This window comes from Equus caballus, chromosome 2, assembly GCF_041296265.1.
Source record: "Equus caballus isolate H_3958 breed thoroughbred chromosome 2, TB-T2T, whole genome shotgun sequence".
Lineage (NCBI taxonomy): Eukaryota > Metazoa > Chordata > Mammalia > Perissodactyla > Equidae > Equus > Equus caballus.
The window spans coordinates 121210482-121354660 of NC_091685.1; the positions used below are offsets into that span (position 1 = coordinate 121210482).

The 144179-nt window shown below is 39.9% G+C and overlaps 1 protein-coding gene and 1 long non-coding RNA gene across 2 annotated transcripts; one reads left to right on the forward strand and one right to left on the reverse strand.

Moving 5' to 3' along the window:
- Window positions 1-18127: 18127 nt before the first annotated feature.
- ENPEP (glutamyl aminopeptidase) lies at window positions 18128-92725 on the reverse strand. The gene is made up of 20 exons (XM_001502871.6): window positions 91801-92725; window positions 80047-80188; window positions 77704-77835; window positions 67520-67640; window positions 65037-65191; window positions 64491-64604; window positions 61693-61827; window positions 59817-59882; window positions 54784-54849; window positions 54510-54661; window positions 47317-47396; window positions 38493-38629; window positions 38316-38371; window positions 30948-31098; window positions 29870-29943; window positions 29659-29763; window positions 29400-29570; window positions 27402-27542; window positions 19976-20054; window positions 18128-18939 (listed from the first exon to the last, which is right to left on the reverse strand). Exons 1-20 carry the CDS (start codon window positions 92415-92417, stop codon window positions 18787-18789), a joined length of 2847 nt encoding a protein of 948 aa, XP_001502921.3. The 5' UTR covers window positions 92418-92725; the 3' UTR covers window positions 18128-18786.
- On the forward strand, window positions 61625-66956 carry LOC111772591 (uncharacterized). Its single transcript, XR_002806581.2, has 2 exons — window positions 61625-61796; window positions 66675-66956. It is a non-coding gene; the product is annotated as an uncharacterized lncRNA (long non-coding RNA).
- Window positions 92726-144179: the final 51454 nt, after the last annotated feature.

Sequence of the window (144179 nt, forward strand, 5' to 3'; positions counted from 1 at the left end):
AGATTTCCAGCCTCCAGAGCTGTGAGACAATAAATTTCCGTTGTTTCAGCCCCCCAGTTTGTAGGACTTTGTCAGGCAGCTTTAGCAAATGAACACAGAAGGAATGATCCGTTATCTTGGTTGTTAACGATTGTTCAGATAAGATAAGAGATGAAAACATGCCCATTGACTTAGCGATTAAGAGGTCAACACTCCTCTGGTAAGAAACATTTCAGAAATCATATTGTGGTGGATTGAGGAGTGGCCAGTAGGTGGCCAAGTGGAGACTAATCATAGGTTTTACTTTAAACTTGGTGGTACCTGAGGACAACACAAAGAAGGAGAACTACAGGCCGATATCACTGATGAACATAGATGCAAAAATCCTCAACAAAATTTTGGCAAACCGATTACAGCAATACATCAAAAAGATTATACACCATGATCAAGTGGGATTTATACCAGGGACACAGGGATGGTTCAACATCCGCAAGTCAATCAACGTGATACACTACATCAACAAAATGAAAACCAAAAACCACATGATCATCTCAATAGATGCAGAGAAAGCATTCGACAAGATCCAACACCCATTTATGATAAAAACCCTCAGTAAAATGGGTATAGAAGGAAAGTACCTCAACATAATAAAGGCCATATATGATAGACCCACAGCCAACATCATACTCAATGGACAAAAGCTGAAAGCCATCCCTCTGAGGACAGGAACAAGACAAGGGTGCCCACTTTCACCACTCCTATTCAACATAGTTCTGGAGGTGCTGGCCAGAGCAATTCGGCAGGAAAAAGAAATAAAAGGAATCCAAATAGGTAACGAAGAAGTAAAACTCTCGTTGTTTGCAGACGACATGATCTTATACATAGAAAACCCCAAAGAATCCACAGAAAAACTATTAGAAATAATCAACAACTACAGCAAAGTAGCAGGGTATAAAATTAACGTGCATAAATCAGTAGCATTTCTATACACTAACAATAAACTAACAGAAAAAGAACTCAAGAACTCTATCCCATTCACAATCGCAACGAAAAGAATAAAATACCTTGGGATAAACTTAACCAAGGAAGTGAAGGATCTATACAATGAAAACTACAAGACTTTCTTGAAAGAAATAGGCGATGACATAAAGAGATGGAAAAACATTCCTTGCACATGGATTGGAAGAATAAACATAGTTAAAATGTCCATACTACCTAAAGCAATATACAGATTCAATGCTATCCCAATCAGAATCCCAAGAACATTCTTCACAGAAATTGAACAAACAATCCTAAAATTCATATGGGGCAACAAAAGACTGCGAATTGCTAAAGCAATCCTGAGCAAGAAAAACAAAGCCGGCGGAATCACAATCCCCGATTTCAAAACATACTACAAAGCTACAGTGATCAAAACAGCATGGTACTGGTACAAAAACAGGTCCACAGATCAATGGAACAGAATTGAAAGCCCAGAAATAAAACCACACATCTATGGACAGCTAATCTTCGACAAAGGAGCAGAGGGCCTACAATGGAGAAAAGAAAGTCTCTTCAACAAATGGTGCTGGGAAAACTGGACAGCCACATGCAAAAGATTGAAAATTGACCATTCTTTTTCACCACACACCAAAATAAACTCAAAATGGATCAAAGACCTAAAGATTAGGCCTGAGACAATAAGTCTTTTGGAAGAGAATATAGGCAGTACACTCTTTGACATCAGTTTCAAAAGAATCTTTTCGGACACTGTAACTCCTCAGTTGAGGGAAACAATAGAAAGAATAAACAAATGGGACTTCATCAGACTAAAGAGCTTCTTCAAGGCAAGGGAAAACAGGATTGAAACAAAAAAACAGCTCACTAATTGGGAAAAAATATTTACAAGCCACTTATCCGACAAAGGGTTAATCTCCATAATATACAAAGAACTCACACTGCTTAACAACAAAAAAACAAACAACCCGATCAAAAAATGGGCAGAGGACATGAACAGACATTTCTCAAAAGAAGATATGAATATGGCCAATAGACACATGAAAAGATGTTCATCATCGCTAATCATCAGGGAAATGCAAATCAAAACTACACTAAGATATCACCTTACCCCCGTTAGATTGGCAAAAACATCCAAAACCAAGAACGACAAATGTTGGAGAGGTTGTGGAGAAAGAGGAACCCTCATACACTGTTGGTGGGAATGCAAACTGGTACAGCCACTATGGAAAACAGTATGGAGATTTCTCAAAAAGTTAAAAATAGAAATACCCTATGACCCAGCCATCCCATTACTGGATATCTATCCTAAGAACCTGATATCAGATATCTCAAGAGTCCGTTGCACCCCTATGTTCATCGCAGCATTATTTACAATAGCCAAGACGTGGAACCAGCCTACATGCCCAGAAACTGATGATTGGATAAAGAAGATGTGGTATATATACACAATGGAATACTACTCAGCCATAAAAAAAGACGAAATTGGCCCATTCACAACAATGTGGATGGACCTCGAGGGCATTATGTTAAGCGAAATAAGTCAGTCAGAGAAAGACGAACTCTATATGACTCCACTCATAGGTGGAAATTAGTATATTGAGAAGGAGATCTGATCGGTGGTTACCAGGGAAAAGGGGGGGTGGGGGGAGGGTACGGAGGGGGAAGTGGTGTACCCACAACATGACTAACAAAAATGTACAACTGAAATCTCACAAGGTTGTAATCTATCATAACATTAATAAAAAAAAAAAAGAAAAGAAAAAAATAAATAAATAAAATTATGGACTAAAAAAAAAAAAAAAAAAAAACTTGGTGGTACCTGGAAGGAAGGCAGTTTGTTGAGGCTCTCATCACTTCAGACTTCCTGCTGAATTGTACTCGATTCTCTTGCTACTTCTATCCACTTTGCGTTTAAAAAGAGTCATATCAGTATTTCGAATTATTTTCAGTATATTATTTCTCTATTCAAAAATTTTTAGCGGTCCTGTTATGATTTTGTTAAACTAACACTTGTTAAGTGGAGCACCGGGTGCCAGATGGTGAGTCTCGGTTGGACAACAGACCACAAGAGAAACTGAACTGGAGGAGTCTACTACTCACAGGTCCTGGAGGAAGTATGTGACACACCTCTTGGGGACCACATGGGGGGTCAAGGCAGGGTGCAGGCAGAGAGGTAGGACCTGGGGCACATGCCTTTGTTAAGGTCAGTGCGGAGAGTGCTCTGGGGTTCCCAGGCTAAGACCTGATTGGTCGGTTCAAACCCAAAGAGCCAGGTTTTGTAAGCTCCGTGGGGGTCTCATCTAAGTGCTGCAGTAGGGGACAATCCTGGGAGCGAGGGGAGGCTGTTGATCACAGGGCTGTTGGGGAAGTCCCAGCAGGAAGTTAAATCTGCTGTGATTCCACGGCTGTTGTCTAGGGCGTGTGCTTGCGTGAGGGGCTGGTGTCAGTTTAGGCTCCCTGCAGGCCACCTGGCCAAACGAAATGGATGCTGAGGCTGCATCACCATGGAGCCCTTAGCTAAACTCTCAACCGGTTCCTTAATTGCCTATAGGAGAAAAGCCTCAGTTAACTCTCAAGACTGCACATTCTGGGCCGTCCGACATCGATTCAGATTTGCCTGTCACCACGGTGGGCCACCCTTGAGTATCCAGCCTCTTTTCCCCCTTTGTTGTGTCATCTAGCTCTACGTTACTCATCCCTCAAGATAAAATTTGAGCTCTAATTCTGTTAGGACTTTGCCAACTCTTCAAATCACTGTTTAAAGCTAAATTCTGTTATTAAAATATCAATTGAAAGCTAACAATTTATTTTTATTTAAAAGTATATATTTAAAGATGTCTCTTCAGAGACCAATAATGGAAAATTAGGAATATTTTTAAATAATGCTTGTCTACCAGACAATCCTGCCTTTATCTAAAAACCCCATGTAGTACATTGGTTAACTGATGTGGCAGGACAAATATAGCTTTGTGCAACCCTGGGAGGGACTCCAGATGGGGTTGAGTTTCAGTGTGTTAATAATTTATATGCCTCCTTTCCCTTAACTCAATTCTCAGCCAAGTGAGAGATAAATGAGGAGTCACTGCAGAGAAATACTAGGTTGAGGACATAGCTTAGGTGCACAGTAATAGTAATGAACCCAAAGAATTTGGTAGGCTCAGCACTCTGCCAAAGACCCCTGGGTACCTTCATGCCCACTTCCCCTATCCCACAGGGAACCTTTATTGCTAAGTTTGCTTTATTGCTGAAAACAGATCAGAACATATGCGTTCTCAACAGGCAGATTCCTGGAAGAGGAAAGAAGCAGAGACTGACCCATCTATGCTCAGTTCTTGCTCCTAAATATGAGGGGAGAAGTGAGTAAGGGGCAGAGAAAGGCCAGTACTTTTGCTCTGTTGAAAGGTGCCTGCACATTGACAGACACATTAGAAGTTGGGAATAAGTTTGACTCTAAGATTTGGGGAGGAACAAAAGGAAGGATTCTCGCCAGAGAAGTTTCCTAGGAACTCATTGTCTGGTTTGAAAAAGACTGGAGTTAACAACACAAGGCACAACTAGAGCTATGGCCATATCTGTGAGGCATCGTGTGAAATCAGAGCGTCCACATCTGATCTCGTATTCCTTATTGCCTCAAAATAAAGAAACTTCTCCCGCCAATACCAACATGAAATATGAAAATAAAAATACCCCTGTGAGAAAATCTAAGCATGAGAGTCAGAACTAGGATTTAGGGTAGTTTGTGGGGCACAGTTCTGTGAAGCATGAATTTGGTGAACAAAGTTAGAAGATCAGATCCCCGTTGACCTCTTCTGAGTTTTATAAACCAAGGCCACTGCTCTAAATGTTGTAGATCCCATGTGGTTCTGTTCTACTCTCCTTTTATGACCGCACATTTGATTTGAAAGTTTAAGCTAAACTTTGATACGTGATGCGCAGTCATGGACTGATCCCAGCTGGATCCAGAGTATAGTCTATCACTTTACATTTGAAAGAAAAAAAAGCACAGACCTTTACTTACCTCAAATTATACATCTGTTAGTTTATTAGGCATTTTGTCTAAAATTTTTCTAGTGTCCTTCTTCATAAACTTTGAGTTTGGACTTTTCTGAAAGATCAGAGCGTGAATTGTCCTTATTATCATACTGTGGGTAAATCTTTTAAGAACATACATTTGCTTGAGCTTTTATTGATCCTTAGACCTAGATCTTTAATTCCTTGGATAGGAATCAGTTACACCACTCAGGGGTAATCATGGTTAGAATGTTGACGTAGATCCTTCCAATTATAAGACATCTTCAATTTAGCTTGAAGTGTTACTTGCAAAGATATATTGATTAAAGTTATGGATTTTACGATACTTTATCAAGAGTTGTTTTATTTTTTCCCCCCAAGGGGAGATGGCTGAGGAGGAAGCTTGGCAGTAGTTTCTTGGAATCTTCTACAGGCTAAAACAACCAAAGCTGTGCTCTACATCCTGTCATTTACGGACCTTAGTAATCAGCTTATGTGTTGGAATAGAGACATGCAAAATTATTTATCTGGGAAAATCTTACCTTTGCACAATGCTTCTACTTCTGGAGTAGAGTTCTATTGAGACCTTCTCAACTTTTATAAGAATATGTCAACATTTCCCTCAGTTCATCTGACTGTTAAAGAAGCAAGAGAGAAAATTTGTATTCAAACTCACTCCTATTTTGATAAAACATCAAAATTCAGTCGAAAATATTATTTTGTTTTATTGAGATCACATTGGTTTATAACCTTATATAAATTTCAGACGTATGTCATTATATTTAGCTTCTGTATAGACTGCGTCGTCTTCACCGCTAAAAGTCTGGTTTCCATCCATCACCATACATATGTGCCCCGATACCCTTTGAGAGATAATCTGAAGAATATAGTCCATTTAATTTGTGTAGATATTCTAAAATTTAACTTTAGATTAAATCAGATATCAATTTGCTGTATACTTGGACACTATTATTTTGGCTTTCTGTAGAATTTTTAAGAATTGACTATTTAATTTAGCAAGGTGACCTCAATAAGCACAGGTTTAGTGGAGTAGTGGGGATGAAAGCCCAGTTAGAATGGGCTCAAGGGAGAAATTGTAGATGAGCTGGACAATTCTTTGTTTTATTTTTGTTTTTGTCTTTTATTCTCTGATAAAAGAAACTGTGCCAGTTTCTAGCACAGATCTTGGACTTAACGAAAGCTCTATAATATTGGTTGAATGAATAAATGACTCTCTCTAGGCACACATGCATAAGGATTTATCTAAAAGGGATACCTAATGGTGGAATTGCTAGGTCTGATGGCACACCCATTTAAAATCTGATAGTTTCTGCTAAATTCTCCTCTAAAATGGTTAGCATAGACAACTCTTTAAAGAAGTTTCGCAATAAATAGAAGAAGGAAAGATCTGGAAAGAGAAATGGAGTCAATAGATTCTCTCTCTTTATTTTTTATTTTTGAGGAAATAATGACATGGTTCTCTGCAGATGTAAAGAATTCAGTAGAGAAGGAAACACTGATGATGTAAGAAAGAGAACCTAGGCCTTCTAGTGCAATGCTTCATGAAGTTGAATAAAGATGGGACCTAGTGTATTGGCCTCAGCTAGGAGCCTACCCATGACAAGAGAGAAGGTAGAGTATAGGGGCATGAATCCCTTATGCTGGTATCTTATTTCAGTGTATGGGAACTTCGTAGTTTATTTAACAAGTTTAAGGACTGGCATAGGCTTTTTAACTTTCAGGAGCTAAGCAGTGAAAATCCTTTCATCCTTGTATGTTATGTGAATCTTTGTGCAGGATCTACAGGATAAACCTCTAGAAATTATATTGCTGGGTCAAAAGAAAAGCAAACTTAAAATTGTAATATATGTTGCCAAATTCCCATTCAAAAGACTCTTCCAATCCACACTGCTGACAGGAGCGGTGGGAGGGCCCTTCCCCCATCCGCTCATCAACAGTGGATTTTACCAATCTCCTTAATTTTGGTTGATTTGACAGGTGAAAAATGGTATCTTTTTATTGTGATTTTGTGTATTTGGGGGCATTCTTTCTCTCTTTTTTTCAATTTCTGGTTGATTTTTAAAAACATCTTTATTGAGACATGTTTCACATACCACAAAATTCATCCATTTAAAGTATACAATGAAGTAATTTTCAAGATTCGTCTAGGTTGTAGCATGTATCAGATCTTTATTCCTTTTCAATAATATTCCATTTATGGATATGCCATATTTTTTAATCTGTTCGTCATTTGGGTTGTTTCCATTTTTAGACTATTATGAATAATGCTGCTAGGAATATTTGTGTACAATTTTTTGCTTGGGCATATTGTTTTATTCCTCTTGGATATATACCTAGGAATAAAATTGCTGGGTCATATAATAACTCTATGTCTAATATTTTGAAGAACTGCCAAACTGTTTCCGAAAGCAGCTGCTCCATTTTACATTCCCACCAGCAACGTATGAAGGTTCCAATTTCTCCATAGCCTTGCCAACAGTTGTTACTGTCTGTCTTTTTTATTTTTCCTATCCTAGTGGGTGTGAAGTAGTATCTTAACATGGTTTTAATTTGCATTTTACTAACGGCTAGTAATATCAAGCATCTTTTCATGTACTTATTGGATATCTGTATATCTTTCTAGAAATGTCTATTCAAATCTTTTGCCTATTTTTCACTAGGGTTATTTGTCTTTTTATTATTATTATTATTTTTTTTGTTTAAAGATTGGTACCTGAGCTAACAACTGTTGCCAATCTTTTTTTTTTTTCTGCTTTATCTCCCCTAATCCCCCTGGTACATAGTTGTATATCTTAGTTGCAGGTTCTTCTAGTTGTGGCATGTGGGACGCCGCCTCAATGTGGCATGTCCGAGCCCAAGATCCGAACCAGCGAAACCCTGGGCCACTGCAGCAGAGCATGCGAACTTAACCACTGGGCCACGGGGCCGGTCCCTCTTTTTACTGTTGAGTTGTAAGAGTTCTTTATAAATTCTGCACACCAGTCCCTAATCAGATATACAATTTGCAAATATTTTCTTCCATTATGTGCGTTGTCTTTTCATTTTCTTGATAGTATTATTTGCAGCACAAAATTTTTTAATTTTGACGTAGTCTAATTTATCTATTTTTTCTTTTGTTCTTCGTGCTTTTGGTGTCATATCTAAGAAATCATTGCCTAATCCAAGGTCACAAAGATTTACTCCTATGTTTTCTTCTAGGAGTTTATGTTTTCTTCTAGGAGTTTTATAGTTTTAGCTCTTAAGTCTGTGATTCATTTTGAGTTAATTTTTTTATATGGTACAAGAAAGGGATCCAACTTCAATTTTTTGCATGTAGATTTCCAGTTATCCCGGCATCATTTGTTGAAAAGACTATTTTTCCCTGTTGAGTTTTCTTGGCACCCTTGTCAAAAATCAAAGGACCATAAATTTAAGAATTTATTTCTGGACTCAATTCTATTCCATTTATCTATATTTCTATCTTTATGGAAATACCACATTGTACTGATTACTCTAGCTGTGTAGTAAATTTTAAAATTAAGAAATATGAGTTCTACAATTTTGTTCTTATTTTTAAAGATTCTTTTGTCCATTCTGTGTCCCTGGTATTTCCATGTGAATTTTATGATCAGGTTGTCAATTTCTGCAAAGAGGCAAGCTGGGATTTCATAGGGATACTGTTGACTCTGTGGATCAATTTGGGGAGTATTACCATTTTAACAATATTAAGTCTTCCAATCTATGAACCTGAGATGTCTTTCCATTTATTTGAAGATTTAATTTTTTTCAACAATGTTTTATAGTTTTAGGTGTACTAGTCTTGGAGTTGTTTTATTAAATTTGTTCATAAGTACTTTATTTTTTTTAGATGGTTTTGGAATAGAATTGATTTTAACTTCATTTTCAGATTTTTCATTGCTAGTGTATAAAACTACAGTTGATTTTTGTATATTCATCTTATATCCTGCAACCTTGCTGAACTTAGTTCTAATTGTGTGTGTGTGTGTGTGTGTGTGAGTGTGTCTGTATTCCTTAGGATTTTCTTTACACAAGATCGTATCCTCTGATAATGGATATCATTTTACTTTTTCCTTTCCAGCCTGAGTGCCTTTCATTTCTTTTCCTTATCTAATTGCCCTCACTAGATTTCCGGTACAATGTTAAGGAAATTGGCAAGAGAGAGCGTCCTTGTCCTGTTCCTGATCTCAGGGGGAAAGCCTTCAGTCTTTTACCTATAAGTATGATGATAGTTGTTGGTGTTTCATAGGTGTTCTTTGAGGACAGACACAGATGCCAGGTTGAGGAAGTTCCCTTCAATTCCCAGCTTGTTGAATGTCTTATCATGAAAGGGTGTTGGATTTTGTTAAATGCTTCTTCTGCATACAAGGGGATGATCATTGTGTTTTGTCCTTATTCTGTTAAAGTAGTATATTACATTAATTGATTTTTATATGTCAAAATAACCTTGCATTCCTGGATAAATTCCATTTGGCATTTATCATGGTCTTTAATCTTTTTTCTGTGTTGCTGAATTTGGTTTGCTAGTATTTTGTTGAGGATCTTTGTATCTATATTCAAAAAGGATATTGGTCTGTAGTTTTGGGGTTATTTTTGTTTGATGTCTTTGCCTGGTTTTGGTAGCAGAAAATAATAATGACCTCGTAGAATGAATTGGAAAGTGTTCCCTCCTCTTCTAATTTTTGCAAGGGTTTGTGAAGGATTGGTGCTAATTTTTCTTTAAATGTTTGGTAGAATTCACTAAGGAAGCCGTCTGGTCCTGGCCTTTTCTTGGTGGGAAGATTTTTATTACTAAATCAATCTCTTTGCTTGTTATAAGTCTATTCAGATTGTCTATTTCTCCTTGAGTCATTTTGATAGATTATGTTTTTCCAGGAATTTGTTCATTTCATTGAAGTTATCTAGTTTGTTGGCGCGCAGTTGTGCATAGTATTCTCTTATAATCTTTTTTACCTTTGTACGATTGGAGTGATGGCCCCTTTTTCATTCTTGATTTTGATAATTTATCTTCTCACTTTTTTCTTGGTCAGTCTAGCTAAAAGTTTGTTAATTTTTTTTGTTCTTTTCAAAGAACCAATTTTTTGTTCCATTGATTTCTTCCATTATTTTTTGATTCTCTATTTCACTTATTTCTACTCTGTTCCTTACTATTTCCTTTCCTCTAATTGCTCTGGGTTTAGTTTACTCTCTTTTTCTAGTTTCCCAAGGTGAAAGCTTAGGTTGTGGATTTGAAAGCTTTCGTCTTTTTAATGTAGATGTTCACTGTTATGAAGTTTCCCTCCAAAAACTGCTTGCGCTGCATCTTTTAAGTTTGGTGTGCTGTGTTTTTGCTTTCATTCACCTCAAAGTATTTTCTAATTTCTCTTTTACTTTCTCCTTTCAGCCATTGGTTATGTAGGAGTGTGTTGTTTAATTTCTGCATTCTTATGAATTCCCCAAATTTACTTTGTTTTTGATTTCTAATATAATTCCATTGTGGTTGGAGAACACACTTTGTCTGATTTCAATTCCTTTACATTTATTGAAGCTTGTTTTCTGGCCTAACATATGGCCAATCCTGAAGAATGTTGCCTGTGCACTTGAGAAGAATTACACTGTATTAAACTGTTGTTGGGTGCAGTGTCCTATGTATGTCTGTTAGGGGCATTCACTTTTAATAATTATCATTTTTGAAGCAAGAAAGGAAGTATTAGACTGAGAAAAATAAAGACAGCAACTTTTTGGTTGGGAGGAAAACTGACTATGTAAGTTACGTGTATAGAAAACAAGAAAAGACTTATGAGTATTCTCTAAAATTGCCCTCATCCCCACCTCTGGGCCATACCCTTCCTTAAATTATAAGATCATATGCTTTTAATTAGACAAGCCTGTATCATTACATAAAACAATGAGGATTCAAAGATACAGAATGAGGCTTTGCAATGGACAATCTTTTTTTTTTTTCTCATAAAGTAACATACTCTAAAGATTATTTTAAAAATTAAATTGATACCTTCATAAAAGTTAAAATTCTCTCTAGGCATTTTAAAATACATAATGTAATATGACACATGGTTAAATTCACAGACAATATCTTTTAGGCTATGTGCTTGATCCTGCTTCATCAAAGAGATTTTTTTCTTCATGTCGTTTAGCTTCTCCCCTCAGTATCTATTCCCAATTTATTTGGGGGGGAGGTGGAGATAGGGGAGTTCTTTTACTGTTTTTCACTTGACCCTGGAAGTTCGATGTTTGATTTTCCTTGTTTTGATGATCATGAATATGACATTGGTCTCATTTACTAGGGCTATTAGTTCATTTTTCCATCTCTTAGTTTTCCAATGGAGAAAAAAACATTGCCTATCTTTTTCTCCTGCAGGAATGTTGGAAAACAGAAGATTCCTTCCAGTCTCATGCTGCTATGTGATCACATTTACGACAATTGTCTTGTCTTCCCTTCTTTTTCAACTAAAATGCTCCATTCCTCTGTCCTTCCCTCCCTTAATTATTCTTCTTTTCTTTTTCCCTTTCTTCTTTAATTTTTTCCTTCTTTTCTTCCATCCAGTAACAATTGTTCACTCTTTCTATTAGCCTTAAAAATTTATTTTCCATAACATTCTCCCCTAGTTGTATAGTTTTTGAGGGGGAGATTGTGAAGGAACATTGTATTGGGGTTCTTTTCATTGAAAGTGAGAGAAATTCGATTTAACCTGGTTTAAATGTAGAGAAGATTTATAGGCTCTTGTATTTCAATGAGCCTATCAAGGGGATGCCTGTAGATAGGCAGCTAGATTGAGGGGTTTAAATAATGTTGTCAGTACTCTGTATCCATACTCTTTTAGCTCTGCTTATTTCTGCTTGGTTTCTTTCCATAGGGAGAAAACAGCCCCAGGAATCTGCTAGCATAGCAACCCCGACAGAAAGAGGACTTCTCCTCTCTAACATCTATATATGGTAGCCTCAGAATACACAGTAATTTGTTCTGCTTGGGTCAAGTGGTCACTCCTGAGCTTACCACTGTGATTGCGGGGATGGGGGACTACGGTGGGAGGCTGGGAGGTGGGGGAAGGAGGCACTGTGATTTTTAGTTCTATCAAGATCCCATGAAGTTCTGATGATGAAAAATGCAACTTAAGAACCAGCTTCATCTTTGAATGAAAACATAAGGATCTTTTGGAATTAACAATGGAAATTCTTGAAATTGGAAGAAGAAACAGTTTTGAGGAGACAAACTTCTGCACCTTGGCAGAAGGAAAATTGTCACTGTCCATTCAGAGGACATGAGTCTTCCTCATGAGCCAGTACTGCCCTGTGAGTTCGCTGAGTGTGGCTCCAAAGGCGGAAGGCAGCTTTTTTTAATAATAGCTTTATTGAGATATAATTCATATGCCACAAAATTCACTCTTTTAAGGTATTACAATTTAGCTGGTTTCAGAATATTCACGGAGCTGTGCAACCATCATGATGACCTAATATTGGAACATTTTCATCACCTCAAAGGAAAAGCATTAGCTGTCACTTCCCATATCCTCTTCCCGAGCCTCTGGCAACCACTTACCTACTTTCTGTCTCTATAGATTTGCCTATTCAGGACATTTCATATAACTAATTATACAATGTGTGGCCTTTTGTGACCAGCTTCTTTAACTTAGCATAATGTTTTCAAGGTTTGTCCATGTTAAAGTAGTATCATTACTTCATTCCTTTTTATGGTCGAATAGTATTCCATTGTATGGGTACACCACCTTTTGCTTATCCATTCATGAGGTGATGGACATTTGGGTTATTTCCACTACTTGGTTATTATGAATAATGATTCTATGAACATACACGAATGAGTTTTTGTGTGGACATATATTTTCAGTTCTCTTGGATATATTCTTAGGAGTGGAATTACTGGATCATTTGGTAACTTGATGTTTAACATCTGAGGAGCAAGGGAAATGAAGTTTGATGGTTTATCAGTGGTGCATTCCAATGTGCCTACTTATCCCAACACAAAAGGGAAACACACTACTCCAGCTCCTTTTCCTTTGCCACAGGGAATAATGTGTTCCAAATACTGCCTATCATAATTTCTCCCATATCCTAAAAATTGTCAGAGCCAGAGTGCACTCTCTGAGGGTCAATCCAGTCCATGAGTCCGTTCTAAGCAAAGGACCCAGCCTGCAGCTTTTTATCTGCTAAGGACAATGAGCGGGAAAGGAGCAGTGGGTAAAATGAAAATATAAACCAAAACAAAATCTGTAGTTCCATTTTGTATCATTCAGCGGTCAGTTCAGGAAATTCTCTAGATATTCGAAGCAGAAAAGGATTTAATTCAGGGAATTAGGCACTTACACATCATTAAAAGGGCTGGAGAAATAGAAGTGAGAAGGTCAGTGCTAGCTTTCCGGTTTCAAGGTTGTATATCACTGCCTTTCTGAACCAGAGCTCAGAAATTGCTGTCATCCAGAAGTCAGGAAACTTCTAATGTCACCTCAGAGCTTCCCTGCCCCACAGAGATGGTAAATACACAAAGACATGGAACTCCGAGGCTGCCAGCTCACGTCTGCCCCAGAAACTGCTTTCCCCAGCATTGTCCTGGAAAGGAAGAGTTCTCTTATAATCTTTCTCTCTTTTCCTTCCAAATCTCATACAAGTGCATATGATTGCTAGAACCTAAATCATGTGGAAACCTGGGAAGTGCAGTTGTTAGCATCCCAGCCTGGCCATACAGGACAACAGGGACATGAGAGGTGATAGAAATGGTGGCTCAGTAACAGTAGACAATATCTAGCACCTCGTTAAATTAGATGATCTAAAGTACTGTGAGGTCATAAACATTTTATTTGTGTATGTAACGCATATGAATATTTAAGAGATTTATAGTAGAACATCCAGTCAAAGTGCTGTCAATTGCTGAAGTTAGTCAATGCCTCCTCACATGCTCCTTGCCCCTTTGTCTCATCCTACTGCATTACCTCTCTGACTCAATTTTTCCTCAAATTCTTTTCTTAATCCACTCCTGAATCTAGGACAACTAGTACCTAAAACAAGGCCTGTCATATAACAGATGTTTTGTAAATATTAGTTATTTGAATGAATGAATGAAGCAAGGAAAGAAGGAAGGATGGAAGACCTTATCCAGTATTCTCCTTATTATCATTCCTTTCCCAAGCTTCTTTTCACTCTCAATGTTTCTTCAGTTTCTATAACCTCAGGCAGGATTGCTTTAAGTCAGCAGCATCCTCCTCATTTATCAGTAGGGTGGCTGAAGAATGCCTATAGCATCTATTCACAAGTTTAAGTGATTCTCAGGTTAGGCAGTGATTCTGAACTGGGGCGATTTGGCCTCCCAGAGGACATTTAGCAATGTCTGGAGACATTTTTGGTCGGGGAAGGTGCTACTGGCAACTAGAGGATAGAGGCCAGGGATGCTGCTCAAGATTCTAGCATGTGCAGAGTCGCCCTCCACAACCAAGTATTAACAGGCCCCCGAAGCCAACAGTGCTGAGGTTGAGAAACCCTGGGGTAGAGTATAGAAGAAGAGAGAAAAAGGGAAAGAAATTGAATGCAAAAGGAGGGAAGGAGTAAAGATGAGGCCAAGCAGAGGCTGGCAAACTTTTTCTGTAAAGGACCCAGATGGTAATAATTTTAGGCTTTGTGGGCTATAAGATCTCTCTTGCAAACACTCAGTACTGCTCTTGTAGCAGAAGAGCAGCCATAATCAATACTCAAATGAATGTGTGCGGCTGTGTTCCAATAAAACTTTATTTAAGGACATTGACATTTCAATTTCATATAATTTTCACATGCCATAAACTATTATTCTTCTTTTGATTTTTTCAACCATTTAAAAATGTAAAAACTATTTTTAGCTTGCCAGTCTTACAAAAATAGGCAGGCAGAAAAGTTTTTTAACCCTTGATAGAAGGAGGAGGAGGAGAAAGAACTAGAAATAAATAACTATAGTAGAGCTCCATGTTAGCTTAGTGCTTATGTTAGGTTAGGCTAGATGATGCTGAGGAAGCAGACAACCTCAAAATATCAGTGATCTACAATCACAAAGAGTATCTCTCACTCACAATGTAGGTACACTATGTGCTGGCTAAGTTCTGTTCCGTATTGTTTTCATTCTGGAATTCAGGCTAATAGAGCAGCCTCTATCTGGAAAAGTGCTGGATCCAGTGACAGAAGAAAAATGGAGAGCATGGCAAACCACGTGCTGGCTCTGGACATTTCCGCCTGAAATCAACCTACCTCACTTTCACTCATATTTCACTAGGCAAAGCAAGTCATATACCCATGCTAGACTTCAATGGGGTGAAATAATGGAATTCTCCCCCAGGGAGGGGCAGTGACTATTTCTGAACAATAACGTAATCTGACATTGCTCATCCTTAGTGCCTTCTGTTGCTTAGGTTTAGTCACTCCTGAATCTGTTTCTTATATTCTCCAAACTAGTATCTTAAGTGGGGATTGGGAGATATCATTATAGTAACAATAACAGCAGCTAATGTTATTAATTTTTATTTCCCATACATGCATTTTTGCATTTAATCCTTACAAGAACACATCGAGGTAATAATTATTTTTTATTATTATTATTTTTGCTATGGAAGATTTGCCCTGAGCTAACATTCCCTGATGTAGGTCCACACCTGGGAACCGAACCCAGGCACTTGAAGCAGAGCCTGCCAAACTTAACCACTAGGTCACTGGGGCTGGCCTGAGCTAGTAATTATTTTTTATCTCCACTTTATAGATGAGGAAACTGAACAATAGAGAGATTAAGGGCACTCAACTATCAAGCTGTTGAAATTCAAACCCAGGTCACTTGCATTTTAAAGCATGTGTTTCTACTCTAACATAGTGGTTACCAACATAAATTCTGGTGATAAACTGCCAGGGTTCAAGTCCTGGCTGGTGCTGGATAAACTATTATGGCCTTGGGCAAGTTCTGTAACTTCTCTGTCTCAGTTTCTCCATCTGTAAACTAGGGATAACAACAACAACTACTTTATGGGGCTTTTGTAGAGTTTAAATATAGAAATTAACATATGCAAGGTGCTGCTGTTTAAAACAGTGCTTGTTAAAAAAAAAAAGTTTGCCATTATTATTCTTATTCTTAGGCAACGTTTTAGAAAGTTCCATGGGTAATTCTGCTCTCCATCCTTCTGTACCCTCCTTATTCCCGAGCCCCTTTGAGAATTACTGTTCCAGATTTTTGCTCCCACCTTGCATTTATCTGTTTTGGGGCTAACTTCACGAACATGGAGGGTAAAGGGCAGGAATACCACTATTTTAACCCAGCTCTGTCTCGCTGCTTCTCAGACCGCCCTCTGCCATCAGTTTTACGTTCATGGTTTATTGTTTAAACTCCTAGTTTAGATTGATGTGGGTGCATAGCAATGATCTGGAATCCAGGATGCCTAGAGGGAAGCAGTGATGCCGGCCCTGCTTCGTCCTACATGACCTTGCTGATCACTTCTTCCAGCTAATTCTTTATAGTTGATGCTTTTTCTGTGGTTTAATTTTGGAAACAACATATTGTTTTTTTTCCCCTGTGAAAATTGTGACAAAACCAAACAAGCACAGTAGTAAACTCTTCTTGGTATAGACCTATATATTGGCCATCAGCCTTTTAAAAGTCAGATACTGTTGGAGAAGGGCCTGATGGGCTAGTGGAGTTAAATGACAAAGCGTGCACAGCTCCTTTTCATGTGGGGTAAAGAGAACTAAGCAATTCATTCTCAGTTTTAGTGCTTAAAATGGAATGAAACAGAAAGACATGGAATGAAACAGAATGACTTGTAGGCATGTTGAATCTGTTTTGTTTACCATCCCCCTCAAACATATTTTTCTTTTAAAAACTTTCTTATTACAGAAAGCAGAAGGATAAACCATCTCACTTCCTTATCTGTCCACTTGAAACAGTACAGAGACTTCAAGGACTGTTTTTCTTTTTGTTTTTTTTTTTTTTTTGCGGAAGACTAGCCCTGAGCTCACATCCATGCCCATCTTCCTCCACTTTATATGTGGGATGCCTGCCACAGCATGGCTTGCCAAGCAGTGCCATGTCCACACCCAGGATCCGAACCAGGGAATCCCAGGCCGCCGAAGTGGAACATGCGCACTTAACCGCTGCGCCACCAGGCCAGCCCATAAACGGCTGGCTTTGATTGTGGTCAGCTTGAAGTTAGGGTGGTAATCCCCGTGAGGATGGTGGGTTTTTCCTAGTGATTTATGGTGTTACTATGCTTTTTCTTCTGAAGAAATTTAGAATAATATTTTTCAAGTTTTGGTCTGGAAATTTTTTCTTTTTTATTACTATTTTTTTCCCAGCTTCTATTTGAATGTGCCAGTTCCGCTGTGTGGATTGAGAAGCGCTAATTGAGAGACAGCAATAGGAGAGCGTATAAGGTTTGACAGTACTTGCTTAGGGCACATTATTGTGTAAATAAAGTCAAAGCTAAGATTTCAGTTGTTCCCAAGTGCTTCCATTATCAGCACACTGATTTCAAATTATCTTATTCTTCTGAAGTTTCCAAATATAGATTTTCTAGATAATCTAGCGGATTGGAATAGAGTAATTTACCATTTTTTAGGCCTATTGGACTTATATTGTGGATCTGCTAGGCATCAAGAGCCATATTAAACATCTTCTTGCCACCAGCTTCGACGAAATTGACGTCTTTAATCAAGTCGCGAATATAAATTTGATCAGTGCTACTTTATACGGATTGGGATCTAAGGGTTTATACGTAAAAGTTCTCTATAAGAAGACAGATCATCAGATATGCAGAGTCATGCTGGAGACATCCATGGGTTTCCTCATTTCACACTTAGATTGCTAGGTGAGGTCAAAGCTAAATTCTAATTCCATTTAGTTTTATGGAATAATCAGCCTTCTCTCTTTCCAGACCAGTTTCCAATTATTTAGCCTTTTTTCTTTAAAATCCACGGAGCGGAGTTAAGCACTATCTTGCCTCTAATTTCATAGCATATTTGAAGGAGCTTTGTAAGGAATGGAACCAGATGAGAGAGTAGCAAGCATGAAGAAGGCTGGGTTCCTGAATGATACCTGCATCATGCTCGGTCATCTGGGGAACACTGCAGTCATTAGTATTCAAGAGTAAAGTGACACTGGGAAACAATATATTTTTTTCAAGTAATCATTCAATTTTATTTTTAAAAGGAGAGGAGAGTTCTCTTGTTGATTTTATAAGAGCAAAGGCAACAGTCAGCCATTTCTTTGGCTAATTCATGCTATCCTTGAGTAAAATTTAAGTCCGGGTTGCTTTGGTAGGATTTAAAGGAGTAAGACATATGTGAATAAAATGATATTAAATCTGTGTAATTCTAAATAATAAAATAAAGATTAAGATGGTAAGATTGGTCCCTCAAGTACTGGTATTTAAACTTTAAAAATCAGTCAGGAGAGAAGATTAAGTCCCGTTTCTTTGGTACTAAAAATGTACAGCTAAGACCAAATTGTTCTATTTTCACAGATTTAAGACACAAAGTATGACATTTAAAGACATTAAAATGGCTATTAACTTCTCTTCAGTTTGTAAAGAATCTTCTATGAAGTACACTTAGAAGAAATCCCTGAGTACATTAACTACTCTATGAGTATCTTCCTTCATAAACAAAGAGGAATTGTTTGAAAGCTTTGCAAGACACATGAGTAAACACAATGCTTAGCAACAGCAGTATCTATGCATAACGCTTCCTCCATAGCTGGTAAATTAGGCCACCAACTGCTTAATAGGAGAACAATAGATTCACAAAATTAAAATACGATGTTTGAACACATTAACCATTCCTAGATAAATCAAGAAACCATTGTTTTATGGCATCTCTATTTTGTTTTAGCCACTCGATGTTGTTTCTGACTGTTTCCAACACTTGCTCCCTCGGTTGTTCTCCTGCTCCAGCTTCTGGATATTTTTTGAAAAAGCTCTCCATCTATAAAAGAGAAGGAAATAAGAAAGTCATTTTAAGCCCAATAATTCTTCAAGAATTTCATTTTCAAACTGAATTTGTTTTCTTCTTCCCTGGACATTCAGTGTCACTGCGCGACACTGAGATACATCTCTCGGGGCATCATTTCGTTTCAGCCCGTCCCTCAGATTGGCGATGATGACCCAGGACTTTTGGATGCCCGGAGCATGTCAAGCCTTGAGGCTCTGACATACTGGGGAAGGAGGGCCACAAACTAGCAGCTGGCATGTCCATATCTGCTTCTGCTCATTTCTCTATTTTCTGTGCATTCCCCAAGCTGTTCCTGGAAAAATCTGGTCTGTGGAATGATGGCTTTGCTTAGCCTTTAACTCCAGGAGTCTGGAGTATTTTAATATACTTTCAGTTCACTTATTATGGACTCATAAAAAGTCTCTGTTACAATTGGTTCTAGACTACCCTTTCCCTCCGAAGCCCTCCACCAAACTCAACCATTGTATCATCTGCTATTTACAAAAATAAGAATTAGTTTGTTTCTTAAGACACAGAAGAATGTTAACATTCCAACATCTAATACAGATACATTGAAAATTCATACAATCTCTATGTGTCTACATTAATGGACATTTTTCCTCCCTGGCAATTGAGATCTTTGAAACCTGAAAGATTTGGGTTTAGTTTTGAAACTCCAAGACTATGAATTCTGAAAGGAATCAAATCTCAACCAGCTTATTCCAGAGTTACATTTACCAGGAGAGAGGAGACACTGCACTGGTAAATGGGGTGGACGCGTGGCACCTTCCAAGCTGCCCAAGGCCTTCCTTTTCTCAGATTTGAAACTTTGTTTCTTGGTTATTTTTATTTTTTTTTTCAGTTTATAAAAAAGTAGGTGCATATTTAATTAGATATAAGAATTATTTTTTATCCTTGTCTTCTGTGAGCTGAATAGAGAAAATGCCATTTCTACTTTTTTTAAAAAGAAGTTTAACTCTGTTTCTTCCTAGACAAATAGACAAACAAATAGAGAAATTTATCTTCATACCTGCCAGAGCTGTAGCTCCGTGTTGAATGGCTCTGCTATCGTGACGATTCTGCCAAGGTATCTGTCATTGATCGTGTATCTGAAGAGAAGTTGAGGGTAGTATAAGTACCCAGAACTTTACATCTTTTCTCTAGATGCATACATTTTATTTTGTGGGTTTTTTTAAAAAGTAATTTTCAAAGTAAGCAAATAAACACATTTAATTTGAACTAATTCTATCCAGGAGACATTCTTAGTAAATTCTGCACTTCTTCTTGTAAGTTTCACACCCCTTTCCCAGCTGTGGCAGATGCTTGTTGTATTCCCCAAATCTGTCCTCCTTTCTTCCCACACACAGGAGAACCCAGCTAGAGTCCCTCACAGCTGGGTGCAGACGGGGACCCAGTTCCTACGGATGGAACAGGAGCAGAAGTGCTAGGTTCAACTTCTGGCTCCTTCTGTGAATACAGGGAAACTGCTTGCGTAGACTTCCTGTTTTTGTCTCCCTTCCTCCAAATTTCAACCACACAGACGGGATAAGGTCCTAGGCCTCATGGAGCAGAACACCCTCATAAGCTGGAATGCTCCTTTGAGGAGCCTAACCTGAGTGAGAAATTATACTTATGTCCGTTACGTGGCTGCTTTTCTGTGTTTCTGTTACAGCAGAGCGGCTGCATCCCCTCTGTCTTAACTAATACTCTATGCATCTTCCTGCAGGGACAGAAATGTGCATATAGGCTATTTTTTCTGCTTTCAAAAAGCTTTATTAGCTACTTGCATATTTGGGTTATGGTATATATCAGCCTGGCTAAGCAAAGGCACTTGAAGCCAAGTGCAAAGTGGATTTTAGAGATGCTGTTCTATTCCTGTCCCTTTTGCATCTTATCTCTTAAAGAGCAAGAATCAGAAATTTCCTTACAGACCAAAGGATTGTGATACAGGTAAAAAGCTCATCACAACTAATCATAGTGAAAGAAAACAAACATAAAAAAATTAGGTATAATATGATCTGTTGGAATGTTGGGGAGGAATAAAAGAAAATATGTTGCTACATAAAGAAGTAATAAACGAGCAGGAGGAGAAACTTGACATTTAAAAATTATCACACAACACAAGCAGAAGCCACAAGGATAAAAAGTGATAGTTTGTTGCATACATATTTTTAAAAGTTTTAGACTAAAAAAAGAACTGCCATAAAATTAAAAGTCAAAATGTATTATTTAGTTGTAATAAAGAGCAAATATTTTCACTATAGAAAGAAGCCTGATGAATTGGTAAGATGGAGAAATATGCCAACATGAAATTAACAAAGGAATGAATCAGGAGTTACAGAAGAAATAGAAAGAAAATGTACCAATGGGAAAAAGTTGCAATGTTCTAATAATTAACCATGATCTTCAGTGTGCTAGGTCCAGTGCTCACTATTTCACAGATTACGTTGACTATTCCATGTCCTTTCATCCCTCATGTCTTCAGTCCTTATCCAAAATGTAAGCCTCTGAGGCATCTACTCTCAATTCTCTCCCGGTAATGTGTATACTTCCTTGCCTCTGACTCAGCCTCCTAGATTTCTCCAATTCTCGAACCCGTCCACCTAGCTCTCTGGAACTATCCCTTTATAGGGAATATTACTTCTCATTTGGAAAATTTTTATTTTCCCACATCCTTTGTAACACCAGGTCAGAAGTGGAGTGAGGGTGCTCATGCCCCCCATGGCTGCTTCCAGGCCTTTCTTCCTCCACTCTCTGAAAACCTCTGTTCCTTCCGGTTATTCTCCCTGTTCTCATTTATGATACACTTTGGCGCCTGACTCCTAGTGTTCCTCTCTACTCCAGCTGTGATTTCAAGGGCCACATGGATGACCCATAGAACATCTTAGCTCCTGTAGTTTCTCGACCTCCTCATGTCCAATGACATTTTCTCCATTCTACCTCTGCCGCTAATTCCTGTGGGCATACCTTGTGACCATCCACAAGTACTGTGCCTCTAAAACTATTAATTTATGCCCCCTCCATGACATAACTTACCTTTCAGTTTCCACTATGACCATTCTTTGACTTTATCTGGATTTCTGGCCCATTGATCATCCCCACCCCTACTTTCTCCTGGACCATCAGGTTTCCCTTTTCTTTCACTTATTTCCTTATATAGTTTAGATCCCATGGTCTACCATTTTCAATCACATTTGCAAGCCCTAAACTTCCTTATTTTTAATAATTTGTGTCTGGCATAACTCCGTGACTCTTGGATGAAATTACCTGCCCATTTTCTCTGTGTTTGTACCAAGTGGCCAAGGTCTGTCAGGGGAGGTCACCCAACTTTCCCCGTATTCTTTCACTATAAATTCATGGATATCAATCTTAAGTGGGCCCTCCACGCTGACAATCCTCCACATTCCCCTGACCAACTCATTCTCTTCCTCTTTGAATTGCCTTTTTCAAGTGTTTTCACTCTCTTACCATCTCCAAACACTCTCCCCCTCTTCCCTTCCTCTCCACAAATATGACCTTGCCTCGAATTCACAGAGAAAATACACAGTAGCTCCAACACCTTTTAGCTTACAAACACACAAATATACTTATTTTCCTCCTATTACCTGCGCTTTGGTTTCTATTTCTCTTCACTTTACTAAAAACTTTACTTAAAAAAAAATCTTTTTTTCTGTCTCACATTAAACTTCTCATTCTTCACTGAATCTTTCTCATTAACTTTTAAATATGCTAAAGATATTTAAAATATCTTGCATATAAAAAAAGAAAGAAATCCTCGCCTTGATCTGACATTTTCCCTCCTAATATCCTTTCTCCCACTTCCCCATTCATAGCCAAACTTTTCAAGAGATTTCTCTACATTTCTTGTCTCCATCTCCTCATGACTGACTCATCTATTGATTTGCTTCAATTTGGGTTCTGCCCCCATCACTCTAGTGGAAAACTTTCTAGTAGTTACCAGTAACTTTTATGTCAATAAATCTAATCGGCATTTTTTTAGTCTTTGATTTACTCAAAGCTTAAGTAGCATTTGACAAGGGACTATAACCTCCTTGAAAGAATTTCCATTTTAACATCTCAAAAGAGACTCAGAGGCATCATATATACCAAACTGAACTCACTGTTCTCCTTCTGCAAACTTTATCTTTTCTAGGGATCCAGGCATTATTCTTGTCACCTCACTTTCGTCTCCCATTTCTAATCTACCACCAAGTTCTAATTGTTGTTCTTATCTCTTCATCTTCACTGTCACATCCATAGTCCAATCCACCACTCTCATTTGCTGGGACTACGGCAATAGCTCTCTAACTGCTTTTCTCAAATTCTCTCTGACCCCCATCTAGGTCTATGCTTTACCTTACCACCAGAGCTTTCTTTTCCAAGTAAAATTGATCCTTTCACTTTCTTACTTAAAACCCTTTAGTGACTTATCATTGCTCATAGAACAAAAGCCCAAATCTTAAGTGAACCTGCAAAGCTAGATCCTTATCTTTCTGCTTTTCTGATAGTAGGCATTCAGCCAGGAATGCTTCACTTCTTGTTCACGTAGTTGATGCCTACCCCTCCTTCAGAACTCAGCCATTGCTTCCTTAGGGGAAGCCTTTACTCCCAACTTCTCTTGACTTGGTCAGTGCCCCCGTGACCCTCTTTCATCGTGCTCTGAACCTCTTCTATTAGTGGTTATTACAGTTGTACGTGTACATGTACATGTGTGATTCTTTACTTAATATTGGTCTCCATCACTAGACTTCTAAGCTCCATGAGGACAGAGAACCAGATCTGTTTCTCCTTATTGTTGTATCTTAATGCCAAGCATAGTGCCTACCACACAGTAGATGCACCACAGTATTTATTGGATGAAAGACTTATAATTTAAAATGAGACAGTAGTTTTCATCTATTGCATTGACAAGGATCTTAAAAATGGCAACACTAAGTATGGGCAAGGGTTGGAAAAATAGACAAAGTTATTAGTGAAATTTTTTCTGGAGGGCATTTCTGCAACATTCACCAGAAATCCTAAAAGTGAACACATCCTTTAACACAGCAGTATTACTCCTAGTATTATTTGTATCCTATGGAAATGTCAAGGACATTCAAAAAGAACAAAGAGATCCAGTTTCAAAGATGTTCGTCACTACATTATTTTTATAGTGGAAAGTTCAGAACAATTCTATTATCCAACAGATGGAGATTGGCTAAATAAGATGCACCTGTACGCTGAAACATGAATGAGCATGAAAAATAACATTGAAGAAGTACACTGAACGTCATGAAAAGACATCCTCAACACAAGGCGATGTGAAAAAAATCAGGTTATAAAACAAAATGTATAACAGGGTCCCATTTCTATAAATAAATACATAAACAGAAAAATGACTCGGGGAAAAACAGTAATGTGACAACAGGAGTTATTTCTAGGTTGTGGGATTATGAGTCATTTCTTATCTTTATTTTTGCTTATCTGTATTTTGTGCAAAACAGTACATACCCATTTGATAAGGAGAAAATGGGAATTTAAAAAAGGAAATCACACTAAGTTGCTATAATGATATTCTATAGAGTCAAAGAAAGTTTGCTAATTACAGGCAAGAAAACAATGTTTCTCAGTGACCTTCTAGAATTTCTACAATATTCCTCTTCCGTTTTGTTCTTAGTGACTAAAAATTGAAAGATATATTTGGGAACTAGCAATGAATAGATTGAATAGAGACTGCAATACCCATATAAATACTAGAAAAATGTAAGAACAAAATATGTTCATCCCAAGAACCAATATTATATCAAGTGCAGCATTTAAGAGGAAATATGATGTATATTTATCTTACTGATTACTTTTAAAATGAAAATAAGGGCTTAATTATATGAAATATTTTGAAAAATAATTATATGAATCATTTTCTTGGACTTAATAGTTTCATAAGAATTATTACGTTATCCAAAAGAAATTATTTTGATGCACACAAACTTTTAATGAAGTGCTTATTAAATTATTTTGTTTATGAAGTAGTGTTTAAATGGTCTCAGTCATGTCCCATTGACTTAATTTTTCATCCGTAGTCATAAATTAAAATCTAACTTTATCACCCCACACTACTGACTTATTGAGTACACTCAGTGTAACAGTTTCATCGAAGGGTTTAGTGGAATAAACAAAAAAGCAAAGAATAATTTCTGAAGCATGTTTGGAACTTTGTGGTTAAGTCTCAAACTGGAAAGAACATTAGTGGTGTAGCCATGAGTTGTCATAAAAATCACATGACAACACCTTTGTAAAAAAGCAGCTTAAGTATTTTAGGATGACAATAAATTATTCAGAAATGGAGGCAGTAAAACCGCTCATTCGGAAATCTGGAACACATTCAAGGGTTTGGAAATATTCGGATAAAGCTTGGCTCATTTCTGTTTAATTTGTCTTATACAGTTTTAATGGGTAAATTCTATTTATTTAAACTAATCATAGTTAATATTGGGTGTTTTTTTGGTGTGCCTGACATGTGGTTATTATGCAATTTTATGTTTGAGGCTATTTGAAATAATACCTCATGAGAAATAGATCATTAGACTATGAAGAAATATTAAAAGACTTGGACAAGGGTTTTGGAACTACCACTGGAAATAGTTTATCAATTTATTTTTCTTGAAAAAAATTCAGTATTAGATCTAACAGATTTATTTTAAGGCCTGATGTTTATGACTTTTATGCCAAGATAACATCTGTTTTTTTCTACTTCTTAATTTTTTTTTTTTTTTTGAGGAAGATTGGCCCTGAGCTAACATCTGTGCCCATCTTCCTCTATTTTATAAGTGGGGCACCTGCCACAGCATGACTTGATGAGTGGTGCATTGGTCCATGTCTGGGATCCAAACCAGTGAACCCCAGGCGGCCAAAGTGGAGTGCGTGAACCTAACCACTATACCACCGGGCCAGCCCTTTACTTCTTAATTTTTTAAGACATATGACAATGAACTAATTTTTACAAATGAAAAGTGCATTTCAAGAGCCATTCAAATAGGCCTTGAGAAATACTCTATTTAATAAACAATAAGGTAATAGCCATTTTATTATACAAAATGAACATTATTTACTTATCTTCTCACAATAATTCAGAAGTAAGCACTATTCATCTCCATAGGTTTCTTGCAGCAAATACCAAAAAAATGTTTTATAGTCTTTTCAAGTAAAACAAAATATGCATAAAGGTCATTAGGCATATATCTTTCATAAGGGAAGGTATTATCTTGAATAATGTGAATCGTTTCTGCTGGGCAACAATAGGTTCTCAATAGGTAGATTTATTAATTCTAAACTAAGCATTTCATTGAAACAATTATACACACACGAACAAAACATCACACACACACACACATGTGAGTGCCTATCAATCTTCATAAAGATGGATGAACAGTTACACTGAATTGTTGCAAGAATAGGAAAGGCAAACATTTATTACAAATAGGCAAAAACAATGTAGGGTGTCTTGGTTGAGAGCTAGAGATATATCTGGATCTCAAAAGGATGAGAAATGTGAATGAACGGAATGGCACTCTGGTGAATTGTAGGGCAGGAAAGAGAACAGAAAGCAGTTATCATTGCAGTGAGTATTTCTGATAAGGCAGGCCATCGTTGTCAACTGGGCGGTGCTGATGGGGAGACGAGCGCTTAGGAGGGGATGACAGAGGCTATTTCCTGGTGTGGGGATTACAGATGGTAAAGACGTTTTGATCAATATTTACACATTTACTTGGGACATATAATCTATGTTCTATTTTATACTCTTTCAAAGAAATATCTTTTTAATGGAAACAAGCATTACATTTAGAAGATCAGGACCAAGAATAGCAATATTTCTTCTAAATGGGGTTGAAGAGATAAGAAATTTGGGGAACTCTCTTTCATGGATTTGCTCTTCTCTTGGCCTTGCCATTTTCAATTTTAAAACTGCTATTGCCTGGGAAATAGTTTTCTTTTACGAACTTTTCAAAATACCTAAAGTTTAATTATCTGATCAGAAGAGACAAAAGTTCTCATCCATATAAGCTCAGTAAGATAACAGGGCTCTAATTTGAGCCCAGGTCCAGGAATTCTCATTTAGTTTTCATTAAACATTAATTGAGAACTAAATATGTGCCTGGGCTTAGGGTAGGTACTAGCACAACAGGCAGAATTGTATTAACTTGTTTTAACCAAATTAAAAATAATGCGATTTAGGCGTCTCTGCAGATCTCAGAATTCTATACATCACTTGGAAACGACACTTTCCAGAACAGGAATTACACCAAAAATTAACTAGCATATTGCTTCCCAAGAAGGAAAATACCATAATACTTTACCTCTGATAATAGCCATTTCAGATACTGTATACGTGTCAGAGAAAGCAAAGCAAAGAGAAAAAGAAAGAACTTGTAGATGGTATCAAACAAAGAGAACAACAAACCATTATCTGATCAGCCCACCTGTTGACCAGATAGTCCCAGTTGAGCTGTACCCAGTTCCAGGCCATGCTCTTCCCATAGCTGTTATATGAGATATATCGGATGACTGTGAACACATCCTGAGTTTTAATAACGCTTGAGTCCTTGAGCAAATCCAAATACCTAAGAGAAGTCAAACAGAAAGACAATTCAAAATGAACTTTCAGTGTTCACCCTTAGCTAAATTCCAGTAGTAATTTTCATTCCAGTAATTCAATTCTTGAGGCACCAGCTGACAAAGTTAATTAAATATGATAAATGATAAGACACAATTTAAAATTTCCTAAAATATTTAACCGTTGGTAGAGAACAACCTATGATTCTGAGGACTAATGAAATGTAAACTACAGGAACATTTAAAAATGGAAATATTTTGGAAGTACTAAAAACAATAAAAACAATTTTAACTTTGAAAATATTCATTGCATTTATCAAATAGAAGCATTTTACCCACTTACCTGTTACCCCACTGCGCTAAAGGAGCCAGTAAATTAAGGGAAAGTATGTATATTCTTACTTTCTATAGGATAACAGTTGTCTTATTTGCTCTTCCCTAGATTGTAAGAAACAATCTTCTAATGTAAGATTAGATTAGTTGTCTATAATTATACTACAATGCAAATAAGTCCAAGATAAATTAAGTGACCAAGTCAATAGATTTTTATTAAATTTATGCCACGGCTGTACCTAGAGTGAATATCTTGACATGCTCTAGACCATTGAACTTCCAGACTGCACTGGAGTGGTGGGCCCCTGAATTTTTGCGCAATTTATCTTTTACTCTCTAGTTCACAAGAGTATTAGCAAGGCATCTAAGTACTTGCTAATTTTCTCATTGGATACAATCAGCACAGTGCTGTCAAAGTAATGGATCGATGTGATGTTTTGTGGAATGTCAAGATGATCAAGTTCTTGATAGACTGTCTTAGGGCAGCAAGCAGGAAAACTGACATACAGCCCTGAGGCAAGATGATGAAGGTGTATTGTTGGCCCTGCCAGGTAAAATCAAACTGCTTCTGGTAATCCTTCCAAATTGGTTATTGCATTGTGAGTTACTATTTACTTTCTGCCCCTCCCACAAACCTATAAGTTTCCCAAGGAGAGATGTCACGTCTTATTCATCTTTATTGCCACAAACTATATAGAAAGGACATCATAAGTGTTGGTTAAATGTAAATAGCTCGGAAACCATAACTAAGCAAAAAATGAATTAAGGCAGAAGCTAGATGATTTGGGGCATAGGCATGGAGTGGGAGAAGATTCACAGATGGGCTTCAAGCAGTCTTTGCACCTTCTGAGTGGAATGTAAATACATTTTCTCTGTGTGTTTGCATATTGTGGCAGACACTCCTCCATGGACAGGGACCAGTTTTGTTCTGGGTTTGAGTCAGGGTTTCCTTGATCCTAGGGAAAGTAGACTCCTACCCCAGCCTCCGAATCATGACTGGTCCAAATCACCAAAGGAATTCAAGTTCATCCCAGTCAGCAAATGATCAAGTGGTAGATCGGAGTATGACCCAGAATGATCAAGTGTGACCCAGGTCTGGATTATGAGGGGAAGTGGAGATAGTTGACTCTTAGCATAAAAGACAGAGCCTTACGAAGAGGAGCTCTTTTGCTCCTGTCCTTCCTCCATTGAACATCTTTATGTGAAGACAAAATGTCTTCAGCTCTGGAAATTGTGAGACATCCACCATGTTGAGGATGGCAGAACAGAAAGAGAAAGAGCCTAGGTCCTCGACGAAAATGTTGAACTCGTGCACACCACTGAAAACTGCCTCCCTCCAGAATTTTTTCACATGAGGTTACGTTTCTTTATTGTTTAAGCCACTCTTACATGGACATTTTGTTTCTTACAGGGAAAATAATTTTTAATAGATTTTCTTGGAAATATGTCATAGTTTAATTAGCATCTTACAGAGACTGAAACATAAATCATCAAATACCTTTCATATAAGTAGGAAGAAAGCTCCAATTTACCTTGACAAAAGAGTAACATTCCTCACTGATGCTAACCCATATAGCAGTTTTTCTTTTTCTTGAGCTAGTGAAGTTTCCTGGTATTGATCAAGAGTATAGTTCCACGAAGTCTCATTGCCAGAGGTCTGCATTCCGTACCGATATACCAGAAGCCTGAGATTTACAGGAAGCCTAGAAGAAGAAACAGTGTTTCAGAGATTTTAATTTCTCTTTTCTCAGTTTAAATTCTCCTAGGACTGAAAACAGGGTGAAGAGTTACCTTGCAGTCCCGCTCAGCCACTCCTGAAATAACTGGGAAGCATTGCCCAAGGCTTCTCTATCTTGCATCCTGCACGCGAGCCCTAGCACAGAGGCACGGAGCAACCTGAGAAAACAGACACACACAAAGCTGGGACCTGGAGCACTTTTCAACACATCTTAAAACACACAGATATTAAAGGAATATTAGTTTTAAAAAGGTAGGAAATAACTTTGTGACGTGGTCTCCAGTGTCAGTCCATCCCAGAGAATCGGCAAGGGGCTTCACTTGACCTTGGAAGTAGTCCTGAAATAAAAGCACCGTATACAATGAGTGATATTTACTATTTATCAACCACCTCCCATTTATTATAATCTACAGCCCCTGTTGCAATCTTTTTTCCTATTAGTTCAGAGAGTCTGGAGCCTGTGCTTAGGAAAGTGATGTGTTCAGTTCTTATCACATTGCAATTTTGCTTTAGTCCTGAAAATAAGGACATACTGGATCATTCTCTAATGTCTTATAAAACTTTGGGTGAGCCTCTTTTAACCTCCACTTCTGACTTAACATCTGTAATAAATAGAGTAACATCTGACATACTGCACTAAGAAGATTGCTCAGATTTGATGAAATAATACTAACGATAACTAATACTTGTATATTGCCTGAGGATTTACAAAGGATGTTTATATTAAATGATCCTCATGTCTCATTACCACAGACAGCCAAGTGCTGACGTTCCTACTGTACAAAGGAAATTAAGACTCACAAATATTAAATCATTTGTCTAAGTTCTTTGACTTAGTAAGTGGAAGAGATAGAGATTTGAATCCAGAATTTGTTTAAAATTACAAGTGACCTGCAAAGTGCTATAGAAATCACAAAATAAAGTATTTAGAATGACTATCTTATAATAAAATCTCAACATGGAAATAACAGCAGAAAGAACAAGGAAATACATTTTGGTAAGAAGAAACTTGTGTTAACATAGGCAAATTCATTAAAAATAGGATTTGTTAGTACCTATAGTTTAAAATGCTGTCTATTTGTAATAAATATTAATTATCATATTCTAACACTAAATTTACCTTTAAGTGGTATACTGAACCAGAAATACTGATACATTTGAAGTTGAAAAAAAAATAGATAGCATTCCTTTGCTTTGACTAGTCAAGTCATTGTGCTTTGTTTCGATTTCTCTTGGCAGGCACAGATGCTTTTGCATCTCCCAGGAACTCCTTCTCTCAGAAATCTTCCTAATCTGCTAATGGCTGAACATTTGCTTTCAGAGGACATAGCATCAACATCACCTCAATCAAAGGGTATACTTCGTTATCATCTTCAAACATGCTGATGATATAGGTTATAGCTGAAATGACTCTCTGCCATGGTAAATAGTCCTGTTCCATTTTGAGATATCTGGTCAAGTTCAGAGCCACTTTATAGTCTAGAAGTTGAGCTCTAAAAAAGAAAAAAACACCCACAGTTGATTAAAAACCATAGACTAGTTTCCATTTGACTGAAAGCACTAATATGGAGATCATAGAATTCGATGTTAATGAGAATCCTTCTATTAAACAATTAAGAAAATGCATTTACTGTTGAGGGCCAATCAAAGTAATTTGTTCACAACGATGTGATTCCATCCATTCAATAGTAAAGGGGAAGACAGAACATTAAGATGTACATTTGAAAAATCGCTGTGGCAAAATTGCAGATAAAACAAAAGCCATTTAGCTACATGTTAAATATTGATTAATAGAAACTTTTAAATTTTAGGTTCACAAGCTGATTATAACATAAAAGTGCACCATTATAAGTATATCTTATTGAAATTATTTATATTTGATATGAAGAGGAAAGGTGCACAACAGTACTCATGACTCACGAATGCTTAAAACATCTCATTGAACTTATATTTCCCATTAAAACATTTCCTTATTTGTACATTTCCCAACAATATTAATAAATAAAAATGGCTTTTGTTCCTTCAGAAAATTTGAAGTTGCTATTGACATTTCAAAGTTTAAAGAACACAATTCTTCCCCCTTAGGAGGGATTCCAGAACTTTTTGAAATAATATTTCAGAAATCTGTTATGCTTCAAATTTTAGCCTAGATTTTGGAAAGAATCTTAGACAGGAATCCTGTCTTTCCACATTACATTTTAAAAGTTTAAATTAGAAAATAAATTTTAAATTATTGAATTAGTAATACTGATGCATTGAGTGCTATTATGTTTGAGGTCACTTTGTGAGTGAAGAATAGTTTAATTACATCTTGACTTCTCCCCTAAGAGTTTGACTAGAGGGTGACTAGTGTTGGAGAGATAGATAAGAATAAAACCCTTTGGCATCATATGATTTGCACTAATGAGATACGGTGCAGAGTTTGTTTTCAGTTCAAAGAGCTGATTTCTCCTATTTTCTCAGTTCCTGATCGCATTTAGAAGGATTTATATTTTGGAGCATTCAGTCTCCCTTAATAAGAGTATAAATAATATTGAGAAATGGAGTGTTTTGTTGAGAATGTTTGTTTGCTAAGTAAAAATTGCAGAATTTTGTGTTGACGTCTGAAACTAGAGAATTTTCTCATTTTAATGATTCTCCGTTTTCCCAGGTGGATAAAGCAACAACTCTGTCCAGTCCGTATTTTCTTAGAATGCGCATGAAGAATAGTTGTTGCTCTGAGGATCAAGTTAACAAAGAGGCTAATGAAAATTCGGGAAGAATGACAGATAATTTAGTCAGCAACCAAGTGGGCTGCACATTTTTGGTAGGTGAGAACACTAGAAGGAGTGGGTCTTAGTTAGAAGTGCCAGAAGAACTGGCCAATTGGGTAGCATAAGTAGAAATACGGAGTGAATCGAGGATTCAATGGTTAGAGGCCTTGATGAAATACTACTATATATTCAAATGTTGAAAACTCAATATCATGTCCTAGTGCCTTGTTTTTCCAACACGGTTGATAGCTATGCAGTAGTTCTATTTTGCTACCACTTATTTTCTTTAAGTCTGAGTAATATGGTCAGAACACAGGACCAGGAGTGAATTTTTGCTGGTAATATTATAGGAATCATATTTTGAGAATTAAGCAGATGTACTTTTCAATTGCCACAAATCATGTTAGTCTGAACCTCCCACCCACTGAACCAGTGGTAGGTATCATTCAGAACCATGATTCTCAAATTTGAGCATATATTAGCAACACCTGGACAGCTTGTTAAATCACACACTCTGGGACCCCACTCCTAGAGTTTCTGATTCAGCAGGTCTAGAGTAGGACCTAAGAATTTGCATTTCTCACAAGTTCCGAGGCACCATTGATACTGCTGGGACCATATGTGAAGAACTGGTTTTTAGAACAAAGACATCAAGGATGCCCTTCCCAGATCTCCTTACAAGTGCTGTGTTGACTCCTAGCTGCCACCTTCTTCAGAGAGCAGCCCTTGGTCAAACACATTCAACTTGCCTAAGAGGTTATGCAACCCCTCCCCCGGCCATTAATTGTCTGATTCAAGAATGCAACAGACCAGCCTGCTTCCCTCAAGTTGGACCCACTCTGTGATACAATTCGTGGCTTCCCAGTGGAATCTGGCAAAGCTAGACTCCAGCCGAGACTATGTGGTTGCTCAGCCTTTTCCCCAGGCCCATCCTGCTTCTCACACCCTCTATTTCAAGAGAGTACTCTCTCAAAAACCACAGTACAAGAAGCCCCATTTCAGACTCTGCTTCTAGGAAACCCAACCCAAGACAGCATTCTTACTCAACTGAGTCTCAAACTCCATTTGTTAAGTCCATAGACAAAAAGCAGTTCTGAAAGCCAGACGCGGTTGAGGATTTTCCTCACTCAAAAATCTTCCATTTATATAATAAGAGCCAAGCCCAAGGGACTTAAATTATAGAATTTTCTTATAATCAATCGTGTAGAGAGGATGGAGGCTACAACGTCAAGAAAGTTGCCACCAAACTCGAGGGAGAAGAAGAGGACAGAGGTCCTATGAGGGAATTCTTGCTCTCCTGTCTTGGCTAAGGCACCAGGAGGTCGGGGAATCTTGTAACAAAAGGTTTGTTTCTGCATCTGGGTGTGATCTGGAAAGACTACATTGTCCTTCTTAGAGAGCGATGCACAGCGTCTCATCAAACTTGGGTCTTGAGGGGGACAGTAGGACATCCGAGAGAGGTGCTAGGTGGATGGAACTGACCCCGTGTGCTCGCATTCTTCAGCAAAGCCTTTAGATGGTACGAAGAGTTCTGGAAAGTTCCCATGTGTTTGGTCTCTCAATGTTAACTTGCCAATTAAATTCCGAATTCTGGCTTATGACAGTCTCTTTGCTCAACTAGAGCCCTTTTGGCGTCTCTCTCCCTTCCCCTACTTCTCCCTTCTTTTACGGGGCAGTCCGCGAGAGGGTGGGAAAAGTTCCTTATCCAGTCCTGTGTTGTGTTCTGGTCACCTCTGCAAACCCCTATACAGTGGTAGACCTGGTGTACCCAGAGGTCTGTAGTTGTGACGGGGCTGAGGTTCACTTGGTGGCCTTTATTTGCTAGCCTGGTCCTCACCTTGGATATCATTGGAGCCAATGCTCCTTGAAGCCAGCCCTGGTGCTCTGGTGGTTAATATCGGCACTGTCCCTGCCACAGCCAGGGTTTGGACACGGCCACTTGCTTGCCCAAAAATTGGCCATGAAAACCCTACGAATAGCAGTGGAACATTGTCTGATACAGCACCGGAAGGTGAGAGGATGGAGCAAAAAGACAGGGCAGCTTAGGTGCCATTCTTCCCTCCCCCAGGGACTCCTGCCCCCACCCTGGGCCTGCTGGGCTGCACATTCTGCTTTCCCTTATGCTATTCCCCACCCCTCTTCTGGCTTTAGCACACAGTGGGCTGCAGAGCTCAATATAAGCTATTGAAAAGGAAAAAACCTGCCATAACAGGTAGACAAAAAAGGATTCTTTCTGTCTCAGTTTTGGTGAGACCCCCATACCAGGCCCCTTGGCCTCCACTCTAAAGTAAGATGCAGGCCCACCAAATTGGGGCCAACATGGTCAGGAACGGGTTTTGGTGAGCCTTAGCTGATAACACACCACCAGCCTATGGCAGGGGTTGCAGATGCTGAGGGGAGAGAGACGGTTCAGAGAGGGTTTTCGGAGAGCACTGTGAATGCTCTCCCCTCACAGGGGATGGCAGGGCTGCAGAGGCTTTTCCCCTCACATTAAGACTAGGAAAAGGGGCTTTAATGGGATCACCTGAAGAGATCTACCTGTGTATCCTGGAGTTTGGGGGCATACTGGCCTGGTGTCTGATACCCCGAGAAATCTAAAGGATGAGAGACCATGGTTGGTGAGTGCTCTGGCCTCAGAGTGAAGAGATGGGACTGCATGGGGTGGCCCATCCCGGAGCAAAGGATACACAAATACTTCCTGTGGACCAGAAGTGGGTCAGAGGATTTCACTTGCCCACCTCAAGGGAGCTGCAAGAGAAAGACTCTCGGCAATGGGATGGACATGGGTGTCAAAAATCCCATGGAAACACCACACAGGGAAGAGTCAGTGTTAGACATCTACGAAGTTCGGAGAGGACTGGAAGTGGACAGCACATCAGGCTCTTTCTTCCCCTCACCTCCTCTCCTGCCTGCTCTCCTTGCCTTCACGCTGGAGGAACCAGAGACATGGGAGCTCCCCGCAGGGAAGTGGAGAGGAAACAGCACCTGTTCCCTCTGCAGGCAGCCGGCCTGAAGCCGCCTGAGTAGGGGCCGGGAGAAACTTCCAATGAGGGTGGAAACCTGGATGGTTTTACTGGGCTGGGCATGTAATGGACCTGAGACCACTTGGGAGACTCAAGTGCCTGGGTGAATTTTTACTCCTTGTCTGAGGTATTCACTCCAGTATTTACTCCTTATCTGGGTATTCCCTCTGGCGCAGTAAGAGTACTAAGTCTTCATATCTGGGTCAGGGGAGTCGAGAATACAGTTATTTTTAGATGTGCCCTTTTAGTCCTTCTAATTAGACATAATAGAGACATTTCTTTCTGAACACCTGAGTGGAACTGTGTGAATTCTAATCCTACTACAAGCACCCATTTCAAGACACATTACTCCCTTTTTCCCCGTAAGGTTTCAGAGTGGTCAGGACCTGGCTCTGACCTGCACGCTGCAGTCCGGTCCCCTAGGGTCCCGTTTTCCTCCTGCTGCAGACGGGAATTGGGTGATAACTCAACGCTCAGGGGATAGCTCTGGTATTTTCCAGATCTGCTGTACTGTGATTGTACATGTCCTTTTGGTTTTCACATTTGTTTCGCTTTCTTCCTTTCCACAGCTCTTCATAATTTCATAGGGCTGTGGCCAAGGAGCTCAGCAAATGCGAGAAGGTCTTTCGATTGTGTGAGTTATCTGCTTTTACACAGTCCCTCAGAGAGAGCTGTTCAGGAGATTCTTGCTTCTTAAAGCAAAAAGAACCGTCTGCATTGTATTGTGATGGTGATTAAACCATAAAGATATTACAGTTCTGTGTAATTTCTAACAGCCAAGATGCTAAGCTTTGGGAAAGGTCATGATGCATTCACAGGAGGGTCTTCCCCCCCAAAATTCTAAATGGTTGTACTATGTTTTAAAATATTGATCATCTTCTTTCACCACTTAATTTCCCAGGTCTACACACTGCCTGGTACAGAGTAGGTGCTCAATAAATATTTATTAAATGAGTGACTGACAGACTGTAATACAATGAAAATGGTTAGTCTGTTACATATCCAGGAGATTAAACTTGAGGATTCGCTAAAGGGAATCATACTGTCTATGACCTACAAAGGGGACCTAGATGACAAATTCAGAAGAGCTTTTCTTAACGCTCCTTTGTTGCTACTAATCAATGGTGGATGCATTTTGATGAAGTAATACAATTTGTTGAGTGCTCGCTACAGGCTAGACAATGTTTTGGGTGCTATATGTGCGTTATCTCCTTTATTGCACAAGAGTCTTACAAGGTCACCTCTGTTCTACTAATAAGGAAATTGAGCCAGAGAGAGGTTAAGAAGCTTACACAAGGTTATACAGAACCAAGACTTTAATCTGGTTTGAGAGCCTGTTTTTGTTTTGTTTTTGTTTTTTTGTGAGGAAGATTGGCCCCGAGCTAACATCTGTTGTCAATCTTCCCCCATTTTGCTTGAGGAAGATTGTCGCTGAGCTAGCATCTGTGCCCATCTTCCTCTATTTTATGTGTGGGATGCTGCCACAGCATGGCTTATGACCAGTATTTGGTCCCACTCAGGATCTGAACCTGTGAACCCCAGGCCACGGAAGTGGAGAGTGCAAACTTAACCACTATGCCACCACGCTGGACCCAAGGTTTTTTATAGGGTTTTTAACCCTATAAATACCCATTAAAAAATGTCAAGAAGGTTTTCTGACTTCCAGTACACTCTCTAGGAAGTCTGTGTGCAATAGATCTCCCACGCCTTTAGGGCTGATACACTGTCCCTCCAGCCAGGTAGTCAGCTCCTATTCAATGAGCACCTGCCATGGCCAGGCACAGCCCGGAACTGGGGATACAACGATTAGGCATGAGCTGCATGCCGACCTGCATGAAACTTACAGTTGGGTGCGTGAGGTGGTCAGTTAGTAAGTAATGACAACATAATACTGCGAGGAAATACAGAAGCGCATAGAGGCGCACCCAACTCAGACAAAGGGGCCACTGGAGGCATCCTGAGAAAGCAGCACCTCATTCTCTGTGCACTGCTTGTACCTAGGATGAGGGACTACAAAGCCAGCGAGACAAGTCAGCCCCCAGTCCTACCAAGGGGCCAGATCCAACAAACACCTATTGAATCAGCGATGTTAGGCTACCTGAAAACAACGCCTCAGTGGTACTGTGGCTCCTCCTCCATGCCCCCAATCTACGTTGATCGTTTCTTCTAAGTGTACGTTACCTTCAGGCCATGAGAAGAAAGAAAAGTGAAATTTCCTAAATGGTACCTTAATTCTGATCAGTTCTAGAGCACCACGTGTCATTCTTCTTACCCCAAAGACCCAAACAAGATTTGATAACTCTAGCCATAAAAATCTTACAATGGGCTTGGGCTCACAGAACTGAGTTAATGAAACACATTGTTTTTCTTTTTATTAAATCAGATGATGAAGGTGTACTTTTGGGCATTTGCAAATGTCACTGCTAATCAGCCCAAGGCCTCTGATACCTACAAACACTACTCAAAGTCAATAGGGTAGGTGAGTTTTTGTACGTTAAGGGCTAATATCAGTGTTTTGGTTTTGAGGCTCATATGAACTTTAAAAAAAGAGTTAAGGAGGGGGCCAGCCCCATGGCCGAGTGGTTAAGTTCACTCACTCCGCTTTGGTGGCCCAGGGTTTCGCCAGGTCGGATCCTGGACGCAGACATGGCACCGCTCATCAGGCCATGCTGAGGTGGCATCCCACATGCCGCAACTAGAAGGACCCACAACTAAAGTATACAACTATGTACTGGGGGGCTTTGGGGAGAAGGAAAAATAAAAAAGAAATAAAATCTTTAAAAAGAGAGTTAAGGAAAACAATAATGTTATAAATAGAAGCTTTGAATATTTTAAACCAAAATTAATTAACAAATTTTGTGGTAATTCATTCAAAAAAGATTTATGACAAAATCCACTGTATTTTAAATGATCTAGTCTCATTCTGAAACCCACCTTGCCAAAGCAAAAGCATCATCAATAAAACTTGCACGATCAGCAGAAGAAAAGCCCTGGGAAGAGGAAGAAAAAGGTATGAAATGTGATTCTTAAAGCATGTTGAAAAAATTAATATCATTAAGATGCTGTTCTTAGAACAAAAATAAAACAATTCACAACCATTGCCTCTCTTACCTCGTGGTTGAGGGAAAGATTGGTAGCTATCCAGTCCCAAGTTGGTACTTCATAATTTACACGATAAAACCCAATATGATCTGGGTTTATTTTGAGAAAGCCATTTCCACTAGGATTAGAAGAATCCAAAGTGATTCCTGTGGTAGTAAATAGACACTAATGAGAAACATGTTTGCATATACTGTAAACACAGAGAAATTAGACCCAGAGGGTAAAAAGAAAAGAAAGGAAAAGAAATATTAGCTCAAGGAGTCAAGGTTGATTTGGATCCAAAGCCCCAAAGCCTAATTCTTATTTAGTTGCCCAACTTTAGAATGTCACTGTAGTGCATGAGCTGAAAAAGAAATAAGGAATGTAAATAAGCATCCTGTAATTTGTGACTTATACTTCTTACTGGCAGAAGCTTGCCAAATGGGTAAAATAACTCTGTGCTTGTCAATCCTTCAACAAAAGAAAACAACACGTAAAGACAGAAATCCCCGCCTCCTGGGGGTAGTCCACACTGTTCTATTCATGATGGATTAATTCCACAAAGACTATTCCCTGCGGCCTGGGGAGGGGACCGAAGGGTCAACGCTTAAAGGAATACTTCATTAAAACCAACATTCGAATTGATGGAAATGGGTATTGCTAAGCAAAACAATGATTTGAGAATCAGCAATGCTTTTAAAATGCCGAGGGCTTCCCATAGAGCTGAAGTCCAAACGCAGCGTTCTTGATGGTATAATCTATTTCATACTCGCTCTCCCAATTTTATTTATCTTTGTAAAGTCTTCCACTGCCCTATTTCGACTGATTATATCAATGCTTTTTCATCAATGGGTTTACCACATTAACTTTCTAACGTAGCATCCAGTTTTTACATAGGGCTCTAGTATCTAGATTTTGGAAGCTCAGCATTAAAGGAACAGAGATTTAAGTTTTAGGTAAAAAATGCTCACTTAAAATAATAGCCATTCTCTGACATGACCAGTGTTTGTGAACGTTATTCCTATACTTTTAGTTAATTAATTTATTTTGAGGAAGATTGGCCCTGAGCTAACATCCGTGCCCACCTTCCTCGATTTTATATGTGGGATGCCTGCCGCAGCATGGCTTGCTAAGTGGTGTGTAGGTCTGCGCCTGGGATCAGAAGCAGTGAACCCCAGGCCACCAAAGCGGAGGGCACGAACCTAACTGCTACGTCATCAAGCTGGCCCCATTCTTCCTATGCTTTTTAATTCATATACTCTTGTTTGCGTGGACAATATAGTTGTATGCCGGTCAGCGATGAAACGCCTATGTGACAGCAGTCCCATAAGATTAGTACCATATAGCCTAGGTGTGTAGTAGGCTATACCACCTAGGTTTGTATAAGTACACTCTGTGATGTTTGCACAATGATGAAATTGCCTAACGATGCATTTCTCAGAACCTATCTCCATTGTTAAGCAACACATGACAGTATACAATTTAGATGATGGTGTGGGAATACTCAGTATATTTGAGGAATTTCAAACAGTTTAATGTAGTGACAATGTAGACTGTGATATTGGAAAATCGAAGATGAGGCTGGAAATAGGGCTGGAGCTTCAGTGTGAAGAGTCATATATGCATGTTAAGGCATCCAATTTCTGAGAGATGGTAAGATAGAGAAGATTTTTAAGCAGGGAAACAACATGCTCAAATCTGTTTTCCAGAAAGATAATTTTGATGAGTGGTGCGGGGGATATATTGGAAGGAGATTCTAGAGTCCACTGTAATAATCTAGGGCAAGAGAGAATGAGGGCTTACACTAATGTGGAGAGGATGAAAAGAGAAAAGAGGTGAGGTAGTCAAGAGACCCATCACAGGTAAGGTCAATACAATCGGGTTTCTGACCGACTCGGAGTGTAAGAGGAGGGAAACGGCTTGCATGATTGGATGAGCAATGGTGTTGCCACCAGAGAATAGAGGAAGATGAGTCAGTTTGGGAGGAAAGATGATTTAAATTTTGGAAGTGTTTGCAAGGTTTGGAAGATATCCAGAACACAGTAGTTTTTCATAATATATGAGTAAGCTCTTCAACGAGACAATAAGTTTCCTTAGGAACTTTCAGAGTAGGTACTTGACAAATTATAAACCTTTGCCTCACTCATGTAGTATTTATCATTCTTTGTCATTCTCCCATGGATAAGTTGTTGAAAGGAAGCTAATCTTTTGGCAACCGTACACTTCGAATGTTTGTATCAGGAGGAGAGCCTCTTGCTACGCACAGAGCCATATGTTACAGGCGAAAGAGCATGAACTTTTGAGTCTGACAGATCCAGGATGAAATCCTTGTTCTGTGACTTACTAGCTGTGTGATCTTGGCCAAATCACTTGACCTCTCTGTGTCCCAGTTCTCCATGAGGGAAATAGGGATAAAAATCTCTCACAGGGCTGTTGTGAAGATTAAATAAGATAACATAGGTAAAGTGTTGGTCACATACTTATGTGTCCAGCAGATGGTAGCTATCCCCATTATTATGAAAGGGGATATGCTGCCAGTTCTATAAATAGTGAAGCAAATATAAATAACATTGAGAAGTTCCTGGCAATCCATCTAAATGCTGCAGTATTTTAGTATGCTTTATATATACCTAGTTAAGCCTGTCTAGAGTTACTGTGATTTTTCTCACTTTATAGATGAGGAAGCTGAGATCCAGGAAGTCAGTAGTTATGGACTTTCCAAGTTCATGCTACTTTCAGAACAGTTGTCAAAGTGAAATACTGTTGGGTCGTTTACTTACATAATGAAGTAAGCAGAACTATAAATACCGATGCCTCTCCTAGATGGCGCAGGGAAGGAAGGGTGTACGTTTCCTTCTGTTTCTCCATGCACTATTAACTTTTTTCTGATTATAGCAGTCATATTGTTGTTTATAGTTCCAAATAAGTATTTGGAAAACACAAAAAAAGTATAATGAAGAGTATAAAAATTGCCCACCACCAGTTAACGTTATGTTTTTATCTTCTGTGTCTGTGCATCTTCCGTGTACATGCACATAGAACACACAAGACACAGAATGCAGCCTTACTGTTTTTATGGTTAGCAACCCTTTTCATTTAAAACTATATTGCAAACAGCCTGCAATTTTGTTTTATATATATGAAAATGGAAATTTAATAGCCACGTAATACTTTATCCCTCAATTTATAAATTGATTTGTTCTGTTTCTTGTTAGTTTTATGCATAAAAGTGTCAAATGAATTATTTCTGGGTGGATGCTTTTTCTAGAAAATTCTTATTTTTTCCTTCTATCATTTGTCTAGATGGTAGACAAGACTGATAATTACTTTTTTGAAATTTCATCCAGAGACTATTTAATTTCAACCCAAGTAGATTTCAGTAACAGAGCACTCATAACAGTTCTTTAATGTACTATTTTATAGAAATAATTATGACTAACTTTAGACAACTAGACAGCTTGTAAGAGTCTACAATTCCTAGAGAAAGAAACATTTTTCTTTGGTGATATAAACGTTTGTTGCATCAATCCTTATGCAAATTATTTTTCAGTATAAAATGACACTTTATATCTTAGTAAATTTCGTTCATCACTTCATAGTAAAATAGCTGAAAGATATAAGGGTAGTACTTTTTGACTAATGACACACAAATTATACTTGGAGAGCTAAACATTTCAAGTAGGATGCACGATCAGGATTTGGTGTCAAGGAAGAAAATTTCAGTCTATGAAACTAAGACTAACATGATCCTTTGTAAAATGAATTGGTTATCCATTTGTGGTAGTGTTTTCAACAAAGCCCTTATTCAAGAAAGTATTAGTGATTGTATTAGTAATAATTAGAGTCCCTCCTAAATCTCAGCTTAGCCTGCAGAGTCTCCCTGGAAAGAAAGAGGTACTATTAATATGTAATATATAATAAACAGGAATCTGCAAAAATGCAGCCTGACTATCATGATGTAGGATTATCACCGGTGATAGTTTTGGGGATTAGAAACAACTGCAGAGGAGCCCTGGGTAGTGAAGCTCTGTCAGCGTGTCTCCAGTCTGCCCAGGGAAGCAGGTGCCCAGCTGAGCCGGTACATGTGTTCCAGATCTTTTGACAGATTTGCTCCTCTAGAGAACAATGTGTGTGGCAGAAACTTGTTAGTTATTCACTGCACTGTTCCCTTTTCCTCCTGGGCTCACAGCTACCCTGTGTTTATCAGCCTCCCTTGCAGTTAGGTGGCAAGATGTGATTGAAAACTGGCCAAAAATGTGGGCAGAAGTAACAGATGCACTTCTAGGCCTGCTCCCTCCATTATCTTCCTCTGTCTTCTGGCCAGATGCAAAAGATCCAGCAAGGGAGTCCAAGACCCAGGGGGTGGTGGAGCCATAAGAAGAAAGAAGACAGGGCTTCTAAGTCATATTTTGGGGAGAGCCATATAGGAGAGACGGCAGGTCAAGAACATTTCCATTGGACTGTTGCATGAACAAGAAATTTTTATTGTATGGAGCCATTACTGATAGCCTCTAAATGCAATAATTAGACTCGCCTGGTTAATGCAGCATGTAAGGCTATCACAGCTTGATGACATCTCTAAAACAATCAATCTACCTTAACTCTCTCTTTATTCTTATTAAGTAAACTTTCTTCCTGGGAAGAGAGAACCTAATTACCTGACATGAGTATTCTGGTTCACCTAGGCCAGTGTATTTTTATTTGTGTAAATTAACAAATTAGCCTTCTTATATGTTTGATTTATGTGAGTAAATCTGTCAAGCTTGGTTGACCAGGTCTGAACTGATGAAACTGAGCTTCTGAACCTGCAAAACTGAGTCCATAATGATCCAATCAAAGTTCAAGTGTTCCATGAGGCTCATCATGAAAGAATGAAGAAAGTCTCTCTCTTTGTTATTAAATTAAAAAATATATATGTCCATCACTATTTTGATATGAAATATTTAAATATAACTACTATTAAATTTTAATACTATCCTGTTTATATAACAGTCAGAATTCGGCTATCTAAACCATCCAGAATGCATCCTCACATCTGAAAGAGTTATGAAAACAGTCATACCATCTCCTACGCCCTAGACCCTCCATGTCCAGGAATGCCTGTCCTAAAATAGTATGTTTTAGCAATATTGGTTATCTGATACCAAGTGATAATCTTCAATTCTTCTAAATGTTAGAAAGCATCAGATTAAAAGCAAGGAGCTGGTCTGCTACTAAATGTACATGCACTGACAATAGCCAAAATAATAGCTGATACTGAAGATAGAAGCAGAACTAAAGTATACACAGGCAGCCCCTAAATGCACAGCAGTCTGGGGGCAAACAAGCCTTCATTAAGCAAGGACGCACTAAACTCTAGTAAGTCTTAAGATGTGTCCCATCGTGTTGGGAAAAGGGTGGGCAGGGGACAAGGAGTATGATGTGTAGTTTCTATCTTCAAGGAGCTTACTTGCTTCAAGAAGAGAAGAAAAGCCAGAGCATATGAACCCTAAATAACACTAATGCTGTTTAAAATATAGAGTAATAATAATAGGAATAAGGATGGATGAAACCGACTGCATAAAATATACTGTAGACCTCTATAGGTGAGAGGAGAGACCATTCAGCATAAGCTAGAATAGTCAGGGAAGCTTCTGTGATAGAGGTCCTCTTCTTTCGTTATAAATAACATGTTTAATTTCTTTAATGTTAAAAAATATCATGTACAACACAATGTAAATAAAAGAGCTTGGGAGAAGTCCCACCACGGGCTGGGAAATTTCTAACAGATGAATCATCAAAGAAACCAAGAGGAGGGAGGCAGGGCTGGTAACCTGAGCTGACTGTCCATTCAGTACACTCAGGACGTGCTCGTCATCTGTGCTCTGAGCTGAGAGCCGAAGATGTCCCCAAACAGGAAACAGGAACTTACTGCAGAGCCTAAAAATGGAGCAGGCACTTTGAAGTAGGAAGAGAGGTCTAGTTTGCTTCTGGCTAAGTGACCAGTCATGATTCTGAAGTTTCAGATAAAGAAAGGCTTGTCATCCAAGCTCTGCAGACATTAGAGCCTCTCCATTCATTCATTCAATAAACAATTATTAGGTACCTGCTGGAGGTGCGGAACAACCACACACACAGAACAATAGGCTCCATTTCCTCAAGGAACATTCTCTGGGGAGGGGAGAGACAGACAAGTCACTAGTGTAGTCGGCATCATGACAGAAGGGTAGGGAGCTGCTGTGCGTCCTCCGCTCTCTCACTGTCATACTAGCATTCTCCGTCCAGGGCACAATTCCCGTCTACACTCGATCAGTCCTATCACCATTTACACTCTTCCATTAGCCCCCAGCTCTCAGCCCAGATGGCCTTGTCTTTAGTACCCTTTCCTGAACCCCCAACTCTGGGCTGGTGCTTCCCCAGTGAGCACCCTGGGCTATTCCCTCACCAGGCACTTAGGACCCAGTATCACCTGTGCCTGCTGACCCATCTGCACCCTCGCTGAACAGTGGGCGCCCCAAGGCAAGGACTGTGCTTTCTTTCCTCAGCGTCATCTCCATGCCGACCCCTGTATCTGGCATATACGTTAGTTCTCAGAAAATACTTGCTTGAGAGAATTAATTATTTAAGGTTTAAATTCATTATTCAAATAGTCTGTCTAATAAGTACGTAGTACACATAAGCAAAACATTTATTGTTAACTCCTGAAATTTATCTTACGAAGCACTGGAGGAAGCTTTAGTTATCTGGAAAATTCACTTTTGTGGAAACCTCTGTCCATGAAAATGCTGGGTAAATTGTGTTCTTGGAGATGAATTATTCGTGATTTTAAATTTGTAAATAGCAAATCAAGCATCTGCCAAGACATTCCTCCAACCCTCAATTAACCAATGGTGACCAGTGGGGAAAATATGCAGTAACAGTTAAATCAAATCCACTGAAAACCTCCCCATGGAATGCCAGCCTCATTAGGCCTTTTATCAGTGCTAGCGCACATTTTAAAAAGTGTTTTTTTTTTCTGTCTTCCACATTTCCCTATGGTAGATGGGATTATGAGTAAGAAAATGGCCAGAAAGATCACAAAAGATACAGTTTGGTACCCGAACACAACATAATTGTATATAGAATACTAAGACAAAATGGCATTGATCTGGGAGTTCTAGAAGAATTCAGGAGAATTGTTGACCACAACAATTAAAGTAATTGTTAGCATAAATGACCAGGAGAAAATTCTGCTGTAAAAGCAACAGAATGGGGTCTTACCTTGACAGTAGCAAAGCTGGTACAGTTTATAGTAAAAATTAAATCACAAAAGAAATTATAATAAAAGTAAGAAACCCCAAAGGTGAAGAGAACCTAGTGGATCTACACAAAAACTTGGACACAAATGTTCATAGCGGAATTATTTGTAACAGCCAAAAGGGAGGAACAATCCAAATGCCCATCAACTGATGAACGGGTAAGAAATGCGAACATAGTTTGACAATAGAAAGGAACGAACTCCTGATGCATGCTACGACATGGACGAACCTTGAAAACACGGTGCTAGGCGAAAGAAGGCAGTCACAACATATTACATATATCATTCCATTTATATGAAATGTCCAAAATAGGCACATCTATGCAGACAGAAAGTAGATTAGTGGTTGCTTAGGGGCGGGGGTATGGGAGGCTAGAGCGTTGAAAGCTAAAGAGTATGGAGTTTCTTTTTGAGGTGACTAAAATTCTCTAAAACTGACTGTGGTAGTGGCTACACTTGTCTGTGAATATAAAAACTATTGGATTGTACACTTTAAATGGGTGAATTGCATAGTATGTGAATTATATCTCAATCAAACTGTTTTTTTCTAAAAAACTACTGGAACTAGGGTAAAAATCTACCTGCCAGGGGGGAATCATACCTAATTAATATTTTAGAATATTGCAGGAGCAAATAGGCATACGTAAATAAAGGACAGGTGATATACTTTTCTCCCTAAGGAGCCAGGGATGAAAGTCCGTGACAAATGCTATCCTGAAACGGAGTCCTCGGGAGACGAGGTGAGGAAGAGTTTCATTTGTCTTAATGATAAGAAATGATTTTGAAACACAAAACAAGTACAGTGGTAAAAGCATAAAAAGTAGGATTTTTCTGGGCTAGATGCTAAAACCTGCCTTATTTATTATTTTTCAGTGATCTGGAGGAGAGGACATGTGATGAAGTCTCCTGGTTTTTACAGAATTCTAAAATTTTTCAAGAAAGGAAAAGATGAATCAAAGGATAGAATACAGAAATATGTTCCCAGTCAATTTCAGTGAGCAGAACAGTCACAGCTGAATTTTAATACAAGCAAGTGCCAAGTAATTCACTTAGGGAGATGGATGGATGGATAGATATAGATACAGATACTGCCTTGAGCTACTGGCGACAACTTACAACTTAGAAAAGATAATTTGGAGTTATTAAAGATTCTAATGTCATGCTACTTTGGAAAAATGATAGGTCTAATTTAATGGCAGCATTTATAAAATCAGGCTTGTCACATAACATTTTAAGAAATTCAATGGCTTACTTATCTGATACAAAGAAAAAAAGGACAAGAAGAAGGTAGGGAGGGAGAGAAGAAGGAAGGAAGGAAACTTAGACATTGATCTTCCAGTGATTTGGTGAGTCACTCTTCTCCTTGGGATCTGGGTATTTATTGTCATGTCAGTCATGGTAAATCATTAAAAAGCATATCCCAAGGTAGAAAAGTTCTCATTATTGTAGGTAAGGATTTGAACTCATTAATAAATTATTTACATCATAAGTTCCAGCTTTGTTGTTGTTGTTTCTTTACACTTACTTTAATGTGGTACATTAATCCAAAGAATAAATAAACCAATGGGTGATATTTACCTCCTGTTTCTGACCTATTGTAGATTGTAATACTTGAAACATTATCTTCAGTCCATCTAACTGGAATATTCCATGTGTAACTAAAGTTTTTTAAAAAGAAAAATTTAACTTTTATTACTAAAAATTAAAAACATTTCCAAAATAAAAATAATTAAAAAGCAACAGACAAGCACATTTTCCTCATAAGTGATCATCCAGTGTATAGTATACACTAATATAGTTAATACAACATTCTTTAGTGATGGAATAGGCCACGTAATTCCTTTCAATTTCTATAAATCTTGAAAATGTGAAACTTTATATCAAAAAGTTAGCTAAGGATGAAGAAGATCATTTCAATAAAATGCTTTGAGGCTTTGGAATAAAGATATTGCATACATATAACACAGTGTATGATAATGTTGAGCATTCGCACACGTACTTGCACACACTCTAATATGCCATAGCTTCTGTCAAGGAACACAAAGCATTTTTAGAATTCAGAAGACAATGTTAAAAGGCTGTGAAGGAAATAACACGTTAGAAATCATGTTGAGATTACACTACCACCGTCATCCCTTAAAGCTTTGCATGCTCTTTAAACGGAGCATATCTCTATTTAGGGTCAAAGTGAACACACGAGCTGGGGAGGAGGACCCATCAGGCAGCGTGTTTTAGGGTTTTTAGTGTTCTCTTTAGCTTCTTAATAGTTTCTTGTGGAGCAGGGGGAGGAGGTTAGCTTTGTATATTGATATGATACATACTTAACATTTTAGTCTTGAAATCTCTTCAAAGGGGTCTTAAACGTCTTTCTGATCGTTTGTTCTCACATCATCTCCTACCAGGCAGAAAATGCAGGAGCCCTGACGGAAGATGAATCTGTGTTTGAGTTTGGGTTTCAGCTCAAACTTGCCCTCGTTTGTCTTCATCTGTGATCATTCGGGTCCCTAACTGAGAACGGGGGAAAGGTTCTTCTCCTTTTCAAGATATAATAAAATTTATGCCATTCAGGGAGAACATATTTTTGCCATCTGCATGAAAGAAGGAATCCTTCATTTTATAGCCATGGAAACGTTTTATAGAATTGAGTTTTACTAGCGCTCTTGGAGGATTTTATTGCAGAGGGATGTTTTTGGCTGTCAGTTTCACGGCGCCAATACACAAATTGTTTCTTGGGTCCTGTGGCAGACGTTGTCGGTGCTCCACCCTTAGTCCCTTGAATCTTGTCCTTTTTGTACACCCTAGATTCCACCGTGTTTTCCCTGCCAACAGCCAGCACGTGGGTCTCTCTGTCAGAAGACTGCCCTCTGGCTGCCGGAGCAAGGAACGCCAGAAGCTCGTGGGAATTAACATTCTTGAAGGCAGCCCTTACCCAGTGACGGATGTGCATGAGAATCCTTCCCCCAGCCCTCGGACAACTTTGAAACACCTCTCCAGAACTTCCCTACAAGGCAGTTGCCCTCTACAGGACCTGCTTGGTATTGCACCGTTGCTGGGCCTCCTTACCCCACTTCTCACTCCCCTATTCTCTCTCCTAGAAACACTTCCCAAAGAGTCACTTCCACTTGAATGCTCACCTCAGGGTCTGCTTTTAGGGAAGCCAAACTAAGAGCATCCCTGTAGCTTCTCAACAGACAAAGAAGCATTTTTTAAAAGTCACATCCCATCTACACATCTCGCTCTCTCCCTGCTCTGCTGATTTGGTGCTGCCACGTAGATGGACATCTCATTGCCCCTCGCCTTTCCCAATGCCACCCTGACGGAGAGAGCAGGGCACCCAGGGTCTGCATGCCCTGGGTGCACAGTCAGATTACACATTTGGACTGTCCCTCTTTGGACTGCACTGTGCCTAAAGTGGGCGTAAGATATAATTCTAAGGTCACGTAAAAAACATTACTCTAAGGTCTGTAAGCGTATCATAAGATGAAAAGGATAGAGGCTATAAAATTTTATAGTTTTAGAATCACAGGGTCTAATCTAATCTCAGTAAAATAACAGATTTGAGACTTACATAAATGAAATAGAGTTTCTTATATGTTGTCTAAAATTCAGTATCAGATTTCACTTTTTAGAGGTATAATTCACTTTTTTTATGTCTAACCATATAACAGGCTCTGGCAGTATTAAATATTGCCAATCTAAGTTTCACTAAGGAAACCGACTTATTCTCCCAAGATAACACACCTACTTGCATTTTTCCACCTATTTACCCTGAGAGGGGACTGCCAAAGACACGTAAGCCGTCCCCACAGAGAGCGCCCACTGGTGGAGATGTGAAACTCGCCCGTTTCTAAGAGATGGTTGAAGCCATAGTCTTCAAACAATAACTCACTCATGTTTGGGCCGTTTGGATTATAAAAAGTTTCTGGTCTGTAAGAATTCCCTAATCTTGGACTATTTAAACAGTGAGAAAAGGGAGGAGGCCATTCAGTTTACAGTACAATTTAACAGACCGCATGTCTACCATACAGGAATATATCTTGTTAGAGAGCAGGTGAAAGGATTAATTCCTTTCTGGGAACTTGAAGGCATATGTTGCGATCTAGTTTTTTAAGCAAGTGAAAAATAAGGAAGGATCATTTTTGACATGTCTTTTTCTCTCTTATTTGTTCAGGAGCTACTACAGACTTTTAGCAAATGTTCTCAACACATGTTTTCTAGGTTTATTTTCCTAGGCATATATAACTCTTTTTTTCTTTTTACAAAAATGGAACAAGTAGATTGTGTCTGTGATAAATGATCACTAAAAATCATGCACCTATGAATATAAATAAAATAAAAACAGTATCTGAAGGCAGAAACTAAAGAAAATATTAGGGAAAAGTATAAATGCCAATTTAGTTCCATGTTCTAAACCTTGATGAATACACCTTAAAGATTTATCATAACCTAAAAAGTGATTTTAGGCCTGATGATATATTTAATACACTTGGTTATAAAATTTTGTGTGCGTGTGGAGAGGAATCCATAACCAAATAGAAGTTTGAAAACATCCAACCCCACTGGTGTACAAACAGTGTTGGCTATGTTTTCACTTAATGAAGCAATGGATACGTATGACAGAAGGGAACAATTACTGTGGAAGTTTGTTTCTCAAGAGAGAAATGTTTTTTTCATTTTAATATCCAAAGACTATTAAATAGCAGTATTAAATATGGCCAGTCTAATTTGCTCGTACATAAAACAGTAACTATAAAAGAACCAGTTTAGGCCCCGGTCCCACGGCCTAGTATCTGAGTTCAGCGTGCTCTACTTTGGTGGCCCGGGTTCGCAGGTTCGGGTCAGGTGCAGACCTACACAACTCGTCAGCCATGCTGTGGCAGCATCCCACATATAAAGTGGAGGAAGATTGGCACAGATGTTAGCTCAGGGCTAATCTTCCTCAAGCAAAAATAAAAAGAGAAAGATTGGCGACAGATGTTAGCTCAGGGCTAATCTTCCTTGGCCAAAAAGAACCAGTATATAGTGATTAAATTAAACACATTCTGAGACACCTCCTTCACATCTGTAATTCTCCTTCCCCACGTTATCCTAATTGCTATTGAATAATTATCTTGTGATGATTTATATATAAGTGACTATAAAGTCAATGAGACAATTAAGAGAGAGATAAAGAGGGTGAAGGGTCTTTTCATTGGAGATTAGAGGCCACCTGGAAGGGAGGGGTGGGTGCAAAATTCTCTCTACCCAAACCAAGTGTTAAGAATTTGAAAGAAGGGACAATAAAAATTGTCATGGGTTAAACTGGAATGATACCCAGGTGACCAGTGCTGCACCCTGTTGCCACATTTAGCCAGGATCCAGCCTAGGAGGGCGCTCAGCTGGGTAACCAGGGGCTGGGAAGATGTCCCCAGAGTGGTATGCCCAGGTTCCTGTGGCCAGCCCCATGGGCTGGACGTGCCAAGATCCTGATTTTGTTCTCTTCTCTTGGGAGCGGTTGGCACCCCAGAAATGTATACCAAGAGAACTATTTAGTTATATAGAAATAGATACGGTATTAAGACTTTTGTACAAAGTGTGTTCACATGTGTGATAAGTTTTGAGATCACTGGCTGTGTTACATGTTTTGTCAGCATTTACAACATTTGAAATGTTCAAAAACGTCTAGCAAATTAGAAGAAATGACATATTGGATTTGTAGTTTTAAATGATATACTTAGAACACTTTAACTCTGTAGACATGTTTAAATGTCTAGGAAAGTCTGATTTTGTAAAGTTAAGGGTTTTTTTTTTTTTTGCTAGGAAAGATTCTCCCTGAGCTAGCTTCTCTTGCCAATCTTCCTCTCTTTTTCTTTCCTCCCCAAAGCCCCAGTACATAGTTGTATATTCTAGCTGTAGGCCCTTATAGTTCTTCTATGTGAGCCACCACCACAGCGTGGCTACTATCAGATGAGTGATGTGGTTCCACGCCCAGGAATAAGACCCGGGCTGCTGAAGGACAGCATGCTAACCTTTACCCACTAGGCGATTAGGGCTGGCTCAGGGTTTGATTTTTAATATGTTGAAAATGCCCAGGAAATTTGATATACTATATTTATGAGTTTTAATTTGTCAGATTCATAAAACTGTATAGGAAGGTTTTTAAAAAATTAGATATATAAATCTACATCTTTAGGTGTTTGTATTTTGAAATTATAAATCGAATTTAATAAAATTTAAAGTAGTGATGTTTGGAAGTTTCTTATAAATGACGTAAATGCAAGAGCATTTGATTGATATTAGTTTGTAATTGCTGTTTAAATGTGCAGGAGAATTTCATTTGTGCAATTTTTAAATAAAAACATCCTTAATCAAGAAACCAGAAAAACTGCTGTTGAAAACCCGCAGTCTCCCTCTGCACCCTTCCCACAGGCCAGCACCTCCTTCAGAAGCTAGCTCCGCACACCACTGAATTAGCATCCGGACACTTCCTTCCACCTCTTCTCTTGCTTCCACCTCCTTTCTTCTGTCAGCTACTTTTTCTCTTAAGACTGTATTTACAATCTACTCTGCCACTATAACAAAATTTTAACATATGTTATCCATTGGTTGATTATAAAAGTTAAAAGCCAATAAATAACATTTATGAAATTACACTATATATATATTGTTGGCCACAAAGTGTATTGAAATTATATTTCCTTCTGTATGGTCTGATGTCATGGCCCCTCAGTCACTTATATAAAAATTTCCCCTAATGTAAGGCTCCAATGGACTCCTATGTCTTAGACTCTGTCAATGACTTAAAATCATTTTACCTGCTTTACGGTTTTGGATTACGATTTTTATATACAGCCTTTGATTTTGGCTTTTCTCATTTTCTTTTCTATAGTTGACCAACTGATGGGGCTTCACCAAACCCTCAAGTTGTTCCATCCTCCAGTCACACTATCTACTAGAGAGAGCATGGCTTGTTCCGGGGGATCACGCACCTTAGCCCCCTCGCTCCCTCTTACTCATGGTCTGGGAGCCTACGGGATCACAGGTGGCTTGCTTTTCCTTTCATGGCTTTCCTAGCTTGGACGCACTGTTTCCTGAATCCCACGTCTTCCTCTTTTTTTGATTTGTTCCTATTTTTTCTCTCTCTCCCTCCTCCACCCCCCATGGAGTGCAGCCTCTGTAACTTTCTAAGAAGTGCTGTGTGGAAAGCATTTTCTGGGGTTTCATGTCTGAAAATGTTTTTACTCTGCTTTCCAACGTGGTTTAACCTGGGTATAGAATTGGAGTTGAAAATATGTTTTGCTTCAACATTGTAGATGATCGCTCCATTTTCTTCTTGGGGTCAAGGTTGCTGTGGAGCAGTCTAATGCCATGCTAACTCATGCAGCCTCGTTTTGTGAAATTTCCTGAGGATGTCGCTGGGTATGTGTTTGGTTTTTGTTTTTTCCTCTTTGTACTGTGTACTCACTGGAGCCTTTTGATCAGAATCCTTGTGTCCTTTATTATTTCTTTGACATAATTTGTCCCTCAAGTTTCTCTGTTTTCTCTATTAGTTGGGTGCTAGACGTTCCATATTTGTCTTCTGTTTCATATTTGCCAGTTCCATGTGTGTTTGCTCTATGTTTTTATAGAATTCCCCAAATTTATTTCTAGTTGGTTTATTAATTTTTTTGACAACTAAAAATTTAATCTTCCAGAGCTCTTTTGTATTGTCAGTTTATCCTTTCAAAGACATTCTGCTCTTAATCAGTATAGTAGCTTCTTGATCTGCGAATATATTTCATAAATTTATATTCTGTTTCCTCAATTACGTTTCTGATAGAGACAGGTTTTTTGGTTTGTCCATGTGGGATTTTACCTTTTATGCTTTTTTTCACGTGTCTCCTGACCCTTGATTATCCATTCGTATTTAAGAAAGAAGGACTAAACTGATTATTCTTGGTGGCTTGTACGTAATCCCTCTACTGTTGAGAAGGGAGGTGTGTTTTTGATAGAATCTTCTCCGCTGACTGGGAAGTCGGACTGGGAGCTCTGTGCTCGCACAGGGGGAGGTGGCAGCTCTAGCCCATCCATCCCACAAATGCCAGAATGAGGAAGACTTTACTCTGGGCATCTCAACCAAGTGAAAATTCTTAGCTCGCTGCCATTTTTTTAGTCAATTTCTTTAGGGAAAAAAAAGCCCTCTGGACTTTTGTCTTGGGCCGTTGCTAGACTTCTGAGAGCCCTGTGTAGAGGAAGGCTTGGGAGTAGCTGAAGGGAAAGTCAAGGGGGCGGGGTCTGGCTGGCACAGTTGTCCTGAGTCTAGACTTCAAATTAATTGCCCTATTTTCCGCCTCGCTTCTCACTCGTGCCTCCACTCTGCATGCCGACCCTGAGACCGGCGCCTAGCTAGGGGTACGGAAGGGCAGCTCTGCTGCAAGTCCCCTTTTATCTGGCTGCATCTTCCTCAGTTTGTTCATTTTCTGTCAATATTTCTCCTTCTGCTTCTCTTCTTCTAGAATTCTATGTTGCATATAGCCCCACCTCTTTATTTTCTTTACTCGTATGAGTTTCTTTCTTTTCGTACTTCTCTTCCTTTATGCAGTGATAAGAGTAGCACTGGGATGCATGAGCTTAGTCCTCCGTTTTGAACCTGGAGACCACAGAGCTCCCTGGGAACGCCTTTGTTTCCCCAAAGATACTATGCTTTTATACCATCACCCATCACTCACATGCTGATGAGCAGGACCTGAGTAAATGACTAGTATTTCCATCAAATTTCTGCTTTTCTCCTGAAATGCATTATAGATCCTTACCCAAGCACAGAATGTGGCTGGGAAGAATTGGCTGTTGGGTCCAACAGAAAGCGATTCTGTGAGAGGTTTGTTCTGTCATTCACATTGAGCACCGGATAGCCCATCTGTCTCGTCCAGGTGTCCATTACTTCTTTAACGGGCAGATTGCTTGCCTAAAAACCATGGCGATTAATTAACTAACAAGTAAGGGGAAATAAAATGGTAGTATAATCTGATAAAGAAAAGTCATGTATTAATCAGACAAAGAAGTAACTGAGGATATGCTCTTCCTTACCTCTTCAAGTGCTTCCCAAAAATCTGAAGTTTTTGCATTCTTAAATTGATATTTTTCCAAGTAAATCTGTATGTGAAAGAAAACAAGTATTTCAGAAGGTGATGTTTGCTTTTCTCATACTTCCGCAACACAAGCTAAGCCCCTAGACATGCTTCATTCTAATGTATAATACAGCGAGTGCACCTAGAACAAAAATCAATGACACACTGTATGCAAGACATTTTGCAACCTATAAAAACACTGTACAAATAATAGTTTATTTGTAAAGCATAAGGAATATTTTTTTCCTATTAATGAGATAGCTCTCTTTTTTAGTCTAATGGCATTGTGACCAAGGGAGGAAGAGTTTAATTTTTACAGGACAAGCAATAAGTTACTTAAAGGTAAGCAAGCGTTCAGCAGTCAGTCAACAGTCCGTGGTATTTCTGATCCACTGCGAAGAGAGATCCACGGTTCTGTGATCTTCACTTAGCGGTACTGACTCCTTCGCGACTGGCTGCATCCCCTCCCTTCATTGATGTGGTGTTTTCTCACCTCAGACATTGGAGGAGCCCACCACAAACGAGTGACTGAGGTGATATGCAAAGATAAAACAGGTGAGCTTGGCTCTCAGCCGGCTCAGCAAACCTGTTCTGTAAAAAGCCACGGAGCGAAGATTTGTGGGCTAGTCAGTCTCTGTGACACTGCTCAGCTCCACCTCTATAGCACAAAGAGCCTCAGACATGATGTAAATGAAGGAGCATGGCTGTCTGCCAATAAAACGTTATTTATGCACACTGATAGTTGAATTCCAGATCACTTTCACATGCTGTGAAATATCCTTCTTTGCTCTTTTCAGGCATTTCAGAATGTAGAAGTGATCTTGTTGGCAGACCTTACAGAAATGGATAGTGAACTGGGTTGCCCACAGCCAGGCAGGAGTTCACAGACCTCTGTTCTAAAGAAACGCTTATACAACCTTTTGAATAATGATGATGATGATGATGATGGATAAATTGAGGAAATTATTCACTTTAAAGATTCACTCTTCAAATATTTTGAAAATGCAAATCTTTAGCAATTTTGTTCACAAAATCTCTATACATACAAGTTTTCAGATATAATGTGATATATCATCAGAAAAAATTCCAAGTCTTCTCTGAATTTCATAATTAGCTGCCACTTGTGGTTCTCCAGGGCACCTTCCAAAGTTCCTGCTGTATCACTCCTCTGTTACTCTCTGGAATTGGCCAGTTCAAAATGTGAAAGTCCTCGATAGAAATGGAACCCTCTGGGGCCAGCCCGGTGGCGTAGTGGTTAAGATTGAGTGCTCTGTTTTGGTGGCCTGGGGTTTGTGGGTTTGGAACCCCGGGTGCAGACCTGCACACTGCTCCTCAAGTCGTGCTATGGCAGCATCCCACATACAAAATAGAGGAAGATTGGTAAGAGATGTTAGCTCAGGGCCAATCTTCCCCACCAAAAAAAAAAAAAAAAAAAAAAGAAAGAAAGAAAGGAAAGAAGAAAAGAAATAGAAGCTTTTTAAGTGTTCTTTCAGCCTTCAGAGAAAATAACCAGTGGTTGACTTTGCACATATCATTTTCACTCCAAGTTGCTATAATTTTCAGTAGGTACTGTACCTAAGTCACATTATCTTCTAAATTACTCTTCAGGCACAGAGAGAGAAAACTATATACTAGCAGGACTTCTCCAAGAGGCCTAGAAGAGAGTTGAGGCCAGTCTGGAAAGCTGCCTTGGTCTTTGTTCTGATTGGTTCACTGCTCAGCACTGCCACTGGAAGGCAGGCACAGGAAGGGAGAGAAAATGAAAGGCACATACTCTACAGCGATTTTAGGTATTTGTTCCAGAGTTTTGCACAGACAATTTGTTCTATATTAATAAAATACCTGGATACTCAGAATAATAATAATTATAACTATGGGTACCTGTTAATGACAATCTCTAGTGATAGTATCTTCTTAAAATGAACTTAGAAGAGTTTCTTTGTATATTCACAATGTCTTGAGCTTAGAAACGTGCAATCTTGGAGCTGGAAGGGACCTTAAATATTATTTTATACAAATCCCACATTTTGGGGGTGAACGAAACTGGTGCCTAGAGAAGTGAAGAGATTTGCCTGAAATTACCGTGAAGAGAATTCCGAATCCTGGACCAGTTTGTGTGGTTTTCGTCACTGTAGTTATTATTGTTACTGTTTTCTAAATTGCAGTTTCTTGCTTCTCCTGAACTAGAGGATGTTTGGACATTTATATAAACAGCATATTAAAAGGTACTAATTTCATTTTATCTACATTAGTGCCTGCTGAATATTCAATATTAAGAAATTTCCTCTTCATCTTGAATAAGCATGAGGAGGTCGTGGCAGTCCAAATGTCCCGCTGACCTCAGTCCCTCAATTGCAGGCCCTCACTAGAGGTGTGGCTCAGCACCAAAGGAAGGGACAGTGGTTTCTATCACCAGCATCCCAGGACAGGGCATGTTCCAGCTGGGCCATTCCTGTCTGATCAGAGATCCTACTGACACTAGAAGGAAAAGAAGGGACGGATATATTTCTTAGTTCCTATTTTATGAGCATATATTATTATCGCTTGTGCTTTTTTATGTACAAGCACAGCCTTAAAGATTCTCCAGTTGATGGCTTTGCTCTTATTTTCCCTCACTCTGCACGTCATCTGCTGTCTGAGTTTGGGTTTAGGGGATGGTGATGGGTGTGAGAAAGAACAGACAGCTGGTCATGCCCAGATTTAGCGCCACATCAGCTTAACTAATAAAGAGTCACTTTCGGCAGAAAGTTAGTATTTGCAAAGGAAAGACCTTAAACTCCAAAGTCACAGACTGTGGCATTTAGAGGCAGCAGTCACAGCATGAATGATAACTTGAGGGGGGATACTGTTCGATGTTTGAACTATCTGAAGGGATGTTCCAATTGGTTGGAGAGCTTATTGAGTGTGGCCTCTATTGATCATATACTATTTTCAGATATTAGCTCGTGTTTGAAGATCGAAGGAAATGAGCAAGTGTTTCAGTGTTTCTTGGTAAATTCATTCCATAGCATTATAACTACAGGGAAAGTTACTATCTGTTCATTCTAGTTCAGTCAGTAGCACCACCGTAGTCACAGATACAGTGGAGGAAGACAGGTTTAACTAGGGAAGTATCAGTTTTAGTCAGGACTGAGTTTTTTATTAATTACAGCAAAGACACTGGATTAAAGAAAATTCAAGACTATTACTGAATTATTAGAATAGCTGTTCACTTTTAAGGACTCTTTTAGTACCTCTCTAAAAAAGGTAATATGAAAAGTCATTTAATTTGAAGTCAGCTTTGAAGGCTCCAAGAATGTGTTACTTACCAATTACAATTTAATCTGGAATGAAAACTATGCAAATGGATTTTTAAGTTAATGTTTGAGAAGGAATTGTCTTTGTTTCTATATTTTATATTATTTATTATAGATATTCATTCACTCATTCAAGGAGCACTTTTTGGGTCACCCAACACTTGGGAATGCATTCTGCTAGGCACTGGAGTGTCTGCAAAGGTACGGATGACAGTGTTCCTTACTAAAGGCGCTTACAGTGAGAGAAGACACGATGACGTGTGAGTTTGAGCTGCTGGAGAAGTTACGTGACGTCCTAACGTACACGTAAGAACAGGCACACAGCTTCTCCCTTTCCTCCTAATGTCCACACAGAATGTTATTAATGAACAAAAGGAGTAAAATATACTAACGTACTCCCTAAATATTTCCTAAATCCTGGTCTTATATCTCACAGAACAGTCACCTAGGAGTTTTAGTGTTGGGTCGAAGAGAACCGTTAGTAGAGCCACACAGAAGCCTTGGTGGCAGTGAGAGCGGTAGGAATGGGGCAGACGCTGTCCTGGGGATCGCTGTACGGGTCCCTCTGGGAAGCTTAGCGGGGGTGCTTCTTTGACCTGTTTGCTACCTTGTGGGCTAGACGCCCACAGCACTGCGCAGGCTGCCTACCTGTGAGGTCACAGTAAGGAGGATGCAGACGGAAGGGAAGGGGAGGAAGACAATTCCGGCTCCATCTCCAGGCTGCAGTGGGGCCAACCTGCAGGCAGCACCATTTTGGGGACACCGTGTAGCCACTCTGATGATATAAAACCCTGAGAGAATTGGCTTAGGTCTGCCAGAAGAACAAAAACGACACTGCGACATCCACCGGGATAACAAGCTTAAGTGGGATGTGTGAAATGCTTTAGAAAGTTTATTGTGATTTCTGTTTCTGAAAGGAAGCAGCCTCTCTTTATTCATTAACTCCGTCATCATAAGAATGTTTATATGAACCATTTTCAGATCCAGTAATAAGGAAAAAGTCCTTTTACAGATGGTAAAGAAAGACCTTTATTGATGGATTTAAGTTTTTGTATCATGTTGCTATGGACAGAATTGTGTTCCCCAGAAATTCATACACTGAAGCCCTAATGCCCAATGTGATGGTATTTGGAGATGAGGCCTTGCAGGTCTTTAGGTTTAGATGAGGTCATGAGGGTGGGACCCTCAGGATGGGATCAGTGTCCTTATAGGAAGAGGGACCAGAGATCTCCTTCTCTCTCTGCCATGTGAGGACTCAGTGAGAAAGCAGCCATCTGCAAGCCAGGAAGGGAGCCCTCAGCAAAAGCTGGGTCTGCTGGCACCTTGGTCTTGGTCTTGACTTCTCAGCCTTCAGAACTACGGGAAAATAGATTTCTATTGTTTTAGTCACCTAGTGTACGGTATTTTGCTATGGCAGCCTGAGCTGACTACTACACATGTAAAGAGTATCAAAAATAACTAAGTAATCTGTTTAAACTTCTCCATGAAACTTCTGCTAAATGGTAATTACTGATAAAATGTAGGCACTTAACTAGGTGTGAAATCGCCCTTCTATGTTTTACTATGTTATCCATCCCTGAGTAAGTAAAGGAAAAGTAAAAAGAGAATTGTCGTTAATTAATCACATATCTTAACACTCATCAGCCATGCATCAGCGTAGTTTACTTTTAATATCATCAAAAGCAATAAATGGTACCTGACATCCTCTTTGGAATTTCTCTGGTGTTATCCAGTCTTCAAGCATTCTCAGAATGGAAGCTCCCTATGATGGAAAAGAGTCACAGATTAAACGAATAAGCAAATATCACTGATAGCTATTGTGACGGGCATTTCGTGACCATATTTGTGAGATTTCTTCAAGATAATTCTACCAAATCACATGGTTATAGCTCTATGGTTTTAGGATAAAAATACCACTTGGCACACCCCCATGTATCTATGATTCTAAAGCAACTAAAAGGTAAAGAGACATTGATAAAATGGTCATCGTTTCAGTGATGAGGTTTGCATAATTATTGCACTTCACCAAATGAACCAGCAGATGGGGTTTTCCTAAGGAAAGAGAAACAAAGTTTCAGAAAAATCATGTTCTTTGATGAATAAGGAAAGTAGTTTCAGGATAAAATTCTGGCTACGTATTAAACATATAAACTTTTGGAAAAAATGATTATATTTCACAGAGGGGAGTAGATAGTTGAGGAATTATCTAGTCAGATAGTTTAACATAAATAGATGTATCATTTAGGCATACAAGCCTTCTCTTCAAAAGTGGTTTTATTTCATTTGGTTTTCTTTAGTCTGAAGAATCTGATGAATACCTCTGCTCTCTACTTTCTTTTCACATATTTTAACATTAGTACTAAAATGCCCTATTTATAAAATTTTAAATCAATTTTCAAGTAACTGACCAAAAAACCATTTAAGTTAGTAGTTGTTACTATAATTTATTAAGTATTATAAATTATTTTTGTACCTGGTAGAAGGCTAAACTCTTACAAAGATTTATTTATTTCTGACCTAGTATCTTAAACCATGAAGTATGTAGGACTCAGGAAGAAACTGATTCAATAAATAAAAACTTCTCATGTGAATTATTAGAATATACCATCAGTGGATTAGAAATTTTTATTTTAACAGACAGATCAAAAGGAATCATTGACAATGTGAAAGAAAATGAATTAAAAAAGCCTGAAAAAATGCCATAGGACTAATATAAGAGGGGAAGATAAAAAATACACTGCTGTAAATTTCAAACTCTGTGTCTAGGAGGCTTTTTTTACTCAAGCCAGTTTGATCTAGTATTTACTTTAGTAACTATAATAGTGTCTTAAGCACAACTTTAGCTATCACCCAGGAAAACAAAATGTGTGTATTAGTTTGCAGCGGCTTTAGAGCAACTTAACATAGTGGTTAAGCCAGGAGAGGCCGAGGTGGAAAACGACTAAATTATTTGCAGGCAGGTGTGGAATACGTGTAGAGCAGAAGCTACAGGAGATGTTGTGGGAGAAAATGGGTAACAAAACTTTGGGTCACTATAGATTTTCAGCAACATTTCATAAAATTATAATGGATTAAAATGCCCCTTTTACAACACGCTACCAAAGTCATCTTATTTAAAATGGATAAAAGTAATTCCTTCAAACTGAGTCGGATTTAAATGCTTATTGGAAGCACTAAAGGATTCTACTAGAAAAGGTGTCCACATATATGGCATTTCTCACTGGTCACATGGGCAGAAAAAGAAGATTTAGTGTTTTTTAAAAAAATCAAATAAAAATTTAAAATTTGATGCTTAAAGTGTAAACATTCAATTATCAGAATGAGAGCTGTTATAAACAGAAGAGGAAAGAGAAATTTTTAAAAATCTGTTTCACTATTCCGTGACAATGACCAGCATTGATCAATATCACGGAAGAGCACAAACTACTGAATATTCAACACTCGGAACAAGTTCTACACTGTTTCCCAAAGCCCATTATCATAGTCTGACCATTCTTACCATTTGTAGGCATTTACTCAAAGAAAAGCCACTAAACAGCAAGACATTCAAAACAATGTCATATTTTCCCCACCTTGCTATAGGAGATTCCATCAAAAACAGATGTTATTTCAGCAGGAGTTGCCACAGTGACAACAATTGGGTGTGAAGACATCAAAGAATCATCCTCTTGAACAGGTAAGACATCTTCAAGTAGGATCTGGTCAAGCTGAAATGGCAGAATGAGCCAAAGAAATACAGCACTTCCTTTAAACTGGTTCATATTTCAAAATATCATTTATATAATACAAATTGGCAGAAAATAAATGACAAACTATTTAAAACAAGCACTAGGTGTTCAAATTAGTCATATTTTGCACTGATGGGTCTATACTGATTCCATTCCCTTCTCCTATTTATAAATAACGCCTTTGACTTCGCCCCCATGTGACAGGCCAAGAAGACACAAGCATCTGTGAATTCTGTCTATTACTTCTGTGTGACTTTTGACATGCGCTGTCTTTCCAAGCCCTGTTTCCATATCCATGCAATGGGAACGATGCTATCACCTCACTGATTTATTCTAAGAATTAGTGAGGAAGTGTGTTGATTTGCCGAAAATTGATGTGCAGATTTTTTTTCCATCAACTAATCATTGGAATTTGGATGATTCATAATTGATTGAAGATGACATTAGCTTTCGCTTTGGTTCTAATCATCGTCTTCTCATTCCAGTCCTGGCTTTTCTCAGCAAAATAGAGCAGTTGAGAAGTCTAGCTCCATGGTCAGACTTCCTTGGTTTAAAGCTCAGTTTTTCCACTTTCTAAATATGTAAATTTAAGCAAGTTCCCTCACCCATTAAATAGGGGTAATGATGGCGTCTACATTTCAGAATCGTGCAGAGGATTCAATGAGATAATGCCTGGCAAGCATTTGGCCTCATAGCTGGGACAGAAGGAAAACTAACACATCAGCTGCTATTATGATTTTGACTCTTAATCAATTAGATTCCGAAGTTTAACTCTGTTATAAAAATATCAAAAGCTCTCTTGATCTTACTTAATGAAAAATCTTTCCAAAAAAGGAGCATGCTATGTTAGTTTGTATTTTCCAATTTTGTGATTTCCATTTATAAGAGGCAAGGTACTATTGTCAAGTGATGACTGCCAATCAAGGGAATTTTGACTTGGATTTTCATTGTTGCACTCCTAAAATGTTCAGGCAAGTAGAAGGAATCTTGTTCTCGGCATCAGGAGATCTGACTCTAGTCTTGGTTGTGCTACAAATTGTCTGTGTGAGAGTGGAAAGTTATATTCCTTTCCTGGGCAGCAGATTTTCACCTGTAAAATGGGCTCCACCATTGGGGTACTCATCAAGCTCTCACAATGTATCTTTATTTATGTTTCCCCTTCACCTAGCAGACCTTAAATCAGGAACTCCTTAAGGGCAGGAAATGTGTTTTATTCAATTTTGGGTCCTCTATGGTGTTCACTGAATGAAGAATGAATGAGTTGGATCATGTGATTAAATGTCATTTAAGAACTGCCTACTTACTAAATTCTTCTGAAATTTAATTGATGTTTTTGAAACTGAAATTGGAATATTAAAATGTTAAATATATATTATATATACAATATAATATTGTAATTTTTTATAATATCTGAATATAAGAAGGGCATCAGATTACTTTATAGAAAATAAAGAACAAAATAATTTTTCATTTATATAGTTTAATTTCAATAAATTATGAAATCAGACATTTTCAACATAGATGAGTGGTTCTCAACTAGAGGAAACTTTGTTCCCATGGGAACATCTGGAAATTTGTGGGGACAATTTTTATTTGACAACTGGCACAGGAGGGTTACTGGCATCTAGTAGATATAGACCAGGGATGCTGCTAAATATCCTACAATACACAGGACAACCCTCCACAGCAAAGAATTATCTGACCCAAAATGTCAATAGTTCCATGGTTGAAAAACCCTGATGTAGATTAAGATTTTTAAAGAAGCAACTGTTGCAAATTAACTGGTTCACTTTGTAAAGTGGGTTGTGGAAACTGCAAGGGCTTCAAGCGTTCAACATTGTCTTTTTATTCTGTCCAGTAGAGGGCAGTAGTCTACACAGTACAGAACCTCCTGTCCTCTACTTTCACACATCTACACGCTTACACTTTCATAGACACAAACAGAGAAGAATACTTACACTATCTAAGTATAAATAAAAACACATCTAGCTTTTTGGAAAAGCATATCTGTAGAGTTCACAGAAGCCTCTGTTCCAGGCCCCTCAGGGACACACAAGACTGTAATAGTAATTACATGTACGTGTTGGGAGCTTCTAAGCTTACAAGATACAGAACAATGTTCTTTCATAGAGGGGAGAACTGACTCAAAGAGGAGATGTAACTTGCTCACAGTCACCTTCCCTGTAATGCAGCTAGGAAATGATGCATCCATGATTTGAACTTGAGTCTCACTACTGAGTTTGCACTCTTACCTCTTTACCCAACTATCTCAGCAACTTAGGTAAGGTAAGTCGTGTACAAAATTAATCTTAGACATTTTTCAAAAGGCTAGCACTCCAGATACTTTCTTGGACGCAGAGTTGGCATTGTCTAAGCTAGAAATTTTTTTCCTGCCTTGACACGTGTTCTTGAGTGACTCTACCAAGGATATCCTCAGATCGTAGGGGTCAGTTGCCCTCTAGGGCCTGGGCTCTTAGCAAGTACAGTTCAGTGGAGCCAGCTCGCTCCACCCCACTCTCACCACGGAAGTGCCAATTCACCAGTGCTCTTGGCCCCACACTTGGGCCATTGTCCTGGCCCAAAGGCTTCCATCTGCTTTGCGTGAGGAAAACAGATCTGGAGCCTAGGCATCCAGGGCTCACCATCTGCCACTCTCCTTCTGCGTGGTTCACTCCCAGGAACTCAAAGAAGGATGCAAACCCCTCATTGAGCCACAGGTCTTCCCACCAGTCCATGGTCACAATATTTCCAAACCACTGAAATTACAAGCAATAAAGAGAGAGTTAAATTCTCATGCCTTTGGTAGAGAGGCCTAGAAAATTTCAATAGTAATTTGTTCTCGTAAATTTTGTCACTTGACACAGAAGTGGCAGGCATTGTACTTAGCATTTGTTTCCTGCTCTATTTCTCCTGGTTTTTAAAAGGTCTTAAATTCTCCTCAGTCTATTGCCTTTACTTAGGTATTCCTGAGAACATTTAAAGTTATAGGAAGGCCTCTTGCGTATTTACTAAAGGCAAAACGAGGTGTCTTAAAAGTTCCTTTATGGTAAAATGTTAGCACTAAGAAAAACTTTCAGGCAGGATTTTCTGAGTGGGCTATTTATTTTCTAAGTTATAATTAATTTCAATTATTCCTGTGGTCTTAAGCCACTTCTCAAAACAAGCTAATCGGTGCTAAGATGCCATACCTGATGCACAAGTTCATGGCTAACCACACTGGCCACCCTCTGTTGGTTTGACGAGGCTGATTCCTCAGGGTCATAAAGCAGGTTCGTTTCCCTGTAAGTGATGAGCCCCCAGTTCTCCATGGCGCCAGTGCCAAAATCTGGAATAGCTATTTGATCTACGGAAAAGAGAGCATCCAGTGAGAAATACATTCTTTCCACTTGTTCACAACATTTCTTACCAAATTAAGTTCTTTGGATGAATGCTTTTTAAAAAGGCTAAAAATAATTTCTTGGAGTGAAAAACAATCACGTATTTGTGCAAACTTTTCAGTCTTAATGTGCTCAAAATTTCCATGGAACCTTTCCTGTTGGCTTCAGATATCAATGTGTCTTTTATTTTTCTAAAGAAGGAAACTCATGGCAATGCTCTTTTCAAGTCTGCTATAATTTTATGTTTTTTGTTCCTCTCTGTACTTCATTTTTATTAGCTCTTTTTTTCTTCATGATTTTCACTTAAGTAACACACAGCATCTGTTTTGGGGGATAAGCTGTCAGGAATAAGAGAGTGAAGTTTTCAAATAAGGACTTAGAAATACAGAGCTTCTAAGTGCACAGAAATATATTTTTATCCAAGGATACAGAATATTAGAGAAGATAAAATTCTACTTTTTCTCTAATTCTGTACAATTTGAAGTCAACCTGATTCCCTACTAATGGAATAGCTTACCATTCACTTGTATGTATTTAATTAGTTGGACCAACACGGAATTGATTATATTCTCTCTAAATTCCCTTCCAGTCTAAAATCTTGGATTCTATCAAGACTTTGGATTCCTTATATTTGCTGGGGCCAATAAACTTAGACATACTACCCGATAGGAAGAGGCAGTATCGATCAGTTCTATCTCAAATCCCCAAACAGAAAATGTTCGACTTGATTAGTGGACAGAATACAGCTCTTCAGTTAATGAACTATAATAAGAATGTAATTTCTTTATTATTACATATAATTTAAATGAGGCATGTAAATGAAAATAAGATTTTCGTTTAACACATAAGAAAAAGTCCTTTCTTTCTGGTTAAAATGAAGATTCTTAACGTTTTTTATAAAAGAATGACAATGGATATATCTTAAATGGAGGTCATGGTTATGGCATCATGACCTTTTTGTGTTATCTTCATTCTTAGGTTTCGTTATTTTGTCACAAGAACACCATTTAAAGGATAGAGAAGTATTCCCCTCAAGGGCCAATATTTTCCATGATGTTATAAGTGTAATTTGCACCTATCTTTGAAATAAAGGAATTTTTTGTAAACTCACTTCTTTGGTGAGTATTGACATCATAATTAACTACCTCCAGTGCATTTAATTTTGCGAGGTATAATAAGTGCAGAAGTCATTTCTAAGGAAAGTCTGTGACAGAGTCAATTCTGAAAGGGTTGAAAATGCATATAGAAGTATGAAGAAGAAGTAGGAGGACAGAGGGAGGAAGAAAGAGAGGGAGAGACGGGGGAGATAAGTTTGTGAGATTTTTGCTTCCCAGGTTATCTTGGGCGATAAAAGTGAGATAAAGAGAAAAAAGACTTTTAAATTAATGTGCTTAACATTTTATTAAATATTATTCTGATTTTGATGAAAAGTTCTTTCTCTTTCTCCAGCTGTTAACCAATCAATAAATGGAACCACTTCCATTGAAGAGAAATGAGGCATCTACAAACTTGCTCAGAGTCACATTCCCATGTAGAGAATTTGGCTTTCCAGTTGCTTCGCATTGATTCTTTCTCAAAGTAAGGGCAGAAACAGAAATGGAGAAGTCAGTTGTTGGTTGGTTTGTTTTCTTGTCGCCTTAATTTCATCCCTACAGACACCCATATGGGTGTTACCCTTAAAGTCTTTGCTACTACTACTCAAGCTTACTAATAAAGCATTTCTGCTACTGATAGAAGTGTCACACCATTCTGATTATAACCTTATTTTATTTTAAAAGTAAAACATGCCCCCAATATTAAAAAAATTATTTATGGAAGGAGCACCAGTGTCTCATTTTAACTTCTGGAGAATCTAGAATTAATGTTGTACAAGAATGGGAAGATGGAAGCACATGGGACTCTGACAGCATCATTTATCCCTATTATTTCCCAACTCATTGATGATAGGGAGACAATGTAAGCTATCGGGGTGGGTATTGGGAAATCAACTGATCTCAGTTGCTATTTCTGGCTCCCTCATTATCAACATCTGCAGTTGTGTGCACATACTTTAATCTTTATTTGGAAATGAAAGACTATACATCAATCAGGTTAAGAACAGAGTGTAGACATTATTCTTGGAGGATCCAGACTGGATCTTTCAGCATCTACTAAGTATTGGACACGTATTGTCAGCATATAACAAAAAGACTTAGGGGTGACTATCAACTAAGGATGATAAAATGGAGGAAGTGAGTTAACTTAGGTGAAAACAAAGGCAATGTGAAAAATAAGAAATAAAAAATGACTCTTACCTAATTTAGGAAGAGAATAATTCATACCAAAGTATTCTTCAAAATAATCAAACACAGTTTTAGTTATGTTTGCAGCATATTCAGCTGTGTGCTTTTGCTCTGGCTGGACATATATAGTGAGCTATTAAACAAAACACAAACATTCAGTGAAAATTATTCTTTTTTTGATAAAACACAAAAACTATGAAATATGACATAATGGAAAGAAGGCGCGCTTCAGAGCCACGTAAGTCTAATCTGAATTTCCACTCTTTGTGGTCTTGGACAAATCACCTCACATCTCTGAGACTCATGTGTAAAGGAAAATAATACTGCATAACTCACTGAGTGATTTCAATGACTAGAAATAATGTAAGACACAATGGTTGGCATAGTGTCCAATGTATTTTTTAAATGTTATTACTTTTTTCTATTTGGAATATAGATTGTCTTTTTAATATCTATGTATCTATCTATGTATCTACCTACCTACTCATCTATCTATCCATCTATCTATCTATCTGTCATCTATCTATATCTATCTCTGTGCAATCTGTCTTTGAGGAAATGAATCATGTGATTTTTCTCATCTCAAGAGCCCTTAGATTCATGCTCTCCACTTGTGCTATCCAAGTTACCCTTCTGATATTTTAACTGTTCTGCTCCCAGAGTCTAAAATAAAATGATTCAAATTTTCCTTAGAGGGAGGCATCTTGATAAGCTACATCAATTCTTTAAGTCTCTAGGAAATTATTTTGTGCCCCTGTGACATAATTTATAAATCAAGCCAAGTAGAGACTTCCCCTTCCCCAATTCTAAGCACACACGACGAGAAGGACCAACATAATGTCGACGGAGAAGAACAATGCTGGAGTGACACTGCCTGACTTCCTGACTCACTACAAAGCTACGGTAATCAAGACAGTGTGGTATTAGCAAAAGAACAAGCAAATAGATCAACACAGCACAATAGAGAGCCCAGAAATAGACCCACATAAATATAGCCAACTGATCTTTGACAAAAGAGCAAAAACAATACAATGGAGCAAAGATAGTCTCTTCAACAAATGGTGCTAGAACTGGACATCCATATGCAAAAATATGAATCGAGACACAGACCTTACATCCTTCACAAAAAATTAACTCAAAATGGATCACAGGCCTAAATGTAAAACTCGAAACTGTAAAACTCCTAGAAGATAACACAGAAGAAAACCTAGGTGACCTTGGATAGGAGGGTGACTTCTTAGATAAAACACCAAAGGCATAATCCGTGAAAGAAACAGTTGGTAAGCTGGACTTCATTAAAAACTTCTGCTTTGTGAAAGGCAATGTCAAGAGCATGAGAAGACAAGCCACAGACTGGGAGAAAATATTTGCAAAATACACATCTGATAAAGGACTGTTACGCAAAATATACAAAGAAATCTTAAAACTCCACAAGAAGAAAACAAACAACCAAATTAAAAAATGGGCCAAAGACCTTAACAGACAGCTCACCAAAGAAGATGTACAGATGGCAAATAAGTATATGAGAAAATGCTCCACATCATATGTCATCAAGGAGATGCAAATTAAAACAACGAGATACCACTACACACCTTCTAGAATGCCAAAATTCAAAACACTGACAACACCAAATACTGGTGAGGATGTGGAGTGATGGGAGCTCTCACACTGCTGGTGGAAATGAAAAACGGTACAGCCACCATGGAAGACAGTTTGGCAGTTTCTTACAAAAGAAACATATTCTTACCATACCATCCACAATCATGCTCTGTGGTATTTACCCAAAGGAGTTTAAAACATGTCCATACAAATACCTGCACAGAGATGTTTATAGCAGCTTACTCATAATTGCCAAAACTTGGAAGCAAACCAAGATATCCTCCAGTAGATGAAGGAATAAATAAATGATGATACATCCAGACCTTGGAGTCTTATTCAGTGCTAAAAAGGAATGAGCTATCAAGCCATGAAAAGACACGGAAGAACCGAAAATGCATGTCACTAAGTGAAAGAAGCCAATCTGAAAAGGCTAGATACTGTGTGATTCCAACAACTATATGACATTCTGGAAGAGGATAAACTATGGAGACAGTAAAAATTTCAGTGGCTGCCAAGAATGGGGTTGGGAGGGAAGAGATGAAAAGGCAGAGCTTAGAGGATTTTTTTAGGGCAGTGAAAATACTCTGTATATTATGACGATGGGTAAATATCATTGTACATTTCTCCAAACCCATAAAATATACAACACCAAGTGTGAACCCGGAGGTGACTATGGACATGGGGTATTGTGATATGTCAATGTAGTTTCATCCTTGGTAAAAAACATACTATTTGGGAGATAATGAGCGAGGCTGTGTGTGGGGGAGACGAGAGGGTATATGAGAAATCTTTGTACCTTCCCCTCAACCTAGTTGTAAACCTAAAACTGTTCTGAAAAAGGAGTCTTTAAAAAAAAAAAAGATTGTGAGGAATTCAAATGAAGTATACTTGCCCAATATAAGACCTGATTCAAAACCCTCAAGTAAAGCAAAAGATAGTCGTCTGGTAAGTTCAAGCTCATCTACCTAACCGGAACCAGTGACTCATCATTAAAATAAAGGAAAAAAGGAAGAGAAATTATGCCTACTTTCCTCCTTTATTATTCCAAAGGCATTGCTAGTTTTGGTATTCATTTAAGCACCCACCCTGGGCCATCTTTTCTTAGAAGTGAGGAACAATAGAAAGATCCAATAATTTAAAGGATGGGTTCTGAAAGACCATCCCTTGAAGGACCAGTGCTCGCTCGCTGTTCTCAAAGCCACTGCTAAATGACGTTCTTGCTTCATTTGCATAAGTGAAATTGTGTTCATCTTCATCTCCAAAGGCAACAGAACTCACTCAATTATCATCCCCACCTTCTTTGAGGTTTTTGGTTTTTATTTTTGTTACTTGCCAGAAGTGGTGAGACATTTGCCCACTGCCCTCCTGTCCTCTTTGTGAACACCAACATGCATTTTCCAAGAAGTTAAGTGAAACTAAGGATCCAGTTGGTGGCCACTGAACAGAGCAAAGGAAACTGTCCCATCTGAAGTAAAAAAATCACGTTTGTGCAGGACTGCCATGTTGTAAACTGAGATTCTCACAAACTAATTAGTGTGTCAAACCTCCCTCAGAATTTCGACCACATCTATTCTCTGCCACTAAAACCCTCAAGAAGGGCACTTCCTCTCGACCTGCTCCACTGCTGTCTACACACTCTACTTTTGTGCTGCACATAATGTCTGCAAAGAGTGCTGTGCGAAGAGGGCTGAGAAAGAGGAAGAAGAGGTAGTGCGGCAGCTGGACGTGGAGCAATGTGGAGGAGAAAGGCTTTGTGTGCGTGTTCTGCCAGTGTCTTCTCATTTCCCACGCCAGCAGGCTGACTCCCTTTAAGCAGAATGCTTCTGAGGCAACATAATCTTGCTTTTCTTATTCTCTGTATTTCTGGTGTTGTCAACAACAGGAATGCAGTGCCCTTAACTAGGATTGATGTTAGTGTAAATTCAATCAAAATAAAAGTAATCCCTTCCTCTTTTGTTTCTGAGAGACTCAACCCCACAGAAGTATGTTCTGTCTTTACTGTCTGGCCAGTCTGCACGTTACCTGTGATGTATGACTCTTATTTTGAAGGGTCATAGATCATATTTTATGACCATTACTTTGATCAAGTGAGCTAAGCAATCACAGACTACATAGATACAGCCATTAATCTTGCAACGTAATTAGCCAAAGCATATCTGCGGGTGTGCCCTATCTGCCATACATCACAAATATACTTTTACTCTAAAGACTCTTCCAACATACCAACGTTGTCTGTTATTTGAGGCTTTCAGATAGTTTATGCTGCATCCATTTAACAGCAGAACACCTGTGATGTCTGGATTTGGTGATTTAAAAAAGCATCCCCCCTCCGCTGGCACCTTCCCTGGCCCTCTGCCAGGCCCTTCCTGCTCTCTGACCACACCTTCAGCTTGGGCTCCATCTGCGTCCCTCTCTCCTTTCTGTGGGCTCTGGTAGAGGTGCTAATGCGCCTCCATTATCTGCTGAGCCTCAGCACTTCTGTCCATGACAAAGTTCAGTAAATTACCCCTGAACTGTTATCACTTTTTAATCATAACTGGCTTTCTAGTTTACATGCCTGCTTTACTGAGATGATTTTTTTTTTTTTAAGCATTTGACTAGCCATTGTAGGGAGGAAGACTTTTCCTCTACCTAAATGTGGGTTCGTCTGGCCGGAGGACAAATTAAATTCACATGAGGCAGAATTGCAAGAGAAAATTAAACAAAGATTTATGAGGAACCATGGCCTGGGGCCTTTCTTCCTGAAGGAAGAAAGGGCACCAAAGAAGTGGGGTGCACAGAGTGGTTATATATGCCTAAACAGGATATTTCACATATGATTGAAATGCCCCTCCCACAATAGTCACAAGATTGCCCTGTCGGCACAGCGCTTGATGGACACAGCAGATAGTGGGTCTGCTATTTCAGAGGGCGTAGCAGGAGGCAAGTCTATTGTCTTGAGCTGGGCGGTCACAGGTGAGCGCAGCAATCAGTTCCTAGCCTAAGGACAGATGCTTAATCCTTAAAGAAATGCCACCGTTGGGAGGGGGTGGGAAGTCAGTTTCAGGAGGTTACCAGACAAGCACAATAAAATGCAGGTTTAAGTCCTTGCCTTTGGCATTGATTAAGAGTTTCTAGAGAGAAGGTCATCTCCTTTCTTCTGCCTGGTACAGAGAGGGAGGCACCTTTACAGATGGAGATTTCCTTTACAATGTAAATGTCTCCTAACAAAGGGCAAGCAAGTTCCACCCCTCAGAGCCTCCTCCCCTGTCCCAGTTTATCAGAAGCAATCAGCCTCAAATAATCCTGAAAAGAGACATATCTTGGGGTGGCCTGTTTCAGGTCCCCACACCATATTGAAATGGCATGGAGTCGGGAGGGAGACAAGCATGCATGTTCTTCTTCTTTCTCTTTCTTTTCTTCTACAAAAGTCACATATGCCTTTATTATTCAAGACTCTATTAAGGGTTAAATATAAAATTTATATGTAAGCTGTATAACTTAACTTTATAAGTAAATATAAATATGAAGTTTGTAAGGTACCTCACCTCCATGGTATTTTTCCCCCAAACCCAAAACCCCAGTCTGATCAAGAGAAAACATCAGACAAACCCAAACTGAGGGACATTCTACAAAATATCTGACCAGTACTCTTCAAAAGTGTCAAGATCATTAAAAACATGGAAAGAAAGAAAATGTCACAGGTTGGACGAGATTAAGGAGACACTGTGACTAAATGCAATGTTACCACATTGGATCTTGGAACAGAAAAAGCACATTAGTGGGAAAACTGTGAAATCCAAATAAAGGCTGTAGTCTAGTTAATAGTTTTGTACAAACATTAATTTCTTAGTTTTGACAAATGTAAGATAAATGGTTATTTAAGACGTTAACAGTGGGGGAAGCTGGGTGAACGTTACATGCGGACGCTCTGTTGAATCTTTGCAACTCTTCTCTAAATCTAAAATTATTTCGAAACAAGAAGTTTAAAAATATTTCTGAGTATTAAAACAACGGAAATTTTTTAAAATAAGACTATTTCCATGTAGGGGAATGCATAAATTAAAATCCATGGTGTAAAACCTAAAACTGCTCTAAAAAAATTAAGTATCAAAAAAAACCCCCATGCCATACGTATTTCCTGCCCTCAACCAACCTTCCCAGTGGACTAATGGAAACAAGTAAGAAGACGAGGCAAGTAGGGAGGGTTCATTCACAGGTACAATTCTAGGTGCAACTATTCAGGAAGCATCTTTTAAGACTGTTTTGGAAGAAGGCACAATGAAACTTCTTTTACTGAGTTTTTAGAATTCGCATGGTTATGGTATAATTAAATGGAGTGACTAAGTAAGTGGCTGACACTTTCCACCAGCATCCTCTTAGTGAGCACTTCTTCCCAACTCCTCCTCTAATCACGAAAGCCAAGACCTAACTAATCTCCAGTAAGCTAACTGCTCCTTTTTGCACATCCTTCTTTATAAAAGACAGGTCAAACGCTCCAAAGAAATTCAAGGCCTCATTAGCACTCACTCTCAGGAACAGGATCACTCTTGCCATTTAACTTGTCCTGAATGTGGTGCCTAGAAGACTATTGAAAACTGGAAATTCTGCCAAAGTTACTGAGGACATAGGTCAAATGTACCTCAGATGGCGTCGCAAACCTAATAACGCAAAACAGTTTTATATATGGTAAAATAGGGGAATTTTCCTTTTCCTACTTGCTTTTTCTCTTCCAAATTTTCTATAATGTATATGTATTAAACCTATAATTTTCAAAACTTAAAAATATGTTTATAATCCACATTGTTCTGGATTTGAAAATGGACTGCAGGATATTCCAATGCAGGGACTTTGAGCTGAATTATCAGGTTAATAACATGCTTATTGGGGATATTGTTTCCCATGATATGACTCTTGAAAGAGCAATAAAAGTACATTTTATTGATAGCTTGAAAGTTAATTCACATGACTAGAAAGTCATATAATCTCTCTACACTTCGTACAGTTCAGGGACTTTTTTTTTTTTTTTAGGCTAGAATTCAGTGATTTCATTTACTTTAAAACCTTTAACCAATCAACTAAACCTGAAAAAGATCTCAAGAGTAGATTTCCTGCCAACAGAGTTGTAAAAAATCCTTCCATCAATGGATGGCCTCAATTGTTCCTAAATTACTCCAGGTAACTCTCCAAGTTACTCTGTCTTTTTCAGGACTGAATCAAATTGCAATGCAACTTATATTCAAAAAAGGAAATATGCAGAATTAAAAGTCTTCTGAGCTACCTTCCAAACTCAGTTACTTTTTTTCTTAAGAATTTTTTAAGATTGGGCCCTCCAGTCTAATTTTTTCTCATGAGCAATAAGGACTTTTTAACATAATGAGCAGTTCAACTACTAACAGCTGCTATGTTCTCGCCACGTATACAATTAAGAAGCACACAGGCCTTGATTCTGTGTTTATTGATATAAAGAAACTCTTGCCAGAAGGGTGAACATACCCAAGAAAGTTTGATCAGGTTATTATAGGTTCTTGGATTGTGCAGTATAATCTGATTATGAATAACAGATGATTAATGTACCAGAATAATACTATTAGAAGCAGAACGTATAGGAATGGTTTTTTGATTCATGAATTTCTACGAAAAATGATGTATTACACAACAACTACCTAGCTCCATTTTTTTTTAACTGAAAAAATAATACAGGGACTTTGGATCAAGACGGTGCAGTAAATTGATGGTTTGATGTACCCCACTGCTCCTAAAATACAGAAATGACGATGCAACATAAAAATGCAAAACCCACAAGACGTATGAGGACTTTAAACTATATAAGCATCTCCATGGAGCTGATAAAAAACACAAAGCAGTGGGCAGGAGCTGGAGCTACAGGCTTACTAGGCTCTGGTTTTGGAAGAATTAGGAACAGGTTCCTGAGGGTCAGAGCCGGGTCGGGCTTTGGAAGCTATGCTTTAAAATTCCAACTACAACTTCTGATTGTTTTCTCATAGCTTTCTGTTTTTATTTTATGGTGATCACGTCTTCTTTATTCTCCGAGTGCAATAAAGGTTATGTGTAGGTGTGTGAATGTTTAATTTTTTATGGATTTTTATTTGGAATTATCTGTTGTTTCCTGACTTTTCACTGTTCCCCCCACTGTGTTTTTCTGGTTATTCGTCTTGGATGTTCTCTTTTATGTTGCTTGTTTTCCTCATATGCCTATTTGGCTTAGGTTGTCTGCTCAACTCTAAGAATGTAGGATGTGAGGCTGGTGTGGGTTTCCTCTGATGTTACATTTCAGTAGATTTAAATAGGGTGGTGTTCCTATAATTCTCTCTGGAGTGTGAAATCTTACTGGGGGCATTTTGCTTGAGTGTCAACAGTTAGACTTCAATTTAGAGCGAGTGGGTAGGGAGCCAGGCAGGAAGCTCCCAAATGCCAAAGAGGTGGAACTTACGGTGAATTGACATTCACATTGGATGCCTTAAAGTTCTCGCGTAAGGTTCAGTTCAACCTTTGCAGGAAACAGCCCACTGGTTCTGCAGGAGGGACAGCTCTGGTTACTGGTCTTCTGTAGACGGGGTGTGGGAGGGGCACTATTTAGTTCAGTCTCACTTTCATTGAATTCTTCTGACCTGAGTCTCTGGGAAGTGTCCAAAGAGAGTCTGGCTTTCTGTTCCTCTCTCATCAAACAGATGATCAGACAGTAATAAATTATGACAATAGTATCTTTATTTCCCACCCAAATGATGAAAACTCTGCTGATTTAAGACAAAATGTTATATACTCAGTTTGGGTAGAAGAACCATTTAAGAAACATTGATCACTTAAAGGACATTTGGGGATCTTTTGCCAAACTGTATTTTCCATTATGTCATTCCAAATCCTTTGTATAAAATCCATCATTAGAGCCCAGCTAACTGGTACGGGCTCTCACGACTCACTCAGCCAGGAGAGCTACCTTACAACTCAGTGTCCTTGCTCAGAGGACCGGGTGATGGAGCCATACTGGAAATTCACTCACTGTCACTAAAGGAAATAACTCCAAGTACACTGTCCTCTGCTGATGGTTGGTTACACTGTCTTTATTGATGAAATTACATCATCACTAGAGAATTGTTAGGTTTTCAGCTTTGTTTTGGTGCTTCTACTCAAAATAGAAAAAGTTGTTGAGAACATAATCATTAATTTAAAAAATCGGTGCAGAAAACACCTGCACATGATGAAATATATCCATGCAACTGAAGTGTGGGTGATGAGGAAATCACCTTCAGACAAGATTCCATGTTTGCCATGAGACTGGAAGAGAAAACAAGCTGGGCTAAAGATCTCACGTCTATATGAAGCAAGAGGAATGCCTTTGACAACACTCTGCACAATAGAGAAAAAACAACTTTCTCTTTTCAGTGGCATTTCTTTGTCACACCTCATATTACCTGGCAGCCACTAGTAGTGCCCTTTGCCACAACTGAAGGTCACATCAAAGCAACATATGTGGCAAGGGAAAGACAAAAGCTGGATGAGTCCTCATGACACATAGCCCCTTTGCAAAGGTCTTTGGACAGCCCTCCATCTGCTATAGTTTGGGTACGGTATAGACAGTGTGTTGGAAACTGAAGATTAGGCTATCCCAGTACCAACCTCACTATGCCATCATTAAGGTAGGTTCTCCCCAGAGCTGGTTTCACAGGAAATAGAGGGATCTATCCCTTCTCTCCAGTGATTGGTGAAGACGTAAAGATATTTTCAGAGTATCACATTTCAGAAGGCTTAGCATGGTAAGTATTTGGAAAGAATTTGGAATTTCAATCTCTACCACTTGCCAGCTAGGTGATCTTGAGCAAATTACTTAAACTCATGAAGTTTCAACTCTCTCATCTGTAAAGTGGGAGTGATGGTTTCTTCCTGATAAAATTATATTGCAAAGATTATGAGGTTTTATATATATAATACGTAGCACAGAGGTGGACTAACTAATAGTTTAAGCACGTGTTTGAGGCATAAGCAAAATAGGGGCCTCCAAAATGAGAAAAAAAATAATTAAAGTATTTGGTTTTTCAACAGAAAATTATTGAGTTAGTCATCTTGATTAAAAAAATAAGCTTATTTATTTTCCCTTACACTTTTAAAAAATGCTTTCGGACACTTTGCTATTGTCCTATTTTGAATTACATGTAAGAATGGCACCACAAACTTCCCAGTGCTCAGTTACTCAAAGCATACTTATCTAGCTCTGGTTTCCTCCTCCCCCTGGTCTCTACCTGGGACCCCACACAAACACAAACACTCAACCTTATTTTACTAAATTGAGCATGCTCACATATTTTAATATATTTGTGCTGATACACTTAGCAGTTAGCTTTTGATTTATAGTGAATTTTCCCCTTAAAATAATTCAAGACTATGCATTGCTATGTCTGTCACGGGTGTTGATTTTTCACCTGTGTCCCTTCCGATTACCATACTATTTTTCTATGTTGTTCAGTGCATCACCAAGCGCACAGACTCTGTTGACTAATGGGCTTTTCTAGTCTGTTGTGTGTGTGTGGGGGGGGGAACGATTCAAAAAAAGTAGAAAAGTAAGCACAACTGGTAAATTTTAAAAACATAGTGGGACTCACAGGTATTCCCCGATTCGACGTTCTCTGTACGGATGCAAACTGGTGCACAGCAAAGCACACCAGGTATGTGCTCATGGGGACAGACTTCTGGAAAGTTGTTCGAGTCCATTCATTATCCAGCGACTCTTGTTTCTATGAAAAACAAAAGACAACCTTTTATTTTTCAAAAGAACGATCACGTACAAGACAAACAAATGGTTGCTCCAAACCTAGCTTTCTAGTCAGAAGTCCTTTGTCAAAGCATAGGGGTAAATTTCTTTTTGTCTCTAAATGGTGATGTTGAAAAGACTAAAGGAAAATTCATTTTATTTTTCGTACTATGAAAGAGAGACTGAACTACATACTACATGAGGTTTCTCAGGGAGAAATACGATTCTGACTGTGATATAAACAGGACAGGAGTTTACTTATCTTTCTACATTAAACACAAGATCCTGACCATAATATGTGAGGGGGTACTGTGCCCTCTGAATGAAGGGTAGGCTAGTGCTCAGTGCCTCGCACAAAGGAAGAACTAAGCAGGTATTTGCTGACTCGACTATGTGCGGGAGGGCAATAGCTCTCCCAGGCACAGCAGGAGGCTGGGTTCTCTTCCATCTCTGGTTGTCTACATGGAAGGTCACTGTCTTGGTTACTATGGAGAGAGAGAAGGATTTCATTAGTTGATGCAACTACTGACCCTGTCTATCTGGTTTGCTGTCATGCCAGTGTTGCCCTCCTCACTGCCAATCACCAGTCCTAATACTTCATCCATGAATACTTGCCCAACTCCTGTTACCTGGTGTTTAGACACGTCCACATGCCCTGCCACCACACAGTATGTCACAGCACAGTGGGAAGCTTTCAAAAGGGATCCAGTGGGAGGCTGGACTAGAAGGGACACATCGTTGACGAGGCAAGCAGGTGTGTGCATGTGCTCGTGTGGAAGTGTTGGAGCCCCATAAAAACCTACCAGTACTCATTTTGATCTCCTAATGACCCAGAATATTCTCCTTCTTCCAAGACTGTTACCTGGATCTGGTAGAAGGTAAAGAAGCATACTCTGCAAAATGACAAGGTCAGCTGGGGAGGCCTCAAGCAGAAGTTAGTAGAGTCTGCATTCTTTCTCCTCCCACCTTCACCTTGCCCTTCCATGCCAGGACGTTCTGAGGGCATTTTACCCTGATCCAGTCTTCTGGATTGCTGCGTCATACCTTAAGTTTATCCTTTCCCCTTTCTTCTCCAGTCAAAACTCAATTGCTCAGGTGCCTGACACCAGAAGAAAGCGTGGATAAACTAATTTACACCGAGGCATGGATGGCTGATGACAGTTTACTTTTTAACCCTGTTAAGCTTTTGTTCATTTTATTTTGTTCTTGCTTTTTCAAGGAATATTTATAATTAAAAGGCATGATTTCAATGATGATCCTTCAGATAGTGAATCAGAAAGATGGGAGATATAATTTTGGCAGGGAGTCCTCCTGTACTGGGTAGGTGACAATTATGTCTAAGGATGAGCCAGACCCTTTAACATGTCAAAGGGATAAGGTACATTAAGCCTCAAGTTTGACATAATGACGCTTTAGCTAACTACATTACCCATTACAGGGATGAGGAGCTATAACAGAGGAAAGAGTCTTATGTTAATAATTATACAGACGGAACTTATTCTACTCTTTATTTTTTTTGCTTGAGGAAGATTTGCCTTGAGCTAATGCCTGTGCCAGTCTTCCTCTATTTTGTACGTAGGTTGCTGCCACAGCATGGCCACTGACAAGTGGTCTAGGTCCGTGCCCAGGAACCAAACCTGGGCTGCTGAAGTGGAGTGCACCAAACTTAACCACTAGGCCACAGGGCTGGCCCCTAGCCTATTTTTCTTAACATTTAATGAGCACTTCTCGTTCACCAGAAAATCTATGGGCATGCTGTTCCTGGAGCTGGCTTCTACACTCCACTATTGAAGTGATGATCTTTTGCAGTAGCTCTATCTTAAAAACTCGGTTTATATTCAGCTGAAAACTAAGATCAGTGACTAGGCCCTTGAATATTTTTAACTCTGTAATTCCATTAGTTGGCCATTAATTTGTCCTGATGAGGGCATTCTTTCAGTCAAGTGGAGCCCAGCTGTTTCCTCTTGCTGAGAAAACCCAACGGGGCTTTTTGACTGGACTGTGATATCTTGGGGTAAAGACTTCTAGGACTCAAATACAAGAGATTGCCAAAGTATATTTTCAAGCCTCTAAATAAGCTATTAGAGCACATTCAATTTTAGAATTCAGTGGGTTCTCTCATAGCAAATCAGGTAATTTAGCTGATACTGTAACAGGCTATCTGCATGAACAAAAAATTTTTAAAAATACTCACCTCCACTGGCATATTTGAAAGTGCCTCATATTCTTTGGGATGGATGATAGATATTGTATAAGTTGCCTTTTTGTTGGGCTCATCGAAACAAGGGAAGGATTTCCTGGCGTCTGTTGGTTCATGATCAGCGGCTGCTATGCTCCTTAGAAACAAACACACAAACAAACAAAACATATGTCACCTCTTCTGACAGCCCTGATGTTTTTATTCTCATAGAAAAAAATCAGCCATGTGATTATAAGCATTGCATTTCTTAAATGAGTTTCCACCTAGAAAACTATCAAATCATTGTCAAAGTCTTTCTCAGAATTTTTAGGTTAATAAATAAACGAAAATCCGGAGACTGCTTCAAATATTCAGGTATTTTGGTGCCATGACTAAAAATGCGTGACCTGTAGAAGAGCAAAAATAAATCCAGTGATGAGCTAGCATTCTTTCCACCCCAAAGCCTTCGAGCAACAAGTGGATAGACACAAAGCCAAACTCGAGGGCTTGTTTCCAGCTGTCCTTGGGAGTGTGAGCAGCTGTGTTCTGTCCCAGAGTAGAGGAGCACATTCCAGAGTCCCCAGCTCCTGTCCCCAATGGCACATTCTTTCCTATTATATTACATCAGGGACAAAACCCCCAGCTGCATTTCCATGCAAAGGCAGTGCTGTGTAATCTCCCAAGGGAAGCAAGCTCTGGCCAGGTTTAAAGTAGCACTCTTTTATGCCTCTAACTAGGAATGTGCTTGTGTAAGCTAACATGTTAATCTTTCATGTTTCCATCATGTCAAAGTGGAAATATTTTTTCTGAATAATTGTTCAAAAAACCAATGAATATATACTTTTTACCTATAGTCATTTCACAGTAAGATAATATTATTGTACATTTAGAAGATTAAGCAAAGGAAAAAGAAGAAAGGAAAGGAAGAGTAAAGAAGCGCCGATGGGGATTCATTAATAACTTGTGTGAGGACAGTACTTCATCCTTCACAGTTCCCGGGGACTGAGGAAAGCAGACCGTGAGGAACTCCAGGCCACATTATTAGATGGCTCACTCACCCCACAAATATTTACTGAGTGCCTTACTTCCACACACACACAGGTAGAAACACACACACACACACACACATTTGCCAGGCATTAGTCCAGGTGCTGAGGGAATAACGATGAGGAAATAAACGAATAAATACGGAAGGTGGTGAGAATTCTACAGAGAAGAGAACAGGGGAAGTGATGGAGAATGCCGAAGGGAAAGTGGCGAGCAGGTGCGGGAGAGAGCTGGCGATGCTCTGGAGTAGGGGGTGCTTTGCTGTGATCTGAATGAGGAGAAAAAGCCAGACAGAGTAAGGAAACAGTAAGGAAAATGTGTTCCAGCGGAGGGAACAGCAAGGACCTGACAGGTGTCCACTGTGGCTGAAGTACAGTGAAGCGGAGGGGCTGGGGGGAAAGAGGAGTTCGGCGAGGTCGGCAGAGGCCAAAATAACAGTCTGCATTTCGTTTTGGTTCAAGGATTACGACATGCATCAATCCATCTAAAAACTAATATGCCCTAGGTCAACACACATCTACGAGAAATTAAAATATTTTAAGATTTCTTTTAAAAAACCCTCTAGATATAAAAGTTACTTGTCAAAAACTCAGCCAAGAAAACTAATCTATGAAAAAAATAAAATCATAAAAGCGGTTGTCTTTGGGGGCAATGTTGACTGAAGGAGGGAACTTTCTCGGGTGATTGAAAAAAATCTGTATCTTGATAGGGGTGTTGGTAACTAAGATGTGTGCATTTGTCAAAAGTCACTGAATTGTGCCCATCAGATTTGTGCATTTAATCTAATGCACAGTTAGAAGAATTCAGAAGAAATTCTTCTGAATATCTATATAAATTTATATATAAATTTTACCAAAATTTTAAAGGTATATAAATTTTACCAAATATAACTGTATATAAATTTATAAAGGTGTATAAATTTTACCAAAAATAACTGTAAATAAATATTGAGCTCTAGTAAGTAGGTTTGTATTGTTGCAGTAGTATGGATTGACAATTTAGAAACAACTTTCTCTGTATTCTAGGCTTGAGCAAATGAAAAAAAATATGGGGATAATGGAAGACAGGTTTTCACTGTTAGGGAAAAGAGTTATAACTTTGTAAAGGCAGAAGACTAGAATATACCCTTGGTACTGAACTGTAATTGCGCGTTCAGTATAAATTCAATGATTTTTCTTATACATGTAGGTAGATGGACATAAAAATACACACAGAGATTTCTATTTCCTAGTTCTGTCTGCCGAGCAGGACTATACACAATGCCAAGCTTGCCCCAATGAGCACAACTGGTCTCCAGATGATGATTCCTGAATACCACTCTCCACTAAAAGGGACCGGGACTCCTCAGAGAAATGGCTGGTTCCAGAGCTGAGTCAGGAAAAGTCCAAGAGGATCCTCCAACATCTTGCTGTGCCAAAACAGAAGGAAGTTCTCAAAGAATCATGAGAACAAGTCAAAAGGACCAGGAGCCCACATGAGAGGACTACACTGGCCACATCTGGGGGAATTGAAGCGTTAAAATATACAATGGGGCTACAATCCAATGAATAAAAAAAGAATCCATGAATCCCAACTCTGATAAAATACTATGAATAAGTAAATAGGAGAGGGAAAGCTCTTTTTTACAATAGATTGTCCACCAATAATTTGGGGAGAAATGATGGATTTAGAAAGTCATCCGTGGATGCCAAAACCAGTGGGTGAAATTCTGATGAGGAACGGGACATTTGCATAGTGTCAAAGACCCTCTCCGAAAATTACTGACAAAAAGAAAATTGTCACTTTATCACTGGAGAAACCTGTTGGAGACCACATCAGGCAACTATCGAAGATAGTGTCACTAATAATGGTACAAACCAACATGACATGCCTCTTGGTGTGATTTCCTGAGAGGGACACAGCATCACTGCTGTGAAAGTCCTGACGAACATGCTTAACTTGCATTTTTCAATCACGAGGAAAGTCAGACAAACTAAAATTGAGGGACAGTCTCAAAATAACTGTACTCTTCAAAAACACCAAGGTCGTGAAAGGCAAAGAAAGGCTAAGGGCTCTTCGAGTTTAAGGGCATCTAAATGGTGTGACACTCAAGGCAATGCATGGATCCTGACTGGACACCAACTTGGTAAAAATAGCTTAAAAGGAAGTTTTTGGGTTAATTGATGAAATTTGATTATGGGCTGTGGATTAGATAATTGTATTATATCAATGTTAAATTTCCTGATCTTCAGTAAGTGTACTGTGGTTATGTTAGAGAATGTCCCTATTATATTAAGAAATAGATACTGAACATTAAGAGGTGAAGGGAAGCAGTGTTTCAATGTACTCTAAAGGCAGAGAGAGACAGAGGCAGAGACACGGGGGAATAGGACAAAACGTAAATTTCTGGTGCATCTTGGTAAAGTGCTTCTAGAAATTCCTTGTACTATTTGTAGTATTCCTTGTAACTTTTCTGTAAGTTGGAAATTATTTCAAAATAAGAATTTACCCAAAAAAAGCCTCGGCCAAGAATTTATTCTTCAGCAGAGTAATTACTGATTAGTTTTTGTGAAGATAACAGTTTAACTAGGTCAAGTGGAATTTCTAACACCATGCAGATCATAGTGAATTGCAAACACGTCAGAATATAGAGAAACCTGTACACTTTCCCAGGGGACTAAGGTTTTATATTAAGCTCCACCAAGCTCCAACCTATGTTTAGTCAGCTGCCTTTTTCTTCTGAATTCTTCTGGTTTTTCATTTCTTCCAGAGGCAGAGAAAAAGGAAAAACCACTCCCTGCAAGAATGTTATCAGCTTAGTCACACCTCCAAAATAAGCCAGCCAACTAATTTGGGAGGATGAGTTTGTGTGTGTGTGTGTGCGCGTGTGCGCGCGAGTGCCTTTGGGTGTGGGAGGAGAGGGTGAGGAGGGAGTGGAATCCCACCCTCTTAGGCAGTAGCCAGCAGTAGGTTCCCAAGCACTCTGTCTCAGGCTCTGCTCTATGCTAGAATACGTAGTCCTGAGCACCCAGCAGAGAATCATTTCCCATCCTTTCCTCACCTTCTGTCTTTAAGAGACGTTGTGCTTGACTGTAGGCAAAAACTGCCTTCCTGAATCTGAGCCTCTCTGAGCTTGCCTTTGGAAATGGAACAGAACGGGGCTGGAGCTGGCTCTGGGCAGTCCATCCCAGCGTCCTCCCAGCAGATGTCAATCACGGCAACTCCACCTCAGTGACAGAGATCCGGACTTACATGGGTGTAGGGAAAGTGGCATTCATCAACCAGAAGGGCTGCAAAATGCGCAGTTTTCTTTTTTTCGAAGTGCAGAGTCAACATGATTTCATGAGGAAAATCCTCTTCTAAGAGTGAAAATTCCAAGATTCTAAACCTACTTCAACCCCTTAAGTGTGATCTTCGATAAATCACAAAACCCACTGACTGTTAGTGTCCCCCTCCATAAAACCTGGTCACCAAAGGACATCTGGGGGAGTGAGAAAGGGGCCATCTCATGTAGCAACGCATTTGAAACTCCCTTGAAACTTACATAATGGCATTAGGAGACACCTCATTCCTTTTTTTTTTCTGATAGAGCGCTTTTCACTACCTACAGACCTCAAATTCATTCATTAGGCAGGAATATCTGTACTGGCACAAAATTACTTTGTGTATAAATACTATTGGCAATATAACCATTTTTTTGAATGGTAACATTATTTTTCTCATGAATTCCTGAATAACTCAGAGACCCCTATTTACATGTGCTAAATTCTATCTGAAGTTACTAAAGTTTTCTAAACATACAAATTTGAAAGCAGGGTATATGAGACAGCAACACAAAACCATTTTAGATCACAGCTTCTTTGGGGAGGTTTTAGTCAGTGATGAAAACTTTTTTTTGAAGATTGGCTCCTGAGCTAACAACTGTTGCCAATCTTTTATTTTTTTCTGCTTTTTCTCCCCAAATCCCTCCAGTACATAGTTGTATATTTTAGTTGTGGGTCCTTCTTGTTGTGGCATGTGGGACGCCACCTTAGCGTGGCCTGACCCATGTCTGCGGCCGGGATCTGAACTGGGGAAACCCTGGGCTGCTGAAGCGGAGTGCGAACATAACCACTCAGGCACAGGGCCGGCCCCTCTTTTTAAAATCAGATGAACTGTGCTGCAAATTAACAGAAAACGCCTGTCTCGTAGCATAATGTGTTCACGGGCGACTCCTGGGTAGGTTCTGAATAATTCTAACGCCATGCAAACGTGCTGAGGTAAACCGCTTCTCCACAGGGGCCTCTCGATGCCACATTAATGAGTCACTTACCAGAGCCAGCCAATTAAAAATATAATTCTATGTAGCTTATTAATTTGCAAAAGGGAAGAAATCCCTCTGACTTCTCTGAGCTTATCAGATCAAGGTGACTTTGGCTAAAGCTGGAGCGAGGGGAATGATGACGCAAGTCACAGCCCAGTTCACTGGAGGCAATTTAAAAAACAAAACAAAACTACTTGATTATCTCATAAATCATCTGGTACACTGCTTCCACTGAAGACTCTCAGGCTATGTTCAGCAATTTAATAACTTAAGCCAGCAAAATAAACAGCAAGGTCTGAATGAAAACCTTCCAAAAAGTCTTTGAGCTTTTTGCGTCAAAAGGGCTTCTGACGCAGGTGAGGCTGCCATGATTGCTAAGTGTGTGCACAGACTAGGAGTTCCAGAATTAGGCAGGGGAACTGACGAGTGCAAGACAACCCGTCTAGATTATTCAGACTCTGACACGTCTTTATGTTGATTTGAATGAACCAGTTAATGATTTAACTTCATTTTACAAGTTCTTTTTTTCTATGGAGAAGACATTCGGGGTCAAGAAAATTTCTTTTTGTTTCCTTGCTTCCAAAGTAAAGGAAATTACTAAGCCTCCTGCAGCAAGTAAACAAGACTGAAAAAGAAAATCTGTTCTTTATTGATAATGGGTACACTGATAGCTCAACATATCAATCTACAAATATAATGAATAACCTGACGTACAAGTAGAATTTCAAGATTGAAACTACAAATTAGTTTACACAGCCATGCAAGTGAGAATATAACACACACACACACACACACACTTACTAAGACCATCTCACTCACTTCTTTTCTGCCCTGTTTCGCTTAACTCCTAAATCTTGATCAGAAGCCCTAAACGTGTGCTTCAGACTTATTTTCCAAATGCGTACAAGACATCTCTTCCTGGATGTCTCACCGGCATTCAACACATCTAACACCGAACTCGTGACCTTCCCTTCTAACGCTGATTCTTCTCTTCTATTCGCATCAGTCACAAGCGTGGGTTATCAGAATAGATAGCTGGGGCATCCCAGACCTACAACTTTTATTCAACCCTTCCCCATAGTCAATCAATCTGCAAACCCTGACTACCTTACCTCTAAACGATGTTCTCCATTGCGTCCTCGTCCGTCTATCCTGAAATCACTGTCTTACCTGATCCTCATCTTCTCTTCCCTGGGTCATGGCAATATCTCCCATATACCTACGTACGGATTTAGCTCTTTCCTTCACCATCCACATCTAAATAGTCGCAGGTTAATTTTTCCTTCATAATGGCTCTCATTAGCTTTCCTTCCTTTTCTTTCCTATAAGTTTCTCAGAGTCATCTCTGAGAATGAGCTAGCCTCCCACAGAAGCTTCTCCTGCAAATTAATTTCTTCTCCCCACTCTGCTCTTCTGACTTAGCACCTCTCCTTTTTGCCAGCTTTTACCTTCTTGCTTGCCTCTGCCTGTTGAAATCCCACCATTATATCTAAATTCAGCTTCAACCCCAGCAATGCGGGAAACACCCAGAAAACCCCAACTAGAAACCGTCTGTCCCTCTTTGAACTTCTTGTTATAATTCTTGTCCATCCCAATGATTCTCAGTCCTTAAAGTAGGAAGACGGAATTCCTAAATCAAAAAAAGATTTTGCCAACTCCTCTTCCCTTCAATGAGACAAGGAGAAAGGAACCAAGGGGAATTTTCCATCCTGACTGAGTGGGAAAGTGGAGATGCCATGGGTGGAAGTTAGACTTCTGTATAGGAAAAGGGCTGTGGCATTGCTCCCTGTCCCAGCAGGTGCCAGAGGACATTAGGAGTATGAGAGTCTCTAGGAAAACGTTTCTATACAGTTATTCAGTAATATTTGAGTGCTCACTGTGTGCTAGGCAGTGAACAAGAGAGACACAACCCTACCATATGGTTGGACAACACATGCTCTGGCAGTCTCTTAGAGATTCATAATGGACTTATTATATAAGTCTCTGAAAAGTCCCATATTAAAAAAACCACATGACTTTGTATTTAACATTATTGCCCAAACTAATCAGGCCACAGGATATCTCCCCTGCTTTTTCTCTGGCAATATCTATTAATATCCCACGCAACCAGAACTCTGGAACATACTTTGGGAAATGCTGTGTAAGAGCAATTCAAATGGTGGGGAGGAAATGCTGGACCTCGGAGAGAAGAAAATACTATGAGCTTTCAAGGTTTGAGTCACGGGAACTCTGTTTCGGAAAAGAACAACTGAAAATCCTACCCAACGTGCTGGTTGGGGGTGCCCGGCAGTGCCGGCAGGGAGACTTTCCAAAGGCACCAGTCCTTTTCGGTGGTTTTCCTCAGACCCGAGGGAACAGACTGGAGAGTAGAAGTGTCTTTTAAGTTGCTCAAACTTTTTCCTCCTCAGCTTCACTATGGGTCTGTCCCCAGCATGATGCTGCGGGTGTTACTGCTGGGGAATTCTAAACCGGGTCCACCTTCTTCTCCAACTCTCTTTTCGCCTCTGAATTTTGAGGGAAAGAAGCTTGGATAATTGTCTCCTCTCTGTGAAGTTCAAGTCCTGGTTGTCTTTGCAGAAATCAAGTAATTTTGGTTACTACTGAGGACAGTCACGTTTCATTTGCATTGTGGTAACAACAACAATATCCCAAATCGCTAATACTCCATCCTGGAGTTCAAGTTGACATGAAAGCAGAGAAGCTAATTTGGGCTGCATACCTAAACTGTATTACTATGATGAGATTTCAAACTGTATGAACATCAGCTATTACGAAGCTCACTCTATAACAAGAAAGAATGGTGTTGCTACCAAGAGACTCACTCTGGTGGCCTTTTGTGGGTGCCAGGGATAAGAACTCTCAGAGCCCTGCACTGTCAAAATGTTACTCACAGGCTTGACAAAAATGCACTTTTCTCATATGCTTGAAATATTTCATAATAAGAAAAACAGAAGTATGCCATTTAGCCTAGATGAGGCTATCGAGTACGTGCCACAACTGTTCCAGCACTGCATGAGCAGTGCAGGGCTGGCAGCCTCCCGTGTAACGTGAGAGCCTCAACCGCTACCAATGAAAACACACCAAGCAGGGAACACCAATCCTCTGGGAGAACCTCGCCAAGCCCCGGCCTCCCTCGCCAGTCTTGCTGTCACTTAGTATTTTCTGACCAACAATTAAGAAAGCTGAGTTTCAGAATGTCAGCTCTCAAGTACATATTTTATAGTACAATTAACTGGTAGGGTGAAATAAGCCAAAGAGTAAGAGTGAGTAATATATATATATATTAGCATATAGTGGTTTTTTTTTTAATTTTTTTTTTGGTGAGGAAGATTTGTCCCAAGCTAACATCTGTTGCCAATCTTCCTCTGTTTTTGCTTGAGTAAGATTAGGCCTGAGCTAACATCTGTGCCAGTCTTTCCACTTCGTATGTGGGATGCCTCCACAGCATGGCTGATGAATGGAGTAGGTCCACACTCGGGATCTGAACCCGTGAACCAGGCTTCTGAAGCCAAGAACATGGAACTTTAACCACTCAGCCACAGGGCCAGCCCTCACAAATGGTGCTTTTTTAAACTTATAAAGTATGTAACAGAAATTTATTAATGGAAGCTTGTTGCCTATTTTTTTGGGCCTTCCTGCAGCATATAGAATTTTTATAAAATAGTTTGATGGCTTTACTCAGATGAAATTTCTATCATTTTCACAACCCAAGGAGCAGTTTTAAAGGCTTGGGAATAATTATTTAGAAGATGTGACTTGTTTTCACTTTACGCTAATGAACTTTTAGAATCTCTTGAAGGTGGATACTCTTCAGAATATTATGCCTTTTCCTCTACCAAATTGCAAACACTTTAAAACATCACTTTATCATCAGCGAGGCTCAGAGAAATCGGTACTTTCCTTCATTGTTGGTAGAAACATAATTTGGGGTATACTTTTTGAAAGTCAGTTTGGAGATGCACATACATACATACTCATGCGCACGCACATGTCATACATATGTATATGTGTGTATAAATACACAAGCATGTATGTGCTCGTACATATGTAGTTATGGCCAATTTCCTATAGATATATTAGAAAATGTTATACATAGTTTTTTAAGGTTGTTCACTGCATTTTTTTTTTTTTTAAAGATTTTATTTTTTCTCTCCAAAGCCCCCTGGTACATAGTTGTATATTCTTTGTTGTGGGTCCTTCTAGTTGTGGCATGTGGGACGCTGCCTCAGCGTGGTTTGATGAGCAGTGCCATGTCCGCGCCCAGGGTTCGAACCAACGAAACACTGGGCCGCCTGCAGTAGAGCGCGCAAACTTAACCACTCGGCCACGGGGCCAGCCCCGTGCATTGCATTTTTATAAGTGTTTATGGGTAAAAAAGTAAGAGCAAATTAAATGCCCATATTTAATGGAAAAGTTGAATAAATTATACCATATTCATACAATGGATTATCACCTATCAGTTAAATCATTTGTGAAAGAATACCGAATGACATGGTAAAGTGCTGATATATTTTAAAAGCATGTTATACAATGCATATTATTATACTACGTACAGCATCATAACACCCCGCTGATCTGCATCCAGAAAAAATCCTAGAAGAATATCTGCCTAAATATTAACAATGACTATACTTGAGTGATGGACTTATGGATGGATTTTATTTTTTCTTATAATTTTCCCTAGTTTCCAAGTTTTCTGCAGTGAATGTGTATTATTTATGAAATAAATAAAATAACACAGCAGTTCTATTTTTAGGAATATATCCTAATCTAAGGAAATAAACAGCTACACACTTAAAGATGCAATTACATCTAGGCTCTTTTCTGACTGGTTTATAATAAGAAAATACTGGGAGCAACTCAAATGTCCAACATCAGGAAACTGGTTTTAAAAAATAACAGTGCATTCATGCAATGGAATATTGCACAATCTTTAAAATCAAATTCTTGAAAATACTTAACAATGAGGGGAAATGCTTATAATATATTAAGTTAAAAAGGTATATGGACATGATTACAAACTTGATTGCCTAGAAAAATATTAGAATATACATTAACACATATTAACAGAGGTCAACCATCGGATGGTGAAATTATTTATCGGTTCTTTCGATTTTCCTTTTCTATAATTTTCTATGCTTTCAACACTTGCAATTTGTATAAATAGGAAAAAATACGTAAACAATAAAGAAGCTTGTTTGATCGCCAGGCAGATATTAAGACACAACATCTATGTGAGCACGATCTCGCCAAATATTTTGTTCAAATTATCCTTTCTACTCAAGTAATTAGTGCACCACACAGTGATATAGGGGTATTTAAATATTTCATTTTAGTCCCTGGGTCTTTGAAAAACAATAGGAAGAATTTTGGCCAAAGGATTTGCTTTGCTCTGCAAGATGCTTAAAGCAACACAAGAAAGAGATAGTCATTGGGCTGGCCCCAGACTAACATTTCTGACGCTGAGCTTTCTTAATCATTTACCTGTTGAGAAGCTAAGGAGGCAAAGGTCAAAGCAGTCTCAAGCTCAGTGACACTTCAGGTGTAGCCTTCCTCCCTGATGCAGGGCCACACCCCAGTGTGAAGGGTTTTTAGTTCACCGAGGTTATGCCTTTAACACGGGTCTAGTAATAGTCTCCGACTGACTGTCAAGGCAAGTAATCACCTTTGCTGGACTCAGGAAATACAGGGATCTGTGCAGATACTTGGAGGACGGTGGGAGAAAAGACACTTTTACGTTTTTAATTACTTAAGACATCTTTTATGTTACAAAAGCCTTAGCATTACCACTGCATATTGCATGACAGGCAATAAGCCCAAAGATTTACCCATTTCCGCCACTGATGTGCACGGCCAATGAGTATTTACTGAAAGTTATGAGCAGAACATGGTTTTGGCCACACGAGACAAACAGACAGAGCCCTACCTTCCTTCCAAGATGAAGACACAAAGACAGTTTTGTGGATTTTACACAATCTTTCAGTGTCTCTCTTCTCCAATAAAATAGACAAAATTATAAATGACATTTACTAACTTTCACTTAAATTTAGAGAAATATCATTTTTAAAGCTCAGTTTAAAATCATCACCATATAGCCCAAGAACATCACCAGTAAAATTTACCAAACACATGTATTTTAAAAAACTGAGGTAGTCTATGCAACTATTAAGGATAAGGTACAGTACATTATGATTTTTCCTGATGAAATAAAAGACTGACACTGATTTTTGACTCCATACAGCTCACTCAATACTTTCAAGTTTTATGCTAGGCTTTGAAAATAAACAGCTCAAGAATTTTTGCTTCCCAGATGAACAGGCAGAATTGAAACCAAGTTTAGATAAAGATCACACCAACAAAACTAACAGGTGGAAAAAGAAAAAAAAAAGAAATGGAAAGCAACTATGTGAGCTTAGGAGAAATAAAGAAAAAATATTTACTTGACTTGTCCTCCCTCCACGTAGGTCGTTTTATAAAACCCCACGAGCGAGCCGTTCAGCCAGCCGGCGAAGTCCATAGTCAGGGCATAGAGACTCTCCCCACTGCTGGGCGCAAGCTCTTCTCCCGCCTCGACCACCACATACTCCTGCTGTGTGTACTGGAAGCACCGCCTGACTTGCACCTGCTCCCCGGAGGGCCTCCGCAGCACCGGGAGCTGGGTGATCCTGGTCTCCCGCAGGTGCAGCCACAGGTACCGGGTGGGCGAGCTGACGTTGATGGAGATGGTCACGCTGCCCGTGTACCTGTCCTCTTCCATCAGGGGCTTCATCTCCAGGTCGTAGTGCACCGGGTTGATGAAGTCCGGCAGCCTGAAATTTGTCCACTCTCCACTTTCATCCTCACTGGCAGGGCAGACTCCCTGGTCCTGCGGAGGGCTCGAAGAGGAAGGAGCCGGAGGCGTGCTCTGCCCAGCGTCTCCCGCGGAGTCACACGACCTGGTCAAGCCCACAGCCAGTCCCACTATTAGTCCTACGCCCACCACCACCGCACAGATAATGGCCACATGTTTCGCTTTGATGCAGTATCTCTTAGAGTCCTCTTTCTCCGCAAAGTTCATTTTGGTTTCCAAAGTTAAATGCTAGACATAAAAGGATGTTAAATTTAACTAACGTCAGCAGACTTCCTTTGCAAATTGGGAGGAATTCCCTGGTTTGGCAGCTTGTTTTCGCTTTCCCCACGCTTCTCCCAGCTTCCTTGCGTCTTTTCCTCTCCCTTCACGGTCCCACCAGCCGCTGGAGGATGAATGCGGAAATAGGGGGTGGGATAAGGACGCCAGAAGAGGAGCTGAGATGGGAGAAGAGGACCGACAATACTGCCACAGCTCCTCTTATAAACAACGCATCCCCACCCCTCCCACTCTGGACTGAGTTAAATATAAAACAGGGCTCAGCTTATCGAGGGGGCATGAGCCTTGCCAAAGCTTGGTCAGCAGCTTTCAGAGAGCGCGTTGGGGAAGAGGTGTGCCAGCCGGAGAAAAACTCAACCTTTGCCACTGGGTCTATGGCTTTTTCCTACTGTGCTCACAATCCCTCTCTCTCTCTCAACCAAAAGGCTTCTTGAATTTCAGCTCTTTCATCAAGTAGCTTGCCAAAGACGCTCTAAGTGTTTTCTTTCCATTCTTTTTCCTCATATTATGTGAACACTCAGATTCTGCCTTCTGCCAAAGTCATATTCTGGAATTGGATGCTCAGAGTGGTCTGTAAGTTCAAGGACCACTTAGGTACTCAGTAAATATCTGGTGACTTGATGAATTAGCAGAGTGTAGCCAGGTAAGCCTAAAGCAGTTCAGGTGATGCTGGCTGAAGGAGAGAGGGGAACATGAAGAAATTAACCGAAGCAGTACTGGAGCTGAAAAGCATAATAAGAAAAGAGAGAGAGACAAAGGGGAAAGGATTGAAAGGACAGAAAGGTAAGGAAGATAAACTTCTCAGGTTACATAATCAAACTGGGTTAGATCAACCTGTCTCTGCAGTCCGCCTGAAGGCAGACTGACATCTTTAGACCGTATCGTGGTAGATCCTGTTCAGAGCAGATTCCAGATGTGAAAGTTGGCCTGTTGGGAGAGCCATTATCTGCGCAAAACTGTTGCTTCTGAATGACAAGATCGGGGGGAAGTCGTGCTAATGACCTCCATGTTTATGAGTAGCTAAGATGTAGACAACACAGCCATTTCTAATAGTAGCAATATAGTAATAATTACAAAAATTTTGAGAGCTTTCTATATGGCAGGCACCATGCTAAGTACTTTATAGAAATTATCATTTAAATCTTCCAACAACCTGTGAGGTCGGTACTCTTAGGACACTCAATTTAGAAATGGGAAGACTGACATTTAAAGAGGTTAAGTCATCTGCTCAAGGTCACACATCCAGTAAATAGCAGAATTGGAGATTGAACCCAAAGTTCATATATCTAATGCCTACAGTACATTGCCGTGATTCTCTGAAGAGGAGAAATATTTGTGTTAAATAACTATGAAAAACGTGGTCGGTGCTTCCCAAAGTGCAATTCATGGATGTTAAGAGACACACTTGCAGACCAGGCAATTCTGGGTTAAAGTTCAGAATGTTCTTGCACTACCTTCCATTCTTTCAGGGCCTCCACACACTAACACACGTTGTGACTCTCCCAGACAGGATATCTAGTGAGTAATTTCCACATTTAGGTGATGAGAGAGCTTTTTTAGGTGAGGTACCATAGAATACACTCTGAGAAATGCTACTTTAAATTGTCTACAAGTTACAAACTAAACAAACAGGCAGATTGAGGCAAGAGACCCACGATAACACTGAACACGCCCAGGTACCTCCCTTTTTCACCTGGAGCTTCAGTTTAAAGTTTTTCTATTAGCTCCCAGGAATTATACATACCCCAGAGGCTAGTGGGCCTTCTAGGTAGATGGGGTGCTGTTGGTTCACCTGAGAACTAGGTGCATCTCCAGAAATATTGTCAATAATTAACACTACAGTGTGATTATTTGACTGGCTCCTCGCTCCTATCAGTTGATCAGAGCTGAACCCCAGGTTCATGAAAATAATGGGCAAAAATGGCAAACTAGAGTCACAGTGGAGGAAGCAGAATCTGCAAATGAAGCTGTATTACACTGGAACCAGTCTCTGTCTGTCTTGCCACAGGACCGCCATTATCAAGGTTGTCAAGTCTATAACCCCCCATGGCCAACCCAGGCATCTCCGAACTTGAAAGGTTGGGCTAGCATTGAAAAAGGAGAGTGCCATTGCATTCGACTTAGTCAACCACAAGTGCTAAATCCATATGGGCAATTTTTTGTGATCCTGCTCAGTTATATTTGATTTCCAAGGCCTGTGCCCTATTCATCTTTTATTTGGTCTCAGCACCTGTTTTAAAAGGTTCACTTGGTTTTAAGACTAAGTGATCTCAACTAACTTTTTTCAAGACCTGAAAATAGCTGCAGGTGACAGGACAGAAAGTGTTCAGCATGCCACCTCCAACTTTTGTTTGTTGATGATGAATTGTCCGATGACTGGCACAGAATGGGGAAGCGCTCAGCGGCAAAGATGAGGAAGAGATGAATGAGAAAGAGGGCAGGGACAAGGGACGAGGAGAGGAAGAGAGGGAGCAGGAGGAGGAGTTTCAAAGAAGAAGCCGGTGACAATTCACCTCCAAAACATGTCCAAACATGATTTAACAACAAACAAAAATCGATGAAACACTAGGTTTCTGTCCTCTCAATTCATTGGCTGATTTGAGAACCCTCCTGCAGGGTTTTCTGGGATACACAGACTGCTCACAGTAGCCCCACCCCCATCACCCATGGGCACCAGAGTTTCACCAGCCAAGGGCAACAATCACATTCCGCTCCTCATTTAGGTCACTCTGGGGAGAATCAGCTCACTTTACCTACCTCACCCAAGGTGTCTCTAGGCCACTATTCCTTCATGCATTCTTTGAATCACTCAACAAATATACACTGACTCAATAAATATTGACTTCAACAAATATCTACTAGACAAAGATTCTAGGATAAATTTTTAAATGTACATTGACTTTAAAAGAAATTTAGGTAAATACTCTTAAAGGCATGAATGTAAACACCTTCTTTGTTCTTAGCATATAGAGGTTTTGAAAATATTCAGAAAAGCCAACAAAATAAAATGAATTGATTTATTATTCCTATAATTTTAAACTTTTGTGTTGGATTCCCAAATGTGCAATAATACATTGGGAGAAAGTGGCAGGATATAGAAACAGCAGGAGAAGAATAACAGTGACAAAATCGTCTAAATTTCTGTTATTCTAAGAATTTCAAAATTATCTTTATATATTTTTTCAGTGCACTGAATAATAACTCTATATTCTGAGAGAGTTTTAAAACTTCCTAAAATGCTTACAGTTCCTGTCAGCCTTTGTAGTGTCAAAATTCCTGGCCATCTTTTCTTCTCTCTCTTCTCCTGTATCTGTAGAAGTCTGCGAAGATGACGTTGGTGTAGGGAGAACAGCTCGCTCTCTGTTCTTCTACTCCATAAAAAGCCCAAGTGGATTACCCCAGCAATGATGATTTTGGATCACGTTCCCCACGAAAATTCTAATAGATCCATTCTTCACCTTAAGTCAAGGAAAGGGCTGTAATTTTTCAATTTTTATTTATTAGCACTGGCTGTTTTTTTGAAATTTTCTTTATTACTACATTAATTCTAACAAATAAAGCTGTCTTTAATTTTTGTTTTCTCTGGAAGTAGAGACTTTAACTCTGTTAAGATGATCACAGTCATCTGTATGAGTAATAGGAATGTTATTTCTCCTGTTGGTGCTCTTTTTTCTTGGCATCTCTTCTGTTTTTCACTTATCACTTTTCTGGGATGCTTTTATCTTAAGCTAAAAAATGATCCCCCCAAAAGATATCCACATCCTAATCCCTGGGATCTGTGAATGTTACCTTACATGGTAAGGAAAAAAAAGGGTCTTTGCAGATGTAGTTAAGTTAAGGGTCTGGAGATGGGGAGATTATCCTGGATTATTAGTATCAGGTGGGTCCTAAATGCAATCTCATGTGTCCTTATTAAAGGGAAGCAGAGAGAGATTTGACACACGGACACACAGAGCAGAGAGACATTTGAAGATGTTGGTCTTGAAGATTGGAGTGATGCAGCCACAAGCCAAGGAATGCTGGTAGCCACCAGCTTCTAGAAGAGGCAAGGAGCAGATTCTCCCCTGAGCCTCCGGAGGGAGTGTGGCCCTGCTGACACCTGGATTTTGGCCTAGTCACACTAGTTTTGGAGTCTATCCTCCAGAAATATGAGAGAAGATATTTCTGTTATTTTAAGCCACTGAGTTTGTGGTAATTTGCTATAGCAGCCACAGGAATTCATTCAACACAAGTACTCATTCAACAAACATTTATTGAGAATCACAGTGTGCCAGGTGTTTCAACTGAAGAAAAAGCACTGAATAAAAACACAAATGCAAACATAGTCTCAGGACAGAATGGTTGTTCTCAAGCAGAAAGATGTTGGAATAAGATAAAATATTGGCTTTTTGCACAATAGCATACTTTCTGCTTTCATTCACTTCTCATTTTCTAGAGAGACACCTCCAAACTTGGTTTTTGTTCTTTGGGACATATAGAGATTTTACTAAAGTCTCTAAAAAATTTTTATGCATTTATTTTCCAGTTGCATTCTCCATAGAATATTTGCTAACAAGGTTGATGAATTACTTCTTCAATGATGTATGTATTTCTTTATAAACAGTATGACTCCTACTGAATTTACTTAAATCACTTATTAAATTTATGTCTGGGGAAAAATTTATGTTCGCTTCTGATTTGGAAGCTTTAATTCTAGATACTTTTCTTTTTTGTCAAGGATGTTACAAATCCAAGGCAAAATAACACTATATCTTGTGGATATGGTACTTTCCTCCTATCTTCTGAATGCTTTGCCTCATTTCTTTCTGCTCTTGTCATTGAAAGTAATCTGGTGAATTATTTGACTTCTGCAGTTAGATACTTTCCTTTGATGTCTTGATTTCCATGCAGCTTTTAAAGGGTTTTCAGGTAACTCTTTCATTCTTTGTTTATCTGGTATCTTTTATATCTGGACCTAAGATATTTATACGCATATATTGCAAGAGTCTTAGCTTGACTGCTTAGATCTCTTTACTCAGGATTCAGACGCGTCTCCATGTGTTAAATCAGCAGGGACAGGCTACCATGGGTTGGAGCATATGAAAATGTTAGATGCCTTTTGAGAAAGAATTTATTTTGGAATTTGTAAGTCAGGAATGCTTTTAGTTCTAACTAAAGATAACTTAGCTAATTGTGGCTTTATCTATAAAGACATGTAATTATCTGACAATGTAACTAGAAGTCTGGCGGTAGGAATTATCACCATGGTTTGGCAGCAATAATGTCATCAAGACACTAAGATGTGCCTCTCCATCCGTTCCTCCGCCTTGTTCGGGGAGTCTCAAGCTGATTTTCACAGCTCAGCCATGACAATCAGTTTGAAAAGCAAGAGTGGGGGGTGGGAGGAAGAGTAAAAGTTTCTTTCCTTAAGCGGTTCTTTGTTTCTATCAGTGAAGAAAAGAGTTTCCCAGAAGTCCTCAGCAGACTTCCCTGACATCTCACTCAGCAGTCCTGCCTCACTTGGTCCTTAGCTTCACCTGGGAGAGAGGAATGTGATAAAAAGGACTTGAAACAGTCCATCTCCAGAACAGCACACACTGCTGCCACAAACTCAGCTTGTGTGTTGAACTATAAGAAGGGGAAAGTGGGTGTTGGGTAGACAAGGAAGTCTGCCCCCACAATCAAGGGGCACGGACGTGGCCTGCATGTACCATGTTTGGAGGGGGAAGGACAGATCTGAGAATAGCGGAGAGTTAGTACGTCCTGTGCTTCTCTGCCTGCTGCTCCATCCTCCCAGCACCTTAACTTTTTTTTTTTGGCTCTCCTATCTTCTCACTTCTTCTAAAATCACCTTTCACGTTGCCATGGCACTATGCAAAATTCTTTGGTGAGTCCCATTGACCAATAGGATCAGGTTTGTGGCATGGTAGTCTATGCTCCACTTCTATTCTCTTCAGAATATTCCTAACCTGTCCAAATCCTTCTTCAAATGTACCCCCAAGTCAACCTGGTCTATTTGTTGCCTTATAGCCATACCTTCCACAGTGCTGCCACAGTGCCTTTGCTTATGCTGGTGCTCCTGGCAGGTTTCTGTCCGCTTCTTCTCTTTAATACATTCTCAGGACCCAGCTACCTGTCTTCTCAAGTACACTTTCACTGACCCCAACAGACCACAGTGGTCAATCTTTCCCTAAGCTCCTGTAAACATTTATTCTCGGTATCATTCATTTGTTATTTATCTTCAGACCAATCCCATCTGGCCAATTGTGCTGTGTAATAGTAATGGTAGTCTGACTACCCAGACAACAGTACCCATAGATCTGTGCTGTATTATTTATTTCTCACTCGGGCCACACCCAAGATGGAGAATTTTTGTTAGCAAACTCCCCTGGACAGCACTCTTCCAAGTAGTGGCTCAGGAATTTAGGCTCCTTGCGTCTTGTGGTGCTGCCCTCTGCAGTATACGGCTCCAAGGTTGCCACGGAGAGTGAAGAGAGCACAAGGAAGTCAGGCTGGCCTTCTCATCACCTTGGCCTGGAGCCACACGCTCTGCGTCTGCTCACACACATTGGCCAGAACTAGCCTGATTTCTCTTAGAAGCAAGGGGTTGGGAGGCGCAGGCAGCACCCATTGCACCCTTTGGGGGAGGAGCACGTGCCTTTGGTGGTCCGCTGCCCCAGGCCAGCCCCCCCGCATTTGAGGCTTTATTTTGCTGGTACGATGCAGTGACTCAAAAGAAGAAGAAGAAGAAAAAGAAGAAGGTCATAGTAGAAGAAAAATGCCGCTGACCTCTTTATGGAGCCCTGAGGCTGTAGCCAAGGCAAAGTGCCTTCTCTCTTCACACAGGTATAAAAACAACTCAGCGACAGGCTTATTTTCCATTGCGGCCACTCTGAATGTTTATGTTAATTTGATTTTTCCTGAACAGGCTTGTTTTACTGTGAGGGGGATGCACGCAAAGGGATTCACCCGGCGTCCCATACTGCTTCCAGAGATGGCTGAGGTACAGCAACTCCCAGTTTTATTTTCCAAAATGGCATTTTCTTGCACTTCAGAATACTGGAGAAACAAATGTAAGCAAAGGTAATTGCATTCAGGTGGAAGAAAGAGGAAGGCAGTGCAGTGACATAGAAGCAGCCTTCTTGGTGCATCCTCGGGCCGGGCATCTTCTGTTGGCTGGCTTTTTAATGCCTCTGGCAGTGCTAGGAGTTAGTTATGATGGGCCCCAGCTGCTACTTGCCACACCGTGCTGCCTCCAAATCCAAGAGAAGGAATTTCATCCTGTTTACGGGCTAGTCCAGACTTCTCCATGAATAATTTTGTATTTTAGCTACATTACGAGCTATAGAGATCTTTGCAGGTAGCCTAGGCAACAAATCACATTTAGATACTACTTCAAAGGAAAAGTGTACTTCAAGATCCAACACACAAGACACACTTGTTCCTCTGGACGTGAAGCCTCTCAGTGCCCATGAGATGCACCCCCCACCCCAACGTGGGCCAAGCTGGGGTGGCGATGGCATTACTTTTGGCCTCCAGTGCCCCAGGCATGCTCCTATCGGCCTGGGGTGTTCAGAAATTAGCTTCATAATCTAGGTAGTGTAAGTACTGCCTAGCTTATTAGTTAAACAATGACCAATGTTAGAACCGCAAAGACGTAAAATAAGTGTGATGTGCTAATGCTGTTTAATGCAAAATGATTGTTACTCTATTTTTCAAATAAGTCTTAGATTTGAGAAGCTGAGTTATCATTTCGGATGATTTTAATGAAGGCTATTTCAGCTTCCTGATGATTGATGTTTTGTGTGTCTGAACTACAGGGTTATCAACATAAAGTCACTGTACCACATCCCCGTTCAGAGCCAGCCACGTCAGGTTCCTGACGTCACTCTGGCTGTGAGTCCAGGCCCCCAACCAATCTGTGATTTCAGTTGTACCGCAACACTGCTCTGTGCCTCTCTGAAGGCCAGTGTTGTTCATCTCCCCCGACCACTGATAAAGTCATTGGCATCACAAATGTGTGTCGTTCAGCACAGAATCCCGTATTTGTCCTGTTGCTTTTCTTTAGCGACTGAAGCTCAATACTGCTGACTCTAAAGCAGTCGTGTCTGTGCGTGGCCATAAGATAGGGGTGGCGTTATCTAACAGTTCTATCAGTTTGACTCATGTAGATAGTCACATCTGATAATTGAGGACAAGATTACATTTGAGATCCAAGGTGACTTTAGGCTTATCGGAGGGACTGGCTAATTGTTGGTGAATCGTGTTTCCCTTTGCTCCTGGGCACACAGCTGTCTTTGCAGTGGAAAGGTGACTCCATTTTGGCTAACAGAATGTGGAGAGAAGTGATATATTCTCTTCAGAACTGATCCATAAAAACCATGCTCTCTCTACCTTTGCCTCCCAGCTAGATGCTGACCCCCAGGGAAATCTGGCAAGACACATACTGAAGATGGAAGAGTCACAAGATGGCAGGAGTCTGGGCTTCCGAATGACCACATCCCCCTCTCCAACTCCACATCACCAATAGATCCTCATGTGAGCAAGAAATTATCTTCTATTTATTAAGCTATCAAGAGCTGAAGAACTTATCCTTTAGCATATCTTTAACTAAGGACTCTAAGAGATACTGCATTAAAGTGAAACATGGGGCCATTATCTGTGTGGATTGCAGGAGCTTGCTATGACAGCTTCCCTCTCCCATTTCTTGGCACTTTGTGTAGGTTGTCTTGTATGACTTTAATTTGCCATTTTCTGGTTCAGATTTTTAAAATCCAGAGTAACCCTGATTAATAGAAATATAATGTGAGCCGTATATGCAACTTTCAATTTTCTAGTAGTCACAATAAAAAATGAAAAAGAAACAGGTGAGACTAATTTTAATGTATTTTATTTAACACAGTATGTCCAATATGTCTAAAATATTATCACATTTCATGAACTCAAAATAAAAACATGCCTTCAATGTAAAAATTAATAATATATTTTACACTTCTTCATACTATCAAAATCTTGTGTGTTTTATTATTCTTACAGCACACCTCACTGTGGACTAACCACATTTCAGGTGCCCAATGCTTCCACATGGCTTGTGGTCACCCTAGCGGCCAGGGCAGCCCCAGAGCTTGGGGACTTCATCTTGTGCTTGTTTGTGTTCATAGTATTTGGCACAATGTCTGGCACACAAATGTGTCTGGCCGAAGAAATTAACCTTGCTCTCACAGGATCGGCCTGTCTCTGTTCGAAAGGGCTGCAGAATGTATATTGTACACTGTCAGATTTACTTGCTGCTTTGAATTGTTTTCTACTTGTTTGACATAAGATGTAATTTTCCCCCCATACAGTATTTTGAGGTTAGGGTCAATCACTGTGTTTTCTAATTCCTTTGCATTCCACACGCTGCATTGCATAGTGCCAAATTCATACAAGATATTATCGACATAGAATGAGTGGATAAAATGATGCTCAGATAAAACTTAAGTTGAAGGAAAAGCTCATTTCCTCTTTTAATTATACATTTAAAAATTTAACTATTTTTTTAAAAGATTGGCACTTGAGCTAACGTATGTTGCCAATCTTCTTCTTTTTTTTTTTCCTTCCTCTCTTCAAAGCTCCCCAGTACATAGATGTATATCTTTGTTGCAGGTCCTTCTAGTTGTGGCATGTGGGACACTGCCCCAGCATGGCTTACTGAGTGGTGCCATGTCCGTGCCCAGGATCCGAACCGGCAAAACCCTGGGCCGCCAAAGAGGAGCACACGAACTTAACCACTCAGCCATGGGCTGGCCCCTAACTGTTTAAATAACAACATTTTACCAGCTTCCTCTCTAAAATGTTAATCAATTTTATTTTGATACTGTATTTAACTGCTTTAATTACAATTAATATAGGTTTATTGTAGAAAAAGAAGAAAATGTACATAATGTAATCTATGTGTGCAAACATTAAGTGATAAAAGCAGACAACAAAATGATATGTACAATATGAATCTCCTGTTGTAAAAATATATACATAGAAAAACACTGGAAAGCATAAATCAAAATGTTAAAAACAGTGGTTTTCTTTGGTAATATATAAGATTATAGGAAAATTATTTTGCAGTTTGTGTTATTTTAACTTTGTTTTGTTTAGAGTGTTTTCCTGAAGATCTCTCACTTTAGTGTTTAGTGAAAAATGGACACACACACACATGCATACATAGCGTCATGCTGGGTCAAGTCTGTCACGAGGAAATCTGGGTGTTTATTAGCATGTGTCACTTCCCTGCACAGTAATAGTTGTCTCCCTCCAAATCTTGATCCATTAGGTTAAATAAACTAAGAAAAGATGTCTATGCTGTCTCCATACAGCAGAGAAAATACAAATCCATTTCCCGTCATCATTCCCTACTTCTAGGAGAAGTTTAATTATTTATTTTGGTTCTCCTGTTTTGCACTTTTCTGTGAATCATGTTTTTGATTACTGACCTCCTATTTGTGCTGAGATTTCCAGTCCGTGGGTTATCCACTCCCATCAATCTTCTTTCCCACTTCCTACCCTCCCGCCCCTCCCGGGCTCCTCTTTCAGGCGTTATTAACCATTACTCCTTCCCTTGGAGATTGTTTTCACAACATGGATTACAGAACCGTCAAATAACAAATACACCTTACTAAGTTTTCACTGAAGACATCTGATATTCAGATGGACGTGGAGATACAGCAAATGCTTCCCATTTTTAAATCTGATATTTTTTATTAAAGTCTTTATGAAGTTTTTCTATATAAAGTTTACTTTTTCCTTTCTCATTCCCCAACAATACGCTATACACAGCAGCCATAGTAATCTTATAGAACATAAATTGTGGGGATGGCCCTGTAGCTGATTGGTTAAGTTCACGCACTCAGCTTCTATGACCCAGGGTTTTGCCAGTTCGGATCCTGGGCACGGACATGGCACCACTCGTCAGGCCACCTTGACACGGCATCCCACATGCCACAACTAGAAGGACCCACAACCAAGATATATAACTATGCATTGGGGGGATTAGGGGAGAAAAAGCAGAAAAAAAAAAAAAAGGAAGATTGGCAACAGCTGTTAGCTCAGGTTCCAATCTTTAAAAAAAAAAAGGCATGTAAATCGTGTTACTTGCCTGATTAAAACTCTCAATAGCTTCCCAATGTGGTTGAAACACTTTCCAAGGACCTACGAGCACCTACGAGGTGTTGTTTCTTTTTATCCCCTAAGTTCCATTCTCTTGAACTTTCTGCCTCTTCCTTGAGCACTCCGGAGTCCCATTTCTGGCCTATTTCCTTACTCAAAACACATTTCCCCAACACCTCGTCAAGGTTGCCTCCTTCTCACCATCCACGCCTCATCTCAAACAGCTCTTCCTCACAGAGGACCTTGTGGACCCCTCAGCTTCATGCCTGCCCTTCTCCCTGCTCCTTGGCGCTTTCTATCCCCTTACACAGTTTCACAGCTTCCACAGCCTTCTTTCCGCCTGAACTTACTTCATTTAGTTGTTCCTTAATGTGTATTGTCTGTCTCCCCAATGAGAATGAGGAGCAGGAACTTTTTCTTGTATCCTCATTGCCTAGAAGTGTGCCAGGTACACAGTAGGCACAAAATAAATGTCTCTTGTTTGAGGATCTAAATAAAAATTGGCTGTGAGTAATGCACAGTACCTCTGCCTTGTTTGCTTCTAAAAATGGCTGCATGATCAGCTGCTCAGGACAGAAGGAGCCACCTTCCATCTTTGAGCAGAGAAAGTCCTTTCTCCCAGTTCTTCAGCTTCTCTTTGTCACCATTCTCAAATTACCAGCACCTTTTCAAGCTACCACCAAAAGGGCACTTGTCCTGATTTCACCTCTACCCTCTAATTTTGACCAAGTTCCTAGAGAGATTCCTATTAGTTTGTGTAATGAAAAATCAGCCTAATCAATGAATCTCAGTGTTGTCCTTCAGTCTACAGAGGTGAAATTGTGGTGCCATCATCAACAGGGCTTGTGCTTTTAGTTGAATTGTCACTTATCTATCACACCCATGCCCTAACCTTGAATCAGAGCATTTTTCTGCCAGGCTGGTCAGGAGGATCTTTATGAGTCTGTTTTAGAACTTCGGTCAAAAAGGGAATTATGACCGTGGTTTCATTAGCATCATGGCCTAACCAACTTTTCTAATTCGTCCCAAAATTTTATTCAACCATAACTGTCTGTTCTTTCACTGATTTCAAAATAAAGGCAAATTTATCTTTCATAAAAACATGGAAATGTAGAGCCTCAGTGCAATTTAGATAATCTAGTGTACAGATAAGAAAAGTAAAACCCAGGGTGAAGTTAAGCTACCTTCCAAAGGTCATAATCCAGGGGAAGGCAGAGCCACATTTGGACACCAGTCCAAGGTTCTTTCACCATGGGTAATAAAATTCAGGGTTTATTATAGGATTAACTAAAAATTTCTTCTCTGTCACAGTGCCTGGCACATAGGAGGCAATCAGTCAAGCTGATAATACGCAAATGAACAGTGAACATGAAGTTTTCAGAAACATTTTTGGGTTTAGGATTCAGCTTCAATTTGGAATAGTGGTTATAATGTCCTGGTGCTTTCCATTTACCTCTGTCTTTTGAGGATGCAAAACACAAGCATGGCTGTTACAGACAATGACTTCAACAACGGTCATTTCTGTGGTGACCAGACTCTTTGGTGCTTCATTTCAGTCCCCTGTGCGTGAGGAACACACCCTGGCACGTGGATCCATCTCAGCGTTCACGATGCAACATAGACACTTCCACTTGTGTGTGCATGCTGCAGTAATGTTATTTCATTTCCTTAGTGGTAGATATTTCTATAAGGAAAAACAATTAAGATGGAATTCCTGGATTTAATGATCAATATTTCTTTTTTATGTAGAAATCGTTTAAAAATATTTGATTGGCACTGGAAAATAAAAACAAAGATCTGGCATTACAGGGAGAAAAATATCTTTGAATCCTTGATTCATGCACTCATAGTATTCGAAAATTTATAGGATAAATTTATAAATTTATATGATAGCATGATGAGAAGAAAGTTCAGTCTGACATTAAAAGGCAGGTGTTGTAGGAAGTGGGAAGGAAATAAAGAAGATTTCCTGAGATTTCACTCTCCAAAGGAAGTATAATGGTGACTATAAATTTCTGAAATAAAATGCCCAACTTTGTTTAAGACATTTTGAAATTACGCTTTATGTCTTGAATGACGCAATGGAGCCAAGTCAGGAAACGGTCCCCGATCCGAGGGAGCGTTTGGCCTGCACTTACAAGCTACGCTGTGGAGGAGCGTGTGCTGTGTTCTCACTGGAGGAAGCGCTCTCCACAGCTCCCTCACTGGCTGCACGTACCTTTCTCTCACTTGCCCAGATTCATCTTTGCTCTGAAATACTGCACTCTTTCTTCATAGGTTTAATTGTCTTTGTTTGTCCAATTCCACGAGTCTGAACTTTCACCGGCTCTGTTTAATATTTCCCTTGACATGTGCAGACCATTGTTGCTCTTCTGTATCCTGGGGAGAGGAGCGAGTAAACAGCGCACTCCCTCTGCTTCACTGGCAAGCAGTGCTACATTCAGCAGTTTTCTTAGCATGCGGTCTGTAAGATACTTCTACAGACAGCAGAAAAATGATGCTACCAATCTTGCATGCACGTACACAGCAGTTTTGAAAGTCCTTATCTCTTGCCTGTTAGTCATGTTCTCTGAATCAGATAATGATCAGAGTGAGGGGCGATTCCTCGTATGATTAAGTACTCAATGAAACGGGATCCGCCTTCTGAACGATGTCTCTCCTTCCCCACCTTGTGAGGTAAGAGTCTAGAAGCAGTTTTGTAGGACTCACAGCTGGAGAGCCCAGAGCAGTTGGGATTCAGCTATCTCTAGGATGTAATGTTTTATTTAGAGTTTCTACTGTGGGGAATGCTGAATTTTATCATTGTTGCCACCTTCCCTTTCTTGACACTTTCCTTTACCTCTGAAGGGGATCTGTGAAATGAAAGTTAACTGGAAACGAGTCATAATGAATCTCATAGGGAAAAAACTTCAAAATCTGTTCATTAAAATCCTATCAAGCACAACACAAGTTCCATTTCTTTCATGAGGCCTTTTAAAACCAACCCAACTAGTGATTTCACATCCCTCTGAACTTAAAAGTCTGGTTATTTTCCCTACCACTTATTTGATAATGATCAGAATGATGGGTGATTCCTCACAGTATTACGTACTCAATGAAACAGTATCCGCCTTAGGAGCAATGTCATTCTTGTATTGGTTCTTTATATTGGGTTTTTTTTTTTTACCTCTTATTTACCTTTTCTTCCCCTGTACTACTTGTAATAAATATATGACTACTTCCCAACCATGTCACAGGCACTTCCATGTCAGAAACATCTATATTCCCTGAAGCATCTAAAGCTGTCATCTGTGTGAAGTTATTTTTAAAATTAAAAGATGAATATATTTCCATGTGAGCAACTCTAAGTTCTTGAAAAGTATGATGTCTACTTTAAGGTGCCAGAAACAGTAGTCTTTGTAAGAACTCCCGTGGGGAGCAGAGGTTTCTTAGATCAGTGCATCCTCATGTGTGGAAGGGAGAATAGCTCTCTGTCTTTCTCTGATGTTCCCTACAACCCTGCTCTGGAGAATCCCCCAGGCTCCACACTGGCCTGTGTGGAGCTGCTTGATATCCACTTGAGATATGGATAGTGCAATAAATCTAGCAAATGTGACCGTACATTTTCAGCAGGGATGTTCACTTTATCCTGCTCCTAGGCTATCCCACACTGTGGTCCCTCCTACATTCCAGCCCAGATGCGCAAGGAAGCAGTCAGACTAAGCAAAGTTCCAGTGCAGAAAGACCCACTATGTTTTTCATATTCTGCTAGGCATTCTCCTCCCAATGGGTTGAGCTGTTGAGAAGGGGTGGGTAGAATTTTATTTCTGTGTGGGTAAAAACTTTTTCATAAAAACCATAAAACATAGGTGGGGATTTAGGAGATATTTGCATAAGAGCAAGAGTTTTATTAGTAGAAAATAGATTGAGACCCCACTCCAAAGGCAGCACCAAGAGCAGGTTTAGCTGCCTCCCCATAATCTGCCTCATTATTTGATATAATGTGGATTTTTCAATATTATGTAATGTGCCAAGCAAACACAGCTTTAAGATTGCCATCTCTTCCGATAATATTGCTATCTCTAAACCTTTTTTATTTAGACATTCTCAAAATACCATTTCAAATGCTTTTCTCTGAGATGGAAAGTTGTTGAAGTCTCTCTGATATTTAAAATTTAAGTGGACTTACATTTCCAGCCAAGATTGAGTAACAGGGACCAGATTTATCCTTCCATCTGAATCTACCAAAAAAAAAGGAAAAATATATATGAAATATATGGTTTTCAGGACATCAGACATTGGGCAACATAGGACAGTTATCTCTGAAAGACAGGAAACAAATTAGATGAACTCTACATTTGCCTGAGCGCACTGCTTTAAGAGAATTTCCAGGCTGTGATGCAAAGAGGGGAAACACCAGGAGCTGGGTAGATTCCCTGAGTTAAGTAGATGGAGCTGAGAATGCAGGGAGACCAAGATAGGTAGAGGTCACAGGACAGAGTACCAAAGAGGAGAGTCAGAAAGCCAGAGATCTACTGAGCGTCCCCTGACTATGCAGCAGAGTACTCATCAGTGCATGTGTGTGAGAAAACTATCAGAGGCAAGAGAATCCCCCAAAAGGATTAGAGGGAAGAGTACAAACACTCACATAAGGCTGGGTATAAGGCTCCTGTTCTGACCAGCCAGATTGGAAAACTTTGACATGCACAGGGCATAGGATAGATTGTTCAGAAGTGTTTAGACTCAGCAGTGGGGGATAATTAGCCAAAGACAAAGCATAACTCTGGTTCCACTTAATAAATCTTAAAAGCAAGACCCAAAGGGATCAAAATGTTTCCTACTATCTTAACTGTACCCCAGAAAAAAGCTCAAGAATATTGATAGGAACACAAAAATATCCAGCACTCAGCACAATAAAATTCACAATGTCTGGCATCCAATCAAAGATTACAAGGCATGCAAAGGAGCATGAAAATAGAATCCCAAAATAGGAGAAAAATCAATCAACTGAAACCAGAACTGACACACATATTAGAATTAGCAGACAAAAGCACTAAAACAATTATTGCAACTGTATTCTGTATGTTCAAAAAGTTAAGTAGACATGGAAGAAATAAAAATAGCCAAATTGAACTTCTAGAGATGAAAACTACAATGTCTGAGTTGAAAAATACACTGGATAGTATTTTGCATTAGTATTGATAGTATTAATGGTAGCTTAGACATTGCAGAAGAAAAGATTAGTGAATTTGAAGGCATGACAATAGAAAGAATAAAAAATTAATGGATCCATGTACTCTGACTAGGTCAAGGAATGGCATGGAAGCTCCTGGGGGAAAATCTTCTGTGAAGGTAGAAAGAGACAGAGTTGGTGAGCTGATCCTTGCTCTGAGTGTGTAGTCAGAGGGAACTATAGATTTGAGTTTACAGGGTTGCAGACACTAGAACCACTCCCAAATTAGTCATCCACCTTAGTGGGGTTGGCAGTTGTGGGGCTTTTGCACTTACAGAGTGGTGGCCTGAGTGACATTAAGAACTGTCGCAGTGGAGGCTGAGACCAATTTTAATGCTAACATTCATGGCTGTAGTAACGACTATCCTTTCATGCACCCAGAAGAATCACTTGTTGATTGCAGCAACCATCACCATGAAGCAGCAGTAGCATGATGTAATGCAGGCTGGGACGGGTGGAGAGCTTCCCTGGATTATACAGGTTTTGGCTGCATTAACAGGCAGAAGCGACACAGCACGTTCTGGACACCCAGCTTCTCATAGAATTTGTGGAGTTCATCATTCTTAGAGAAGGAGCAATCTGAGTTCTGGTTCCAGCACCAAGCCAAAGGCAAGCATGGCTGGTCTTTCATAATGAGTAAGCCTCCTGAGGGGTTCTGGGACATATCAAGATAGGAGAACCTAGTGGAAAAGAGACTATGATCTTCCTGTTAACGCGGGCATGAGTGTTGCACTTTGGATTCGTCCTGGGAGATTATTCGCCAAACTGAAACTTGGGCACTCCACTTACATAGGAGAAATCGAAGGCATGTTTCTTAACTCTTTACCTGCTAAAATGTTTTTAGAGAAAAGTACCACAATAAACAAGAACAAATAGTCCTAGAATGGAGATTTTTGGAAACTCTGCCCAATTTAAACTTTGCCCTCAGATTCCACTAAACTTCACGTATTATTTTGCTTTATTGTGAGTTGTCACAACATTGTCGATTTGTCAGTCGAGATGAATATATAACTCTTACTCAATTCCATAACTTCGTTTTATCTACTCCCACTATTTTGAAGGGTTATAGCTAACGCACACATGGATTTAGTAAGTGCCAGGTACTGGTCTACACATTGACTTAAGTCACTAAATACAGCTCGCTCAAAAAGCCTCAAATCTAGCCCTCTCTACTCATTAAAAAAACACCATTAGAATGTGAAACATTTCCTGCGGGAAAAATACAGAATGTAGTTAAAAAAAAAATGCTGTCTGTACAAGACTCAACTTGATGCAGAATTAAAATGACTTACTTAAAGATTTCACATGATGAGTCTTGATTTGCATTGTCTTTCACAAAAGCCTTATCATTCAGACGTGCTTACACTTGAATGTAATGATTCAGGGCTTTTTACACAAAGATAGTTGTAACTTTATGTAAAGCCACATAAAACATTACATCTATAAAAAAATCTTGCTCCTAAAGTGTACATGAAAGAAATGAAACTAAGTGGGAGTGGTAGAAAGGGATGGTCTTAATTTGAACAGAATTGCCCAAGCATGCAAATCTCAAGGAGTCCAACAGCTTGTTATTTTCAAGTAAATCTCTTTCCTGATAGGCAGTGTTTTCTGCCTTATTACAATGGAAATTGTTTCCAACCATTTTGTAAATTAAAAAAATTCTAGACTCCCTAATTATGATTTATATAGCTGCATACAGTCCTATACTCCAAAGCAAAAATGTCAACTATACCTTCCTTTTATCTGTTTTGTAAAAATGCCAATGTCAATTTTTTTTGTACTCAAAGAATAGCTTTTTATGTGAATAATTCCAAAAGCATAAGAACTAAAACACGATAACTTAGCAAATATACTAATGTTTGACAATTAACGGGTTTGGGGTCTTTGTAAGTTGCATTTTTAAAAGAAAGATCTCATCAGTGGGTGTTCTTGAGTTATTGTATTTTCAACATCAAATGAGTTTTATTATTATAAAACCATGAAAATATGGAAGCAACTTTTATAAGTATTTTAATTAAAACAATAAAATTCTCAGGTAATTGTATTCTTTACCTATTGCTAGTCTTTTCACAGATACAGATTATGTTAAAAAAATCAGGTGCTATAGTATTTCAGATTTAAGGGAAAACTAAGTATTCAGTTCTGCGTGCTTTTCTTCTAGCCCTCAATAGAGCCAGAACCTGTTAAAAGGATCTTCACTCCTCTAGGCCACTTACTAACATTCAACCCTAGTGTACTAAGTGAAACTTTCTTTGCCTGAAAAGTGTATGTAAAATTAGGAAAAATTAGTAAAAAGCTCACTTTGCCCTGAGAAATAGCTTATTCACTCACAGAAATATGACCAAGAAAAGAAAACAAAAACCATAATTCTGCTTATCATCTTTACTTTAAAATATTAATATAAACTATTCCAACAGATTATGCCTTAATCTTCAAGAAAAATAACGTATTAAAAATCATGCTGAGGGGCCGGCCAAGGGGCATAGTGGCTAAGTTCACACATTCTGCTTCGGGGGCTAGGGGTTCACTGGTTGGATCCCAGGTGTGGACCTATGCACCGCTTATCAAGCCATGCTGTGTCAGGCATCCCAAACATAAAATAGAGGAAGATGGGCACAGATGTTAGCTCAGGGCCAATCTTCCTCAGCAAAAAAAAAAAAAAAAAAAAGGAGGCTTGGCACCGATTTAGCTCAGGGCTAATCTTCCTCAAAAAAGACCAACAAAACACTGAAGCAGCAAATTGTACTAAACAGGTAGTTCCCCAAAATGAAGTATTCCAAGTTTCAATACCAAAACCAATTTTTCAAGATATCAAGGTAAAGTCAGCCTAAAGTTTTTCATGAAAGTTATTCTTTCCTGTGTACGAAAATATAATTTATCAGAATCCGAATCACCAGAAAAAATACTTTTTAATTATATTGCTATTCGTATGATTTGAATAATAGTGTTAGTTACGTGGGAGTTTGGTGCCAACGTATTGGCCCAGCCCACAAAGACATGTGTCTGTTGAGCAGTGCCAAACACGGCTAGGTTGTGAGGATGACGTTATTGTGGGGAATCTCAGCTTAAATTTAATAGAACTTAATAAAATGTCTTGAACTTATCTAGTGAGTCAAGAGACTGAGGACTGTGTTGCAGACCCGCCAAGAGCCTGTTTGCATCTGGATTGAATTACCTCCGGAAGAAGAATTTATCCCACAGGAAGAGAGGGGGGGCCCTCGAGTGTATCCTAGACGAGTACTCGCGTCAGGAGGAGGATGACTTCTGAAGACAGCAGCGTCTGTCCCTGGGCTCCGCTTGCCTACCCTGGCCTTTGCCTGAGGCCATGGGGTGGCAGCAAGACAGAGGGGCCTGGATCAGGGTGTGACATCCGCCAGCAGCGGAAGATTTTGCCAGCGCTGGTGGCACTGTTCCTCTGGGTGTTAGTGGCTGCGTCTGAGCTGGCGGCTGCAGCACGGCAGGGAGGGCCAGCATCAACAGCCAGTGCCATCATGGCGCTGGGCGGATTCTGGGGCCGTAACCATGGAGCCAGGACAGAGCAGGGATAGTGGAGAAAATGTTGGCTATGACACAGCAGCTAATAGTGCTATGAGCGTGGGACACACACCTGCAAATTCTTGGGTATAATTAGGGGACTTTGTCAGGTCCCAGGGGGACCAAACAGTGAGTAGTGTTGCAAAAGACTGTTAGGGATGCAGCATAGACCATAGAAACAGACTGTGTGGGTTTAAATCCTGCCTCCGCTGCTCGTCAGCTATGTCCACAACCTCATCTCTACTTCCTCGTTAGTGGCATTTACCTACCTCAAGTTGTTATGAGGGAGGATGAAATAGTCTTTTTCTCTGTACAGGAGACTTTGACAATTTTGCCTCATTAGGACTAAAGCCAAATGTGCTAGTTAATCAGAATATGAAATTTTAGCGATCAATATTCCTTCAGAAGCATTCTTTTTTTCCCTCAGGCTGTTTTACTTAAATTTACTTTAATTTGGGCTTTGCTAAGACTTTGATTGTAAGCTGGATCTGAAACAGAGGCTTTGTTTCACCAACACCTTTTACTCCTGTCTCTTCTTCAACACGTCCTTTGCTTCTCACTGAGTGTTGGGGTAAGGATAAGTACATTATCTTAATTGTCTACATGTATGCCTATGTCCATACGCTCATCTGTGTCCATACCCACACAACTGTCTATCCCTCTCTATTCTCTCCCTGTCTCTCTCTTCACACTGTGATAGATTCTGGCAAGATGAATGCAACAGTACTTCTGTCCATGTATGCTTGCCACTTAGCACTGTCACTTTTGCCACTCTTCCCATCAAGATGGAGGGCCTATTTCCCCATCCTCTTAATACGGCTGGCCTCGCGACTTGCTCTCGTCAATAGAATGAGGCAGAAGTGATGTTGTGTGGCTTTAAAGACTATGTCATAAAAGGCCTTGCAGGAGGCAGGACTTCCAGAATGGCCAGAAACAAGAGTCTCTCTTCTTCAGAGAGAAGCTTAGCACATACTTGTCCTAAAAAACAATAATAAAACCAGATAAAAATTTGCAAAAACAATTTTAAGACGCTGGAAATTGACCAAGGACAACAACTTGAGAAGCTCTGGTTGAAGAAAAACTACAGAACCGCTCTAAGAATGGTGGGAGTGTGGCGTTTCAGGCGGGGCTGCCTCCAGTCTGTGTCCCAGGCCCCATCAGCTCCACATCACAGAATTCTGCAAGGGTGGGGCCGGCTGCGAAGACAGGCAGCCTCAGGGCCTCAGCAGGCTAGTTGATTTGGAATAGAATGCAGAAAAACACATGCCTAGGGGTACTGATAAAAAGAGTAATGATCTCTGCAGAAATGCAGGGAGGCCAACATGGCTTGGTCTGAGATCACACTGGTTGGAACAAGTAACAGATCAGCAGGTCAGCAAGAAATTTAACAAGGAGCCTGAGAAATGAAAGCTGAGAGCACTGCATTAGGGAATCACTAAATTAATCTAGCTGGTTGCAGGAAATAAGGTCAATAAACAAAAATCAACAGTTTTTCTATATGTCAACAATAAAAACTGAAAACTGAAGTTAAAAATACCATTCTCTAGCTTCCAAATACATTAAATAGTGAGGGATAAATTTATCAAAATGTGTGCAAAACCTGTACACTGAAAGTCATAGAACTTTGCTGAGAAATTAATGTCACCAAATAAATGGATAGATATACCATGTTCATAAATTGGAAGACAATATTTTTAAGATGTCACTTCTCCCATATTGATCTTGGGATTCAACTCAATCCCAGTCAAAATCCTAATGGGCTTTTTTTGGTAGAAATTTAAAGCCAGTTCAAAATTTGATATAAAAACACAAAAACCTAGATGCACCAAAACAATTGTGAGAGAGAACAAAGTTTTGGAGAATTTATACTGCCTGATTTCAAGGTTTGTTATAAAGCTACAGTAACAGAAAACATGAGGTATTCATATAAGAATAGATATATAGAACAATGAAAGAGAATAAAGAGACTAGAGATAAATCTACATACATATAGACAGTTAATTTTTACCCAGTAAAAATTATCAAAGATATCAACATAATTCATATAGAAATGGTAATTTTTTTAACAAGTAGTACTGAAATAACTGGATAGAAGATACCAGTTGTATAGAAGAAAATGAATTTTGACTCATAATACTTTACTATATAAAAAAAATAATGTGAATTGATCAGAGACCTGAATAAAAAATTAAAACTATGAAACTCCTAGATGAAAATATTTGGGACAAGCAGAGGTTTCTTAGGGCACAAAAGGTATTAAATATAAAAGAAAGAGTTGATAAATTGGACTTTATTAAAAACCTCTGCTCTTCAAAATATACCACAAAGAATATGATAAAGCAAGCTATAGACTAGAAGCAACAAAATTAGAAACAACTTGATTTTGTTTAGTAAATTTGAGGACTTGCATGTCCCATGATCCAACAATTCCATTCTTAAAGTTTATACCCTAGAGAAACAATTAAATGCTCCAGGCATAGTGTGTGTGTTTATTGGGGCACGAGTTTATCTCCATCTCAAAATCCCACTGGGTCCCTAGCCCACCCCTCAACATCCATCCCACCACCTCCTCCCACCAAAGAACCCACCAAACTTTGTTAATAGGATCTTCTCATTTCTTTCTAGTCCTTCTTTCAGGGCCACTGACCTTCTGGCCCCACCTCCACATGCCCAGGCCCTGTCATCTCCAGGGTTCTTAAGTATACCCTGACAAAATCTTACTCGCATGGGTGTGTCTGTGTGTGTAGTTTTTCTCAACTGATACTCAAAACCTCCTTCCTTGACATTTTTTCCCATCTCATAATGTTCGTGACTCAACTAGACTTTGAAAGGAAAAGAAGTGAAATAAGCTAATGGCCTAACGACGCCCCAGGTTCCAAGTATGTACATTTGCCAGGCACCACTAACTGATCTGGGAGACCTTTCATCCATGCTCCCAGGAGCATGGGGGCACCAGGGGCCCTCGGCAATGACCCTCACCTTGGCTTCCAGGCCAGTATGGGTTGTTGTGACTGCCCTTGCAGTGTACCTGGACCTTCCCTGCTGCAAGAACTTACTGTCGAGAGAAGAAACTTTGGTTGAAGAGCAAGTACGCCTAGTGTAAAGCCACAGGGACATTTTCCTGTGTCAGTCCTTCTGAGGGGACAATGACTTAGGTTGTCCTGTTGCACGAACGTTTCCTGATTTCAGTTGGGAAGTACACGAAGCCACTTCCCTCAGACAACTAGATTGCCGTTTTCCTTACAGAGAGGGAAACTCCCCCTAGTTAGTTTTGCTATGAGATATGGCCTCTCCTGTTGTCAACTCTGTCGAATCAGTGTGGTGCATTAGGAATAAGTTTACGAGAACTTAACTGAGAAACCCAGTGTGGGAGAGGGGAGAATTCCCCCTCTTTCCTCTCTTGGTTCTTACGGCTGGTAGAATAATTAAAATGTCTGATTAACAAGACATTAAAAGGAGAAAATCCAATTTATTAGGTACACACAGTAACCCCACATACATGAGAAAGTCAGAGATCTCAAATACATGAGCGGTTCAGAGGCAGAAAGGTAAAATGGGGTATTTATGCCACCTCAAGCTAAGGAATGGGATAGGAGCCTGGAGCTTCAGAGAGGAGGAGAGTGACTCACAGACGATAAGAAGAGCAGTAATTAGAGGTTTGCCCTGCCGTACAGATAGGTCATAAAAAGTCATTTCTGATAATAGCTCTCATTATGGGCAAGGCCCTCGATTTAAATTCTTTCAGGAGAGGTGAGAGTTTCTCTTGAGTCTGCAGGGTCTCAGTTGCCTTCGGCTCAGAATACTCCATGTGCCAATGCTGCACATGCTGGGGAGGCCCGCCCTGCACCTCAGCACCAGTGAGGCCAAATTTAGGGGTATTTCACCATGTGATGCACTGAGCACGATGTAAATACTGTTTTTTCTTTCCCATACTTGTTGCATGTAGAGAGCATATATATATAATTAAATTAAAAATATATAAAATATTACATTAATAGACTTTATTTTTTAATAGTTTTAGGTTGACAGAAAAATCAGCAGAAAGTACAGAGAATTCCCACATGTCCCCTCATTCGCCCCCAGTTTCTCCTATTATTAACATCTTGCGTTAGTGTGGTACACGGGTTACAGCTGATGAGCCAATATTAATGCAGTATTAATAAGTAAGGTCCACATTTACACCAGGGTTCATTCTTGGTAAGTTCTGTGGATTTTGACGAATGTATAATGCAATGCAGCCAGCATTACAGTGTTACACAGGATGATTTCACCGCCCTACCCCCCTGTGCTCTCTCTTTACCCCTTCTCCTTCCTTACCCTCTGCTCCTCCCCACCCCCCCCCCCCCCCGTCCCTCCCTCAGAACCCCTGGCAACCACTGATCCTTTTACTGTCTCCAAAGTCTTCCTTTTCCAGAACGTCATATAGTTGGAATCGTACAGTGTGTGGCCTTTTCAGATTGGCCTCTTTCATTTGGCAATATGCATTCAACAGCTAGAGTTTCAAATAAAAACACGTGACTACGAAGTGTGTTGAAGAAGAAAGCAAATACTAAGTGTAGTTTTATTATGAAGCCCCAAAATTGGTGATTTAAAAAAAAAAACAACACATCCATGCTTTTTAACTTTATGCCGAAGCAAATAATTTTTCCAGTCTTCTCAAACCACCAGATTAAGGTTTATTGCTGCCGCACCAAGTAGAAGGCGACGTGGCAGGATGTTCTGTGATCAACGGATTTGGGGTGTCAGTGCGGGTCCTCAGGAGTGCGCTCGGTTAAGGGGCTCATTCTAGCTCATTTGCATGTATGACCCATATTCCTGAGATAACATCCCCACAATCTTCACAAAGGTCTTGGTTGTGAGGCTTAAAGGAGCATGTTGGTGCTGTGCTTCCAGCGACACCTCCTTCAGAGGGTAACTCCAAGCCTCAAAGGTGGTGACACATCTAAAATACTCAGAACACTTCCTGGCACTTAGTCAGTGTTCCGAAGATATTAGCTATTTTCATTCTTGGCGCAACTGCGGATTTCTCTTCCTCTGTAAAGTCATTGTGTAAGAAGGACTGTGCCCTCAAGCACTGATGGGGGAAGCAGTGAGTTAAAGATGCAGTGGGTCAATGGCTGTGGAGTTGGGTCATCAGGGTTCAAAAGCCTCGTTTTGCTAGTTACTGGCTATTACTTGAAATTACTTTATCCCTCTCTAAGACTGACTTCCCCCTGCGTAAGGGAGACGAACAACACCGGTCTCAGTGGCTCTCCTCTGCCAGGGCCTGACGCTGGTCTACATTAGAGACTGAGGCGCCATCTGAAAGGGTTAACGCCCATGCTCTGGCCTGTCGGAGGAAATCCCTTGGATAGCTAGGCGTGTGATGGCGCAAGTTGTTCAGTCCTTCCTTGCTTCTGTTTTGCCTTTGCATAATGAGTTGATAAATAATATCAGAAAAAAACAGAAGTGAGCATCCAAGAGCTGTGAGACAGCAACCCGTCTAACACAGGTGTAACTAGATTCCAAGAGAGAGGAGAGCGAGAAAACAGGGGAGAGGAATCATTTAAAGAGATACGGCCCATATCTTTATTATGTGTAATCAGAAAAACGGAAAGAATGTCCAAGAAAAAGGAGGTTTGGAGAAAACGGACAAGGCATCTTGTGACAGACATGAACATTTGAGATGTTTTTCTATTCCTGGAAATCCCTAAACCACTGGACGAGCATCACCAAAATTTACTCTCAAGTAGCAATTGTGGTGTAGTCCACTGTCACTGTTTTTTCCCATTTGGCATTTTTTATAGTTTCCACTTCCTTTCTGAGATTCTCCACCTCTTCACTCATGTTGTCACTGAATGAATGTTTGGCCCTGAAAGTTACTTAAAGTAGTAATCATGCGTTAATGTGAATGCACAGCAATATTTAATTTTATACAAAACGTGATAAAACTGAAAAATGTATGATTAACACCAAGGAGACTGAAGCTTACATATGTATATGCATATACCTAGATGCATGCACACTCTCAGTGGATAAGTCTGACCTCTTTCCTACCTTATCATTTCTATTATCCTGCCCCTTTTCATGTGTTACGTGGAGCTAGCGGTAGCGTCGCTTCTGAAGCACATCAGCCTGAACAACTGTTTGAATTGAGATATCCTATAGCACAAATAAAAGAAACACAAGTGCCGACCGTCTAGGACTATCACATTGCTGGATATTATCTCAACTTACCAATTTAATTAAAAGTTATTGCATCAAGATGTGTAGAGACTGCCTAGATATTTCCTGTATCTTTTCTTTTTTTTTCCTTTTTTCTCTTTTTATTTTTATTTTTTTGGAGGAAGATTAGCCTTGAGCTAACATCTGCTGCCAATCCTCCTCTTTTTGCTGAGGAAGAGTGGCCCTGAGCTAACATCTGTGCCCATCTTTCTCTACTTTATATGTGGGACGCCTGCCACGAATGGCTTGGCAAGCAGTGCATAGGTCCCCACCCAGGATCTGAACTGGCGAACCCCAGGCTGCAGAAGTGGAACCTGTGAACTTAACTGCTGCGCCACTGGGCTGGCCCCTCCTGTATCTTTTCTTAAACTGGCAGTCTGTTCCAGAAAGAGATCTTGCCTTTTCTCTCCCTCTTTGTCCCTAGACCACACTGCCCCGTGTTCTGCATAACACAGGCAGAACATCTTACAGTAGCAGTAATAGAAGAAATAACGGTAGTAAAGATAGGAAGATATTATTCACACTAAAAAATTAGAGGACTATCTCAATAAATGGCTTTAACTCCCAATTTAACAGATGCTGCTTTGCACATGGTAGGCATTGTAAATACTTGTTAATAGGGATTATTTAGATGCTCTACCTTATGATGCAAATTTAAGTTGATTTGGTCAATCATAAACACTTATCGAGCACATTCTGGGTGCCAGGCACTGTATCTGGAACTAGAGGAAAAAAAAGTCTCTTGTCCTTGAGTAGCCCACAGCACTGCACAGGGTCCAAGTATGTCAGTACGCATTGTGCCGTACTGTGGGGCAAGTGGGGCACTTTTCAGTGTTTTAATGTAAATGCCAAAAGCAAACTCTACTGATGTAGATAGTATTCACTTTCATTTTTGAAAGTCATTCTCCCTGGATGGAAGCTTTTATCTTTCAGCGCTATTATTAAGATGTTGCTCTACTGTCTTTTGCTTACACATTTTCTAACAAAAAGTCTGCTGTCATTCTTCTCTGTGTAATAATTTCCCACACCCGCCCCCTGCCCAGTCACCTTGAAAATTTTCTCTTTATTTTTGGTTTTCGGCATTTTGACTATGTTGTACTTGTGTCTGTGTGTGCGAGTGTGTGTGTGTTTATCCTGCTCGGGGTTCTTTGTTCTTTTGGGGTTTGTGCTTTGTTAGCTATCATTAGTTTCAGAAACCTGGGCCGTATCTCTTTAAATGATTCTTCTTCCCTGTTCCCTCTCTCTCCTCCCTCTAGGAATCTAGTTACACCTGTGTTAGATGGGTTGCTGTCCCACAACTCTTGGATGCTCACTTCTGTTTTTTTCACTCTTTTTTATCTCAGTGTTTAATTTTGGATAATTTCCATCTCCCTATCTTTAAAATCACTGATTCTTTCTTCAGCTGTGCTTATCAAATTCATAATCTCTTACATCATGATTTTTTTTCCATTTGGCGTTTTTTGTAGTTTCCATTTCCTTTCTGAGATTCTCCATCTGTTCACGCATGTTGTCCTTTTTCCTTGGGGGCAAGAAGGAGGATTTCCTACCCCCCCTCCCCAAAAGATGCCACAGGGGTAAGAATGTCCGCTGTCCCTTCCCCAGCAGCTTAAGGCTTTTGCTTTCTATGAGAGGAGGGTCTGGGGAGGCAGGTAGTATTTTGTTCCTGTTCCTCAGTGTCACCAGGTCCCCACTGCAGTCTTGTGCCATTGAGGGGGGCTTGCTCCGGTCTCCTGCCCTGCCCGTAATCTCTTCCATAAGCATCTTGTGGAGGCTCGTGCAGAAGGGCTCAAGAGCGAGTGCAAACTTCCCCATGTCTGGCGCTTCCTGTTATTCTGAAGTGATACGCTAACGTACCCCCAGACCTTAGGGCTTTGTTAATTTTTTTCTGATGTCTTCTCACTCACTTCTATGGCCAGGGATGAGTCAGTCCGCGTGTCCTTGTCTCTCAGAGGGAGTCTTGCTCTCTGGAGTTCAGTTCCTGTGGTTGCCTCATTACCTCAACTCTCCAGAAAAGTTATGATTTTTTTTTTATCATTCTGGTTTTTCTTGTTGTGGTAAGAGCAACATTTTATTGTTGTTTTTAAAAACCAGTGAATTTGTCTTTAATATATTCATCAATAAAATGGGAAAAGGGAATTTAGAAACTGGACCGATTTGTTGGTGGGTCGTCTAAAGTGTAGTTACTGAAACCTGAGAGTTCAGTTTCGGGAGGAATAAATAGCTGTCATGCCAGGGGCTGGTGTTCATGAGGGGGAAGTTCCTTCAGATGTGGTTAGAAGCACGGGGTATGTGACAGCCACCTTAGCACATCTTTCTGGGATTGAGAGAGGATATTGTTGCTTATCCTTCCAGGCTCCCTGCTTTCTATAATCTAAAATGCAAGTTTGCTTCTAGGCATTGTTGGACTGTTTTGGAGAAGTGCAGGGATGTCCTGGATTTGCTTTATGTGGGTCCCAGCAGAAAGAGATGTCATGCTGAAATAGAGCAATTTAAGAAGAGGAGTTAATGAAGGGATGATTTACAAAGGCACGGGCAGCATGTAAAGAAATGACCTGGTAGAGTGCTATACCTCAGTGCGAGGAACACTAGGGCTCTGCTGTCCCCAAGGACTGAAAGGGAGAGAAGAGGGACTCTCTGGGGAAAATGTGAAGAAAAAGAGAACTGTGTAGGCAGGGCCACCTAGCTGGCATTGTGTCTTTTGGTTCATGGGTGCAGCTTGTCCTTGGTGACCCTAGAGTAATGGACCCAGGGGAATAGATACTTCAACTTCACTGTCTTTCTTCTTGCTGGTCTTCTGTGGTCCCTATGATAGTCCCCACCTGGGGGCAATGATGCACCACGCAGACGACCCCGCCAGGGTACAGAGCAGGTGGGGAAGTCCGGATCTGGACAGGGATATGGGGACTCTGGATGGGGCCTGGATACTCTCCCTTATTCAGGTTTTCTACCTTATTTGGGGCATAATAGCACTTTTCAGCGTTTTCATTACTTCTTGGAAAGACTGTTAACTTGGTTTGTTTGTTTCTTTTGTTGACCAGATATTGTTGGTTAAAGAAACACTATAAAATTGTACCAAAGGACTTCCTTCAAAGTAGAATGAATGAAGTATAGGAGAACAAAAGCCACTGAATTAGGATGATCCAGTGGGTCGCTGGTGACCCACTGGCTCTCCTGGAACCCTTTCTGGATCAGTCTCTAAGCTGGCTGCAGGAGCCTCCGTCCCTTTCCCACGGTGCTCGGGAACTCTTCAAGGACAATATGGCGGGCAGCTGCCCGACCCAGGCCACAGCACAGTCAGGGTGTGCTCCTGGGTGGCTGTCTCTGTCATGTGCCCTATTCTCTCCATCTCCAGTCTCAGGGTAGAGTGGTCAATGTAAGTTTTGGTAAAATCAAAATGAGCTCGGCTGATTGATTAATATACCTTGCAGAAGTTAGAGAAAAGGTGAGTTATTTTAAGCCAAACTTGTAAGTAGCCTATGGGGAAAAGAGACAGCTACAAACAGCAACAGGTCCTGCCAAGAATGGCTGAGTGAGGACCAAGTCTCAGAGGAACCCACTGAGAGTCCCACGGCCCATTCCACAGTCAGCAGGGACTTTGACTGTGGATAATCTCATCTACGAGGAGGGGACAGGAGGCACAGAGATACAAGGTCCTCCACCAACGGACAGATGCAATCCAAGGGGCAGAATTACCATCTTACCTTTGAAGCAACCTGAGTCTATGTCACAGAACTGTTTTACTTGGTGGATGTAAGAACATGTGCTAGAAATACCTGAAATAGGATAACAGAGCATACGATCCATGGAAATGGGTTGATATTTGTTTTGCTCTGTATACTCCTACATTGTTTGAATCTTTCAATGAAAATTTTTTATAGTGTTTGTGTAATTGAGAAAGAATACTTCTATATCACTCCAAACACTACAGAGAATGCAGCTGTTCTTAATTTTGGTTGTGCATCGGACTCATCTGTTGTTATAGACTAAATGTTTGTGTTCCCCCGAAACTCATACATTGAAACCCTACCCCCGAATATGATTGGAAGAGCCAACTTTGAGCCAAACTGCCTCTGAATCCCAGTTCTGTCAAGTATTAGCTGTGTGATGTTGGGCCAGTTATTTAACTCCTCTGGGCCTCAGATTCCCATCTGTAAAATGGGGAAATTAATAGTACCTACATACCAGGGTTGTTGTGAGTATTAAATGCATTGTTTAGTAAAGTGCTCAGACCAGATATATTAAGTATTTACTATTTATATTATTTATTCATTCCAATTGTAGACAAGTCCAGTCTGACAGAGTCTGAGTTAGAGAATGGAGTTAAAGAAGCAAGGCTAATTTTATTCTTTACAAGAGTTAATGGGATACTGCTGACAAAGAAGTAGGAGCTATTTTAATCATGCTCTCAGGAGGTAAATTTAAGACAGATGTACTAATTGCCTTAGCAAGTTTGGCCTTGGTTATGAAGAACAAGCAGCCGTGTTCAATTTCTGTTCTACGGAACTCTGTTTCAAACTCCTGTCCTTAAACATCTAAATCTCTTATTTCTTATTACTAACTCCCTTATTTCTGCCTGCACTCACCTCCACCCCAGGTGTAGAAAAACTACAAGGGACGGGGCAGTACCTCAGGGCTGTTGGGGCTGGGGCTCATTACATCTCTGAGTCTCAAAGGACTGAAGGGCTTGAGCAGTTGCTGAAACCTGAGGCTATGGGAGAAGCTGCCTTAAAAAACTGTGACATTTGCTAAGGGGAAGGACCAACTTCTAGTAGTTGCGGGGAGAGAGCTGGAGGATAAATACCCCAACCTCACTGTCCTTCTTCCTCCCCTGTGGCCAAACCCGACTTGTCAGCTTCCTGGGGCCCAGAACGGGTAGAGAAGGGTAGAGAGTGGGTCTGGAAGAGCAAACGGATGCTACCAAACACAATGGATCTTTACGGAACACTTGCTGCTTTAAGACAGCCTGCTAAATGGAGTGAAGGCACTCAGAAATAAGCTCAACACATATCCTGCCCTCCTGGACCTTTTGGACCAGTGGGTAAGATAAACTGTGTACACAAATAACTACACTGTGGGTGGACATCTCTCGAGTGATTCAGATAAGTGGTTTGGGTGTATCAGAGGAAGGAGGACTCAGAGGGCTGATGGGCAATGAATGAACAGAGACTTCCTGGCGAAAATAGCAATGATATTGGGACTTAAAGAATGAGTAGAATTGAGGCATATGGAGATGGGCATTTTAGGTAGAGAAGCTAGCATGGAAGTTAGAAATCTTGGGGCACAAAGTCAAAAGAGCCAGCAGGAGAAGGGAAATACTGATAAATAAGGTCAGAAATGTTTTGGGCCACAGTTTCAGATTGTAAACTTCTACAAGACAGGAGATTAATTCCCCTTGAACATGGTGATGGGACTGTAATGCTTATATAAGTAAAGACTAAATGATTTTTTAAAATTAGTTAGATAATCCACTAAGCAGAGTGGTCACCTTTAACCCGGAACCATTTTTACACCAAAAGGATGTGGTTTGAGAGTATTTGCATTACCAGGGCATTTGTTGAATGCATGTCTTTGATATTATACTGAATGAAGAGTAACTTTCAAAATCTTCTCTTCTCATTACATAAAACTGTACATTTTTACTGTAATACGTATACGAGGGAAAACCTGGGTCGTAAGTTTGATCTTCAGCTGCAGCAAATTTTACTACCCTCTGATTATTTCTCAGAATTTCAGGGTAAGATCTATAGTTAGAAAAAATAAGCAGAAAACAGTTGAAGGGAATTTTTTAAAATTTGGTGGGAATGCAGGGAGGGGTAGGATACAGCCAGTTATGTGGAAAGAATTTTAGCTTTGTAATCAAAATCCGCAAGCCTCAAAGTCCATCAACTGTGTGATCTTGGGCAGTTGCACATCCTTTCTTAACCCCAGTTTCTTCTACCGACCGCTGCAAGGGGCATGGACAGGTGCCTGTGCACCACCAGGGGAAGCAGTGCCTGTCCTGGGCTGGCAGGGTCCTGCAGGGAAACCGGCATGATGGAGATGTGGCAAGGATTTACCCTCATGGGCAACTAGTTGTGATCCTCTCCAAACCTGAAACTCCTGCCCATTTCCTCTTAAAAGGATTTCAACCTCGTATTGGGCAGTGATGTCCCAAGATAAAACAAAAACTGGTTTCTGGGATTCCCCTCCATTTTGCTCCTTCTCAGTAACACTTTTCTTCAGCTTAATAAAAAATCCTCAGTGTTCCCACTGCTCACGACATTCTTTTCTATTTCTGTGCCTCTTTTCAGGTCATTTTCAAGCCCCTGGAATTCCCTGTTTTCCATGTTCCTTATGCTCCAAACTTATTGGTTCTTCACTTATTGGTTCTAAAGTCCACCTATTCCATGAAGCCTTCCCTGATTTTCTCTTCCCCAGCTGGAAACCATCTCTCTTTCTCTGAATTACTCAGCATTGTTGCTGCATCTGCATCTACTCCAGTCTTCTGCCTTAAACTACTGTTCTTATTCATGTGTCTTATTACCCCTGCCAGATTGGGAGCGGCGTGAGAACAAGATCCACAAATGAGTCATCACTGTGTTCCCTCCAACACTGAGCACCAAGCCTTGCACTTAGGAGGTGTGCTGGATTATCAGGAGTTACCTCAGTATCACTGCCACCCCGTTAAGGTCACCCCGCTGAGAACTATGGTTCCCAGAATCCTGTTGCAGTGTGAGCCATCTGCACAAATGTTCGAAGAGAAGGGGCTGTTGTTTTCCGGAGGCGGTTGCAAGCAGATGTTTGACGCAGCTTCCAGGTGAGCTCCCAGAGAAGAACGTTTGCCCTGAGTTAATCCTGCAGGCTGAGGGATTGGACGGAGCCTCCCACAGTTGCTTAATATGCAAGGAGTCTTGTGTGCCAGCTCTGGAGAAACTTTGACGCTATCACTGACAGCCTCACAGACCTTGGATTCTCCCACCCTTCCAACCATTGTGTAATCTTCTAATTCCCTGCATTAAAAATATTCATACTTGAAATATATTGAGTGCTGTCTGTTTTCATGTCCAAACCCTGAACTAATTGTTTAATAAATATTTGCAGAATGAATGAAAAGGAATTCTACTGGATTGAAAAATCAGGAGACATTCCATTTATATTTATTGTTCAAAGCAAAAGAAAGTCACATCTGTTGTGAGTTGATTATGTGGCAGGCAATTTCCTGTGCATTATTTACCACCTCTCTATAATTCTGACAGATGAGTAGTATTATCTCCATTTATCCATGAAGACTTGGCAAAATGAGAGTCAAACAGGTCCACTGACTCACCAAGCTGTACCTTTCCACTCTACGACGTGGCTTTAGTGTAAGTCATTGTGGTGTATGCCTTTGTGGATAATCACAATTTTAAGAACCATTTGAACCACAATATCAGCCAAATTTTTCAGGGCAGTTTTTCCTGCCCAGAGCTATAAATGCTGTTTCCTCTCCAGTACACCACTGAATAGGTTATCTATATTAATGGATTTGATTAAAATATTTGAGTCAATTTTTCTTCAGTTATTTAGATACCATACACTTACATGCTGAACACTTTTTATGGTAGGAGAAATGACAAAGTTAGAAAGAATTTTTTTAAATATCTGAAATTTGGTGTGTGATGGGTTTATATATATTCAGAATAGAAAGGACCCTGTACAATGAAATAGCAAGCAATATACTTTATCAGTTATAGATGAATTACTCACCAATATCTGTTGAGATCCTTCGGAGCTTATCTGATAACGACTTCTTCTTGACCTTGGGGAAATGCCGAAGACTTTGATCCTAAATAAGATCACCTGGAATGCTTTTCACACATGATAGTTCAGGAACCGCCCCGTGGCCGTGGCCGAGTGGTTAAGTTCATGCGCCTCGCTTCAGGAGTCCAGGGTTTCGCTGGTTTGGATCCTGGGCACAGACATGGCACAGCTCATCAAGCCACATTGAGGCAGCATCCCACATGGCATAACTAGAAGGACCTACAACTAGAATATACAACTACGTACTGGGGGCTTTGGGGAGAAGAAGAAGAAAGGAAGATTGGCAACAGATGTTAGCTCAGGTGCCCATCTTTGAAAAAAAAGGGAAATAATGGTTCATTGCAAATTACGTATTTTAGTGAACATGTGTGCTTATAAACATGATGGTCATACCATAAATACTTTTCTATGCTTAACAACGAAGTTGACTTACGTGTTTGATTTAAAACATAAACATATAAAATTATCAAAATTATAGTGGTAGAAAAACACATAGTAGATCTCACCAAGATGGCAGCATGAGCAGACTCTGAACTCATCTCCTCCCACGAACACAACCAGGTTGCAACTATTTTTGGAAAAATTACCCTGGATTGAAAACTGAAAACTGGATGAAAAGAATCCCCACAACAAGGGACAGTCCTGACTAAGGCAGAAGAGGCAGAAATTCCTCCTTGAGAGGAAAAAAGCCACCTTCGGGAGCAGCGGAACTTAGCTGGCCAGGCAGGAGACACCTTAAGGTACGTAGCCTTCCCTGGAGGAGTGAGGTCTGGAGCAGGGGCCGATACTGCTACAAGCATCCTTCAGACTCAGCCCAACTGAGACGGGGGTCTTACCGTCTGGCTTCACTGGCTATTAACTGCAGCGAGGATACCCCAAGAAAAGCTGTCGGATGAAAGCCGAAAAGACCCAGGTCTTAAAGGGCCCACTCACAAACTCATCCATCTCAGCAACCTAAAATCACCAGAGAGAAGGCTGACAGACCTTTGGTGAAAAGAGACTCACCTGGTGGGCTCTGGGGGCACCTCAGTGAGAGAAGGGACCTCTCTGGAGAATGAGGCATTGGTGGGGGCCATTGATCTGACCTGGTCCAGGCGTGCTGACACGGACCCCGGTGGACACCATTGAGGTTCTTCCCTTGGCCTGTCTGCCACTCCCACTAGAGCACAGATTTAATCCAGTTTCAGCCAGGGCAGGCAGCCGCCCTAGAGACCGGCCCCACCCAACAGCAAGCCTTCAGGCTACTTGTCTGACTGCATTGACTGGGCACACTTATCCTCTACTGGCAGGCAAGTATGTCGGCCTCTGGGGGGCAGGGCCTGTGTGAGGTCCAGGGGAACTGTGGGGGACATTGGTGGAGAGGTGGGCACCTCTGCAGTGGGGCGGCAGGGTACGCTCCAGGAGATTGGGAAGCGTGCACCGACCAGGACTGTGTCGACAGTGTGTGTGGTCCTGTGGGGGGTGAGGCTTATCAGCCGCAGAAGACCTGTGCTTCACAAACAGCCATAAAAAGGATCAGCCCCACCTTCCAAAGCCTGAAACAATTGAGTGCCCCCATGCCTAGGGCCAGCCCCACTCAGTGCACTCCTAAGAGAACTGACAACAGCCTTGTAGGCCTGAGGCCTATAGCAACTGTAAGCCCCTGAGCCTAGCAATCAGCTACACTGGGTACCTCCCCAGTTAACAGGAAAACTGTAACAGGAGTGTGCTGTCAGACTTTGTAGTCAATGGTGCTGAGGCTCCCCAAACCGGATTTACAAACAGCTGGCCAGGGAAGGAAAGACTAGACTCCCAGGGTACCTGCAGTAAGAGCAACCCTGCCAAAGCAGAAGCAGAAGGACACAAGTAGCCCACAAAGGGGTCACTCCTGGATCATTTGGACTGGTGACAACAGGGAAGCACACTGCTGGACCTCATAAAGGCGTCTCTTACATAAGGCCACTTCTCCAAGATCAGGAGACATAGCCGACTCACCTAATACAGAGAAAGAGGCATAATGAAGAGACAAAGGAATATATTCCAAGCAAGGGAACAGGACAAAACCCCAGAAAAAGGACTAAATGAAACACAAATAAGCAACCTACCTGACAAAGAGTTCAAACAAAATCTCATAAGGATGCTCACAGATCCTGGGAGAAGACTGGATGTACACAGTGAGCTCATCAGCAAATAACTGGAAAATATACCAATCAGAAATGAAGAATACGATACTGGAAATGAAAAATTCACTAGAGGGACTCAATGGCAGAGTAGAGGATACAAAAGAACAGATCAGCGAGCTGGACAAAAGACTAGAGGAAATCATCCAAGCTGAACAGAAAAAACAACTAGACAGAATGAGAACAGTCTAAGGGAACTCTGGGACAATATCAAGGGCACTAACATTCGTATTATAGGTGTCCTAGAAGGAGAAGAGAGAGACAAAGACAGAAAATTTATTTGAAGAAATATTGATGAAAATTTTCCTAACCTAAGGAAGGAAACAGACATGCAAACACAGGAAGCGCAGAGAGCTCCAAACAAGATAAGCCCAACGAGGCCCACACCAAGACATATTATAATTAAAATGTCCAAAATTAAAGACTAAGAGAGAATCCTAAAAGTAGCAAGAGACAGGCAACAAGTGACATACAAAGGAAAGCCCATAAGGCTATCAGCAGACTTCTCAGATGAAACCTTACAGGCGAGAAGAGAATGGCATGACGTATTTAAAGTAGTAAAAGGAAAAAACGTACAGCCAAGAATACTCTGTCCATCAAGGTTGGACAGATTGGAAGGAGAGATAAAGAGCTTCCCAGACAAGCAAAGATTAGAGGAGTTTATCACCAAGAAACCAGTTCTACAAGAAATGCTGAAGGGATTTATTTAAGTAGGAAAGCAATGACCACAAATAGGGATAAAAAAATTATATATATATAAAAAAAAAAACCCAGGCAATAAAATCACTGGTAAAGGTAAAAATATAGTAAAGGTAGCACATCAACTACCCTTGAAGACAATATGAAGGTTAAAAGACAAATGTACTAAAGTTACCTATTTCAGTGATAAGAGGGTAATGGATAGACACACACTAAACAAGAGATTAGATATGATTTCAAAAACATAAATGTGTGGGAGGAGGGAGTGAAAAAGTAGAGCTTTTAGAAAGAGGTCAAGCTAAAGAGTCTATCAACTCAATATAGACTGTTATATACATAGAATATTACATAGGATCCTCACAGTAATCACAAATCAGAAACCTATAATAAGTAAGCAAATAAGTAAGACAAAAGAAACCAAGCATATTACTAAAGAAAGTCATCAAACCACAAGGGAAGAGAGCAAGAGAAAAAGCCAGGAACAAAGAAGAACTACTACATCACCCAGAAAAAAAAAGTAACAAATGGCAATAAATACATATTTATCTATAGCTACTTTAAATGTCAATGGACTAAATGCCCCAATCAAAAGGCATAGGGTGGCCAATTGGATAAAAACATAAGACCCATATATATGCTGCATACAAGAGACACACTTCAGACCTAAAGTCACTCACAAACTGAAAGTGAAAGGATGGAAAAATATATTCTGTGCAAATGACAAAGGAAAGAAAGTAAGGGTAGCAATACTTATATCAGACAAAATAGACTTTAAAACAAAAACTGTAACAAGAGACAAAGAAGGGCACTACATAGTGATAAAGGGAACAATCCAACAAGAAAATATAACACTTGTAAATATCTATGCACCCAACATAGGAGCACCTAAATATATAAAGCAATTATTAACAGACATAAAAGGAGAAATAGACAGTAACACAACAATAGCAGGGGACTTTAACACTCCACTTTCACCAATGGATAGATCATCCAAACAGAAGATCAATAAGGAAACACTGACCTTAAAGGACACATTAGACCAGATGGACTTAGTAGATATATACAGAACACTCCATCCAAAAACCACAGAATACACATTCTTTTCAAATGCCCATGGAACATTGCATGGAACATTCAGGATTGATCACATATTAGGCCACAAAACAAGTCTCAATAAATTTAAGAAGATCGAAATAATACCATGCATCTTTTCTGACCACAAAGGTATGAAACTAGAAATCAACTACAGGAAGAAAACCAGAAAAGCCACAAAAATGTGGAGATTAAACAAAATGCTACTGAACAACCATTGGGTCAATGAAGAAATGAAAGGGGAAATCAAGAAGTTCCTGGAGACAAGTGAAAATGAAAATACAACACGCCAAAATCTATGGGATACAGCAAAAGTGGTTCTAAGAGGGAAGTTTATAGCAATTCAGGCCTATCTCAACAAAGAAGAAAATCCCAAATAAACTATCTAAAAGCACCTCTAAAGGTAATGGAAAAAAAACGAACAAACAAAGCCCCAAATCAGAAGAAGGAAGGAAATAATAAAAATCAGAGCAGAAATAAACAAAATACAGACTAAAAAAACAGTAGAAAAAAGTTAATGAAACCAAGAGCTGGTTCTTTGAAAAGATAAACAAAATTGACAAATCCTTAGCTAGACTCACCAAGAAAAAAAGAGAGAAGGCTCAAATAAATAAAATCAGAAATGAAAGAGGAGAAGTTACAATGGACACCTCAGAAATACAAAAGATAATAAGAGAATACTATGAAAAGCTATACGCTAACAAATTGGATAATCTAGAAGAAATGGATAAATTCTTAGAAACATACAACCTTCTGAAACTGGACCAAGAACAAGTAGAGAATTTGAATAGACCAATCACCAGTAAGGAGATCGAAACAGCAGTCAAAAACCTCCCAAGAAATAAAAGTCCAGGACCAGATGGCTTCCCTGGTGAATTCCACCAAACATTCAAAGAGGACTTAATACCTATCCTTCTCAAACTCTTCCAAAAAAGTGAAGAGGAGGGGCGGTGCTTCCTAACTCATTCTATGAAGCCAACATTATCCTGACACCAAAACCAGACAAGGACAACACAAAAAAAGAAAATTATAGGCCAATATCACTGATGAACATCAATGCAAAAATCCTCAACAAAATACTAGCAAATCGAATACAACAATACATTAAAAAGATCATACATCATGAGCAAGTGGGTTTCATTCCAGGGATGCAGGGATGGTTCAACATCCGCAAATCTATCAACGTGATACACCACATTAACAAAATGAAGAATAAAACTCACATGATCATCTCAATAGATGCAGAGAAAGCATTTGACAAGATACAGCATCCATTTATGATAAAAAACTCTAAATAAAATGGGTATAGAAGGAAAATACCTCAACATAATAAAGGCCATATATGACAAACTCACAGCAAATATCATTCTCAACAGAGGAAAACTGAATCCTATCCCTCCAAGAACAGGAACCAGACAAGGATGCCCACTGTCACGACTCTTATTTAACATAGTATTGGAAGTCCTAGCCAGAGCAATCAGGTAAGAAAAAGAAATAAAAGGGATCCATATTGGAAAAGAAGAAGTGAAACTGTCACTCTTTGCAGATGACATGATTTTATACAGAGAAAACCCTAAAGAATCCACTAAAAAACTTTTAGAAACAATAAATGAATACAGTCAAATCGCAGGATAAAAAAATCAACACACAAAAATCGGTTGCATTTCTATACACTAACAACGAAATAGCAGAAGGTGAAATTAAGAATACAATCCCATTTACAATTGCAACAGAAAGAATAAAATACCTAGGAGTAAACTTAACCAAAGAGGTGAAAGACCTGTGCACAGAAAACTATAAAATGTTGTTCAAAGAAATCAAAGAAGGCACAAACAAATGGAAAGATATTCTGTGCTCTTGGATTGGAAGAATTAACATAGTTAAAATGTCCATACTTCCTAAAGCAATCTATAGGTTCAACTCAATTCCTATCAAAGTTCCAACAAGATTTTTCACAGAAATAGAACGAAGAATCCTAAAATTTATATGGAACAACAAAAGACCCCGAATAGCCAAAGGATTCCTGAGAAAAAAGAACAAAGCTGGAGGTATCACACTCCCTGATTTCAAAATATACTACAGAGCCATAGCAACCAAAGCAGCACGGTACTGGCACAAAAACAGACACACAGATCAATGGAACTGAATCGAGAGCCCAGAAGTAAACCCACACATTTATGGACAGCTAATATTTGACAAGGGAGCCAAGAGCATATGATGGAGAAAGGAGAGTCTCTTTGATAAATAGTGTTGGGAAAACTGTACAGCCACATGCAAAAGAATGAAAGTAGACCATTCCCTTACACCATGCACAAAAATCAACTCAATTTTGGATTAAAGACTTGAATGTAAGACCCGAAACCATGAGACTTCTAGAAGAAAACATAGGCTCTTTGACATCGGCCTAGGCAGCATATATTCAAGTACCATGTCTGACCAGGCAAGGGAAACAAAAGAAAAAATGAACAAATGGGACTACATCAAACTAAAAAGCTTCTGCACTGCAAAGGAAACCATCAACAAAACAAAAAGACAACCTAACAATTGGGAAAAGATATTTTCAAACCACATATCAGATAAGGGGTTAATATCCAAAATACGCAAAGAACTCATACATCTCAACAACAAAAAAATCCAACAACCCAATTAAAAAACGGGCAAAAGATCTGAGCAGAGATTTCTCCAAAGAAGATACACAGATGGCCAACAGGCATATGAAAAGATGCTCAACATCATTAGCTATCGGGGAAATGCAAATCAAAACTACAATGAGATATCACCTCACTCTGGTCAGAATGGCTATAATCAACAAGACAAGAGATAACAAATGTTGGAGAGGATGTGGAGAGAAGGGAACCCTCATACACTGCTGGTGGGAGTGCAAACTGGTGCAGCCACTATGGAAAGCAGTATGGAGACTCCTCAGAAAATTAAGGATAGATCTGCCATATGATCCAGCTATTCCACTGCTGGGTATTTATCCAAAGAACTTGAAAATACAAAGGCATAAAGATACATGCACCCCCTATGTTCATTGCAGCATTATACACAATAGCCAAGACTCGGAAGCAAACTAGGTGCCCACCAAGGCTACACATGGATAAAGAAGATGTGGTATTTATACACAATGGAATACTACTCAGCCATAAGAAATGATGAAATCCAGCCATTTGTGACAACATGGATGGACCTTGAGGGTATTCTGCTGAGTGAAATAAATCAGAGGCAGAAAGTCAAATACCCTGTGATCTCACTCATAAATAGAAGATAAAAGCAATGACAAACAAACACACTGCAACAGAGATTGAATTGGTGGTCCCCATAGGGGAAGCAGGGAGGGAGGAGGGCGAAAGGGGTGATTAGGCTCACATGGGAGGGGAGGGACTATAATTAGTTTTTGGATGGGGAACATGATGTAATCTACACAGAATTTGAAATATATTATGATGTACATCTGAAAGCTTAAAAAACCCCAAACATGTAGTAATACAATTAATTTCAGAGAAATCTTATTCAAAAAGAGAATTAATGTTCATGAATTAATATTTAATATTTTTCTAGAAAATTGGCAATCCCACGAGGGATTGTTTTTTTGGCCTTGGTCATTTATTCTCTGTAGTACTATTGGATAAGTAAGGGTGCTCATTGAAATGAGGAAAACAAGCTGGTTTTATTTCAAATGGCAAAGTTCTTATATTTGCAGATAAGCACATTGGCTCAGATTGGATATGTGATTCTTCAATTCCTATTTCTGTTAGAGTGGATGTTTGCTGAGACATAAAAATGTCCATTTAAATTTCCTGAGAAATGACAGATTGTTCAAAAGTATATTTTGTTTTACTTTGGTGGCTCCAAATCTGGTTTGAATGTTCATATACTTCAAATTTTAAAAAGATGATGTGACTTGGCAGTAAATTTCCAGTGGATACAACAGTCACACATTTAAAAACAATCTGATCACTTAAAGTAACTCACCAGCAAAACATATAACCATTCAGAATTAAAATCTTTGGAAAGCAAGCCGATCACCTTGCACTATCAGATTCTTCTTGAAGGGTAATGACCTTTATAAAATGAAGAGAGCACCAATTATTCCTGCCTGTCCTAAAGTGAAGTAAGTTCAGGAAATCCCCCAATTATGATGTGCACTTAACCCCACATTAGCTTGGCCCAGAGTTTGGTGTGCCATCCACCTTGAGGCCCTTGGCAAATTTTGTCACCGTGGACTGAATCCCAACTGCTTGATTTATCAACACATTTAATTCAGATATTTATGAATGAATCTGGCTTCCCTAAAAGACCCAAGATAACGTAATGAAATAAATACACGACATTTGGGTCTATAGATGAGGCAAAGGGCATTGTTTATTTAGAAAGGGAAATCTTAGCCCTTCTGACAGAAAAAAGCAAGATCAAATAGAAAATAAAATTGCTGATTAAAAAAAAGCCAGTTCTACTAGCCTGCCTGTGAAAAAGAAGCCTGCTGGAGAAAAGGACAAGCTAGAAACAGTAGCCCAGTATGGCGAAAGGAGAATGCTAGGATATAAAAGTGTACCTTCCCTCCTCTCTGTTTATAATTTAATCTGTTTATCCTTAAAGGCCACTCTTACAAAAGTACAAACATTACAATATGATTGAGAAATACTGCATGAAATACGATCTGATTGAGAAATATTGCATCCTCTCTTTGACCTTTCTTCTCATGCTGATTACTACAACCCTGCTGGCATGATAGGTTCAGCAAAGACAATTCTCCTAGGAGGTGGGCAGAAAATACCAAATTTCACAAGCCAACTACTAGTACACATGGTTTTTTTCTTTATATGACAGAAAAAGTCAACCCTTTTTTAAGCAGTCCTCAAACTTTCAAGACCTAAAGCAGATTTTTCTGTTTTGCCAATTTGCATATTTTTGTTAATGACAGATATTGGGGTTATACACCCAAATCTTCTTGTACGTAATTTTCCCAATGTAGGTCTTGTCATTCCAAATGCAGTTTTTGTTGCATGAATCTGTCAAACTTTCAAATAGTACATAATACATGTAGGAGAGGAGGACATTTCCTCTCCCCAAATGTGGGTTCATCTGGCCGGAGAACGAATTAAATTCACATGAGACAGAATTGCAAGAGAAAATTAAACAAAGCTTTATGAGGAACCATGGCCCGGGGTCTTTCTTCCCACAGGAAGAAAGGGCACCAAAGAAGTGCAGTGCACAGAATGGTTATATACCCCCAAACAGGGTGTTTCACATGTGATTGAAATGTCCCTCCCACAATAGTCACAAGATTGCCCTGTCAGCACAGTGCTTGATGGACACAGCAGGCAGTGGGTCTGCTGTCCCAGAGGGCCTAGCAGGAGGCAAGTCTATTGTCTTGAGCTGGGCGGTCACAGGTGAGCGCAGCAATCGGTTCCTAGCCTAAGGAAAGATGCTTAATCCTTAAAGAAATGCCACCGTTGGGAGGGGGTGGGAAGTCAGTTTCAGGAGGTTACCAGACAAGCACAATAAAATGCAGGTTTAAGTCCTTGCCTTTGGCATTGATTAAGAGTTTCTAGAGAGAAGGTCATCTCCTTTCTTCTGCCTGGTACAGAGAGGGAGGCACCTTTACAGATGGAGATTTCCTTTACAATGTAAATGTCTCCTAACAAAGGGCAAGCAAGTTCCACCCCTCAGAGCCTCCTCCCCTGTCCCAGTTTATCAAAAGCAATCAGCCTCAAATAATCCTGATGCCAAAGAGACACATCTTGGGGTGGCCAATTCCAGGTCCCCACACTTTGCTGCTGAAATCCAGTTGTAAACTGCCAGCTGATTTCTAGACATTTCCATTCAGATGCTCCACCACCGTCCTCAATCTCACTATGTTTAAAAAGCAGGTTCATTTTCTTCTATAACAGGCTAGTTTTTTCTTCTGACTTCCATAATTTGGTCAGAGGTATTATTATTCTTGCAATTGTTCAAATGGAGGCTCTCTTTTTCTGAATCTTCTTTGCTTACCCAGCAACGCATCATTAGTTACTAAATTCGATGAGGAAGGAAACCAAGGGTTAAGGGACTAGTGTGAGGCCATCCAGCTGGTTAGTGACAACATTCTCGAATAAAATCTAGTTTCTTGATGGTCAGATTTAGCATTCTTCCCACTGAATCAGACCACCTTCATACTAAGAGAATTTACCAGATTCAAGTAAAGATTTCTAACCTGAGAAAATTTCATAAGCAATCTTTTCCTGAATATGGATATAATTTTAGGATGCTGGGAGAGTTAATACAACTGAAACAAAATTGAGCATTAAACTAAAAAGCTTTATATTCAGTATCAGATTTACAAAAGAAAGATTCTACTTTTAAAAATTAGTTCTGAAAATGTTCAGTTTGGGTCTGAAGAGACTCTGAGAGCATGATGATGAGGATAAGGATTCTAGCTAACGTTTCTTGATGGTGGGTTTCATCTAATCTTCATAGCAACCCCACCCCCACGAGGTATGCAGGTGCTGCTATTGTCCCCATTTCATTGAAAGGGACACGAAGGCTTACAGATGGTAAGTAACTTGCTCAAGCTCGCATGGCTCAAAGGGTGGGAGCCACAGTAGTAACCCAGGTCACTTGGCCTGATTCCAAACTCTGTCCTCTCAGATGAGAGAACATGCCTGGGCCAAATCTATTCTAGTTAATTCTGGCTTTCTCAGAAACTGCCTTCTGCAGCATTGTTCCTTAAGTTTTTTAATGCCAGCATATCTTTTCAATAGGTTGCACTTCTAAATTACAGTGCTAATGTTTTCCAGGAGCTGGAAGAAGCATGAGAGGATCCAGTGCTCCTCTCCAGGCATTCTGCAAGATACAGAAAAGAGCAGACCCCTCCAAGGCAAACCTCTGTGCCCAAGGAGCTGCTGAGAACGGCTTGTTTGTTATTCCCAGCAGAGAAACCACTTTCCTGCCGAGAATCTGAGGTCAGGAAATATGTTGTCAAGGGATCCTGCAGGTGAGCAGGGCAGCTGTGGAAACTTGCACAGCTCTTTCCCCTCATACTTTCTGCATTCAGTTTGCAGCCACCTGCCGGCTCTGGCGACTCCCTGTTCTTGAGCAGTGGTGCCAGTTGGTAGGTTCGGCAGCCCGTGTGTCTTCTCTTTTCTTTCTCATTTTCCGCAGCTCGTTTGCTTCTTCCTTATGGGTTCCTGTCCCCATCTTGCAACCACTTAACCTATTGCTGAAGAGGATCTGCCTAAAGTGCTTCTCATCTTCCAGCTCATTAAAGTGTTACAGGATCTGGAACTTTCCCAAACTCTATAAATTACGGTTATAGTCTTTCATCATCACTTTGATTCTGGCCTTTGATTCCCTGAGCAAGAGAACCTCGTTGAGCCCTTCCAGACTTCTACCCTGTAAACTATTAGATAGTAAAGGGATATTTTGGGGGGTAACTTCTTATGCAGCCATAGAAAGCGAATACACCGCAGCTAGCAAGTATGGACTGCTTTCTTCACCAGTCACTATTCTACATGTTTTATATTAAAAACATCAGAGTATTGCCATGTGATTGGGGCTGTTGTTGTCTCAAAGCAATAAAGACAAATTCAGAGTGGAAAATTATGTGACATCTGAGGAACAAGAGCTATCTGACAGACAGACAGACAGACAATAAACAGAACACCCTGTTCAAGAGAAAGCAGAACAGACAGAATGACAATTTTAAGTAAGTATAATAAATATCTTCAATCATTTAGCACAGCCTTGTTCGCAAACACGGCTGATCTGTACCTCGATTACTATGTAAACTTGTGATTGCAGCACCTTAGGAAAGATATAATGGAGCCAGTGAAGTCAGAGAAATATAATAAAATAACCCATCAGGTTGAAGCACTGACCCAGAGCAGAGCCTGGTGGCTTCAGGGCTCTTCATTCTCGAGTGTCCAGCCTTGGCCCGTTTCAGGGCTCTGCTCTCTTCCTCTCCACACAGCTCCTGCCCTAGGATGAGTGCGGAGGGTCAGCAGGAGGGAACCCCGCTTCCCTAGGCTGGCCTCCTCCTCCTTGTCTGATTTTCCTCCAGCTGAAGGAGAGCCCAGCCAGGCGCCAGGGCAGAGCGCACCTAGTGACCTGTCCAGGGCCACAGTGACCTGGGAGCTGGAAAATGGAGAGCAGACAAATGACCAAAGTCCAAGCCAGGAGCTTGTTATAGAGCAAGCCAGAGCAGGTGAAGAAGGCGGAGGCACAGGTCCAAATGCAGGAAATCAGCGAGTTAGGAGGGCTAAAAGGGAAGAGAGGGTGAATCAAGGAGGAGGTGGTCTGGTGGATTTCCACCGTCAGAGTGCACAGATCTGTGGAAACTTTTCCGTACACCCAGGAGGCATTTAGAGGGTCCCTTGGGAGAAGTTTCCCGAGATTGACTCTCAACCTGCCTAGAAATGAAGGGTGTCTCCTGATCTGAGATTTCCCATCACCACTCTTCACCAGTTTCATTTGGAAGTTTATGGCCACACCCTTGGGACAGAATGTTTTGCGTTTTCCCAGCTTAGATGCGTGGGGCTCTATCTTCCTCAGCTGTCACCAGGCCACCTCATCCCTGTTGCCGTTGACTAGAACATGCAGAAGACCAGAAATATGACAGAAACCTCCAAGGACAGGAGAGGACATCAACACATTCTACCAATCACAAAAGCTGTGAATAAAAGGCATTACTTGTCACGTTGTGAATACAGACACTCTTAGAATCTTAAAAGTGGTCATTTAGATGAAATAAAATACTATTTTTTTTTAAAGATTTTATTTTTTTTTTCCTTTTTCTCCCCAAAGGCCCCCGGTACATAGTTGCATATTCTTAGTTGTGGGTCCTTCTAGTTGTGGCATGTGGGACGCTGCCTCAGCGTGGTTTGACGAGCAGTGCCATGTCCGCGCCCAGGATTCGAACTGACGAAACACTGGGCCGCCTGCAGCGGAGCGCGCGAACTTAACCACTCGGCCACGGGGACAGCCCCCTAAAATACTATTTTTTACATGAAGTAATTATGTAAAAACTACTGGTAGAAACTTTATGAGAGTCCGTGCTAATGGCTCAATATAAAAGAAATTTATGAAAGATCTGATAAAAACCATATATGAAATCTGCATGATAGATTACTAAGCGAAATTAAGGACTATTCTTAGTATTATGTGAGGTTCATGTCCTGAAGGACAATTGTATGTGGACTTTTGTTTACTTTTTTGGGGTGGGGATATCTTAGCACCCATTTTCCCTTCTTAAGGGCACCCTTATTTCCTTTGGGGGAATTATTTCTCCCAGGTATAAGCAGTCTTGGTGTTACTGCCCTCAGGATCTCTGCCTTCCCCTAGCCAAGGGACACATAGTTCCAGTTGGGCCAAGAGGAATCTCTCCCCTGGGACTTTGAATTGCAAGCAAACTGAATTAAGATGATGGCAACAACTTTTGGAGCTTTTCATTGTAAAGTAGAGTATGTCCTCCTGGCTATTTAAAGCCCTGTCTTGGTTTTGTCTGGTCCCACCTAGCTCTCTAACTTTCCATCCGCTCTATGAGTTTTCCACTGCAAAAATCTTATTGGTTCTTGTTAATTGCAGTACCAGAATCTCAAGTTACATGCCCTCTGCAAAGTACCATAGAGCAGCCACCTCTTAAGGCACAGCTACAGGAATTATTAAGTTTGGAATCAAACACTGAGGACTGATGTCTGCTCCTCTAATGACTTGATTTGTGATTCTGAAAAACTTGCTTAGCCTCACCGAAGCTTGGCATCCTGCCCTGTAGAATGAGGAACAAAACCCTCATTCCAGGCTGCTGTTGGAATTAGGTGAGCATTTCTGTGAAAGTTCCTAGCATACATGGAAAGAAAGGCTGTGAATTTCCATGTCAAAGTAGCCCATTAGCAATGAAAAATTGGACATTAGTGACTTGGCCAATGATGACAAGATGGAGTGTTAGACAATCATTTAATCAAAGATTCTGTAAATAAAGTTATGCTTAATTGTCAAAATACACTTTCCCCCTTATTACTTATTACTGTGCTAGACTAATTTTGGCAACATTTCTTCCTTGTTGGCAAAAAGGTAACGTAAAATCTCCCATATGAATCTTTACAAAGTATCTTACTCTGAGTTATGTCATATTTGCATACTTATTACTTCAATTCTTGGCAGATTTAAACTGCATCTCAGGGGCCGGCTCCGTGGCCGAGTGGTTAAGTTTGCGCGCTCCGCTGCGGCGGCCCTGGATTCGGATCCTGGGCGCTGACATGGCACTGCTCGTCAGGCCACGTTGAGGCGGCATCCCACATCCCACAACTAGAAGGACCTGCAACTAAGATATACAACTGTGTACAGCGGGGGTTTGGGGAGATAAAGCAGAAAAAAAAAAAAAAAAGATTGGCAACAGTTGTTAGCCCAGGTGCCAATCCTTAAAAAAAAAAAAGAAAAAAGGAAGATTGGCAACAGTTGTTAGCCCAGGTGCCAATCTTTAAAAACTAAATAAATAAACAAGTAAATAAACTGTATCTCTTTTTACCATAAAATGAAAATATTTGCTGCTTTACACAAATATTACTTTCAGTCTGAAATAAAGAATAGCACTAGTTTACTGAAGAAAAAATTTTAATCCTGGGAAATAACAGCAGACAGAACTGGCCTTTTCCAGAAACAACTAGAACCATACCTGAAGGGCTCTACTTTCTCTGCATCTCCAATGCTTTGTGTTAGTTAATATGCTGAGGAGCCTTCAAATCGTACACGAATTCTTGGCAGAAACCAGGGAAACAAGAAAGCAAATTGACTTACTCTTCTGTAACTGAAGATTAAAAAATCTTGCGCGGGCACAACAGGGAATTTTTAAAATAAAATAACAATAAAGAAAAAAAAATACCCTGTATTGCTCCCCACTCTGTGCTAGATCATTTGGAACAGTGGGTCTAAGGAGCCCAGTTGTCACGGCCCCACCTCCACTGCCACCCCGTCAAGGAGCAGGGAGGAGTACTGTGTAAACCCTTAGCCTTCTTTATCTCCGGCCCACCGGGAGTGAGTGAGCACATGTATTTAGGGAAATTTGTGCAAACTGAATAGTCCACGGGTCCTAGCCAGTGGAGAATAATGGTGGAACAACCAGGGCTTTAGGGAAACATTTTTCAAATTGTCATATGGGATTATTCTTCAACCAGATCATCTTGAGATTGTAGAAGAAAAATGTGCATATCTGGGATTCACCTTTGATTCAAGGAATTGCAATCTCTGTGGGTGAGACCTTGTGAGACTCTTCAGCTGAACTGATGTTTAAGAAACACTGACCTGGGGGCCTCAGAACTCTAATTCTTGCCCGATCCAATTTACCTTCTAGCCAAGAAAACAAAACTAGGGGCCGGCCCCGGGCTGGGTGGTTAAGTTCGCACACTCCGCTTCGGTGGCCCAGGGTTTCGCCGGTTCGGATCCTGGGCGCGGACATGGCATTGCTCATCAGGCCACGCTGAGGCGGCGTCACACATAGCACAACAAGAGGCACTCACAACTAGAATATACAACTATGTACAGGGGGGCTTTGGGGAGAAGAAGAAGAAAAAAACCAAAGATTGGCAACAGATGTTAGCTCAGGTGCCAATCTTTAACAAAAAGCCAGAAAACTAGAAGAAAATGCACTTAACGGACAATTATAGATTCAGTTTTATGAGAGCCAAAACAAGAAAGAGAGAATTCTAGACAGACAGGGAATGTGAAAGAGGTTCTTATTAATGGCAAAAATGTGATGTTTTGCTCCACCACCACATCGCTCTAACCCGGTCATCACTAACCGGCCACTGGAAGCCAGCACAGGACATTTTTTCCCCCACAAACGTTGTTGGTCAGCACAGAGATCGTCAAAAGTTGAGTTGTTAACTAGCAGTTTAAAACTGGGAAATAGGGGCCGGCCCCGTGGCCGAGTGGTTAAGTTTGCGCGCTCTGCTGAGGCGGCGGCCCAGGGTTTCGCTGGTTCGGATCCTGGGTGCGGACATGGCACCACTCGTCAGGCCATGTTGAGGCGGCGTCCCACATGTCACAACTAGAAGGGCCTGCAACTAAGATATACAACTATGTACCAGGAGGGATTTGGGGAGATAAAGCAAAAAAAAAAAAGATTGGCCACAATTGTTAGCTCAGGTGCCAATCTTTAAAAAAAATAAATAAAAATAAAACTGGGAAATAAAACGTAAAAATCAAGATATCTAGTCCTTCCTGAAAAATCAGATTGGCAACAATCTACCGTCACTGGGGAGCAGCCACCCGCCTTGAGACAGGCATTTGGAGCTGATTGTGACACCTCCAACTCGCTCTTGTCCCAGCCAACCAAAGTGCCAGTGGACGTTTATCGGTGAGCTTCTGCTCGTGCTTCTATTGCTGTTCAGTTAAGAAGGAAGTTGATGTTCTCACTCTGGGGGTTGTCAAGCATTACCTGCCTGGCCCTGAAACCCCGAGGCATTTGAGTTTGAAAACTCTCCATGGAAATGGAGATGATGGAAACCCTAATCCCAGTAGTCTTGACCCCGCTGTTTGCCAATGCTAGGCACATGAGGATCTTTTCTCAGAAATGCTGGCTTTCCATTTTGTAACAACTTTGCAAATAAGCAGCATTCTTTTTCAAAACTCTTAGAGGACAATTCAGAAGAGACATTTGAATTCATCAACTCATCTAGTTAACAGCAAAATCAGAGAGAGAGAGAGAGAGTGAGAGGGACTTACTCTGAAAATTCAGAACACTCAGTTCTGGGGCTACAGGGCCAAGCAGCCGGGGGCTGCCCAGACAATAGTGCGCTTCATTGCTTGAGTAAGATATGCATGCCTAGGAAAACTTCAAAGCAGAATTTTTATAATCTACCAGTGAAAAAGTTTACAGATTATAGCACTTTACATTTTACAAAGTGACATCATATTATTCCTTTCAGTTTTCACAGCAACCCTGTAAAGATTGTATTATCATCTCACTTTATAATGAAATAATATACAATTTGATTGTATTATTACAATAACACAGGACTCTGCTGTTCAACTGTTAGCTGACTTAGATGAGGTCAAATGGACGCAAACAGCAAAGCTAGAGTTTGAACATAGTTCTTTTGAATCTAAATGTGTTTTTCTATCACACAACAACCACTTTCAATTATAATTTCAGAAGTATATTCATAACTTCCAGAAGTACATTCTTATAAAGCCAGAAGGAATGAAGCACCACAAATCGTACTAGCCACCAGGAGAGATCTCAAGTTCCAGGAACCCTGATCTTTATTTCCCCCAAATAAAATAGAGAAAGGCAAGGATAGCTGATTTAAACAGTTCTTTTCCCTGTTCAGGTTTTAAAAGCAATGTTCTTTTGTTTTTCACATTCTGGACAATTATCTAAGATATTTACCAGAGGCAATGAGAGACCATGGAAATGCTTATGCTACAGTCAAGTTCACTGAAGACTTGAATGGGAAAGTACCATAGACATGGCGTATTAACGCTGAAAGAGAGCCTAAAATCATTAACCTGGTTCTCCTATTCACAGATGAGGTTACAGAGCCCAGAAAAATGGCACCACTTCCAAAGCTGACATGCAAACACCAATCCCCTGGGCCCTAAGAATGCATATTTCTGTTAAATTTATTTTGAAGAGTTTATCTTTTTTGTTCATATTGTAACTTTGGTCTTTTCCTCCTTACTGTTCTCTGTTTTGAAAATTCTTTCTTCCATAATAACTGTTTTTTTGGAGTTTAGTTGTTTTTTGGTATCCATTTTTGTAAATGAGTTATTACGAATACAATAACAAATACCTGTGAGAGCACCACTGACCCAGACCAAAAACGAGAGCCCGCTCCATAACCTGCTACAAATAAACACGTGGTCCCCGCCACCCACCCTCTGGGCTCAACTCTCCCTGCTAACCATCATGCCGAATGA

Coding starts and splice junctions, on each gene's coding strand:
- ENPEP (XM_001502871.6), bottom strand. CDS start 92,417: ATGAACTTTGCGGAGAAAGAGGACTCTAAGAGATACTGCATCAAAGCG. Junction 29,571..29,658: donor TGGCTGAGCGGGACTGCAAG/GTAACTCTTCAC, acceptor TTCTTCTTCTAG/GCTTCCTGTAAATCTCAGGC. Junction 20,055..27,401: donor TGGGACTATCTGGTCAACAG/GTGGGCTGATCA, acceptor ACTTCTCTTCAG/ATACACGATCAATGACAGAT.